The sequence below is a fragment of the Mytilus trossulus genome, chromosome 3 (assembly GCF_036588685.1).
Source record: "Mytilus trossulus isolate FHL-02 chromosome 3, PNRI_Mtr1.1.1.hap1, whole genome shotgun sequence".
NCBI lineage: Eukaryota > Metazoa > Mollusca > Bivalvia > Mytilida > Mytilidae > Mytilus > Mytilus trossulus.
The window spans coordinates 35822276-35966454 of record NC_086375.1 but is presented as its reverse complement, the minus strand read 5'-3'; the positions used below and the strand labels follow the sequence as shown (position 1 = coordinate 35966454).

Sequence of the window (144179 nt, the reverse complement as noted above, 5' to 3'; positions counted from 1 at the left end):
GAATCTGTTCTTAAAACAAAAAAAAACAATTACAAGAGACACATGTAACTGATATAAGAATACTCTCACATCTTGAAACTAGTTTAAAAGTTTATAGCCATTCTGAGGGTATCACAAGTCAACATTTATGTGATGGCATGAAATATCATTTATGTGCCCTTTTCAATTAATTATCTGTTTACAAAATGTTTAAGGTACTTTAATTTACCGATGTTCAAATGCCGAAAAATAATAAGAAGAGACAAAGAAGTAACAAAACAGAAATTGAAGCAAATTTTTCGAAACACTCACTTAGGGGTTTCTATTCCGGCATACAGACAGCCAGATTTGGCACATTGGTATTTTTTTGTTAAGTTTTTTTGTTGGTTTCCCCCTGTTTTAGGGTGTTTTTAATACTATTCATCTTCGTTATTGATTTGATCTTCCTATTTTCGCCTATCATGTCTGTTTGTTTTGCACACACATTGTTGTTAATATAAAGGAATTTTTGCGACTATCATATAAGTGAGACGTTAAGCTACCAATAAATAGGGCAATATGTTTAATTCATTATGTTCTACACAAAGGAAAATTTGTATCTAAAAATACAAAGTCTAAAAAACGACAGTTATTTCAATTCGCTTTGGAGTGTTTGAGCTTTTGATTTTACAATTTGTCAAGGGACTTTTCGTTTTGATTTTCCTTGGAGTTCGGTATTTGAAAAAAAACTTTTATCTGCTATCATATTCGATCGCCCCTGATGATTGTGATGGATACGAAACGCGGCTATGGTGCACTTTACTGTAAGCCTTGTAACTTTATTTATTCTTTTGAAGGCCCAAGTTTAACAAATGAATTATCTATAACTACTAAGACTGCAATATTATACCCTTACGGAGCACATGAGAACACACCCAATTTTGGTGGGGTTCGTGTTGCTTTGTCTTTTGTTTTCTATGTTGTGTCTTGTTTACTATTATTTGTCTGCTTGTCTTTTGTTTTCTATGTTGTGTCTTGTTTACTATTATTTGTCTGCTTGTCTTTTGTTTTCTATGTTGTGTCTTGTTTACTATTATTTGTCTGCTTGTCTTTTTATTTTTTAGCCAGGTCGTTGTCAGTTAATTACCGATTTTTTAGTTTGACTGTCCCTCTAGTGTATTTCGCCCCTATGAGATAGCCCTGTGCAGGAACATGACAGTTGTTATATATTCGTTTGATGTGTTTACGCTTTTGATTTAGCCATTTGATTACGGACTTTCCGTTTTGAATTTGTGCAATCTTACTTTTAAGTACAGACATGATGTAGAACCAGATGTGTCAATAGCTGAATAGTAATCTTAGTGTCGTAATGTTAAAACTATATATTGTGGATTCATTTATTTTTCGTGGGTATCAATGTTCGTTGATATTTAATTTCGTTGTTTTTGCAAACTCTGAATACATTCCTAAAGAAAAAAATGTTATTCGTTGAACATTTAAATTCGTAGTTCCCCTGTACCCACGAAATCCAAGAAAATTGGTTTCCAACGAATGTTTATGAATCCATAGTATTAAACTACATTTTAAACTAAATCTGGTTCACTTGAAATTCAACTAGTACCTGATCTATGTTGTATTACTTGTATTTTAATCATCCAAAATAAAACAAGCAAACATATACGTAGTGATCAAGACTGTTAACAGTAATGACTCGAAATTCAGAGAATAATATCACAACGCATATGTCTCTTTTTTTATTCTTCAAGGTTAAGAATTTTAAAAGGGCTCTTTCTTTCCTTTTGAAAAACATGTTTGTTAGGAAATAAGGATCAAAAGCTAAGTTGAAATTGGATTAGCTATTATTAAACATAACTGTGTAAATAAATGTATTTGTTTTACTGCTTTCATCTTCATTGATGTTATTTCTATCAAAATCCCTGCTGTTCAGTCTTATTTTTGTGGCTGTCTAAATCTCATGTTTTCTTATTAATATATCTCAATGAATCAATTGTTTCTTAATGTGTCGTGCAGTACAGATGACAAATATAAACTTCGATGGTTCATAAAATGTTAGAAGAAGAAAAATGGGAAAAAATCATAAGAAAAACAATAAGGTGTTTTTTCCACACGTAGAGGGAAACCTTGATAATGTTAATCCATCTATCTGTTTATGTTGTGGACGCTTAGAGATGTAGTACGATATCAAATCTGTACATAACACACCCTCAAATGATAAAATGCAAACAAGCACACTGTCTTTGATTTTGCATATCATAGGCCTTGATATTGCTTATCACTGTCTTGTTTGTTATATGGTATCAGTTAACAAATAAATTAAATCTTACCCAATGTGGTGCCCTCATTTGCTGCTTATTGACAAAGTGGAAGTTCTACTAATGTTAGATTTATATATACAAATTTGTTTGGGAAAACACAAGTTGATTATTTATAAAAAATAGAAAAAAGGAGAATAATCTTGTATCTCCGTTGAAAAAAATGAGTGTTTCAAAATGGTAATAACTTGTTAAAAAATATATAAAATTTACGATTTGCATAAAATTACCACTTGTACAAAACATAAATATTGAAAGTGATAGGTCAACACTATCGTCTAACCCGTCCACTTGGGAATGTTAAAATTGTTGCAAACAAAGTATTAAAGAAATAATGATATTATTGTTTTGATTAAAATGTTTGTAATTGCATTAAAGCAAATAGTGCGAGGCATTTCTATATCAAAACTGAGCATCATGCATTGAAGATGTTGCATCTCGGATCAGTTCATGATCCAAACATTTTATATAAATAAAAACATAATATTATTATTTTCATCCTTAAAACAATGTACAGCATTTTCAGATTGAGAAACAACACTATGACGTTGAAGAAGTATGGTCTTTCTTCTGTAGCAACAGTCTAGTTTCTAATGGTTACTAACAATAAGCTGCAGTACAAAGTCGTTGATAAGAAAAGGGGAGAGGATACCAAGTTATTATTCAATCAAACATAGCATACATTAATAAAAATTAAAGTATCACATTTAAAGCAGTATATTATTTTAGTTCTGGGCACCAAATATTCCAAAATATATCAATTTAAAAATACACAAAGACGGAAAGAAAAGCTGTACAATACAACATGACAAAACTTTCTAATCAAAAATGAAACTTTCTGAATATATCATAGGGAAAATGTAAGAATTAATACCCAAACGTAGCAAAGAAAAGAGACAATCATTAAAGATATCGAAACGTTATAAATAACTAAAAGAGGAATTAATTGGGGTCTGTGGCCAACACCAAAACATTAAAATACACTGTGAAAGGAATTAAAGGAATTTCACTAATGAGATCGGTTCATAAAGCACAAACCAACGAAAGACAAACGATATTATCAAAAAGTGAATCATAATTTCAAAGATTTAAATAGCAAGAAGTACCATTGCATTAGATCTCATTTTGTAGACATCATGAGAAATCAGTGAATAAAATAAGTTTGCTAACATATCAATATGGACGTGATGCAGGAATATGCGTGTAGAAATTTGGGTAACAGTACAAATGTGGTTATATATAACGATATGAGATTAAACCTAGTTAACCTGGCATTCTTCTGGTACCCGATCTTTTGTGTATTAAGATTACCTTTTTATAATGATGCAAACATAAATATAAAATAGAAGTGGACAAGACTATCAACAACAGGGCTATGAGTTAAGACAACCAACACCAAAACAAAACAATCTATTTAAATCAATAAAAGTGTTCCTAACAATGAAATAAAGAAACAAAACATTTTGCGCCGATGTGAGCAAAGGAAAAAAGTGCAAAAGGCAGAGATTCGACGTTGACTTTAGCTATTTGCTTATTTATAGTTCTGTGGGGGCAATTCTATCATTTTGCAAAAAGTTAAAAACATCAAATTCAAACAGCATTTATGTTTAACGTTCTATGTGATGCAAAACTCCAAATATCTGACGAATTCGTATTAGCAGACGTCATACGCGGAGTACATTATGTACTTTATCCGTGCTTCTAATGCCTAATATTTGTATTTGTATTAATAACATCTGTTCTCTAACTATTTGAATTACATATTTGTTTTAATTACCATCTAAAAATATATGTTTGATTTTGATGTGTCTGACAACAAGAATTATTATGACACACCGCTTCAGCTGCCTGTATCAGTAGAAACTTGTTGTTATTGACACTGTTGAAATATATCTTGTTTCAGAACCCCTAAGATTTTGTAAATCCTTGCTCCCATTGATGGACTACTGTTTTTTACACCAGGGTTTTTCTTAGACGTCTGATGGGTAATTTGTACGTAAAAAAGTTGTAAACTTTAATGATATATCACAGATAGAAGAATTGGGGTAAATTAGAGATAAGACAATCCATATGCTAAAGAAAGCGAGAGATACCAGAGTGACATGAAATATAATATAATTGAATCAGGGGGATGTGATGGATATTGGAGTTGCAATATTACAAAAATACAAAATAGAAATTACAATGTTGGTCGATACAAAGAGTTATTGAAAAATAATAAACTGAAAATGGATAGAATGAATAAAAAAAAACACAAACAAGAAAAAGAAGAAACAAAAAAACCCAACAGATTGTGCATAATCTGGTTATGACGACGGGTTCGCAGTTCCACAGCACACTCCGTTGTATTGTTCTAGGAAATAAAAAAAAAAACAGAAAAAAAATCTAAACTCGGAAAAGGTGGAAGGATTGTTTGCATCGTCATATTGAACAAATTACCTGTGTACGCCTGTAACAAAAAAAACTGCTAAACATTTAAAATCAAAATAGATTTTGATTGCGTTGATACATTTTTGTATTAGGATGAATCACTTTAACATTACAACAAAGGACGATTTTAATAAATTTCATTAACGGTAATCTGAAGATGTATTTATAAGATATACGTTCATTGAGCTACTATACTGGTGTTTAATACCAAAATTGGATGAATATTGAAAAGTAAAATCACAAAAAAAACTGTACTCTGAGGGAAATTAAAAAAGGAAAGTCCCTAATCAAAAGGCAAAATCAAAAGCTCAAACACATCAAACACTTCAAACGAATGAATAACTGTCATATTCCTGACTTGGAACAGGCATTTCTTCTATAGCAAATGATGGATTCTAGCTTTATAGCTAGCTAAACCTCTTACTTGTATGACAGTCGCAACAAATTTCAGTTGAAATTGAGAGTCTGAAAATTGAATATATAGGATTTTAAGTTACATTTATAACTGTTACAAATGAGCCTCTTTAACTAAGTGTGTGCCATTATGATTGACACCTGCATGGACAGTCAGTGTCCTGGTGCAATCAGTATTATGATAGTGATTGGTAAATGTATCAGTTTGTCAGAAGGATATAAACAAGAAAGGAACCTGTAGGAAGTCTAAACATTTATTTAATAAGATTAACCAACAAGGGGAGACAACATAACACCTATATATTTGTTATCTTTATGAGAGGTTCTGTTTCAATTTCAGCTTTTCTATACATATATACTTCCAGTACAGTTATTATCTCTCACAGGTGCGTACACCTCTTTGATTAAAAGCCTTTCTGTCTATCAGGTGCACCAGTTTCATCAGACGTAAGAACCAGGTAAAAATGACATTAGGAAAATTTATTCAACAGTTTGTTAGTATAAGCACTATGTTTGATACGTCAAAAATCCCTGCATTTACTGATTTCAATCAGTTAGTATCTCTGTTTCCTGTCGATAACACAATGGCGCACGTATTATCAACCCTAACGACGATTTATAGTTTTGTATGAGCAGTCTGACAGGGAACCACTTGCTGTGTTTATAGTTGTAAGATATAATTATGTAAACTTAAAACTGATTACGAATTCATTATCAAGTTAATTTGTTCTCATAATTATATGACTTTTTTATACTCTGACGTCAAATTATAATAAAGGGAAGATAATAATCACATACCAAGACAAGTCTTTGTCTATTATCTATCCTTATCCTTAAGTAATTGTTTTCTTATATTTTTTGTATACGTCAGGTACTTTGTAACAACTGCACTGACTATCATGATGAGGCGTTATCATGTTTCATTATATGTACTGTCCCAGCTATTCGTTGTGGAAAATGTCTTTCATACCCTTTCTATCTTATCGTTATAATCTTTTGTTGACTAGTTTTTTTTTACTCATTTTTTTTTATCGTGTATATAAACGTTTGGAATGAATGTTAAAAATATTGCAATCCTATTCATGTCTGTCAGCTACTTGTTTTGCGGATTCATCTGCCAAAAAATAGACGCAAAATGGTATGAAAATAAAAATCTTGAAGGAAAATTTTAAATGGGGAATTCATCAAAGCAGACAACATTAAACGCTATGGAACAAGTGTTAGAGCAACTTCTTTTTTCTGCTTTGGAACAGACATTTTCAAAGGAAAGTAAAAATAACCTGGGTTATCAGCTAGTTAAACCTCCCACTGGTAAGGCAATTGTTCAGAGTTCCGTTATATAAACAACATTGGGTGAGCAACCCAAACAGACATTATATGTTAATGGAACTACACGCTCATTCAAAATATCACAACAGGCAAATGGGCAACAGATCAAACGATTTTACTGATACATATTCAAAGTTAATACCGCGAGAATTTGATATTGTCGAGTCGATACACAGATACATTGAATCGGTAAAACAATTCATGATGGTTACCTTAAAAGAAAGGCGAGAGATAACAATTAAATATTCAATCTCACAAGACGAATACAAACTAACAATTACATGGGATTAAAACAAAAACAAAACAATCATAAAAAAAAACAATATACAAAAATACACAACATAAAAAAACTAAAGATCGTGCAACACGAACATAACCAAAACCGGGGGCTCCCATGCATATATAACCTTAGGCGTATTTGCACATATTTTTGAATTTTAGGCCATCTATGCTCTTCAACTTTGAACTTGTTTGGCTTTCTAACTATTTTGATAAGAGCCTCAATGATGAGTCTTGGTACCTTTAATGGGCCTTTGATAACTATTTACACCACTGGTGGAAGTTTCGTTACCGAGGGTATTACCAGCCCAGTAGTCAACCTTCGGTTTTGACATGAATATCAATTTTATGGTAATTTTGCAAAAGTATGAATTGTTCGAAATAACAGGGATTTTCTTATCTCAGGTATAGAGAACCTTGGCTATATTTGGCACATATTTAGAATTTTGAGTCATCATGCTCTTGTTTGGCTTTCTAACTATTTTGATCAGAGCGTCACTTATTAGTCTTATGTGTGTCTGGCGTATTAAAGCATAAGCCTGGTACCTTTGATAACTATACACCTTATCGCTATTTAGTCCTTTCCGGGAAAAACAGTAATTCATACAACTTCCTGTTTAGGTCACCGGCCGAAAAATGGAGGTCGTCAATAGTGAGCTGAGGAAGAAAAAACTTTAGAAAGTGATCATCAAGAAACTTTGATATAGTATGATCCATTTTTTTCGAAATTAAAATTGAAGTAAAAATATATTTTGTTTGAAGTACTTACGGTAGTTTAAACAGGTCTCATTAAAAAGTATCATGCATGGTGAATTGTTTAAACAAGGTCCCAGATAGCTTCAACTGGATGAAAAAGTTGTGTAATTTTAGAACTTATCCTGAATGGAATAAATAGTGATTCGGTGTACTATTATTGCTCATTCATATAAGTACAAACCCGGTGATAAGTCTATTTCAGTCATGAATATTTCAGGTAAAGAGGACGGGATATGGTTTACGATAATTGGAACATATATCATAGTCTCGATTTTAGTCATGTTTCTGCATACTCTTGCTATGGGTAGTATTTGTTCCAGGTGCACGCCCCTGTTAAAAAATTGTTTAATAAAGTTGTAGACGATGCTTTAGAACGGTTTGATTAGCTATAGTATTTACATGTACTGATGATCACCCAATAATACCTAAAAAAAAAGTTTTAAAAATGAACCAAATGAACCAAATATTTGTGTTTTGTACGATAAATTAAAAGTTAGTTTGGAAATTAAAATCACAACGTTTTAACTTGCATCAAGTCATTTCGGGACCTTTTATAGCTGAATGTGCGGTATTGGATTTGTTCTCTGTAAGGCCGTACGGTGACCTATAGTTGTTAATTTCTGTGTCATTTGGTCTCTTGTGCAGAGTTGTCTCATTGGCAATCGTATCACATCTTCTTTTTTTATAAGGTTAGCTTGCATCAATGTTATTGATATCTGGAAAATATTGGTAATAATAGTTATCAAAGGTAACAGGATTATAATTTAGTACGCCAGACGCGCGTTTCGTCTACATACGACTCATCAGTGACGCTCATATCGAAATATTTATAAAACCAAACAAGTACAAAATTGAAGAGCATTTAGGATCCAAAATTCCAAAAAGTTGTGCCAAATACAGCTAAGTAATCTAAGCCTGGAATAAGAAAATCCTCCTTTTTTCGAAAAATTCAAAGTTTTGTAAACAGGAAATTTATAAAAATGACCACATTATTGATATTCATGTCAACGCCGAAATATTGACTACTGGGCTGGTAATACCCTCGGGGACGAAACGTCCATTAGCAGTGGCATCGACCTATAGTGGTTTAAATAGTTATCAAAGGTACCCGGATTATAATTTAGTAGCATATGAATTCCTAGATAGTTTGTTCAACCATTCAATATTGGCTCTATGGATGAAGGAGTCAAAAGTATTTCTACCATAATATTTGGATGTATATATAGCTTATTTGTGTAGGTGTAATATTTCTAAGTTAATGTATTGGCACTTTGAACATTTTACCGACCATTATCTTTAATAAGTAGGTTGGGCGACAATATCTTGCGCACATACCAGCTTTTTCAGATTTTTTGTACTATTGACTGTTTTTTATTGTGTTTTTCCTTTTTACTTAAATTAGCACCACCTATACATCACGTAATGATAAAACATGTGTGATTGGAATCAAGACAAAATCATTGTTTACTGTGTCAAGATATCATTTTATATTGGCAGTGATCTTAACAATCCGTACCGATGTATGTTATTTTAAATAGAAACGGCTGTCAGATAAAAGCTAATATCTAAACGAAAATTTCGGCAGGATTTCAATATATTTGACTTGATCTTATTTTTGTGCGGTATCACAATACTAACCATAACACTGGTGTTAATAAACTGATAGTTAAAGATTATATGTAGGAATGGAATTCAAATTACTTATTTAAAGATAATCATTACAAAAATAATAGGTAGGAAGTTATAATTTTTTATGCTATTTCTGAATTAAAAAACGTGTTTTTCGATTTGTTTTGATAATCGGGGTTGTTTATAAAGCTGAAATATGTTTCGATTTCTAAATCTTTTCACGGTCATTGTCAGTAAGTCAAACAAAGAAGTCAGATTCTTATGAGACAATCAATCTGAATAAAATGCTTGTTTTGTTTGTGTTTAAAGTCGCTTTCAAAGCTTATTGGTTATCTTTCGCCTCTCCTTTATTGGATATATCATGGTTATATTAATATATCAACTGTTTAAAATAAGTTTGATTTTTTTGAAATACTAAGGCTTTTCTACCTCAGGCATAAATTATGTAAGCTGTATTTGGCAAAACTTTTAGGAATTTTGGTCCTCAAAGCTCTTCAACTTCGTACTTTATTTGGCCTTTTTAACTTTTTGGGATTCGAGCGTCACTGTTAGGTCTTTTGAAGACGAGACGCGCGTCTGGCGTATATACAAAATTTATTCCTGGTATCTATGATCAGTTTATTCACAACGACCTACTTTGTTTGTTGGAAGAAAAAGTTAATACTCAAAAGTTTGAACTCCGCGGAAAATTCAAAACGGAAAGTCCTTAATAAAATGGCAAAATCAAATGATAAAACACATCAAACGAATGTCATGTTGCTGACTAGGTACAGGCATTTTCAAATGTAGAAAATGATGGATTGAACCTGGTTTTATAACGCTAAACCTCCCACTTGTATGACCGTCGCATCAAATTCCGTTATATTTACAATGATGCGCGAACAAAACAAACATAATGGGTAAAATAGTCAATATATGGGAACAAAGTTCCTGTAGAGCACCACTGACTTTTGGAATCAAATTTCACATTTCCTGTCGATTTAGATCGAAATCGAACACACCATGCCACGAGCGGAGTCTGAACTCAAATCTTTGAAGTTGACTAGAAGAATCATTGCTTCTATGGTCATTGTGAAATGTTTATGTGTTACAATCAATGTCTTGTCCTATATTGCCTATAAATAAATCCACAATTATCAACAAATATCCGAAGGATCCTACGTACTACCGTAGATAATGTTTTCCAGACCCGATTCGCCCTCCGATAACCTCAATTAAAAAATATATCATATGGCAATATGTTATAATTATGTGTTTTAATCATTTGTGATACAAAAACATTATTTTATAAAGAAGAAATGCTATTCATAGGCAAATCCATGTAGAAACCGTTTGAAATAATTTAGTGGGCCGACGAAAAAGACGCCGATTAGTTATCGATGTCAACCTTTGAACATTTTATACAGAGTTTCTAACGAAAGATTGAAATTAAAACTTTTAGAAGAATCATCGTCATAAGGCAGGCAGCAAAATGTGTATGGAGATTCAATGCTAGTCTAATATTCCAAGGATAAATCTAGAAATTTTTTGTTCATGTCATTCATGTTAAAATTGGAAAATTAATGAAATGAAATCCTTAATAGAACAAAACATAAAAACGGACACAAACAGTTTTCGTCAATCCGTTTGATGCGCTTGGGTTTTTTGATTTTACCATTTTATTAGGGACTTTCCATTTTAAATATTTTCCTCGTAGATCGGTATTTTTGTGATTTTACTTTTCACTAAAACATAGAAAAATTAGAAATATGATATTGATCCGTTACAGTGTTATTAATGGCCGTGTCTATAAGTTTTTTTTAAAGGTTTAATAAAATATTAAAAAATGTAGACTCAAAAGTTAACTTGATGAAACCAGCCATATTACACGATAATCGATATAGACAATATAACAATATCTTTATGCCCGATTTGTAGTCTCATCCGTATCTGAAAATTTATAAAATAACCGAGTATTTTTTAAGTCAGTGGAACGGAAAAAAATAAAGCAAAGATTATCAGAAGACAAGAACAAGCTGTCCATGATTCATACTGTTTATAATTTTTGGTTTACACTTCGTGAATTTTAGAAATAAAATTACCAATAAATTCACAGAAGTTTATAAAACAGTATCTTATTTTTTAACAATAGCACGTGGAACTGTGGTAGGTAGAATAATAAAAGCATCAAGAGGGGGTTAAAGGCTGAGGACATCGAATAATATTCCATTAAGGTGTCAAACAATTGTAGAAAAAAAGACATCTGAAATGAGGCAGAATTCATATGGAATACAACTATGTATGTAAGAAAAATACATATATTCTAACACGAACAGTCTTTTAAGACAAACGATAATAGGCATTTGCCAATTATTCATGGCAAATGAAATCATCCTTTCAAACCAAAAAGAAATGATAAAATGAACAAAATCTAGTGTATATCATAATATGAAAATATATATTTTGTACATTTATTTGATAAATAACTTGTCTTTCTCAAAGGTTAAATAAAAACCAGTTTTATACGAGTGTGCATGAAACGTCTATAAATGCGAAAGTGTGAAGTTCAATCTTGAACAAATATCCTTTGTGATGGTGTATACATCATAAAATTGAGAAAGGAAATGGGGAATGTGTCAAAACGACAACAACCCGACCATAGAGCAGACAACAGCCGAAGGCCACCAATGGGTCTTCAATGTATCGAGAGACTCCCGCACCCGTAGGTATCAATCTATCTTAATCCGGTGCATGAACAGGACAATATTGTATGATAATGTACAGAGCTCCAGAGCAATATTGTACGATGATGTACAGAGCTCCAGAGCAATAATGCACAATGATTTACAGCGGTTCAGAGCAATTGTAAGATGGTATACAAAGCAATAGTGTACGATGGTGTACAGAGGTTCAGAGCAAATATTGCACAATGATGAACAGAGCTTCAGAGCAATTATACGATGATGTACAGAGGTTCAGAGCAAATGTACGATAGTGAAAATAGCAGTATTGTAATTTGGTATACAGAGCATTATTGTACGATGATGTAGAGCAATCATGTACAATGGTGTACAGAGCAATCATATACGATGGTTTACAGAGCAATCATGTACGATGGTGTACAGAGCAATACTGTAAGGTATCTTACAAAGCAATAGTGTACGATAGCGCAAAGAGCATCATCGTACGATGGTGTAAACATCAACATCAATCCTTCAAATGGTGTATATATTAATGCTATACAACTGTGCTGTGAAAACGAGGTCTAATCCACTATTTTCTACATAAGAAAATATTTGTAACAAGTCAGGAATATGTCAGTTGTTATCAATTGGTTTGATATGCTTGAGTATTGGATTTGGCATATGCTGATGGACTTTCCGTTTAGAATTTTCCTCGAAGTTCGATATTTTTGTTTTTTTACTTGATGAATCTATCATGTACGATGGCAGTGAGTGAATCCTGCATGATGGTGTATATATCAATCATGTATGCTGGTTGTGAGTGAATCATGTACGAAGTTGTATACATCAATTCTGTATGTGGTGTATACATCAATTATGTGTGTGGTGTATACATCAATTCTGTATGATGGCGTGTACTACGTTTATCAACCATTTATGATTGTTGAACAATCAATCCTGAACGATGATGACCGTGAAAAGGTAAAAGAAAATCTCAAAATGTTGTACACCAAGTCAGGAAAATGTCCATTGTTATATCATAGTTCGTTTATGTGTGTGTTGCATTTTAGTGTTTCTGTTCTGTCGTTGTTCTCCTCTTATATTTGATATGTTTCCCTCAGCTTAAGTTTGTAAACCGGATTTGTTTTTTTCTCAATCGATTTATGAATTTCGAACAGCGGTATACTACTGTTGCCTTTATTTATAACATTCAACCCTTAGATCAATTCCGTACGATGGTATTAAATGAATCATGTTTGGTGGTGTATATATCAATCATATACGATGTTGTATATAGTAACCATGAACAATGATGGAAAGATCAATCTTGAACGATGGTGTAAAGGTCAACCCCTAGATCAATTCCGTACGATGTTATGAAATGAATCTTGTATGGTGGTGTAGATATAAATCAATATGATGGTTTATATAGTAACCATGAACAATGATGTAAGGATCAATCTTGAACGATGGCGTAGAGTTCAACCCGTACAATGCTGGTTAGATTAATATGTACGATGGTATTGAGTGAAACTTTTATGATGGTGTTTATATCAATCTGTACGAGGGTGTAACGATCAATACTAAACAATGGTGCGTATAACAACCATGCATGATGGCTTAAAAATGAATCATAAACGATGGTTTAAAAATCGATCCTTAATCATCTGTATTATAGGTACATCCTTTCACTCCTGCAATACGATGTTATGGTCAATCGTGTATGATTGTGCTTATATTAATCCTGTACGACGGTATATTGGTAAATACTTGGCGATATTCATTAACGTCAATCTTTTACGATGGTGTACAGAGGCAGATTTAAGGGACAGGAGGTCGGGTCCCCCTTTTGTTGGAAATATTTGGTTGATTATTAAGGGAATCACTGAGGCATGACTGGAGTGGGTCCCCCTCTTAGTTAGTCAATAGACCCTAATGAAAAATTCTGGATGCACCACTGGTTTATATGTCCTAAAATTTATAAAGTACACTGGTAGTATGTAGGTCAATCCTATCCAATGACGTAATATATAAATCCTGTGCGATGATGTGCAGGAGGTTTTTCCGATAATAGAGCATAAAACTACTTTGATCATTGAAACATGCTTTTAACCGTAGAGATCAATATTTGTGTCCGTTACAAAATAGATACAGTTGTAAAGACCATATATCATGCCATAATGAAACAAGTACATTTATGCATGACAATCGCCAAACTTCACCGCCAAATATTTCGGATGACAGGAATGGAAATCCTTCAATCCAGAATTGGAGAAGTGATGTATGGATATACAAGTTGTGTAAATCTATTGACTTTCAATAACTGATGTATAAACCTATAGACTAGCAGAAACTGTTGTATGAATTTATAGATTTGCTGAAGTGTTATATGAATCTAAAGATTTGTAGAAGGGTTTAATGACTATTGACACTGGGAGACGTGTACTACATATGAGTTTATAGATTGTAACAAATGTTATATGCATGTGTAGACTTTAACAAATGTTATATGAATTTATAGATTTGTGCAAGATATTGTAAATCTTTAAGCTTGCAGAGATGTTATGAATGAGTACAATGACTTGCATAAGTGTTATATGAATATAGACGTGTAGATAAATAAAGCGAAGCTATAGACTTGTAGAAGTGTTGTATGAATCTATAGACTTGAAGAAATAGTATATGAATTTAAATACTTGTAGAAGAAGTAGTATATGAATTTAAATTCTTGTAGAAGAAGTCTTATATGAATCTATAGACTTGAAAGGGTATTATTTGAATCTACTGACTTATAGAAGTCTTAATTTGAACCTATAGACTTGTAGTAGTCTTATATGAGTCTACCCTATTTACTTGCAGAAATATTGTATACATCTATAGACTTGCAGACGTAGTATATGAACCTATTGACTTGTAGAAGTCTTATATGCACCAACCTAAAGACTTGTAGAAGTAATACATAAATTGCAGAAGTCTTTAATGGACGCATAAACTTGAAAAAGTATTATATGAATATAGATACTTGATAAAGTATCAAATGAATAAATTGACTTGTATAATTCTTATATGAATCTATAGACTTGTAGAAGTATTATATGAATCTATAAACGTCAACGTAGGTATTATGTGAACCTATAGATTTATAGAAGTATTATATGAATCTTTGACTTGTAGAACTGTTACATGAACATATAGACTTGAAGATGTGTTATATGAATATTTGTATTTCTAACTTGAAATGTTGTATGAATCTAAAGACTTGCAGAATTCGAAGTGCTGTATAAACTCATACACTTACAAAAGTGATGAATATACCTATATAATGCAGAAGTGTAACATTATTCTAAAGACTTGGATACGTGTAGCATGTATTGACCTATAGTGTTAAAGGAATTGTCTTTTGCAGAAGTGTTGTATGGACCTTTAGACTTGTAGATGTTTTATATGAACCTGTATTCTAGGAGAAATAAAATATTGTATTATTGAGGTATGCTGTATCCTAAAGTCAATGTGTATATTAAACGTATATAAAAATATGTGTAATATTTAAGAATGCATTTAAGGTCAAGTGACAGTAAATGGGCAATGTCACAGATTTCAGTAAAATTTTGCATACAACTCTGGCTCGATGATGTTCAACTAAAAATCAAAATAATGATGCATTTATCTCATTTATCATTTAAATTATTACTGATTGAATTCTTGCAAAATAGGTGAGCATTTGTATAGACAGCACATAAAATCGGCATAAAACCTTCAAAAATTTGTCTTAAAATCGCAAAATCTCTCATTCTACTCCATAGATTTTTCTTAAAAAACTATATGTTGTTGATACATAAATTACCGTTATAATGATATAAAATAAAGATAGGGTCACCGACTTCGTTTTTACGGTATACATCATTCAATGTTGTGTTCTTTGTGAAAAAATCCTATAAAACGTCGAAATAATCGTAACGTCGCCGTGTTGCCGGCCGTAAAACGTTGATTTTTGACGTTTTTCACCACCAACAAGGTGAAAAAATGATTTTTAGACAACAAACGAAGTCGGTGACCCTATCTTTATTTAGCATTATTATAACGGAATTTTATGTGTCAACAACATACAGTTTTTAAAGAAAAATCTATGGAGTAGAATAAAAGATTTGGCGATTTTAAGACAAATTTTGTATGTTTTTTTGCTGATTCTAAGTGCTTTCTATACAAATATTCACCCATATTAAAGAAAATCAATCTGCAATATTTCAGATAATAAAAGAGATAAATGCATTATTTTTTCGATTGTCAGTTGTAGTTCACCGAGCCAAGATTGTATGCAAAATTTGAGCAAAATTTGCGACATAGCTCATTTACTGTTCCTTGACCTTAAAATTTTATTGAATAAGATATAAGAATATCATTTATATCATAATATTCTCCTTATTCTCCAAGGTTATCAGTTTTTACAATAATATTTGAAATTTTATTACTTTAATGCATTTTAGGGATTACCAACTGACAATTAAACGAATGCATAGCAATATCAAAGCCTGTCAATGCTCTTAAAACAACATGAGATTTATTACTTGTATAGTTCAAAAATGTTGAAGAGATAATTCTGATGATTTGGTAAAGTAAATTGCAATCTATCAACATTTTCAAGAAATTTATAAAAAAAATAATTTCATCACAGATGTACATCATATTTTCTTCATGAGGAAACTATTCATGAATATTCACAATTTACTACCACTGGATCGATGCCACTGCTGGTGGAGATTTATTTCCTCGAGGGTATCACCAGCCCAGTAGTCGGCACTTTTGTGCTAACATGAATTATCATTGATATGGTTATATTTATAAATTGACTGTTTACAAAAAAAAATATTTTTTTATATACTGAGACTTTTCTACCTCAGGCATAAATTACCTTAGCTGTATTTGGCAAAACTTAAAGGAATTTTGGTCCTCAATGCTCTTCAACTTCGTATTTTATTTGGCAATTTTTAACTTTTTTGGAACCAATGAGTCTTTTTTAGACGAAACGCGCGTCTGGCGTATTTACAAAATTTAGTCCTGGTATCTATGATGAGTTTATCTATAAAAGAGAATTATTATTTTTAATCGCAATGTGTTTTTTTCTTCAACTGCACATTTACATGTTTTAGTGCTACAAATGCTCATATACAATTTTTGATTGACAAAAGAAATCTTTGTCTAGATATAAGTGTTGTTATACTTTTATTTATTCAAACGGGAATTCGCAATGTATTTGTATTGTATTTAAATAGTACACAATACAGTAGTAGAAATAAAAAAAGTTACATATGCTGGAGTAAGTATTGGATAAAAATATTCAAAATACTGATATGGTTTAACTGTAAAATTATTAAAAGAGATCTTTCTAAAATATTATATACAAAAATATGTAAATTTTAATACACTAAATTTTACTGATAAACTCGTGATCATACTAAATCCACCAACATCAAATGATGTGAAAGCAGTTGTTTCTTTTATTAAAGAGTCAATAGAACTGAGGAAAGGAGACCAATAACTGTTTTTATCATATATCTATTATAATTCTGTCAAGTTTTCATTATGTTTGTTTTGTCTATGTATTTGCCATAACCAAAATTGGTGTCTGTTTGTTTTAAAGATAAAGAATTATTTCGAATAATCAATGCAATAGCCAAATGTTTGGTCATGAATATTCACTATTCTTTCATCTCTAAGAATTCAGTGATTTTGAAGCACATGTATATGCAGACTAAGGACTCAAGTATGGATGTTGATTAAAGCACGAAGTCCTCAGAACTACAGAACATGTAATCGTTTGTTTGTTTTGTTATTATTACTTACAGATGTTGGTATTCTGCTTTTCTGCTGTCATATTCTTTTGACTGCGGACATCTTCCCTCATCTATGAATCTCTGTAGCCTTCTGCCTGTGCTTTGGTGTCTTCAGATGGTTACAACCTTCATCAGATGTTTCGACCCTGTACCATTACATCCCCCGGTTGGCAGGTCAGTTAAGGTTTATGAGGTGGTCAAATCACTATTCATCAGGACTCTGCAACCATCTCGGCGCTGCCATAAACAGCACGATGAACGTTCTATGCTTCCCCTATAGCTGTCTTACTGCTGTCTTCCCTGCCTTCCCGACTATTTCCATTGCCTATAGCAATATCCAAACTGACTGCAGGAAAACCTCTCCAGTCTACTTCTACTGGGAATAACCACGCTTTTGAACCGCTCTCTATCTCTCTTTACGTGTTTTCATCAGCTCTGTGTACTTTTATTTCTTCCACTGATATACCTCTTTACATCTCTCTTCCCAAGGAACTGTCAGTTATGTTGCAACTTTTATGCTTGGCGACTGTGATCAAATTACAATGTCTGGATGTAGGGTTGTCTGTATTATAATAGTAAATAAATAAAATTATGAACACATAAGGATCTCGATCGCTTCCTTATCGATAACCTTAGAAGAAATCCTAATAGAAAACAAAACCTAGGGCATGTTGTAATAAAATGAGTCTATCCAAAATGTAACTGTTAATCTTAAATGGAAGGATCTTAATGTTAAATGTTAAGTATTCACTTTTTCATTTATTTCGTTGAAAATTGGTGTTCGTCTTCTAATTTTAAAAAAACCCAGATTTTCGCAAAACATGAATGTGCATGATTTTGTTATATCTCTTGCATAAAATCGGAATAAGATAGATTTCAAAAATTAGAAAGACATAATCATCTATCTAGCGTTCCACTTAAGAAGGTGCTCGAAATATGTTTCATACATTTGAGAGAACACGTTGGCAAATAGGGAAGCACATTTGATGCTCATTAGAATCTCGACTGTTTAAAAAAAACCAAAGAACTTATATAAAAAGAAAATGCCACAAAATACAAACATTGCTATCAAGCATTTTAGTATCATTAGATTAGTCATTAGATTTTGGTGCGTGAGTTTAACGTTAGCAAACGTTAGCTAATTTCATTCATAAAGTAAAACAAGAAATAAATTCGCTGTTCTTGATATATGATTAATCTCGATAAATTATACGGAGTATTAAAAAGTCTATTTAAAAAAAAGATTAATTAATGACCCAGCCAAAATAAAAATTATTTATATAATATATGATGACAGATTTTCGTGTAACTTTGTCTTGTCTACAATTTTATGCCAAAAGAAAACGTAAATCCGTTTTCATGAATTAAAGAATGGATAAAATTGGCTTAAAATCAAGGCTGAACATCTGTTGAGCAGACGCCACATAAATGTCCGTCAGAAACTAAATTAATAATGACATCATTAATTGGATAAATTATTACCATGAATGTCCTAATCGGCATCCAACCTTCATTTACCCGAATTATAAGATAAATTTGATACCTGCTAGATAACAGCCAGAAAGTTCATTAATATTTGTAATTAATTCCCATCTTTTATAGTGTGCCAGACATCGTGGCCACGTTGCGTGTGACGTATTTCATAATCTTGCGTGATTTTGGCAATGCCGTGGTAGAAAGATAATTTTTTCATTGGCTAATTGACAGGCTTCAAAGAGAACATAAACTGTTTTTTATATTACATAAGCAAACAAAAAAGTTTCGATATAGTGTTACCTAATAACGGGTACATATTGCAGTCAGTTGCACAAGGAAGCGCTGCTTAATTCTTGACTCGTAATAACTTTATATTCTCATAGTTTTCGTTCTAACAACAGATAATTTGAAATGAGAGTAAACATGCAAAGTCACCAAATTATATGTAATGGAAATATTGGAAGTGGTGGATCACAAATATCATAACCCAAGTAAATGTTAGTACAAACAATCTTAATATCTTAGACATACCATGTAGAAAGAAGATGAAGATCATACTTGAGAGCCTGGATAGGGTTCACAAAATACATAAGAATGGCTAAAAAAGAATAGTAAAAAATGAGCAAAAAATATAACGGAATAGAAATTAATTGGGTACCAAAGAATAAAGACCGGTTATCGAAAATAAAAAATGGTAATAAAATACTGATTACCGTAAGAAATGTAGGACACCCACAATAGAGAAATCGGCATTTCGGTTTAACACGGGAAACTCCACACTTATTATAAAATTTCAACAAAAGGGGCGACTTTTCGTTCCCTATTGTTAATTTTCCAATTTTGGATAATGATGTTCCTTTGGCACAACCGTACGGACGCAACGTCGGATATTGCTACCATTTAGTGTAACATAAAAATTACGTTAAATTGGAAACACGCTTTATCTAATTCTTCCTGCTTTCCTTTTTGGGTAAATGCAATTTATAACACACAGGTATAAATGCCGGGAGAATCCAATCCAATATGATTTTAAAGTTAACATAGGATATTCAATTTTACTGTTAGTAATTATGTGTTTTTGGAGGAATATTGCTGCATTATATATTCAACCCGAGTATGATTTTGTACAAGCAGTGACATAGAATAGCTTATACTTATGATACTGAAGTCTTCTTACTTTTTGACAGTCTTATAGATATGTATTTTTGTAATGTGTGCATCATTTCGTTTTGTTGAAGGTAGGACATTTATATTTAGTGGAGGAAAGAACACGCAGTGCATGCCGTCCCTAGCATATTACGCTTGTATCGACGTCAAATTATGATAACGGACAAACTTGCAAGACATTTTCAATAATCCGTATTTTTTATAGATAACCCTGTAATATTAATGTTATTTGGTGTAACAACTTCAACGTTAAAAGTACTTTTTATTGGTGTAGTTATAAAGGCCGAAAAATAATCTTCACGAAATCAAATCTCCGTTTTTTTTTCCCGTAAAAGTTTTGTGAAGGCATGCAAGTTGAACTCGGAAATTTCCGCAAGACATTGCAAATCTATTGTTTTGAATTCATTGTGTAGCTCAATTTATTTTTCAGTTCGAATTTCGGGAGCAAACACTTAGTACAAAACGATCGTGCATACAATTCAATGAATTATCTTGTCAAAATTTTATTTTTGAACTGAAATGTTTTTAGTTTCCAAATTAAATTTCCGATGGGACATTTCCGTACATCACATTCTTTTGAAAATATGTATGCAAATTTTAAATGGAGACAGCCATGTTAACCAATACTGAAATATATCACGTCATAGAATGTTCATGCAAAATTTCGAAGAGTTGCGTGCACATTTCGCGAATTGTTCTAGTTTTATGTTTCGAGTTTGTTACATGGGACAACGCTAAGTAAACTTTTTTCGGATAATCTGTGTTTTCCTATGCCTATGAATATTATATTTTATTTTTTTTCTATCATAATGTGAAAAATTAAGAATCAATCTTTATGTTCATGTATAATTTGAAATATTTATTTCAGCATTTCTATAAAAAAAAATTCCCGTCAAATATTTACGTATGCTATTTTTCGCAGTGGTAGCAATATCTAACGTTGCGTCACGGTGTTTATATTTCACAACTACTAAAAAATGGTAGGACGTTCAGTATAATAAATTAAATAACACATAGCTGAGAGGGTGATAGAGCAGATTGGTACCCCTTGAAAAAGCATTGTCAACCTTGGCTTCGCCGCGGTTGACAATGTTTTCTCGGGTTACCAATCTGCTCTATCACCCTCTCAGCTATGTGTTATTTATATAGTAGTTCGCTATGACCGTGTCTGTTGTGACGTAATTGATTTTAACGAACGTAATCTATATATATCTGGTAAATCATCAAGCCAGGGATTTCGTTACCAAAACTAACTTAAAAACATTTACCAAATTTTCCATAGATATAACTTTTTGGTTGTACCTGTAGAAAACTTATTTCAAACGGGATAGTACACCCTCTTTTACGGAGATGTTGTTTACCGTGCCTGCAAATGTAGAAACGATCCTGGTAAACTTATCGATCCTTTAAATAAACTTAATAATCTTAGAGGTTACCAATTCAACACTGTAATTAGATCATTGAATATTGTTTTATTAGTATTAATATTGATTTTGTAATCAGTAAATTAAAAGCAACTAAATCGACACTGCATTGCACAAGATCGTGTTTTTCTCTGACTGTTTGTCTTTACATTACATCAATTGGATGTTGGATGTGAACTGATTGATAATTTAGTATTAGATGCATGATTTTTTTTATTAGTTGTTAGTGGCTTGAACTAGCTGTCAGTTAACTGTGATTACTCAGATCTGTACCTAGTGTTGTGTTTTTGTTGTTGTTGTTTGGATGTACAAGTACCCGGCCACGTCCACTTATATTTGTATTTTTATCCATCTGATGAGTTAAGCCTTAATCAACTGATTTTTTCATATTTCGTTCTTATGTTGTACTGTTATACCACTGTCCCAGGTTAGGGGATGGTTGGGATCCAACTAACATGTTTAAGTTAGCCAAGTGTGTATACTGCAAGGATGGGCCTCATCAGTAGTACGTACATAGATCATCTGAAGGTTCAAACATATGCTGATTTTTTTTAACTGTTAAACCTTTGTATATCTTATTGGTTTTTTTCAATCTAAATCTGGGGATTATAATAATCAGTTGTTTAAGGAGAAATAAATTCGTTACAAGAAATATGAGATTTTTTGATACGTGTTTGCTACTGCTGCTAAAAAAATGTGATTTCAAGTTATTTAATTTTTTATCATACTTGGCAAAACGCAAAAAAAATTGTAAAAATTGTCATTAAATGGCAATAACTCCAATAATAAGTCGTCAGATTATGTTCTTCATTTTCTCTTAATTGTACAGTAGATCTTGCTTGTAGCAAACCGGATATTTTAACATTTATTTCATTTTTTCATTACAAGGACTATATATAACCCAACGATTAATGTGAAAATCCTCAGTATAGACCGAATGTAGGAAAGAAAGTCACAATTCAGGTCTTAGAATATTAAAGAACAAAAAAAAATGATTTTTCAATAAATATCATTAATGATCAAATAGTTGTTGTGAAAACAAAATGTTAAAGTGACTTGGTACTTTTAAAAATGGCCTCATGGTGCCAAGGAATAACTCCTTTACATGATTAAAATTTAAGAAAGTTTCATATAACAATTAACAATTTCCTACACTTAAACATGAACAGATGAAATTTCTTATATTTTCAAACTATTGTCAACAAATTATTTGTGACTTTCTGACCGTTTACCAATTGAACTTGACCTCCGTTTTTTCGTCAGTATCATAATATTAAAATTTGAAAAGGTTTGGTTGAACAGTTCTTGAGCTAAAGCTCACACATGACAGAAAGACCATTGTTCAATCTTTCAAGAACCAGAACTACTGAAAATCGTTAATATCGAACTCGACCTCCATGTTGTCATTAGTAACAACATATTAGCTTTTGAAAAACTTTGGTTAAACGGTTCATGAGTTAAAGCACGAATATGACTGGAAAGACCATTTACTATATTTCAAGAATGCCTTGAATTATGATGCCCACAATACCATGTCTTTGATCTGGAGTCGCATTTCTACATAACAGTCAGAAGTGCTGATTGAGAGGTTGGAAGAAATTTAAATGCAAGAAATTCTTGATAAATTTCATAATAAATAATCTGTCAATAAAATTTTAGCACAAACTTATGTTTTGAGAAGAAACAGTCAAGTTACTAGGAATAACTTGTGAACAATTGGATACTATTTCAGCAAAGTTGCGAACAATTTTCAACACCTGGCTTCATCTTAATTTCAACTTGTCATTATTTTGGTATATAGAAGAGATTGAGAATGTGTCTCTTGCCTGCATCTTCAACAATGGAAACTTTTTAGTATATATCATCATGAAAGGGCAATAACTCTATAAAAAGTCTTCTCAGTTGGCAATGTTTGTTTGCAGGCAGGTGTAGACACAATGTTCAATTAATTACCTTAATTATGATTGTGGGTTTAGTTAAATTTGGTACAGTATAGAGAAGGCAATTATAAAAGTTAACTAGAAACAAGCCATATTTCTTTCAAATTAGACATGCTAGTTGTTGTTTGTATTTCTGGTCATCATACCTGCCAGCTGTCACTATTTGCAGGGGGTTTCCCCCATGGAGGCTCCCAAATTGAAATGTTCAAAGAGCAATTATGTCCACAATTTTAACAAAACAATTAATTTTACAATGAATTGAGGCTTATAAAAGTGTGAAGAAGCCAAAAAACAACATTACACTGTACATGAAGGCCCTCTTGAAGTTTTCTTAGGAGTATGGCAGCATCTTGCAAGCAAAACCCCCATGGGTATTTCTAAAACTTGGCAGGTATGGGTCATTTTGCCCTTAACAGTTTTTGAGATAACACCGAAATATGGCAACTACAAACAAATCCAGTAATATTCAACATTTCAAGGGACATAACTCCTCAACATGATGTCTGATGTTTCATAAATTTCGTGTAGTAGATAGATCTTGTACTGATCTATGTTTGCAAATACATTTTAATATTCCTCAGATCATATTTAAAATAACTTATATAAACCAAAAAAAATATCAATATATATTCCAGGAGCAATAACTCAAACAGCATTAAATTTTGAAAATTAGAGAAAAAAGTCTTTATCAGGGGCATTCAATCCATTATAGCACAACAGATTTTTCAGGAATTTTGAGGGTAGGTAGACTTTGATGTGTTAATCATTTATGCATTCATTTTTTAACTTTCCTCTGGTCATATTCAAAATAACTTTTATAATTTAAAGTTTTATGGGCACACACTAAAACATGCTTGCACCCTGTGCACCAATTCTGGAGGTCCAAGAAATGATTTTTAAGTTATAACAAATTATACTTTGGAATGTTAACCTGGATTTAAATGCATTTTTTTATCTTTTGTGTAGTGTTCTGTCTGAATTTCCGTGTAATAGACAGATGCAGCAGAACAGCTCACAAAAGCTGTTACACTTTTTACCTAGGCTACATATAAATCTAATAGACAGAGAAACAAATACAGGGAAACAGTCATACATGGTTGTATAACTGGCTGTAGTAGGTTTTCTCTATCCAATCATCTGGAAATTGTATTTGATACCAGCTTTTCTCTAAGTTGAAATTTACTCTATTTGAAAGCCTCACAGTGATTTTGAGATATAAAACAGCAAATAAAAGCTTTATTTTTTGCTTTGGGAAATTGTCTACTTCCTGTGCTATACAGGCAAAATTTGCTCACATGAATTTCACATGAATCTCACAGGAAATTCACGTGAAAAATTTCATGCGAGATTCACCTCAAATGAGCTTATACATGAAACTCACATGAAACTTTTCATGTGAATTTCACGTAAATTGAGATTAACATGATTCTCACATAAAAAAAATCACATGAATTTCACGTAACTTTTTCAAAATAAAATATTGGTATTGTTCATGATTTTACTTGAATTTAAAAATTAAGATGTTGTTTAAAATATTTTATTTTAAAAATTCATGTGAATTTCACATGAACAAATTTCATGTAATTTTCATGTGAAGTTCATGTGAATTTCACACGAGATTCATGTGAAACTCACATAAACTGATTTCATGTGAGTTTCACGTATAAGCTTGTTTGAGGTGTGATGTGAATGTAAATTGCCTGTGTACACTTAGTGAAGTGACTCGTACTCTACACTGTATCCCCCAATTTCCCCAAATTAAAATATATGAACATGCAGTTTGTCCTCAAAATATGGTATAACAGAAAACAATAATAAAATCATAGAAGTTATAACATTTAATAGAATTTTTCCTGATGTAAAATATCAAGAATAATCAACAACAACAAAAACATTTTTTTCATAAATGCACAACTGTTTTGCTGACAATAACAACAATCTGACATGTAACAAGTTTGAACAATAAACAGATCTTAATAGTACTTTGTAGGTAAATGTACAGTAGACTCCGGCAAATCAGATACCCTAAATATCCCTTAACCTGATATATTCAATTAGACGATAAATGTATATTCATTAAATATTCAGAAATAATGATTTGAACTAATCTTGTCTGAAATAAAATTGAGAATGGAAATGAGGAATGTGTCAAAGAGACAACAACCCGACCAAATAAAAATACAACAGCAGAAGGTCACCAACAGGTCTTCAATGTAGCGAGAAATTCCCGCTGAAAGAATGTACTTGAATAACTCCTGGGTCCATTTCCTGTCAGAATAACATTGAAAATATCTGATTGTGCATGGTTTTAACTAAATTTTACTGAATATTCATATCCAATTTGTTGATATATTTTATATCCAATATTCGATTACACGATAAAATTAGCATTAAACATAGAGGGAAGCTTTGGTGTATTGAAATTATTTTACAATAGCTGATATAATCATTTAGCTGATATCTGATTAGGTGGGGTCTACTGTATTATAACTTCCCAATTAGATTGTGAAGTAAAATAAAAATGCATTTTCAATCTCAACAAAATATGTAAAATAAATAAAATCTGGTTAAAAAAAAATCTTTCTCATTTTACTGTCAGATTATGAACAAATAAAATAAAAGCATGTTTGTGTTCCCAACAAATATTATGACAAAAATACCTAAAGAAAAAATATTTAAATTATGACCTGATATAGAGTGCCTTTGATCTTTGATTTGATTAAACAGTTATTTAGGCCCTAGCATATCAGTTGGCACAACCCATTCATCAAATTGTTCAGGTGTTAGCAGCTCTAACTTGAGAGCTGCTTCTTTAAGAGTTGAGCCATCTTGATGAGCAAGCTTTGCAATTTTACAAGCACTATCATACCCTATATGAGGGTTAAGAGCGGTCACTAACATAAGAGATTCATTTAATAATTGATTAATTCGGTCAATATTTGGTCTGATTCCTAATACACAGTTTTTGGCAAATGATAAACAGGAATCTCCAAGCAGACGGACAGACTGCAATACATTTCTGACCATCATTGGTTTGTAACAATTGAGCTCAAAGTGTCCTCCTGAACCACCAACTGAAATAGCTGTATTGTTGCCCATCACCTGAGCTGCTACCATGGTTACTGCTTCACATTGGGTAGGATTCACTTTGCCTAAAAATAATAATTTTTCATGCATTTTGGTTTTTCAATTCTAAAATATTAATAAGCTAAAAAAAAAACAACATCATGAGACAAATCAAACTAATTCTCTTGTTAAGATATCTGACAACTTTTTTTTATCTCATTATATGCTAGAAAACTCTTTATCTGGCAAATTAATCCCACTGATGGAACATATTTCAATTTTTTAATATGAGTTATCATATCCTAATCTCCCTGGTGGTATCATGGTAGCCTTTTAATCTCAAGTGCAGAATGTTGTGGGTAAGATTCCGGCAGGGTCAAATCAAAGACTTGGTATTTGATGCTTCTCCCATGGAAATAATGACACAACAGAAATGTTTGTTACTGTGGTATTTCAAGATGAACTACTTTTTGTTCCCATCATTTATATAGATTTAATTCTGCTCAGAATAACAAAATTATTATAATATGTTTGTAAGATCCTCTAGCTGAATGAATCTGTCTAAATCTTTAGCAAATCTGACAGAAACATTACTGAGGCCTCTATTTCAGAGATAAATATAGATTTACCTGGCATAATACTACTTCCTGGTTCGTTTTCTGGAATGGAGATTTCCCCTATACCACACCGTGGTCCTGATGACAGTAGTCTTACATCATTAGCAATCTTCATCAGACTTACAGCTATCACATTTAATGCCCCATGAGCCTCAACCAGAGCATCGTGTGCTGCTAATGATTCAAACTTATTACTGGAGGTTCTAAACGGAATTTCTGAAATAAATAATGATAAATTCTGGTTTTAAAAGAATTAATATGTCTTCTATAACTTTTTAATTTGACAATTGAATAGCCTTTCAGGTCAAAGGTTTAAATTTACCATCTTTAAAAGATTAGACTGAATGAAGCACGACTTGAGACATTTTCCTACATAAAGATTTGTGTTGATAAGAATTCTGTTTTGGTTTAATTTTGCATTGTCACCTAATGTTCTCCAAAGACATCTCATATTGCTTTTTTCACAAATGTTAAACGATCATAATAAGTTACTTTTATAAATTGTGACTTAGATGGAGAGTTGTCTCATTGGCACTCAAACCACATCTTCCCATTCAACAAATTGTTACTGTTCAAGAAAACATGTGTTTTTAAGCAGTTAAGGTGATGAATGAGTGTCAAAAATCTCATATTGTTGGGACAGAAGGAACTTTTTTATTGAATTTTATCCATCAAGGATACCTCCATATATCAATTCCTGGGAGTTCCCTTGTGTTACTACCTACTTGTGTATTCTGCTATCTTACTGGCCACTTTCTCAGCAAAACCTATTCTTGTGTTAAGGCCTGTACCCACCGCTGTTCCTCCTGAAATTAAAAATAAAAATATTTCAATTTAATTAAGTAAGATTGATATTTTAAACTGTTTATCAATAAGAACAATGTTATAAATACAATCTATATGCACTATGTATTAACTAGACATTAGAAGTTTACAAGTTTATTATTTATTATGAAAATAACACTTTGTTTGAAAAAAAAAAGCTTTATAAGGAATTCCAAACAAAACTGTGACTCAATGTGACATTAATTAAATCATTTACTGTCTTTTTTGTAAATAAGTACTGGCATCAAATTATAAAGTTTATTGCAGGTTAGAAAATATTTTTTTTAAGTACATTGAATGCACACAGGTGCACAATCAACTTTAAGCAAGTATTTTTTTTAAGTACATTGAATGCACACAGGTGCACAATCAACTTTAAGCAAGTAACATGTATAAAATTGAGAATGGAACATGTATGAATGAATAATGATATATTGTATTTACATTTTTTTCTATCATAAATCTTAAAAGAAGAATCAAATAAATATATATATATATGGTACCTTGAATTTATAAAATACTTAAATTATAATACAAACATATGATATAGCATCTGCATTTGTTTCAGATTGATCTTCCAATATATTGAAAAAGATACAATATGCAACGACAAAAAACAAGAGTAGAAAACATTAAACATATTTATTGATACATTTAGCATCAAAGGGTTATAAATATAGGTATTCTTCTGCTCTTAAATATTTTTAATTGATCACAGAAACAAAACAGCTGACTATTCTAAGGTAGATAACTCACCTGCAGCCAGTTCATACAGTCTTGGTAATGTATTACTGACTCTTTGTATACCATACTCTATCTGTACAACATAAGCACTAAATTCCTGTCCTAAAGTCAGTGGTGTTGCATCCTATAAATAATCACATTATAAAATAATTCTGCAATATTTTTAGGGTACATGTATTTAATACATGTTTATCAATCAAAATTTTTTTTGAATTTTGCTACTTAATCATTTAAAATTTGCAAAAGATGATCTCCATATGATAACAGAATGAAAGTTAATGATAATTCTAGCAAGATTAAAAGAAACAAGAATGTGTTCACAGTACACAGATGCCCAACTCACACTATCATGTTCAGTGGACCACAAAATTGGGGTGAAAAATCTGATTTGACATTTTAATTTGAAAGTTCATATTATAGGGAACATGTGTACTAAGTGTCAAGTTGATTGGACTTCAGATTATTAAAAACTTTAACCTGAAGCTGGTCAGACAAACTGACACACAGACCAGAAAACATTATGCCCCTTTATTATCGTAGGGGAGAGCAAAAAACCTGCCAATGAGCAATATGCTTAGACAAAAGTCTTGTAACCATACCTGACAATGTGTTCTTCCTATTTTGACAATGTCTTTGAACTCCTCGCTTTTAGCTAACATAGTACTCTTTAGAATTTGAAGACTTGGCAACAACCTTGTATGAACTTCTAAACACACAGCTACATGCATAGCTGTTGGAAAGGCATCATTTGAACTCTGCATAAAAAGAAAAACTTTTGTATGTTTAGACCATGTACATGTACATGTATGAACTATGTGCAGAACTTAACAGTCTTTATTTATAGGACATTTTGTAATTTATTCATTATTAAAATGTATAAAATGTATCAATTTGTATAAAATGTATCAATTTGTATAAAATGTATAAAATGTATAAAAATAAAATTGAGAATGGAAATGGAAATGGGGAACGCATTAAAGAGACATCAACCCCACCAAAGAGCAGATAACAGTATACTTTTCTTCCCTCTTTTTTTAAAACAAACTGAATGTAAACATATGATTTAATCACTCACTTGTTTAATATTGATGGTTAAGGTACATACATTTACAAATGTAGGTATGTTATTTCCACAAAGCAAGATGTGCCCAGAAATAAGATATTTTTCATTTCACAACTTACTTGGCTCATGTTAACATGATCATTAGGGTGGACTGGTTTCTTTGATCCCATCTGACCACCTGCTATCTCAATAGCTCTATTACTAATTACTTCATTTACATTCATATTGGACTGGGTACCAGATCCAGTCTGCCACACAACCAAAGGAAAGTGTTCATCTAGTTTACCTTCGATTACCTAGAAATGAAAAAAACTCTTTGAGTACAGTTGAACTGATATATTAAAGTACAAATGCTAATTATGATTTTTTTCTATTTTAATATACCTATACTACATGTAGTAGTTCAATCTTTACATTAATTCAGAATATTTTTGCCCTGTCAGATTTTCTTTATCTATAAAGATTTTCAAGACAATAGAAAAAATTGCATTTTACCTCAACATGAATATTCTATTTAAGTCATGTCAGTCATGTTGGTTGGAAGGTGAGATTATTACACATGTAAATTTAAATTAGATCCAAAATCATGATTTGGCCCAGTTTAGTTTCAACTGGTCTAGTTTCTGAGAAGATTTTTATGAAAGTAAGCAGATAAAAACAAAAGAGTTTACATGTAGCTCACGTCATCAGAATAAGGTGTGCTTCAAGAATCAGATGTTGCAAGATTTTCAATTTTCGTTTTTGTCTTTCAGTCACCCTACGGCCTACACATTAGAAAACCTTACTTCATCAGCTGCCTGTATAACAAGATTGGCTACAGAAGGATCTAGACCATACTCCTGGTTAACTTCAGCTGAGCATCTTTTTAATATTCCTAGAGCTCTTATTACAGGAATCTGCAAAATTTATACATAGAAGTTAATAAATTAAAACTTAATATTTTTTATTTCGGCACTTAACAATAATACAATGTGCATATGTGTATTAAAACTTTATTTCATCCAATTATACAGAAAATAAGTTGTTTTTTCTTCTTTTGTCCATATGTACATTTACTCTAATGTTCAAACATTCATACATAACAATTACATCATGGTCATGAATTTATCACACCTCTCTAATACTTCGACAAACATTTTAAAAATATTTTCCTATTAAAAACCTTATAATTTTTCTAATATTAGTATTATAAATACTAAGCTTACTGGCATTCTTTCTGAAGGTCCACCAATGTCAAAATTGAGCACAGATCTGGCAGTGTTAGCACCATAGTATTTACTGGATGGAACGTGTATCTCACCGAAACTATCAGTCTCTATACGATATGCCTACAACAAAAAATATTTTTACAAGTTATGAATTGCAGATGATCATTATCCAGTGGTTTTTATATGTGTTATGCGCTACAAAAATGTATTGAACAATCACTAGTGGGTCAGTAAAGCAGTTTGTGTCATACCAAAACTGGATTGGGTGAAATATTTTCTGATTTCTATATGACAGTGTACAGTACAATGATGATGATGGAAGTTTATAATAACCTTGCCTGGCTATATACAGCCCTTGCACTGTTGGTACCTGTATGAGTGAAATGAATGTTCCTACAATATTAACATATACATTGTTCATTATAAAAGAAAGAAACCCTTGAATGCATATTTTTTTTTACCTAAGAATTAACCCTTCAATGCATATTTTTTTTCACTTAAGAATTAAAAAAATGTTTGCAGTGGAACTTCAGATTTTAAAACAATGAATTGAATATAGAATGTCCAGGGTTCATGAATACAATTATTGAAATGTAAATATGCTTGACAGAGTAACAGATAGGGTTCAATTCAAAGAAAGTCAAACAAAAGAATTTTTAAAATAAAAAAAAAAACTCTGTGATTTTCCCATAATTATTAACATACAAATGCAACTGTATGAGGTGAGAAACCATTCATGTGAAGATGTTGATGTTGTGCTTGGTGTTGTACTTGTACTTGATGTTGTGGTTGCTGTACATGTATTGTTGGTTCATTTATATGAATTGGTGGTTGCTCTGTTTCTGGACTTGGTTCATTACCCTGCTGTGTTGATGAAGGAGTTTCCTCTGTAGTGTTTCCGTGTCTTTTAATTATATTTGCAAAGCTTGGAAATGAAGGCAGTCTTTCTGAACCATGTGGACTATTATTCCCAGAATAACAGGATCCTATTTTGTGTCTTTTTCGAAAACTTTCAAGCCATCCATTAGATGCTTTAAATTCAGTTCTACCCAACTGTTGAGCAACTTCCCTTGCCTTTCTTTGTAGCATTGAACCTGTCACATTTATTTCCATTTCTTTCATTTTCAAATAGTACTGAAGTGTCAATATATTGATTTCTTCATTTTCTGTCCTTATAAATCGTCTTTTTCTATTCGATGGCGTTGAATATTCAAATGTCTCTAATATTTCATCTTTTCTTTTCATGATATTGTGGACCTGACTTTTACACACATTGAATTCATCAGCAAGCTGTCTCTGGCTTTTCCCATTGCTTGCTTGTATCATATCAACTTTTTGTTTCAATGACAATTCTTTTCTTTTCTTGTCTGCGGCATCCATGGCTAAAGTTGCAGCTGCATATGTTGGGGGAGTTGACAAGATTTGCAAAATTGAGGAGTTTGCACCTCGATTGTCTTCAGGTGTTTTTTCTGGTTCTTGTGGGGCTGTTGTTCCATTCAATATCGTATCGGTAGTTTGTTGTTCTGTGCTGTATGATGGAGATGCCGATGAAGAAGAAGCAGGTGTTGACACCGATGCTGTTGCTGTTGCTGCCGCTGCAGCAGCACTCAGACTTCTAAGGTACATTTCGTTCTGACGGTATAACTTTTCCATCAACCATTGTTCCATGTTAACATTGTATGGGTTGAACTGATTTTCTGTTTGGAAGGCATAATTTGAAGCACTGTCTGTTGTTTCATTGTCCACAGCTTCAGTTTTAATGACAGGTTTCTGATTTTCGTCTTCATTCGTCTCGGCCATTGTAAACAAATTAGATATCCGGTTCCGGTATCAGGTGTCCGTTGAAGAGTCACTGCAAAGACAGTTCGTCGGCAAAACTCTTCGACCGACTGACATTCAATCGATTATATTTAAAATGCATTGAATTTCGAAAAGAAAATAACGATTTTTTTTTAAAAGCAGCCAGTAAAATGCTTCAAAAAAGAAGATAAAAACAAGATAATTATCCAATTCACTTTTGTCTGGGTTTGGTCATATGTTAAACGCGGACGTCTAAGAGAGCACACCTGAAGCTAAAGTGCGTCTTTGTAAGAATCGAACCTCAATAATTCAGTCCCTCGACGTAATAATCCTACTTGGTAACTGAAGTGATCGATAGAATAGACTACTAATGAACTATTCGTGTTATAGTTAAAATGATTAGTAAGAATGATAGCGAATTACGGAATTAGCTCCCCTTTTTTTGTAATTTATAGTTCATTTCACCAACTTTGAATTAATTTAAACTTAAGTGTTTTTTCTTGTTTTAACACTGCGCGATTCTTAAAAGATATTCGGAATAATTTTTTTTTAAATAATAACACTTAAGTTATTTTCTATATGTAACCTTACCTCTTGATACCCTTGTCAGGTGGTAGCGTATAGGGGTACATGTATGTTAAATGTTTAATCCTGACTATTGAAAAACAAATAAAAGAAAGTAAAAAAAATATATATCAAGGACAAAACAAGCAATGATTATTTTTTTTTTATTCAGGAAAACATTTATTGTTGTAAAATATTATTATTTTATTCTACCGGGCGCTATTTTTTTCCTTACCCGTTGCATTTTTCTTTTCCCCGAGCGCTCCTGAGCATTTTTTAGTAGGACCTTTTATCTCGGTTATTAAATGTGATTTTAAAATTTTCGATAAAATAAAAACAAAGGAAATTGTCCTGATTGCTTAGTCTTTCCGTTTGGTTTGGGTTTTTTCTGCTAAAGACACGATCACCGACGTGTAAAAGAGCATTCCTGTTTCAAATATATTATTGATTTTTTTATATATTGATTTCTCCATAGCGTACACACTCTTAAGCCTCAAACAAATATCCGTTAAAAAAACATTGAATGCAAATGATATTTTTTTAATGATCATGATGATAATGTTGAGAGTAAAACAAATATCCGATAAAAAAAAGTTGAATGCAAATGATATGAACCTACGAAGTCTTATATTGTAGGACTACTATACATCACAAAACACACTCAAAAATGCAAAAGCGATCAATCGAGGATCTGTATTTAAGTCAGATTGAAAAGTCGCTTTCTGGCCTTTCTTTTTCTTAAAATATACCAGAAAATTATATTGAGTCACTCAAACCAAAAAAATCAATATTGCATTTTAAATGATTTAAGTTTGAACAAAACCGGACGTAATGTTATTTTCTAAATCGAACTTTGTTTACTGATTGATGCATTGAATTATAAATTAATTAGTTTTTAACCCATATTGTCTCTTCTTTATATTATAGTACAACTCGAACTGTACTCGGATTTTTTTAAAAGTACACGGATGTTGCTGAACCTATTTTGAATTTAAGAAATAAAAAAGTCATTTTAAAAACTTTCAAAACTTTTTTCATAATTAATTAAAAATATAATTATCTGCTATCAATATAAAACCTATTACAACATCATTGACTAAAACCATGAATGATTGCGTCATTTTTTAAAAAGAACACGGATGTCAGTTGATCCTAATCGATATTAAATTAATCTCAATCGTACTTTTAGAAAAAAATCAAATCTAAAATAATCATCATTTTATATTGTAATTATGACTGGTATAGTTGTTGTTAGAAAGTTATATAAAGTGCATCTTCTCTAGCCAAGTATTGCAATCCAGTCCCCTGCTCTCCACAACTTCACTGGCCAAGGGTTACGATCCAGTCCCTTCCTCGGACTGGATCGTAACCCTTAGCTGTTGGAGACGTATATAGCGGTGCGTGTTTTTTTATATTGTGTATTGTGTAGTTACATTATCATATCCTTGTTTCAAGCGCTTGTCATAGGAAAAGCAAAGCATGGGTACATAGAGTTTATACTTATGAGCATTTAGTTCTATTTAAGATGTTGTTAATGCACCGTTGGGCTCCACCTCTACAGAAAAGTAACAGTACGAAACTATAAAGCAGAATCTAAGATCTAGAAACAAATGACATTGAACACAATACAAACATAACCAAATACAACCATCTTACGGTGTTTATATATCTCAACTTGTACGATTCGCTCGTGTATGTAACAATGTTATAGATTTTAACGAGAGAAATGTATGTATTACTGAAAAATTATTACACCAGGGTTTTCGATATCACAAACTAGTCAAAACATTAACTAAATTTTATCATCGGTATAAAGACATCATTCGTAAATATAATTCAACATGCAGACTTCTTATACGTTCAGGTATTTCACATCCAATTTTTTATGGAAATATTCTTTATAAAGCACAAAGGTGTCAGTATTCACCTCATAAACTTACAAAACCTTTGAATAGACTTATTAAGAAGGGATATAATTACGATACTGTTGTCAAGTCATTAAAGATTGCATATTTTGGCGTTAATATTGAGTCACTGATAAGGTCTTTGCGTCGGAACTAAACACATTTATTCTAAAAACAGTTGTTGGCATGACACGGGTTATGTTCTTCTCATATATGTTATGATGGTATGATACTAAACCCCTAACGGGAAGGATTGTGCCTGATGTTCATATGATGAAATCATAATCTTTCAGTCAGTTTAATTGAAGTCTGGAGCTGGCATGTCAGTTAACTGCTAGTAGTCTGTTGTTATTTATGTATTATTGTCATTTTGTTTATTTTCTTTGGTTACATCTTCTGACATCAGACTCAGACTTCTCTTGAACTGAATTTTAATGTGCGTATTGTTATGCTTTTACTTTTCTACATTGGTTAGAGGTATAGGGGAGGGTTGAGATCTCACAAACATGTTTAACCCCGCCGCATTTTTGCGCCTGTCCCAAGTCAGGAGCCTCTGGCCTTTGTTAGTCTTGTATTATTTAAATTTTAGTTTCTTGTGTACAATTTGGAAATTAGTATGGCGTTCATTATCACTGAACTAGTATATATTTGTTTAGGGGCCAGCTGAAGGACGCCTCCGGGTGCGGGAATTTCTCGCTACATTGTTTTTTTATTTGGTCGGGTTGTTGTCTCTTTGACACATTCCCCATTTCCATTCTCAATTATATAACCAAATACTAATAAAAATTTGGGAATAGAGCTGCAAATGAAATAACCTATAAATGAAAAATTACTTTCTTATTTTTTGTCAAATATTTTTTTTTGACACGGCACATGTAAATTTTCTTCAAATTTATAACGACACTACCGGTCCCATCCGACCATTGGCTGTTTGAGAAGATTTGAGAAGATTTAAAATAAATAAATATACATATATTATTTGCCATTGAATGATTTGTAAAGAGAAGGCAATATGATATACATGTTAAAAAACATAGAAATGTATTGCTCTCGGGTTGGAAACTTTTCTGAACATCTGGCACATCATTTATTTACATGTATTTGAAATGCACATCACTACTGCAAACACATGCTGAACTTGGAGTATAGTCTGAAAATCATAGAAACAGTTATATATCTTGGTATTCGTAAAAGAACGTCATAATTCATATTCTAGTCATCATAAAATGAACATCTTTAATTTACGATAATCACAGCTATGATTCTCACAGAGGCGGATTTAGGGGGCAGGGGGCTCGCACCCCCCCCCCCCCCTTTTGGGAAAAAAATTGGTTGCTTATATAGGGAATCAATGAAGCGTGACTGCAGCGGGATGACAGTGTTTCAAATAAAAGCAGAAAATACCAAATGGTTCTGACAATACCCTGGCAAATAACGCACAACACAACATTATAAATTAAAAATTCTTAAGGGTTCCTCGGAACCCAGTGTCTCGCTTACTTTTGCTGTAATTCCCAGGCTCAACAAAAATGAGGAAAACAATCAATAAAAATATTCCGCTTGATACTATCTTTTGATTGTAAGAAGCTTCTGTCCAAGTTTGGTAAAAATTTCAGGATAGTTGATGAATCGAATAAATGTTTTAAAAACTTTAACTGCAGACTGTATGTAATGTTAACTGGAAGAAAAACACAACATTATAAATTAAAAATTCTTAAGGGTTCCTCGGAACCCAGTGTCTCGCTTACTTTTGCTGTAATTCCCAGGCTCAACAAAAATGAGGAAAACAATCAATAAAAATATTCCGCTTGATACTATCTTTTGATTGTAAGAAGCTTCTGTCCAAGTTTGGTAAAAATTTCAGGATAGTTGATGAATCGAATAAATGTTTTAAAAACTTTAACTGCAGACTGTATGTAATGTTAACTGGAAGAAAAACACAACATTATAAATTAAAAATTCTTAAGGGTTCCTCGGAACCCAGTGTCTCGCTTACTTTTGCTGTAATTCCCAGGCTCAACAAAAATGAGGAAAACAATCAATAAAAATATTCCGCTTGATACTATCTTTTGATTGTAAGAAGCTTCTGTCCAAGTTTGGTAAAAATTTCAGGATAGTTGATGAATCGAATAAATGTTTTAAAAACTTTAACTGCAGACTGTATGTAATGTTAACTGGAAGAAAAACACAACATTATAAATTAAAAATTCTTAAGGGTTCCTCGGAACCCAGTGTCTCGCTTACTTTTGCTGTAATTCCCAGGCTCAACAAAAATGAGGAAAACAATCAATAAAAATATTCCGCTTGATACTATCTTTTGATTGTAAGAAGCTTCTGTCCAAGTTTGGTAAAAATTTCAGGATAGTTGATGAATCGAATAAATGTTTTAAAAACTTTAACTGCAGACTGTATGTAATGTTAACTGGAAGAAAAACACAACATTATAAATTAAAAATTCTTAAGGGTTCCTCGGAACCCAGTGTCTCGCTTACTTTTGCTGTAATTCCCAGGCTCAACAAAAATGAGGAAAACAATCAATAAAAATATTCCGCTTGATACTATCTTTTGATTGTAAGAAGCTTCTGTCCAAGTTTGGTAAAAATTTCAGGATAGTTGATGAATCGAATAAATGTTTTAAAAACTTTAACTGCAGACTGTATGTAATGTTAACTGGAAGAAAAACACAACATTATAAATTAAAAATTCTTAAGGGTTCCTCGGAACCCAGTGTCTCGCTTACTTTTGCTGTAATTCCCAGGCTCAACAAAAATGAGGAAAACAATCAATAAAAATATTCCGCTTGATACTATCTTTTGATTGTAAGAAGCTTCTGTCCAAGTTTGGTAAAAATTTCAGGATAGTTGATGAATCGAATAAATGTTTTAAAAACTTTAACTGCAGACTGTATGTAATGTTAACTGGAAGAAAAACACAACATTATAAATTAAAAATTCTTAAGGGTTCCTCGGAACCCAGTGTCTCGCTTACTTTTGCTGTAATTCCCAGGCTCAACAAAAATGAGGAAAACAATCAATAAAAATATTCCGCTTGATACTATCTTTTGATTGTAAGAAGCTTCTGTCCAAGTTTGGTAAAAATTTCAGGATAGTTGATGAATCGAATAAATGTTTTAAAAACTTTAACTGCAGACTGTATGTAATGTTAACTGGAAGAAAAACTAAGTCCATTTATAAGTAAAATAGATACACAGGTACAAAATATTAACCAAATTTCCTTTCTAGATACTAGCTTTTGATCATAAACAAGCTTCTGTCCAAGTTTGGTACAAATTTAAAACAGTATAAGAAAGTTAAATTTTTTAAAAATAAACCAGAGTGAATGTGTTGTTTCCTGGCAGAAAAACTAAGTCTATTTTAAAGTATAATACGGAAAAAATGGATTTATTTTTTTTACAAAATTTACTTCTGGATACTATTTTGTGATCATAAACAAGCTTCTGTCCAAGTTTGGTACAAACCCAGGATAGTTAAAGAAAGTTATTAAAAATTTTAAAACTTTAACCACAGAGTGAATGTAATGTTTCCCCTCAGAAAAACTAAGTCCATTTATAAGTAAAAAACAGAAAAAAATGGAATTTTATTTTTACAAAATTTACTTCTGGATACTTTCTTATGATTATAAACAATCTTCTGTCCAAGTTTGGTAGAAATCCAGTATAGTTTAAGAAAGTTATTCAAATTTTAAAAACTTTAACCACAGAGTGAATGTAATGTTTCCCCGCAGAAAAACTAAGTCCATTTATAAATAAATTACAGAAAAAATGGAATTTTATTTTTACAAAATTTACTTCTGGATACTATCTAATGATCATAAACAAGCTTCTGTCCAAATTTGGTAGAAATCCAGTATAGTTTAAGAAAGTTATTCAAATTTTAAAAACTTTAACCACAGAGTGAATGTAATGTTTCCCCGCAGAAAAACTAAGTCCATTTATAAATAAATTACAGAAAAAATGGAATTTTATTTTTACAAAATTTACTTCTGGATACTATCTAATTATCATAAACAAGCTTCTGTCCAAATTTGGTAGACATCCAGTATAGCTTAAGAAAGTTATTCAATTTTCAAAAACTTTAACCACAGAGTGAATATTTGTGGACGCCGCCGACGACGACACCGACGACGACGGAATGTAGGATCGCTTAGTCTCGCTTTTTCGACTAAAGTCGAAGGCTCGACAATAACGGGACAAAACGAACCCCATATGGTATCACGGTTTTAACCAGTCCCGAAGACGTCTAAAAAGAAAGTAGATTAAAGCCACAGGATAATGTGTCTGTCAAACTGAGTAAGAAATACCGCCCGCCATGATATTGGAATTTGCATTACATTTGAGTGTGTTTTTTAGTAATGTGTGTCGGTATGTCGATGTCTCTGACATTGGCGTCTGATACCTGTTTCGCGTCAGTAGAACACATGTGTGGCTCCAATGTGGGGTTTCTGTTACAGAAACTGCATATGGCTCTCGCGTGGTTCCTGTGCAACTTTTCTGAAGTTTAATGTAACAAATGATGCCGATGTGCCTTTGATATGGCTTATATTTTGTCCAATTCTGAAAGATAGTAACACTGATTCGAGAGACCCGATGAACTACAGAGGAATAAGCTTGTTGCCTTGTATAAGTAAACTTCACAGTGCACCGTTATTAATAGAAGAGTCAAGAATTATTTAGAAGATAATGACTTGTTAGTGGACGAACAAAACGGATTTAGACGGAATCGTCCATGAGAACACCATATTTTCACCCTTAATAGTACAATCCAAAATAATGAGAACTTATTCGTTGCTTTTATCGACTTGACAAAATGTTTTGATTTCATTGACAGAAAGATGATATGTTGTACAAACTACTACGATATAACATTAATGGAAAAGTGTATAACTCTATAAAAAAAACTTTTACCAGAGTTCTGAATAATGTGTGAGATGAAACGGTAAACTTACCGACTGGTTCTGTTGCGAAACGGGTGTAAAACAATGTGACAATTTATCGCCAACATTGTTTTCGATATTTGTTAATGACCTGGTGATGGAGTTAAACGATATGAATCTTGGAATTGGATTAAATGACAGCAGTCTCTATATATTGCTTTATGCTGACGATATTGCACTTTTGGCAAAAAATGAAAAGGACTTACAACAAATGTTAACACAAACTTCAGAACTGGTGCAAACGATGGAGAGCTTTTATAAACATAAGTAAATCGAAATGCGTGCATTTTAGAAAATCTAGAGCTAAACCTACAGACTTTGAATTCAGTGTTGGTCGAAATAAACTTGAAACTGTTAAAAAGTACAAGTATTTAGGAGTCGTATTTACATTTATAATGGAAACTTCTCAACACACACTGAAGCATTATCAAAGGGATCAGGACGAGCATTGGGGAAAATAAAATCAAGTATTCATCAAGTTTAAGAGGTTGGAGTTAAATCATACGAAAAACTGTTTTATGCTTGTGTAGTGCCTATATTAGACTTTGGATCAGGAATGCCGTTAGTTCCAAGCTTTGGAGAATATTATAAATAAAGCAATACATCATTTCTTAGGAGTACATCGCTTTGTACCCTTGTTAATTATAGTTTCTGACTAGATACAAAATTGATTATTGAGACTTACTAAATTCGTGACACAGATCAGATATGAACATATTCAGGTGACTTATAGACCCAGTGGGTCGGGTGTATGTGTATATATTATGTTAAACTATGTTAATTGATACACTTCTGTAATTACACAAGTCACTATAATAAATAATCTACTTATACTTACTTATATGGTATACATAAGCGACTTCATGCTTGACATTAATCTTTATAAGTGCAAGTGATAGTTAGGATGAGTTATGATGAGTTATTGATGTGATACTAAAGTTTCTTCTAGATTTACCAAAATCTAATCAAATTACAGGTCTCAGATTTCGTAATCCTTATTTGATTTTAAACTAGATAGCGAGTAAAGATGGATCAGAATATTATTCAGATCAGATCTACCACATCGGTTGATCACTCACACAGAGCACAAGTAATAAGTTATAACAAAACATATACTGGACATCAGAGACACAAGCGAACACCACGTATACAAATCAACAATAAGTGTTAAATAAGAAAAAAATATAATTATGCAAACAGTACATTGTTGAATAGATATAACAGTCATGTCATAATATACCAAACAATGGTATGGATGGAAGGCAATTGGTTTCCATCCACGTCAATCGGAGTGGCGAGTCTGTCGTGCAGATAATTGTAAATATTCATATGACATAAATAAGTAACACTCCTGAACATGCATATCATATTTACCTTCATGATCATAATCATCACAATCAGCGTTATTATCATGACCGTCTACGTCGTTGACATTGTAGTCTCAGCTCGTTCTACATTGCTTTACTTTTCGAGATTTTTGGTTTTAAAAGTTGCCTAGTTAATAGTAATACTAGTAGCTCTTTCTGTGACCAAGTGTCATTCATTGTCTAGTTACTGTACAGCAATTAATTTGTCTTTTGGTAATTTAACAATGACCTGATTCAAATTTTTAACCATTGCTCTTTTCTACTAGGTGTTAGATAGACATTACAGTGGGTCTCATTGGGCTCCAAACGTGACGCGGGATTACCGATTTTTTTGTAAACGTGACACGTGAAAGTCAAATTATTGTGCCGTGAAACGTGAAATGAGGTCTAGCGGGACACTAGTGAAAATTGCTTACATACATTATGTCATAGTGTAGGCGGGATACGGGAATCTGACAAAACAGTAAGCGGGATACGGGAATCTGACAAAACAGTAAGCAGGATACGGGAATCAGACAAAACAGTAAGCAGGATCCGGGATCAGAACCCCACAATGAGACCCCCATTACAATCTCCTTTGTTTTCATATTTAGGCTTTATTTGTTGCCAGACAATAATTTCGTCTTGTGTTTTATTTCCGCCTACAATATATTAGTAGTCGACTCGGTAACAAGTTTCGTAAATTATTCCCAACGACTGCATGTTATGTACTCAGTTACTGTCATAGTTAACTGTTCGTGTGAATCTCCATCCGATTCCAGTTTCTCCTAAAATATGCACGGATTGTCTCAAGCTACTTATATATCAGTTGCTCTTCGTTTACTTTTGTGCACAGTATTTAATTTATGATAATGTTAGACTAGACATTCAATGCACAACTGAAATAAACTATTGAATAAGCAGAACTCAGCATCACATACTGCTACAGTCATTATTATACTGTAGCTCACTCAGGTTCAATTATTTTTTTGCCGATCAACTTGACAAAAGAGACGAGGTTTGTTACACACCAAAGAACACCAAAAATGTTAAAACATATCGATTCATTAAAAAAAATAGAACCAACTATAAGTTTCTATCTTCTATTTGTCACCGTTAAAAAGCAATATTTCGACAGACACACTCTCTGCAGTATTTTATGCTTGAATAGTGCTCCACGTGTTTCACTTTCGTTTTGAGTGCAAAAATCATATCTTCTTCTTTCAATTTTGTAATTTCGTGAGTTTTATTCTATCTAACCGTGTTGAATTCATTACTATAAAACTTGAAATGAACTGGCACACTTAGCCACAAGTTTTATATGTCTATAGGTCATTTAATGTCAATAATCATACAGTCAAAATAAGGTCATGCATCAAATTTCATCTGTGTTTAAAATTAGATGCAAGTATATACAGAAGTAATAATAATCTAAAGTTTAACTCACCATGACTATGGTATTTGGTAATGTTGACTATTCGTGTACTAACTTTTAAACTTATAAAAACAACTGCAGGGGAAGCAACCGGTGTATAAACGGATTATGGATTAAACAAACGAGGTCCAGTGGGGTTAGTTTATAATCAAAGAAACAAGATCGAAAGGTTTTGTTTATTCTTTCAATACCAGACATTCGTGAATAGTAAGCTGCTCTCGAATTTCTACTCGCGTGATTTGTATGATCATTTTATCTTTCACGGAAACGAAAAAAAGTAACTTTTTAATTATTAAATAACTGTTGAAAGTTGTCTATTTAATAAAAGTTTGAAAGGGGCATAATCTGTCAAATTCTTGTTGACCGATGTGACTTATATTCTCATATTTTGATTTTTAAATATTAGACTATGACAAAGAATTAGGATCAAAGATTCTTAGTTACGAATATAATACAAATTCGATTACTGATCATTACTAACTAAATACAAAAAAATAGTTATATAAAAAAAAAAGATGTGGTATGATTGCCAATTATGAGACAACTCTCCACAAGGGACCAAAATGACACAGATTATAAGTTTAGAATCCATCTTATTAATCAGATGATCTCCGAAAACTGCCGACGGTGATATTTCCCGAGACAAAAACAGTTGATAGCAAGCACGTGCCATTGGATTTTTCTAGGCCTGTTTGATGTCATTTTTTAAATAAAAATAAGGTTAAAATATTGAAATCACACAATGAGATTTAATTATTATTTTGCAAGCCAACCACACTGATATAAGTGATGTTTTTGAACTTAATTTGACAAATTTGATCAAACTGACTGCTTGTTACGACATATATTATCTCAAAGCCCGCAATTCTCCTGTCATCATTTACAGATAAAACTTTTTGAAATACTATACAATTATGTTCACTTCGCTGCTGTCTATATATATATATATATGGTGTTAATTTCTAAGGTGCACTATAGATGGAGAGTGCACACTGGAACCCCACTATTTTCAGACACAGAGCTTCCGTAGAAGCTGTTAGGAGAAGGTTTTTCTCTTGTATAGTCCGAGGGGAGTATATATATGTTCCTGGTTTACCGTATAGGTGACTTTAATCATCATACTTGTGACCCATCCATTTGTTTTGTATATTTGTTTGGTACAAACTTATCGGCCCACTTTTGATTTACATGACATCTGAACTTGCCATAGTCGATACGTCTTTGGTGGTACGAGGGTCTAATGTCGCACTATCATATTTCAAAGTTAGTCTTACATATTGCCAATCAACATTTGTTATCGGCTGTTTGATTCTTCTGGAATGTATGGAACAAATGACATCACAGAGAAAAGACGAAATTATGTCAGAGAAGACTACTGCATATCTTACGTTTATACTCCATCCTCGTACGTTTCGTCTAAGGAATCCGATAGTTTAGGATGCTTATTTGGTAGTGATGTCAACATGATTCCATTGTAAGTCCTTGCTTAAATTTGTTCGTAGTTATTTGCTAGTTGGTTCAGAGTGTGGCAGTAATTTCTCTTTTTATTAATTAAATGCTGGTGCTAATGCGAATAACGGTACATTTTTCAAATTGAAATTGCATCTGTCATTTGGTTTCCCATTTATCTATAGTTATGGAAAGTCCAGTTGTAATTTTAATTCTTAAAGTGATGGAGAAGTAGGCAGTCGTCAGCGAAGAGTTTCAACAATCGAATTTGAATTGATTCTGGTTAGTCATTATAAATAAATACTTAGAAGAGTAAGGGGTCTAACACAGTACCTTGTTGAATCCATAATACTAGTAGTACATCTCCAAGTGATTACTTGAAATCATCAACTACCGCATGACTTGTCCGGTTTTCTAAAAAAGATTTTATCATTTTTAGGTTTTTCGTCTCTGATACAAATAGTTGCTGAGATTGTCGAGTAGTATGTTGTGTGGTACTTTATCAAAAGTCTGAGCAAAATCGAGTTAATAATACCAAATTGACCGCCATATTAAGGCAGCAACCATTTGATTTTCTGGGGGGGGGGGGCTATGTTTTTTTTTTCTTGACAATTTTTTTTTTTTTTTTTCCGCCTGTGGCGAAAAAAATCTATTTTTTTCGCGACAAGTCAAAATATTTTTTTTTCTTTCAATTTTAGCATTACATATAGTGGCAGTTGAGGGTGAAACAAACAAATTTTTTTTCTCCAAAAACTGGAAACAAACTTTTTTTTCCAAAAAAAACCCATAGCCCCCCCCCCCCCCCCCCCCCCCCCCCCCCCCCCCGAAAATCAAATGGTTGCTGCCTAAGTCATATAACACAGGCACTTGTTTCTATCCATAGGACGGTCGACTATCCATATTTATATGGATAGTCGAGACTATCCATATTTATATGGATAGTCGACTTTCCTATGGATGGAAACAAATGCCTGTGCCATAAAACCTGATTTCAGTTGTTTGGCAATTCCTTCGATCTTTGATATCACGGGTGTCTTACAAGATCTACGAGCTCTATTATAAATTCAAGCTGATTTTCGATCATTTTATGCTGTTATAAAAATGTACAAGGCCGTAGCGTAATGGAGGCAAATGAGGCAAATGCCTCACTTTTGAAACGACGATCAAACTTTATAAGTGTCATTTTTTTTTAATTTCATGTATTTTACATTATCAATATGCGAGTTTCGAGTTTCAAACTATCTACCGACACACTACATCCAGTGTTTCCAATCTGCAGCAGCGATTTTGAATATAATTATTTTACCATAGCGGTGACGGTAAAAAGATAAGTGTCCCGATTACAAATCAAAATACAAAAGATGAGACAAATCTTATTTATGTCGTTACAAAACTGGTTGAAGACGGGTTCTTTAAAGAGAAAAAAAGATGAAAAGGGAAACTCATGAGTATAAACACCCCCCAATAAGTATGCTGGCTTATAACTTTCTTGGTTTATTTTTGAATCTACCAATGTTTACACACTGAACAACAAACATGCTGCAAATGCAAATCGATAAAATAATTCATTGACCAAAAAATATAAATTGAATGATTATTTATAATTAATTTAAACAAAATCATGAAGCGCCTTTTATATGGAAGTCTTTAATGTATAAGGCAATTCATGATTTTTATTTATCTTTAATAAAAGTATGAAATATATTTTTTGTATTGTTTGAAAATATTTTTTTCGTGTTTCTTTTTTTTAATATTATTAGTAGCATTGTATGGTTGTATGCTAGCGTGTTCCATTGATTCTATTGTGGTAGGCCGTGGGTTCGAACCCCAAACGGTAGGTCAGACCAATGACTTAAAAATTGGTAGAATAATGTGTCCAGGTAGGTTGACATCTTCCAGGGGAATGTTTACATGTTTACAGATAACTTGTGATCACTTGTGACATTAGAACGTCAACAATCTGGTTAAGTAACAATGTTGGTCTAGTCTTCTCTGTACCTATTCTTATGGTTAATGATTATGTATAATAAATATATCCTAATTGATGCTTATAATATGTTCTAGTCTTTTAGACGCTGGTAACTTGCTGTTGGAGATAAATATATATACATTGTTGGGTTAATGTTTAGACGAGTTGTATATATATATATATATATATATACATCAGAACGTGTGTTGAAGCTTTTTAATAGTACAGGTCACAGGAGAATCGGAACGTTTTGGTTGACCAACAGAGATTAACTTTGATATTGAAACTCGTTTTGTTACTTACTAGGCTAGCTAATAAATAAAAAAAACCCGCATTTCTGTTATATATTTTTTTTTTTATATTATAGATAGTAATGCTGAAATAAGCTTCTTCCGTTTCATGCATCCGACCCCCCCTAAAAAAAAAGGACCAAAAATTTTTCGCCTCGCTCCGCTCGGCGAAATGCCTCACTTTAAAAGGACATGCGCTACGGCCTTGATGTAGTGACTGAACTGTAGATCATATGTTAGAGAACCTTGCATGAAATAGAATTCAAGTAAGTGATACCAGACGATAAATTGCTGCTATATGCTTTTCCTTTTATTTTTGGGGAAAATTGAAACGATAGTTTTTTTCTTTCTAGTCGTCTACATCGTTGTCAACGGATATTTAAAAGATTGTACAGGATGGGAGCCATCATAGATCATCATATTGCCTGCTTCTTTTAGTATGAGCACTGATATATTATCTGATCATTTAGCTTTATGTTGGTCATGTCATGATGATGCTGCTCATATCTTCTTTAGTGAAGACTGACTGCAATTGGTCGTTTAAAATCTTAACCTGTTGTGCAATTATGTAAACTTGGAGTGATTCAGAGCTGGACTTATGTTACTGTATTGACTCTTTTATGTTGATTTTTGTGTGCCCTTTAATAAATGCTGCTTCATTTATAGCAAAAATCATCTCCTTTTATTCATATATTTCTAATGTTTCTTTCCATCTCCCTTTTCACTGGCTTAAAGCAGTCTAATTTTGGCAGTATTTATGTTATGTACTGACAATATATAATTATGTGAACTACTTACTGAATCAACAGAAATTATGTATATTTTATCTGTCTTGGATAGTAATACAGATATAATCATAAAACTTAGAACAACTAAAAATCCATGGGTTGCTTAAGCTAGCTCAATCTCATTAGAATAAATTCTCTGCATTTGCTCCTCACTTTCTATGTTTTGTGTGGAATCTTCCATTTGGGACACATAAACCATCAAACAAATATGAGGTGCAAGTGTAGGGCACTCATTTTAATTACTGATAGATTGAAGGTAGCTTGGAATAAAAAAAAATGTTTTTCAAACAATACAAAAATATTAAGACATTTATAAAGATCTTTATTCATAACAATAAGCATTTAAATATTGTAAAAAAAAAAGAAGTACATGTAACTCAAAACGAGTAGAAGGCATGGTGACCATAATTTCTCCCCCATAAAAAGTAAGATAGACAAATTCTTCAATGTATCCTTTCAAAATTGTGTCAATTTCCAGATGTCAGTATTGATGTCACTGAAATCATGAACATTTTAAAGAGATTATGTTCGTAGTTATAGTCATTGGGCAAAATAAAAGATCCACATTAACAATTGTGTATTAAATATCTTTTACACCAAATACCTTTTTTGAAGAAAAAAACATGGCTGATATTGAAAATTGAAATATTATAATTTACTATGACAAGCTCTCAAAACTAGGTTATTATGCCAGTTGATGCAATTTTCGTTTGAAGCAAGAAGTCTGAAGTCATAGAGCAAATATGTACTGCAAAATTCATAAATAGAATTGCTCATATCTGACAGACTTAAAGTCTAGAGAGCATCTGAAGAAAGTTATTTGTTAGATATTGTAACATAATAGGGCTTTTTTCCCTTGAAGTTTTTACGTGATAATCTGCTTAATAGTTCAGTTTCTGAAAAACCATGGTTTAATATAAAGTTTGAAAAAAATGACTGGATTGATTTTCTCTTGCACATGCTAAGCAGGGGGCTAGAACAACACTCCCACTGCTTTATATTGAATAAAAATCACCCTGTCACTTTTAAATGATGTTACAAAACATACATGTATGTACCACATATTACTCATTAACATATTTAAACGAACTCATCCTGCAGATTCGTCATTTAAATATGTTAACTCGTAAATAGTGTGGTATATGTAATACTTTTACCTTTTTTAAACTTCAGAATTCTATGAGGCATTATCTTACTTCTCCATTATGAGAATATAAATCATAAAATTATATTTTTAAAGGCAACTTGTTGATACATATCAGGTACAGTTAAAAGAAATTTTGTCAAAATAAAACTTAAACATTGCTGGAATAAAAACATGATAAAAGTTAAGGGTATGTATGTATGCACAAAAATTTTAGAAGAATCAAAGAAAATGATTACCTTAAACACACAAGTGTTACATGACAAATATTCCTGTGAATAAATAATTAATTAAAAATTTCATAAAAATATTTTTTGTTTTTCTCCTCCAGTTCAATACCAATCATTATTTATATGTTAATGCTTACATGTATTTCAAGTGATAACAGATTGTATAATACTGTATAATTATGATATTTTATGATTTTGAGAAATGTTAGCAAATGAATTGTGTCAATATTATAACGGTTTTATAAGCACTATATATACAATTTAGCTTTGGTCCCCATTGTGCCCCCATGCATAGTTTGCCACTACTATTGTTGTATCAGTTCAAACAAATGGTGAAATATTAAAGTTAGAGAATTGCATGTATTCTTCCAATCATAAAATGTCAATGCATGTTGTTATAAATAAATCTAAACTCATCATAGATAGCAGGATTAAAATTTTATATTTGTGCCAGGCGCATGTTTCGTCTTAAAAAAACTCATCACTGAAGCTTGAAATTAAAAATGTTAAACAGGCCAAATTAAGTATAAAGTTGATGACCACAATTTAGACAAAATCAAATTTTTATGGACTTGTGACTCTCGCATAGAAATTTCCTCCAAAAACTAAACTTACTCTCACATAGAAATTTCCTCCAAAAACTAATTTAATGTTCTGTTTGCTATGTGCAAATGAATGGAATATCTTCTACAATGATCTACAAAACAGATATTATCATGACATGCCATGCAGTTATATAATTTTGAAAATAGCTACCACTCTACAAAAATTCATTTAAATAACTTCAATATTTAGATAAACACTTTGTCTGACACCAATTATCAGTCGATAATGAAAGAGGAAAAAAACATATACTTAACTTTTATTTCTGCTGTGATTAAATTAGAAAGGCTTGAAAAGTACAGATAAACACAAATAACATGTAGATTTTGTATAAAAAATCTCTCTAATTTTTGAACAATTATTTTAAATACTGTTTTATCTTAAAATTAGATTTAAACAAAAAACAAAAGTGCAATGAGAAGATAATAGGTAAAATGTTATCTATCAATTTTCAATCCTCGATTGGTGAGTCTTTTATTCAAACATGAGTAATGATATCTAAATCTTTTGTTTTTCATTTATTAGACATCTACACTTTTTGCCCTATTAAATTGAAATCTTAACATCAGCTACTTAAAATTTTATTTCCACAAATTTGCCAACATAACCACTGATAACATCTTGTCTGCGCTAACTGTCATGATAAGTTGTTTACGACAGAAAGCTTTTTGTCCATAATCATTTATGTGATAATGAAATAACATGAGGCAATGTTTTGTAAAGTATGTGACCAATATATAATAAATGTTAAATACTATTGATGATACAATTTAAAGTTGCAATTATATATGCTTATACATTTAAACAGTTTGTGTCCTAAAAACAGACTATTTAGCTCTGAATTCACCAAAATATAAATATTTTAATTTCCACAGTTCCCAGTGAAGCAGATTTTGTTAAACTAAAAAGTTCACCATAAAGTTGATTCTGTTAAGCTCTAGATCTAAGCACAGATCAATCACCTTCTGTAGAGCATACATGTATATTTTTCTTGTGGATGCAGTAAATGGTCCTCCAGCAATTTATTTACTTTTAAAAGAACACAAGGCAACGAATCAGCCAGTCTTTGACTTGCCCTTTTCCTATCTCTATATACACATCATGCTTTTGATTTGAATATGAAAAATGAAAGTCTGATGTATATCTTGAAAATTGCAGTTATATTTAATAAACTGTATTTATATTCCCAGTTTTGATTACATTTTCTGTGTGAATATCCTTGTGGAAAGTACAACCTCCATCATAATCTAGTAACAAAGCATCTTAATAAATTACCATAAATATGCACCACAAATATAACAGGTTAACATGTATAACAAAAAGTTACATCCAATCAAAGGTGCTTGATGCATGGATCTCCCCTTTTCTGATGTTTATTTTTTGTTCACTAAATCTTCTTTACTCAGTTTACAATTTTACTTGACCTTTTTTAATATGTTCTTACTCTTATCCATACGACATAACAGTTACAAAAGATAATATATTTTGCCTCTCTCTTCTTAATTTTCTTTTAATACTGTATGGGTCAGCCCAAGAACACATTAGATAAGTGAAATAGATTTAAACAAAAATAAACTTAAAAAAATACCGGTCAGACGCGGATTCAGGAGGGGGGGGTCCGGGGTTGGAACCCCCCTTTTTTTGGACAATCAATGCATTTGAATGGAGTCATGTAATTGGACCCCCTCCCCCCTTTGTCCTGGGTTAGGAACCCTCCTTTTTAAAATGGCTGGATCCGCCCCTGCCAGTAGTAACCAAAAACAGGGGGTCTATGCACCTAGCATCTATGTTCCAAAACAAAAAAACATATAAATAATTCAATTATAACAAATTTAGTCTCCTAACACTCTATTTTCATTAACTCTAATGTTTGGGTTAGCCATCATATCTAACAAAGGATCATCGTCTGATCCCTCTCTGCCTAGTCTATGGAATATGATAATCACAGTTATAAAACCTATAAGTCCAAGTAATAAAACTAAAAAGAATTTCTTCCTCACTGCTGCTGGATCTTTCTTCTTTCCTTTAACATCCCTTGATCTGGAAGTAAACATTATCATTTTTCATATATTTAGATCATCAAGATTTCTTCTTCAAAACTAATGTGAGGTCATTTTTGTACAAATTTTAAGAATCTCAGCACTAGCTAATTTAGAAATGCCTTCAATTATTTTGTATATATTTGTAGAGAAATATTAATTTTTACAAGAAATTTTATTGTTTTTTAAAGAAGTAAGAACTGTTAAAAAAAAAGATGATACATTTGTAGCAACAATTTAAAAAAAACACATTCAAAGTATAGCTTTATCTAAAACAGTGACGATGTGAGGATAATATATAAAAAAAATATATTCAACCATTTTGTTTTCTGAATACATGAAATTTGACTTAATAAGATTAATTTTATGTGAAAACTCTAGGAAATGCATGAATTTAGATTTTCAACTTCCTTTGATACAAATGTGTTTGAGTTATGAAATTTATTTTTAAGATGGTACTTATTCCTACAAATGTGATACATGTGCTTTATAGTGATTTATTCTACGTGTTTTCACAAATTCCAGTCATGTTTCCAATATGAGGTCATAGAGTATGATAGGACATCATACCCGTTCGCACTATCACATTTCAATGTTCAACGGTTCAATTACAAATAATACTTATTTAAAATAAAGTCATGTGTTGAAGGCCATGCATTGACCTATAATGGTTTACTTTTTTAAATTATTATTTGGAAGGAGAGTTGTTTCATTGGCACTCACACCACATCTTTCATATCTATGTCCTCATTAGTGTTTAACAATTTAAATATTAAATATTACTTTTAGTTAAGAAATACTGATGTCAGATGACAAGTCTTCAATATAGTTATTACGCAATAGGAAAAATATTTTTGACCTTTCATTCTAGACTATGAAACTACCAATGCGTATATATATTTGTATTTTAAAAAGAGGCAACATAAAAATAATAAACATGAGACAACTGACAAAGTTAAAGTTCCAGTTTCTCTACTTACTTCAACCAATTCTTTAACCATTCCATGGCTGATCTTCTTCTGTATTTGTTGTCATCGTGGTCACTTGATAGATTTAAATAATCATCTTTTGTTGTGTCAAAGACTTTTCTTGGATCTGAAAACAAATATCAATTAATATTTCTTTTTACTTAATAACTTAAAAAAAAGAAACAAAAGCAAAGCCAAAGCCAAATAATGATAACTTTATTAATTCTTTAGCAGGATCAGTTAGTTATTATAGCATTACAAGCTGATGATGATTTGTTTTGTTTGGAATCTGGTCGATTCTTCTTTTTTCAAAAACTTTGTTAAATTTGCATTCTTCTATAAAATACTACCAATTTCTCTAGCACAAGCAACACTTCAATAAGACATTACTATTGAAAACACCTGATGTAATAATACAAAACCACATCAACATCAGCTGTATTGTAACTAATAAGCACTGTATCACTGTCCAATATCTACACTTATCGACTATGTTTGCATTAAGATCTTTAATACCCTTTATTTACAGACATAAAATTCTACAAAAGCCATTTAAAATCATTCAAGGAACTCACAGAACTAACAGTCAATGAAAACAGCAAAACAATTTCTTAGTGACACAATATTCAGGCCCGTAGCCAGGAATTTCCAAGGGGGGGGGGGGTTCGTCGGACTCACAAACTCGACTTTAAGCGTCACAATTCGAACAGAACATTGACTTCAACAGTGCTTATTTGTTTTCAAGGGGACGGTTCGTCCGTACTCCGAACCACCCTGGCTACGGGTATGAATATAAATTTTAGGCATTGCCATACCTACCTACACCACCATAAGCTTTATCAGAGCCTCTAACTGATGTGCCTGTATCTACACTTATAACACTATACATACCTACTACACCATAAGCTTTATCAGAGCCTCTAACTGATGTGCCTGTATCTACACTTATAACACTATACATACCTACTACACCATAAGCTTTATCAGAGCCTCTAACTGATGTGCCTGTATCTACACTTATAACACTATACATACCTACTACACCATAAGCTTTATCAGAGCCTCTAACTGATGTGCCTGTATCTACACTTATAACACTATACATACCTACTACACCATAAGCTTTATCAGAGCCTCTAACTGATGTGCCTGTATCTACACTTATAACACTATACATACCTACTACTCCATAAGCTTTATCAGAGCCTCTAACTGATGTGCCAGTATCTACACTTATAACGCTATGTGTTGAATTGACTGTTGGCGCTACATGAGCACTGGGACGTGTATGATTGGGTGTTGTTTTTGGACTGGAGGATGTGGTCTGTGCATATTCTTTCTTTACAAAAGTATCATGTGTGATCTTGGTCTCTTCAAACTTTGGTTGCACTGGAGCCTCTGTTTCTTCTATCTAAAATGTGTAAGAAAAACAATGAACCAATTGTATTTTTCAATCTTTATTTAAGAGCTATCTTCCAAGGGCATTTTAGCATCATGGTAATGAGATGCTATAATCTTAAATGTGATGTTATTTGAAGTGGTTTTCTTATAAATTATGTTATGGGTGTGATGCTGTAATATTTAGATAAAAGATGGTATTTCAATTTCTCCTTTTTAATGAAATATCTTGTATTGGGAGAAACACTGTACCAAATGCCTTTTTATTTTAAAAGCATTTACCAAATGTCTTTTATTTTAAAAAGCAATTCCTTAATCAAACTACTAGATAGTCTAAAGGAATGTGCTGAGAAATAAAGCATAGATTTTTTTTTTTTTTTTTTGGCATTACAATAAATACAAGATAGTGGTCCAATATTTGTTGACCCTGAAGTACCAGATCATGAGAGCCTGAAGTTTGTTTTACTTGCCGGTAGCCAAATAGCAGCATTTAATGTACATGACTGTATGTGGCCAATTTTCTAGTACTTTTACTCTAATGTAGTTTTTACTTGTTCTTTAATTGCCTTTCTAGGGCTTACAGTATAATATCTGCTTGTTCCTATAACATGATCTTTGTTTGATGACAGAATCAAAGGCAATTACATGATACAAATGTAAATGTACGGAACCAGTTTCTTCTTATATTATAATAAAGGATAATATATACCTACCAAAGGTAACCCTAATCCAGATCTAGCCCAATTAACTTTAGACAGATGCTCTTTCAGTTGTTCAGCTACAGGTGACACCACATTCTGTGCAGGGAATATTCCAGCTTTACAACACGGGCAAGTGTAACCAGCTGGTGCTGTGTTGGATGGCAACTGTTGGGCATATTTGTTTAAACAATACCAGTGAAAAACATCTGCAATGACATGTATAAAAACATTTTGTTAAGAATATTTCCATGGGACACAAATGCCCAGCTAGGATATATGAAAGAGTCAGTGTACTACGTACTAAGTAATTCTTCTTTTATTGTAAAAAACTAACTAACTGGAGAACAGTGACAAATCCTGTTTCTCTGAGTTTTCAATCTAAAAACTTATATGAGCAGAAAAAGCTAAATCCATATTTTGGTACAAAAGTTGAAAAATCAATCAGATAAAAACAAAGCTTTAATGGAAAAAATGTTTTGACTAGATCTTAAATATAGCATTTGGGGCCATACATTTTCCATATGCTGTCAGCTATGTGTATCTGAAAGAAACAACTACTTTTATCATGTTTATCAAAAAACTTTCAAACATTTTTTCTGACATATTACTTGATACTGATCTATTCTAATCAGAGAATTTGAAACTACAAATGTAAGTTGATTGTGCATAATGGTCAGTGGCATTTATTTAACAAATTGAAAGCTACTGGTAGTTCATTATTGAATGAGCATGTCATGCATCAATACCCTAATTCTGAGTACTGGTAGACTGAAAGCTTTACACTTAAAATCATGATAATAGGAACTAGAGGCTCTAAAGAGCCTGTGTCGCTCACCTTGGTCTATGTGAATATTAAACAAAGGAAGCAGATTGAAAATTGACTACAAAGGTCAATAACTCCTACAGGGGTCAATTGACCATTTCGTTCATGTTGACTTATTTGTAGATCTTACTTTGCTGAACATTATTGCTGTTTACAGTTTACCTATATCTATAATAATATTCAATATAATAACCAAAAACAGCAAAATTTCCTTAAAATTACCATTTCAGGGGCCGCAACCCAAAAACAGGTTGTCCAATTCATCTGAAAATTTCAGGGCGGATAGATCTTGACCTGATTAACAATTTTACTTCATGTCAGATTTTCTCTAAATTATTTGGTTTTTGAGTTATAAGCCAAAAACTGCATTTTACCCCTATGTTCTATTTTTAGCTGTGGTGGCCATCTTGGTTTGATGGCCAGGTCACCGGACACAATTTTAAAACTAGATACCCCAATGATGATTGTGGCCTAGTTTCAAATAATTTGGCCCAGCAGTTTCAGGGGAGAAGATTTTTCTAAAAGATTACTAAGATTTACGAAAAATGGTTAAAAATTGACTATAAAGGGCAATAACTCCTAAAGTGGTCAACTGATCATTTTGGTCATGTTGACTTTTTTGTAGATCTTACTTTGCTGAACATTATTGCTTTTTACAGTTTATCTCTATCTTAAATAATATTCAAGATAATAACCAAATACAACAAAATTTCCTTAAAATTACCAATTCAGGGGCAGCAACCTAACAACGGAATGTCAGATTCATCTGAAAATTTCAGGGCAGATAGATCTTAACCTGATTAACAATATTACCCCATGTCAGATTTGCCCTAAATGCTTTGGTTTTTGAGTTATAAGCCAAAAACTGCAATTTACCCCTATGTTCTATTTATAGCCATGGCGGCCATCTTGGTTAGTTGGCGGGGTCACCGGACACAATTTTTAAACTAGATACCCCAATGATGATTGTGGCCAAGTTTGGTTAAATTTGGCCTAGTGGTTTCAGAGGAGAAGATTTTTGTAAAAGTTAACGCCGGACGACGACGGACGCCGGACGCCAAGTGATGAGAAAAGCTCACTTGGCCCTTCGGGCCAGGTGAGCTAAAACAGGTCATATTTTTATGTTTGTGAACAGTATGAAATGTTGTCTCACTTTATTCATGTCAAAGAAGCAGAACTTTACAGAAAATTGATGCTTCAGTTTTAATGTTTTTACCACATACATACCATAACATGTCAGTCTTACACATTCTCCACAACTTTCATCAGACAGATTCTTATCACACAGAACACATACAGGAGTGTAGTCACTGTCTTGTAACCATTGTAGATACGACTTTATTATACACTGAAATAAATATAATTATTTTATATATAAATTATTCTTATGACAAATGTGGTATTTTCCATCTCCTTTTATTCACATAGAATTTAACATCCTAGAAAGTCACTAAAAGGATTCGATTTTAAAAAGTTCATAAGCAAAATACTTTGACATAGATTTAGTACAACTTTTTAATACCAAATCCAACTTAAAAGATTTATTTTGAACAGACTAAAATTAAAGTATAAAAGGTTGTGGTGTTCGTCTTTAAAAGATAACAGAAAAAACATGTCATTTAGGGCCACATTTAAAAGAATGTATGTTTCCCCTCCCCCGGGTCTACCCTTTGTAAAAAGACCAGGAAGGCAGGTTTTTTTTTTTTTTTTTTTAACTGGATGTAAAACAAACATATTTTTAATTTTGGCCTAGTCTAGAAATAAACTAAAAAATACAGTCTTTTAAAGAGAAATCATGTCTATAGGCAATAGGAGATGAAAAAATTCAGAATAAGTAACCATAATCTAGAAATAGAGATTCATGTAGGTACATGAAGATACACTCTAAATTTGACTAATATATATCCAATGCAGATAGTCACATTTTTAATCAAGTGAGCAACTCAATTATAATGACCAATATGACCAAAGTTGTGAGAAGATTGTGAAATGGTGACCAATCTAACACCTAGGACACAGACTCTGGGACATCAGTCAACATACACTCCCCCATCCATATAATTGGGTTTTGGAGTGTAAGCTGACACATATATTTACGTAGAAAACAAACATTTACTGAACAGTATTGGATTGGTTTCTGCCATAAAAAGTTGTTAGTCATTGATCCATCTTTCAGTTAAACAACATCATAAAAAGGGGGTAAAAAAGAGCTGACCTAGCATTTTTGCTTAGCATGTCCTTTCATTTGTAATGACTGAGACGTCATTGATTGATGCACTCCTCAGCAAGCGCGAATAATTGTGCGCAGACTAACCCGTCACACAATAGCCAAAAGGAATCTGTGACGTACCCATCCTAATTTCACAAGTGGGAAATACAGATAGACAGATACAGATGTAGGATGTAGTGATGTACATAAGATTACAACTTATATAGAACATCACAAACTGGCAAGCATTCATTAAGTTCATCAAAAGCTTTCGACACCGTACCACACAACAAATTATTACATAAATTAGATCAGTATGGAATTAAAGGAAATACACACAAATGGCTTAAGAACTTCCTAACTGCAAGATCAATGAGAACCATCGTGGAAGGCGAATCATCTGGCGAAACAACAGTCGACTCTGGGGTCCCCCAGGGCACAGTCTTAGGACCAATCCTATTCCTGTGCCACATCAATGACCTACCAGACAGTGTAACATCATCAGTAAGACTATTTGCTGACGACTGCCTACTATACAGAACAAGTAAAAATAGCCAAGATCAACAAAAGCTACAAACAGATTTGGAACAACTAGAAATCTGGGCCGACAAATGGGGAATGCGATTCAACGCCAAAAAGTGCTATGTTCTATCCATAAACAAAAAAGCAGACAAATTCTACACGCTTAATAAACACATCCTACAAGAAGTACAAGTGAACCCCTACTTAGGACTCAAAATCTCAAACGATCTGAAATGGAGCTTCCACATAAATAACATCAGCAAGAAAGCCAACGCCACCTTGGGCTTTCTTCGGAGGAACTTGAGGAACGTACCAGAAGCATGTAGGAAAGTAGCATATATATCCCTTGTAAGATCAACCATGGAATATGGCGCAACAATCTGGAACCCATATATGAAAGGGGATATTGACAAACTAGAACGTATCCAAAACAGAGGCTTATGATTCATAAAGAAAAACTACAGGAGTCGGGAAACAGGGTCCATAACTAATATGAGACGCCAGCTTGAAATGGAGACGCTAGAGGAAAGAAGACACAGCCTCCGTCTTATCCTGATTTACAAGGTGGTTGAGGGTCTGGTGCCGGCTCTACCAGCCGACAATTTTGTCATACCAGCAAGACCGAAACGAACAATTAAAGCCAAAACTTACTTAAACTGTGAAACTGACAATATCATCGAACGTCAAGTTATCAATAACACCAGAGGACTGAAAGTACCAAATAGCAACAAACCACAGTACAAACATTCATTTTTTGTGGAAACAACTATTCACTGGAACCAACTACCAGATAAAGTTGTGCATGCAGGTTCTGTAGAGGCATTTAAGACCGCTCTACAAGAACACCGCCCATAACAACGGTGCTCTTCTCCACCGTGTATAAAAGCCTTAATAGGATTCTACACGTACCACTACAGATACAGATACAGATTATGAGAACACTTGTCTCTTTATCAATAGTGAAAGAGAGATACAAATATATATTGAGAGATAACTTTATTAAAAAATGATACATTGTATTTGTTTGTGTAAATTGTGAACAGAAAAAATATTTTTTTATGTTTGCAAATTTATTAACCTTTTGATGATTTGCGACTAAGCAGTTTTCACAGACATTCACTCTGTGTTCGAAACAAAACAAGTTTGTCACTTTCTTCTTCGGGCATTTGCAAAGCCCCATGGCAATCACAAATCTGTTTTCTTTACTAAATTAATCAGAATTTTCTTCTAACTTGTCTGAAATGTTTGCCGGAAGCTAAACGACGTGGATCTGTTCGTTTTCTCTTTTGACTTGCAGTCGACTGCCTCGTAAAATCTAGAAAGAATCGATGATTTCGGATATACAATAATATGAAAAACAATTACGGACGACGTGTTTTTTGTAAACAAAGTGCACGTGTAAAAGTTGAAGGTGCATGCATGTTGTTTGTAGATGAGCAAGATCTGTTAGACTGTTAAATCTTGTCTTATAATCTGAATGGTAAATTCTAGTGTATTAAAATTTATCTCTTTTAAAAGTATTCATTGAGTATGAAAAAATAATTACCATTCCACAGGGGCAATTGCCAGGTTTACTATCCATACGAACCCCTAAAAAAAACACAAAAAAAAAAAAAAAAAAAAATAAAATATAGGTGTTTTTTAGGGGTTCGTATGGATAGTAAACCCGGCAATTGGAACAAGCCCCTGTGCCATGTCCATCAAAAAGGACCAAATAATAAATTACCATGATTACTGTAAAATTATGACTGGCCATGGGTCAATCAGAATCCGGGTCCGTCCGCCCTGATTCTGGTTTGCCCTAGTTTCTGTTCGCCCTAATACCCGTTTGAATGTGTTGAAGTCAGTCTACAATTTCGCCAAATATTTACGATGTTTCATGTTAACTTGTGTAAAGCTAGCTGCTATACTACAGGTTATCAGTTTCAGTATATTTCAGGACTACAAGATATTGTGACTTCAAGGTATTCTATAGGACTAAGTTTGTATCTGTATGTTATTACATTACTAGCAAATATAAGTTTCTGTGAATTTCAGCACTACATTGTATTTTTTTCTTATTGAGGTGAAATATAGTTTTCAGCTAAAATAATATATTTCACCATACATTTGTATCTATTACAAATAATATGAAAGTTTGATAATGCATCTTCTAAAAGTTTAAACAATAAAATACATGGCATAAATACTTTTAATTTTGACTGCAATAGTCCATTTGCCAATTACCAATTTGATTCTGTTATTACACACTTTTGAAACAAATTACTTCCCTTTGTCAATCATAGAGCTTAAGGCAATGCAAAGCATGATGATTTCTAAATGATGTATTGGGGTTTAACTATTTTTTTCATAAACAACAATTTCGTATGACAAAAGTAATTAGCTTAACAACAAATTAATGTTATTATCAGATTTTATAACCCTAAAGATTACTCACATTACGCACCTGTAGGTAAATTTGCTGTTTCTGCAAGCTCTGCATTGTAAATGATTATTAATGTCCCTCGTAAGGGAGTCAACTAAAAAAAGGATCTCTAATTACAGGGTCAATAACGGGAATTGGCAATTTATAGAATTTGAACAACAATCCTGTTTTTTATTTGCAGTGCTACAATGTCAGAAGTGCCACTACGTAGCAAGATAATGCCAGTTATGAAAAGGACAGAGTTACCTCCTCCTACTTGTTATATAAAGACATTGTTGATTAAAAAAGTTGAAGGTACAATATATGAACTTTGAAAGCTTAAAATGAATTTTTGGCAAAATATTCATTTAAATCACTAAGTATTTACTAATTTTCAGAATTTTAAAATTTCTGAAAGCGTTTAAATTGCAATATTATTGTGTTTGAAATTTGTTTGTGTTATTGTTTTTGACAGTTGACAAAGCTGCAGTCTAATTTCTGTTTTAAATATCTTTGAAGTTCACCAGGCTTTGTTTGAAAGAAGAACACCTTAAAAAACTTGTATGCAAAAATTTTGTTTGCTGATGTTGTAATTAACAGAAAAAAGTGAAATGAAGTGTTTTCAGTTCTTTATAAGTTAATCATGGACACACGATTGTTTGCATGAAAGAAAATGTACTGGTATTCCATGTACATGAAATTTGATGTCGGAAGAAGTTAGGCCACGGTTTTTTAATTTGTTGGTTTACGGATTTTTCGCATAAAATAGTCAGGTCGGTCGGTCAGAAAAATATCTTTCAAAACAGAAAAAATATGCAAAATAAATATATATTTCACCTTACTAGCAGAATGTTTATCTTATATGCTGTTTTGTCATCATTTCTTAACATTAAGTTCGATGAAATATTATTGATCAGTGATCATGAACATCGCATGACATCGTTTAATAATTTCCTGTTAAAAAGGGGGGTTGCATGGACAAAGACGAAATTAAATCGTCATTTTACAAACAAGAAAAACAGATTCGCGTAGCTCTCAGAAAACTTGGTGAATAATGATTTTCAAGCAGAAAAACTGATAAAAAAAAAATATATAAAAACGTCGTACAAAAATAAGTTTCAACACAGGTGTCGAAAAACGTTATAGACCCGTCCACTGGAAAAACGACAATATCGGGTTAATCAGTTGTCATGCAATCTGGTTTTTATCCCAATGATCGATATTTTTTGTTATCTATGAAACAAGAAAATTTCAAATAATTTGTTAATATTCAGTACTTTAATTGATGTATTCCACCTGTCCACATTTGGACAAGTCTATTTCTCTGAGATGATGCATCTTACGGACTGATGACGAATAAGGGAAACAAACTTATTTTGTAATTGGTTTTAAACACAGGTTTAGTTCCGCAAAATTATTTGTGCAAAAGACATTTCAAGGTCATTTGATTTGTCTATTTTTAGAAACGTAAATTGGAAGTTTTATTTTTCACAACAGAAAGTGTTATCAACTTTGTTAATGATTAATGCATTTCATAATAAAAGAAAATTTTAATTATTTTTCAGGGTTAATGCATTTATAAGGGTTGGCGGGAATAAAAAAGTATGAAAATTCAATTTATTTTTATTCTAAAAATCGGCAAAATCGGGTCGGCAGATCCGTAAACCAACAAATAAAAAAAACGTGGCCTTATTTAAAAAAACCACACATATATATCTATAATACTAAAATAACAAGGTCCAATTTGTCAGCCGTCATCGTGTAAAAATGATATCAAAGAATTCAACTTTATATATATATAGCTAATATAGGACAATGGTGTTGATTAAAAATTACACCACTCCAGAACCTTTTGTTTTCTAAATAATAAATATTACCAATTATTAACAAGTTCCGGGTTGAATTCGATACCAATACCAATAGTATATTCACCTGTTATCTATTTCCTTATCTGTACGTTCCGCATCTGTCAGGCACACCACCAAACGGTGTATTCTGGATTTTGCTAAACATAAACGGATCATAATCACAGGGTTGACACCTCTAAATTCAATCATTGTCACTTTGTTCCCTATTGTAGTATCTTAATCAGTATGACTTTCTAAGATAACAATACAAATCTATACTATAATTCAGTCACGGCCCGCGATATCACGAATGTGTTCTAGTATATATTAAATTTCAATAACTGTTCAATATCATAGAATGATTGATTCATGTGTGTATTTTATAGATGGATTCAATGCTATGAAAGAGATGTTGTCAGACAGTTTGACTATATTAGAGAAACAGGAATCTCTAACAATGGAGAGTTATGTTTTGTCTAGAATGGTATATAAAATGAACAGTCAGTGGAGAAGGGAAAAATCTATGCAGGGATTGAAAAGAGTAGGTAGTACAAGTAGTACATGTGAATGGATTTTGTGTTTTGTGCCCCTGCAACTTAAAGTTGTGGGCCATATTGTTTTATGCCTGTCCATCCTTCTGTCCGTCTGTCCCATTATGGGTAAATAGTAATTCTGCATAACTCCTCCAACAGTTTGAATCCTAGGAAGTTGTAACTTTCCTGTATGTCAGTACATATATTGAAGGTGTGCATAATTATATCTCAAAAAAATGTCCTTCATTGACTTCGCTTTAATACATTTACTTCAGAATGGAGTGCAGGGGCATCACTTTGTCTAGTTTGTGTTCGGTGTTTCATTTGAGATTGCTTCTTTTTTGTAAATTTATCATTATATAAAAGTGTTCACCGAAAAATTAAACTATCCAAATATTTTTCAACATCACAGAAAATGTTTGACATTAAAAACAAAAAAATATTGAAAATTTGGATTGATTGTACATGTAGTAAAATCTCAGAACTTGAGATTATTCAATGTATTTTAACTTTGATAACTAATTAGATGTTTAGGTCTATTATTCATATAAAATAGGATTTGATGTTAACAAGAATACTATTATTTTTTTTTTTTTACAGATTAAGACTTGTTTGAATAGGTACAAAGACTTGAAACTTGTTGAATATGTTGCAGAACTCAAAGACCATTTTGATGGGTAAGGAAATAATTAATACAGTGAAACCTGTTGTTAGGTGGTACCTAACACTACAGGGATATAACTCTGTAAAATCAGTCAAATGTTTTAATGACGTTGTGTTGTTAAGGGAATATTAAGCTTCTCAATGATCAAAATTAGTGTTTTTCAAACTGCTATATAACCAGTGTAATTTTTCTGATAAAATGCTTGGTTCAAATTTTTGAAATTATAATATTATTGTCAAACGATCAAAGTAAATACTTTTCAAAAATTTTTGAAAATTAAACGAGCCAAATTAATTTTAGTGGAGGTGTTGGGTACCACCTTAACCAGTGGAGAAAATTTTTTACAAAATTTGACAGCTGTTCTGTACATCTAGGTAAAATTTGAAAGAATACCTGTTCTCAATTTGTACAAAGAATACTCAGCACCTGTCCTAATGTAGGACTTCAGATAAGACAGTAATCACAATAACTATAGGTTTGGTTTGAACATGTTTCAAATGATAAAAAATCTACCCTTTTAGCTATGTACAGTGATCAGTTCCTAAACCACTGTCCCTTGATGACATTTCAAGTTCTAAATTGAGGGTAAGGTCTATTTTGTAAGCAAGATCCCTGCTATTTTGCTTTAGTCATGAGAAGAGCCACTGCTGGTTTTATGTGGCAGTTTTAATATTTTGCCCCCTTTATTATTTATTGGGGATTACTTAAACTACATTTTTTAAGCATCACCTCTTGGTGGGCCCTCTACTCTGACAACTTAATTAGCATGCATGGTTGCTTTGACAATTTGGAGGACCGTAAGTTAAATTCATCCTATGTTAAATCAACCTTGGCACAGATGATAGATCTTATCTTAATTGATAAGTATTTTATACACCATTTGATATTGAAATAATACTACCAATATTTTATTTAATGTTATCATTGTAAACAGTAACAAAAACCTGAAGATCTTTGGTGGCTTTTGTAGTAAATCATCATGTATGAGGGTTTCTGAGAAAGGGTGATCTAGTAAAAGTTTCCACTTATCTTTTTTAGGTGTGATTTGTACCTTGGAGAAGTATATCTACCAGCACAACAGATGATAGTTTATTTATTGAGACAGATGATGTGCTTGGCAAGACTGATGACACAAATGTGCAATTACTGCAAGTACACATATGTGTATCCTTTTATATTTTGTTCAGATTCAGAAAAAAGTGCCTGTTTTAGTTGTTTACAAAGGAAGCATTGATAAGTCAGAATAAGTCAGATTACATGTCATATCATGTCATTGTTTACCAATTTTCTTAGTGGTAAATTTTATTTTAATTTACAAAATAAGAAGGCATGGTTTTAAAGTGTGTAAATTAGAAAAAAAACTTATCTCAATGTATTGTTATGATTGTTGAAGTTCAAAGTTTTGTCAAAGTATTAAACTGATAAACCAGAAGTAGAAAATCTGTATATTGATACACAGTCACAATTTTCTGTAAAATCTGAGATTTTCATTAAATATAAAAAAAAAAAGATATAGTGCAGTTAGCTCTTAACTTTGTTGTGACCAAAAAAGTAGCCTAGTATTGAGTACTAATAGATGGTCCGAGTACACAGTTATTTCATAGTGCATTTCTTTTAGACAATAAATGTAAATAAAAAAAATCCCACCTAGGCTTTCTCAATAACATTTTTACAGTGTGTTGTACTACTTTTGGGACAAATTATATCAAAATTATAGAAAACTTCATCAGCTCTAACTCAAAATATGGACAATTTTGTGTTAAGGGGGTCTTGAAATCTTTTGACAGCTTCCGAAGTGCTAATTTTTGACCTTTTTCAGCTGGACCTAATCACTACTTTACCTAAATATTTATGACCCAAATTTTTTTACAGTGTCATTTCACCCCCAACTAGCTATATGAGGCATAAAACATGGAGAATTAAATTTGGAAGGGGTATAACAAAAATTGGCAAGTAACACACTGTCCACATTAAGGACTATATTCGTGAACAACGAAAATCAAAGGACGATAACTGTGTACTCGGACCAGATGTATTTCATTATGGTTTAGAAAAGTTTATATTTCTCCTTAATTATGACCAGATATATTAGTCAGAATATATCCATTGGAAACTTTATACCACAGAACATGGTGTTCTTGTCAATGGTCAGCAGAATATGGTAAGTTGTAATACACTTTGAACTTTTAAGCTAATCTCCCTCTGTAAACCATGTGATCACTTAAAAGACGAAGAAACAGTATGTTACTGCTTGAATGAGCTCCTGCTTAAATAGACAAGTGAAAATACAAAATGACTGAAACCACTGCACTAGTGAACACATTGACAAGTGTGCACACTTTCAATTGCTACTTTTGTCTTTTTGTAGCTAGGTTAAATAAAGATTTGCATTGTGACGAGATCCTAATTAAAACTCTTCTTTGTCTTAAACTGTATTTTTATCAATGAATTTCTTTTATAAATATTGATTTTGCCATTTGTATTTCTAGGGCACTGGGAAAGTCATTAGGTCTTCATTCTGCAAGATGGTATGAAGGAATTTACAAATGCTTAGATGTTTTTCCTCAAACACAGGTATCTATAAATATACATATTTAAAAAAAAAAACACACACATTTTACAAATGTTGTTATCCTGTTCCTTCTTATTGCTATTATAACAGAATTTAAGCCTAATACATGTATCAGTTGAATTTGTCCATACAACATTGAAAAAAATCAACCTCTAACCGTGTTTTCTATAAGTATTGATTTGTTTCTTATAGGAATTCCCTTTAGCAATGTATAGTAATAATAATATATTTATTAACCCCAACCATCAAATTTGACATTTTTGCAGAAATTAGCATGTACAAAACATTTCAATTATATCAAGTCCTTACTGTTACAAGTTCCATACAGATGTCAGATGAAAGCTCAAAATTGCTTCATTTGTATACAGAATTGCATTGGAGTTTTGTTTTATTTTTATGCCCCCTCAGTAGCAGAGGGGATATAAATAACTTATGTGCAATGTTTATTACATTAATACACAGATCAAGTTTGAATTTAGGTGGGCTCACTTTTACTATTCTATAGTTATGCCCCTCTTACAATATGGAAAAAGTGCCAAATCCTCACTTTCTTTTCAACTTAAGTTTGCATCTACCAAATGGTATGAAACTTACTTGAATGTTTATTACCACAAAACTCAGATCAAGTACACATTTGGGTAGTGTCACTTTTACCATTCTTGAGTTTAATCCCTTTATATGGTTATATACAAGCAGGGGCATAATCTCTGTAAAATGGACACATTCCCTATCTATTTTTTTTATTTTTTCCTATCTTCTAAGTATGCTTCTGAGCTTGAGCAGCCATATATCAATATAATTTCACACAAAATTAACCCATGCCCAATTTTTTTTACTATGTGTAGTATTCACCTCAATTTGTCAGTAGCTATTCCACAACATTTTCTTTTAAAGAAGAATATAACCATTCAATACTTTTACAGGTACAAACAGTAACAGCAGATCTTCCTAGTACATTATCATCATTCCTGACTACAGAAGAATTTCAATCAGATAGGTACATACTATTTATTTTTTACTAAAAATTCAAAGATTAGCTATTGTAATAGCTAGGATAGTAGTTATACATTTTTCATTAGTTTACTTTGTTTTTGATTTGTGTCACGACAGGCTGAACAGCTCAAGTTATTGTGTCAAGTGCTATCACACGGTTTTAATATTTTAGCAAGTAACTTAGCTTGAGGTTTTATTTATAAAGGGTAATTTATAAAAAAGTTGTGCATGATGGAAGCTCTCCAAGTTTGAACATCTATTTTGTTATTACCTAATCTAAGAAATGATTGTTAAATATTGTCACCATTCTGTAATGGTTATCACGTTTAACTTTGAATCCAAAGGTCCCTAATCTCTGTGTCTTTTTTCTTCTTGCACATGCTTGAAAAAATTTGCCAATCATTAATTTTTTTATTCATTTTTGTATAATATTGATAAATAATATATTGTAGTCTTGAGGACAACATATCACCCAGTCCAGAGGACTTATCTATAGACCCTGATGAGGACATGGATGCTCAACCAGAGGCCCAATGGGAAGAAGATACATCTAAAATAGACATTGTTGAAACAAGCAAACCAGAAAAATTAGTTAGTGATAAATTATTGGAGAGGAGAAGCATCTTGAACAATGCCATGGAACTGAGTGATAGTGAAGATCTTGGTGATGTTGTTGTCAGACAAGCACCAAAGAGCCACACTTTACGTAGAGATAGTCAAAACAATCAGATAGCAGATGATGAAAACGTGGAAGATTTAGGATTGCTTGTATCTAGAAAAGAATTATTTAATAATTGTGATAATTTTGATAAAAAGAATTTGAAACAAGAAATTGTAAACTGTAAATCCTTCAAAAAATTGAAAGATATATTAAAACAATTTGATGATTTTGATAAGAATGCTCCTCATTTGAAAACTTGTGAAAATAAGCTAAGAGAACTAAAGAAGGAACACTTACTTTTGAAAAGAAATGGTTTTAAAGATAATCAGTTTATTGAACAAGCCAAAGAGGAGTTGATTAAGTTGATAAATTTATCTAAGGATGATAAAATTCTAGAGGAAACACGTAATGAACCATTAACTAAGAAAGACATTGTTGATATCGCTGTTCATGTCAGTGAAAAATTATCAAATTCTGAAACAGTGAGGAAATCAAACCACAGAGATTTTAGTATTGAGGAGATATTTAAGAAACCATACAAAAACCTATTGAAATTAGTTGAAGATCAGGGAATTGATACTTCATCCAAAAAAAGACAAACAAAAGTTAAAAAGTGTTCTGTGAATGTTAAAACCATAAGAAAACAATATATGGAAGAATCGAAGAAGAAAAAGAAAAAACAATATGTCAAACTAGCGGAAGAGAAAGTAATTGAATTGCTAAATTCTTTCTCCTAATTATTAAAGTTATTTAAATGCACAGCTTGTTTCATTTTTATGCCCCACCTACGATAGTAGAGGGGCATTATGTTTTCTGGTCTGTGCGTCTGTCTGTCCCGCTTCAGGTTAAAGTTTTTGGTCAAGGTAGTTTTTAATGAAGTTGAAGTCCAATCAGCTTGAAACTAAGTATACATGTGCCCTATGATATGATCTTTCTAATTTATATGCCAAATTAAAGTTTTGACCCCAATTTTACGGTTCACTGAACATAGAAAATGATAGTGCAAATTTCAGGTTAAAGTTTTTTTGTCAAGGTAGTTTTTGATAAAGTAGAATTCCAATCAACTTGAAACTTAGTATACATGTTCCCTTTGATCAGATCATTCTAATTTTAATGCCAAATTAGAGAATTTATTCCAATTTCACAGTCCACTAAACATAGAAAATGATAGTGCGAGTGGGGCATCCGTGTATTGTGGACACATTCTTGTTTATTATTGTAAATCCAATTACTTTAATATAATAGTTATTGCTTATCTTTTACAAACAACAACAAGACAAGATCAGTGTAAACAGAAAAAATGCGAAATTGGTTACTGTTTTAAAACTAAAATTTGCCTCATCCAAATGCTATGAAACTTAAAGACAATGCTTTTTACCACAAAACACCTATTAATTTGAATTTTTATACGCCCGGGACAAGACATATTATGGTATACCGCCGTCCGTCTGTCCGTCCGTCCGTTGTCCACACTTCGGACAATAACTCAAAAAAACTTTCACCCTTCCATGAAACTTAAGTGAATTGTTTATATCTATTGACGTAAGCTCCCTTTCGTTTTTTTTTAATTTCCGATTTTAAGTTTTGGATTTATGGGGCTTTATTCATAAAAATGGGGGGATTTTCAACACTTCGGACAATAACTCAAAAAGGCTTTTACCAATGTCCATGAAACTTTGGTAAATTGTTTATATCTATTGACATATGCTCCCTTTCGTTTTTTTATAATTTCAGATTTTAAGTTTTGGATTTATGGGGCTTTATTCATAAAAAAGGGGGATTTTCAACACTTCGGACATAATAACTCAAAAAAGGCTTCCACCAATGTCCATGAAACTTTGGTGAATTGTTTATATCTATTGATGTAAGCTCCCTTTCAATTTTTATAAATTTCAGATGTTAAGTTTTGGATTTATGGGGCTTTATTCATAAAAAAAAAGGGTGATTTTTAATACTTCGGACAATAACTCAAAAAGGCTTTCACCAATGTCCATGAAACTTAAGTGAATTGTTTATATCTATTGATGTAAGCTCCCTTTTAATTTTTATATATTTCAGATTTTAAGTTTTGGATTTATGGGGCTTTATTCATAAAAAAAGCGGGATTTTTAACACTTCGGACAATAACTCAAAAAGGCTTTCACCAATGTCCATGAAACTTTGGTGAATTGTTTATATCTATTGATGTAAACTCCTTTTCAATTTTTATAACTTTCAGATTTCACATTTTCTTGTTTTGAATTTTTATGCTCAAAAAAGGGGGAATTTTCCAATAAAAGACAAGTTAAAAGAGCAATGGGTGTATTATGCGCTAAAGCACAGTCCTTTATAGGCTTTGCTTTCAAATTTATAAGAGTTATGCCCCTTTACAAACAAAAAACATTCAGAATTGTTCATTTCCATTCTCTTACCTTAAGTTTGCCTCATCCAAGTGTTAGGAATCTCTTATACAATGCTTATTTAGGGCAAAATACAGATCAAGTTTTGAAATTTGGTGGCATCACCTTTACAGGTTAAGAATTATGCCCCTTTTCATACGGAAAAATAACTTAATTTTTCGTTTCTCTTCTCCAACTTAAGTTTGCTCAAACAAATGATATAAAACTTCTAGACAGTGCTTATTTCCATAAAACTCAGATCAAGTACCAATTTGGGTAGCGTCACTTTTACTGTTCTTGAGAATGTCCATTTATATATTATGATGCAATCGGGAGCATCATCTGTGTCCCATGGACAAATTCCCCTTTTATTCATTGCAGTGTTCATCCTCTTGCTGTCTAATGATTTTTGGTGTTCTTGGTGTCTTGAATAAATGTATATGGATTGAAATTACACAGGAAATACTTCTATAATTGCTGAAATTATGTAATTGTCGAGTCGTCGCAGAAAGCGTGACATAGGGATAGTGATCCGGCGGAGACGGTGGCGGCGGCGGTGTTAGCTCACTTCTTAAAAGCTTTATATTTTAAATGGTGGGAGACTTGGATGCTTCAAACTTTGTATATGGATGCCTCATGTCACGAAGTTTCCGTCAGTCACATGTCCAATGTCCTTGACCTCATTTGCATGGTTCAGTGACTACTTGAAAAAAAAGTTAAGATTTTTTGTAATGTTAAATTCTCTCTTATTATAAGTAATAGGATAATTATATTTGGTATGTGCATACCTTGCAAGGTCCTCTTACCCGTCAGACAGTTTTCACTTGACCTCAACCTCATTTCATGGATCAGTGAACAAGGTTAAGTTTTCGTGGTCAAGTCCATATCTCAGATACTATAAGCAATAGGTCTAGTATATTCGGTGTATGGAAGGGCTGTAAGGTGTACATGTCCAACTGGCAGGTGTCATCTGACCTTGACCTCATTTTCATGGTTCAGTGGGTATAGTTAAGTTTTTATACGACTGCAAAATTTGAAAAATTTTTCGTCATATATTACTATCATGTTGGCGTCGTAGTCTGCATTGTCGTCGTCGAATACTTTTAGTTTTCACACTCTTAACTTATGTAAAAGTGAATATAAATCTATGAAATTTTAACACAAGGTTTATGACCACAAAAGGAAGGTTGGGATTGATTTTGGGAGTTTTGATCCCAACATTTTAGGAATTAGGGGCCAAAAAGGGCCCAAATAAGCATTTTCTTGTTTTTCGCACAGTTACTTTAGTAAAAATTAAGAGAAATCTATGAAATTTTGACACAAGGTTAATGACCACAAAAGGAAGGTTGGGATAGATTTTGGGAGTTTTGGTTCTAACAGTTTAGCAAATAGGGGCCAAAAAGGAGTCCAAATAAGCATTTTTTTCTTGTTTTTTGCACCAGAACTTTAGTATAAGTTAATAGAAATCTATGAAATTTTAACACAAGGTTTATGACCACATAAGGAAGGTTGGTATTGATTTTGGGAGTTTCTGTCCTAACAGTTTAGGAATTAGGGGCCAAAAAGGGGCCCAAAAGAGCATTTTTCTTGGTTTTTGCACCATAACTTAAGTATAAGTAAATAGAAATCTATGAAATTTAAACACAAGGTTTATGACCATAAAAGGAAGGTTGGTATTGATTTTTTTTTACATTAAGGTCCAAAGGGTCCAAAATTAAACTTAGTTTGATTTTGACAAAAATTGAATCCTTGGGGTACTTTGGTATGCTGAATCTAAAATGTATTTAGATTTTTTATTATTGGCCCAGTTTTCAAGTTGGTCCAAATCGGGGTCCAAAATCGAACTTTGTTTAATTTCATCAAAAATTGAATAAATGGGGTTCTTTGATATGCAAAATCTAACTGTGTATGTAGATTCTTAATTTTTGGTTCTGTTTTCAAATTGGTCTACATTAAGGTCCAAAGGGTCGAAAAGTAAACTTAGTTTGATTTTAACAATAATTGAATTCTTGGGGTTCTTTGATATTCTGAATCCAAACATGTACTTAGATTTTTTATTATGGGCCCAGTTTTCAAGTTGGTCCAAATCAGGATCTAAAATAAGTAAGTATTGTGCAATAGCAAGAAATTTACCATTGCATGGTATTGCGCAATAGCAAGAAATCTTCAATTGCACAGTATTGTGCAATAGCAAGTCTTTTCAATTGCACAGTATTGCGCAATAGCAAGAAATATCTAATTGCCTAATATTGTGCAATAACAATTTTTTTTTTAATTAGAGTTATCTTTCTTTGTCCAGAATAGTAAGCAAGAAATATCTTATTGCACAATATTGTGCAATAGCAAGAAATTTTTTAATTGGAGTTATCTTTCTTTGCCCAGAATCAACTTAAATCTTTGTTATATACAATATACAATGTATATTCACTTTTTACTACCAACTGATAAATTAAAACAATCTTTACCATTCAGAGATAACAAGCATTTTTTTTACATCTTAATATTCTATGAAGTATTTAAATGAGTAGTTATTGTTGCAAACTCCATTAGAAATTTTAATTAAGATCAGTTTTGGAATAAGGGAAAGGGGGATGTGAAAAATAAATTGGGGGGGGAGGGGGGTCAATTTTTTTTCATTTGAAATTTCATAAATAAGAAGAAAATTTCTTCAAACATTTTTTTGAGAGGATTAATATTCAACAGCATAGTGAATTGCTCTAAGAGAAAACAAAATTTTTAAGTTCATTCGAACACATTCATTCTGTGTCAGAAACATATGCTGTGTCAACTATTTAATCACAATCCAAATTTAAAGCTGGATTCAGCTTGAATGTTGTATCCATACTTGCCCCAACTGTTCAGGGTTCAACCTCTGCGGTCATATAAAGATGCGCCCTGCGGAGCATCTGGTTGTGTTTTGGTCTGTTTTTCTTATACTGTTTGCAATAGGTCTTCTATATTTTGTGCATGGAATGGTTGTAAGGTGTACAGGTCTACCTGGCAGGTGTCATATGACCTTGACCTCATTTTCATGGTTCAGTGGTCAAAGTTAAGTTTTTGAGTTTTGGCCTTTTTTTCTAATACTAAATAAATTAAGTCAACTATATTTGGTGTATGGAAATATTTTATGATCTTAATGTCGGTTATGCAGGTTTTATTTGTCCTTGACCTCATTTTCAGGGTCCATTGCTAAATTTTAAGTGTTCGTGTTTTGGTCTGTTTTTCTTTATTTATAAGCAATAAGTCAACTATATTTGGTGTATTGAAGAATTGTTAGCTGTACAGGTCTGCCTGGCATGGTTCATCTTACCTTGGCCTCATTTTCATGGTTCATTGTTTCATTTTCTTGGTTAATGTTGAGTTTACGTGACAGTTGTAATAAAGCTTTATATTTAGGTCTATCAAGATAGTATCAAGGATTAGTAAAGAAGGCGACATTTCAGTGTGTGCACTCTTGTGGTCATTATCTTGAATATTATTATAGATAAAGATAAACTGTAAACAGCAAAAATGATGTATGTTGATAGATCAAAACTTCGGATACTTTTTATAAACTAGATACCCTAAAGAACATTCAGTTAAAGTTTGGAAGTATTTGGCCTAGTAGTTTCAGAGGAGAAGATTCTTGAAATAGTTTACGACAACAGACGACGACGGACGCCAAGTGATGGCATAAGCTAAAAATGGGGTCACCAACCCATTTTCTTGCTACATTATAAAATAGGTAAATTCCTAACACATTCTATTGTAAAAGTACCTTTATCTGTATTATCTGCCCTTGCATTTGAGTTGCCGCTCCTTATGTGGCAATTTTGGAAATAATTGAATCAAACAAAATGATTATCTATATTTAAATGAAAATTCTTACAAATGAATTACCTACTACTCTCAAAATTTGCACATTCTATTAAAGATCTAGACTGATATTTCTGGTATTTTAAAATCCAAGATGGAGGTAGACACCGTATCTTCACAAATTTAAAAAATTTGTTGATCCCTTTTCCGAAAAAAATCAAACACTAGTTCTCTCTCCACATCTGTGTTGAAGCCACGAAAATTGCCTTCTAAAAAAATCAAATAAATTGCTTAAGGCGGATTCACAAATTCAATTTCACTCAGTCTTCTCGATAGCCATGGGGAATAGTACACATGTCATATGTTGTACCTTTAAGTCAGGTTATCTTGGCAAAATGTTGTTGTTTTTGTTTGTATATAAAAAAGAAGATGTGGTATTATTGCCAATAGACAACTATCCATAAAAGAGTTTTATAAGTCAATAATCAAATGATCTGTTATTTAATTTACTAGTATCTCAATCTCCGTTCTTGTTAATAAAGTTAACTGTATTGTAATATAGGAAACAGAAACACAAGTTTGTAATGTATTTAAAGGCAAAGGATAATAATAAAAGGAAGTAAAGGGAAGTTATCTACACAAGCTGAATAATATGAAATTTTAAATTGTGGGCCAATTATCTCCCTTGACACAATGTAATAGAAAGCAGTCATATATATTTTCTTGCTATGAAGACACATTGTGGTCTATCATTGTGTAACTTCCATTTCAATATTCAGTTTGTGTAGATTACTTCCCTTTATATTCTATCATTATTTCTTGCTACATCTTCTAAATAGAGAGTAGCATATCTCCCTTATTAATATAGGTCAGGTGAGCTAAATGTAAAAAAAATCAGCCCTTTTTCAAACAAAAAGGAGTACAACATATATTTAAGAAGAACTGGAAAAAAGGCAACAACTTGTGTATTACTTCCCTTTTTATATTCAGTTTGTGTAGATTACTTCCCTTTACACATTCAGTTTGTGTTATTATCTCCGTTGTCATTAAATACATTAAATGTTTCCTATATCACAATACAGTTATCTCTGAAGTCACAATTTGATGTAAAAAATACAGCAATCTCTTTATTGCTCTTCGTCACAAACTTGCATTAAATTTTAAATTGTGGGCAAATTATCTCCCTTGTCACAATGTAATAGAAAGCAGTCCTATATTTTTTCTCACTGTGATGAAGACACATTGGTGGCCTTCAGCTAGCTTTTTAATTACACTTTGGTCAGGTTGTTGTCTCTTTCCACATTCTCCATTTCAATTTTGTATATTGTTATACATATATTTTGTATATTTTATAAAACTTTATCCTGAGTATTTGCAAAACAAAATCACAAATCAATACAGAAAAATCCAACATGTATAAGAATACAGCACCTTAAGTATCATTTCCTACTCTTTGAATGCTGTATTGTTTTCTATTATTATTTATTGTTACATCTTTTTTAATTAGAGTGAAACATATCTCCACATGACACATGTGGAGCAGGATCTTCTTACCCTTCCAGAGCACCTAAGACCACCCCCAGTTTTTTGGTGGGGATTGTGTTGTTGAGTCTTAAGTTTTCTATGTTGTGTCTTGTGTACTTTTATTTGTCTGTTTGTTATTTTCTTTGATAGTCATGGTGTTGTCAGTTTTATTTTCGATCTATGAGCCTCTCTCTAATATATCTCCCTTATTAATAATTATATGGGTTAGATGAGCTGAATATAAAAATCAGTCCTTTTTCAAACAAAAAGAAATACATCAAATATTCATGAAGATCTAGAGAAAAGACAAAAGATATGAATTATGTTTAATCAAAAACGCAATGATTTTAAGAATATACACAATTATTATCAACATTATAATTCATATTAACTAGTTATTTGAAGACAAATGATTAAAGAAGTTTGTCTCAAAGGAATCTTTATAGTAACAACCATGTTGTATTCAAAAGACAATTTTAATTTAATCATAATCTTTGGTATATTGGTTTAAGTGGAAAAAAATTTGAAATTGTGGGAAAACTGAGTAAAATTACTTTTCATCATCATATAATTACAATTTTTTTTTTTTTTTTTTTCTTCACATTAGATATAGTGACATTGAATAAATTAAATCTGTCTCGAGGTTGTATGGTATGTATAACCAAAAACCCTGCAATTATACATGTATATTTACTGTCAAAATGGAGTGCCATTGTTTATAAAAAATTATAACAACGTCAAGCATGTTTTCTGCATTATGTCACACAGTCTGTCAAAATATAATCGTTAGTTAGCTGGTAAGGTTTATAAAAAGAATAACTCAATTACATAATCAGAAAGAAAACTAGAAACAGCAACCCAATATGACACAAAGAAATAAATAGTACATTTAGGTATAACATAAATCATTCTATTTAATATTATGTCAAGCTATATTAATTCCCTGAAAACTATCAACAAACTAAACAAAAAGGTTCTCATTGTAAGTTCTCATTTACTCTGTTTAATCCTGCATAAATGTATGTACCTGTAAACATGATATATATGAACAAAAATTTACACTTATTTTATATTTTCTTATATAAATTATTTTTTTTGTGTTTCAACATTAAAATTGACCAAATTATATCTGAATCAGCAAAAAATGTACAAAGCAACTTATTCATAACTGCAGTATCTACATGAAAGGAATATAATAAGCAATTTTACACAGTCATCTACAAAAACAGATAATTTTACATCTTTTTTATTTGATGTCATTTTCAATTACTATTCATGACTCAGTTTGTGTTCATTCTCAGCAATAATAACATGTATTTCTTTATCTTCACAAAATTTAATCTTTCCTTCTCTAAAATATTGTTCTTCTGTTCTATGCCATTCTTCAATGTTAAAATCAGGAAAGAAAAAATTAATCTCTCTTCTAGCACTCTCCTCCGAATCTGAACCATGAGTAGCGTTCCTGGTATCCGTTAATCCAAATTTCCCTCGTATTGAATGTGGGTCTTCATGAACAGTTTTGAGGACTTTCGTTGGTCCCATTAACTTCCTCCAGCATTTAATTGCATCATGTTTTGCTAAGATATGGGCACTAACATGACCACTTGAAATGAAAGTGACAAGTCTATTATGAAAAAATTTCCCATCATGTTCCTTGTAGAATTCCTCTGCTTTTGAACGTGGAAGGTAACATGTTGTTGATTTTACAAAAAAAAATCCATCATCTCGAATCATCTGTTTAATTTGTTGAACAATATGAGGTCTAGAAACAATGTCTGGCTTGAAAATGGCTAAAGTTAATTGTAATGGTTTTAACAAACAATTAGGCATCTTGTTTTTTCTTTTTTTCTTCCCACTGTAGTTTTTTGTATTTTTCTCTCAAGTATGGATCAGGACTATTTGCAAATCTCTGAAATATAAATAAAAATAGATTTGAAGAGTTCCAATGAAAACATTTCAATTAGTCGGTGAAAAAATACTTTTATATATGCATTTTACATTTGTATGTACTCGATTTATCAATCTGTACAAAAACTTACTACATTTTTATTTGATCACATTGTGCTTTAATGGAAACGACAAGTTAGACAATGTTTTTTTTTTATTATTTTTTGTTCAAAAACATTTTAATATGTCAAGAACATGAAGAATGACAATGAAATTATTTTAAAGCAAGTCAAAAGTGTTTTGGGGTAATGTGTCACAGGCTGATATAGAGTTATCCTTAAGTCTGCATATGGCATTGGTCGGCCCAGACACATGATGCAATTCATGTGTTAGGAGATAAAAATAAGATGACAAAGCCACTTTATTTTATATTTTTAATTAGCAGTCATGATATGGGGTAAACTGCTGGTTACCACTATAAAATGTATTGTCTTGCGATCTGTGAAAACATATACCTTTATACAAACATTACATGCATATGACAATATGTATATATACTTTTTCTGAAACTAGTGACTATGTGTAGGACTTTCAGACTGTCTGAATTTAGAACTTTTGGACTATACATTGTACAAAAAGTCATAGCTATAGTACAGTCAGGTTAAAGGTCTAATTACCCCTTTATGAAATATACCTTATCGCTTTTTGTCTGCCATTACTGAACATCCCACAACATGCACAAGTTCTTGTAAAATATTAACGTCATAAATTTTTTTTAAATTCTGACGCTACAATGGAAAAGTTATTGTTGAATGAACTGAAAGGTTCAAGAGAGAGAGATTCTCTGCTAAGCAGGAAAACTTCCAATAGCGATAAAGCGTATAGTACCAGGGCATCGGTCAGAGCCAGAGGTGCGATTAGAGAAGATATGTCTGGGGCTACAAGGAAAAGCTATAGTGTTAAATGATGTCAACCATTTAACTGACACAGAAAAAAAACCAAGCAATAAGGTCTAGGAATTAAGCAGTCTTCAGCTTATATTTATTCATTGTACATTGTACATGCAATCATTGACTTCCAAGCGTAAAGTTTTCGCGCGGAACCATTAACATTCAGCAATGAATCCGGTTCCTTACCTGGAAGAAGAAGAAGAAGAAGCGCAAATGACCTTTACATGTATCTGTTTATTTTTATTTCTGCATTGGTTCATGTAATTGAGTACCTGTTTCATATCAGTGTCACTAGGAGTTATCCATTTATACAGTAAATATACACCACCAATATATGGTATTGAATAAAGCGACAACTTTATGAGCGACATGATACCATACCCTCTGCTTCTGGATTAAAATAAAAGTACCTTTAATTTTCCTTGATAGTCTTCAAAACGTTTTAATGAGTTCTTAGATGAAGTGTTCATTTTAAACCATAGCTTTCATTCATATCTTTTATAACGTGAAGTTTAAGACAAATTTTCAATCTATTACATATTTATGTCGTTTTTATTTCCATAAGCTTACTTTATCAAAAGAAATTTATTGAAATATAAACATATATTTGTTCAATATTTTCCGTTTTGCTCAACAGTGGCTTTCCGAAACAGTTCTAGAATTACTTTCAAGCACCTACCGTACCACGCAGGTATTAGAGCAAGGTGTATATGGCGATCAACCTTAGCGATCAGCCTTCGTTTGTTTCAATACAAAACCAACAGAATGGTTGGGAAATTATTTTATTTTTATATTACTTAAACTCAAATACTATTTAAAATTAATTTAGTGTTATTTTTTTACTTTCAAATAAAAAAAAATGACATTATTCTGTAAATCGAAATAAAAAAATTGAGGGAGAAATTATTTCGAATAAGTTTTCAGTCAAACGCATGTGTGATCATGACTATTTAATATTTTTGGGAAGCAGACTGCCTTCATACTGACACTTGAACGGGCCACACTTGAACATTGAAAACACTTTTACAGGATGAGACAACGACCATGCTTGTAGTGATTGGGTTTTTAGATTAAGTAATATATTATTGTGTTATTTATTAAATACAGAAAATGAATAAACTGACCACTGTACTATAAATTAACAAATTTAGACGAGACAGGTTGAAAATATTGTCCCCTAATTTCCAGGACTACAATGCAGGAAATGGTTGTGCTACACTTGTGTCACCTTTGGCAATTGTCATTTTGAAAACATTAACCAGGCATGCGCCCGGAAAGTAAACATCAGTACGTTGATGGTTTTCTGTAACAACAGAAGAAGAAGAAGAGTACCTAAATACATGTACATGAAATAGGATTCCGATACATGTATACATGTACATTTCATCAAATATTTAATTTCAATTGTTCCTTTGTTCATTTGGTCCATCTCGTAATAATTACAATTTGTAAATAAAGACAACAGTAGTATGCCGCTGTTCAAAACTCATAAATCCATGGACCAAAAAAAAATTGAGGGAACCACAATAAATACAAGAGGAGAACAACAACACAACATGAAAATGCAACACACACAGCGGTAGGTCTTTTCACCACCGAACACCACTGCACACCGCCAAAATATATCCAATGAACAGAGATCGAGGATACTTGAACTTATCATTACTAATCATGAATATATTTGAATTTTATAACACACACTTATGTTATCCTGAAATTGATGAATTCCGGAGACATTTTCTTTATATTGATTTTCAATTTCAACATAAAAATGATGCACATAAAAATCGAAAAATTGATTAAATTATATGTTATTTAATTTATTTGATCATTTTATTGTATAATATCAAAGTTTTTCTTAGTGCTTGGTGGTTTTTGAGGTGTTCGATGGTGAAAAGACCCACCCCACACACAGTAACGGATCAAACACCAGACGAAATCCCACGAGAACAACACCAACAAACATAACATCAAAACCAAACTAATGAATTTGGGATAGACAAGTACTGTGACAAGTCTTACGTTAATGTGAACCCACACTGAATAATAAGAGGAAATGTAACACACACAGAAATGAACTGATACATTCCCCATTTCCATTCTCAATTTTATAATATAACAATGGCCATATTCCTGACTTGGTACAGGACATTTGTATGATATTTTAAATAAAACTTGAAATAAAGAATGTGATAAATGTTTATTAAATTTAACCCATATGATCCAATAGACCTTATCGCTATTTGAACGCCATCTAACATTTTAATAAATGGCTATTATATATTTTGAATTTATTGAACCATAAAACTAATTTTTGACTTCTTCCACAAAGCGGATTATGTAAAATGTGAAGAGTCAATAATTAGTTTTATGGTTCAATAAAATCAAAATAAATTATTGCCTTTCATTATAAATAAATTTCTATCAAAAATAAGACTTTTGAACTTTATTTTTTTTTATATTAACAATAACAACGTACACACATGTTGGTGATGAATACACAACATCAGAGTGGGCGTGTCGTCATAAAAATTGGCAACATTGAAAGTAAAACTAATAGTTTTAACCAATCAGAAGACAGTTAAAACACCAAATTTATTTATTACTTGATATCACACAGGTTCCTGAAAAAATTTTGACGTCATAAAACAAAACATTTGACTACAATGGAAAAGCGATCGTTCTGTACGTCAAAAGTTCAAGCGGGATTAGCGACAAGGTGTATAACATGTATGGTCTGAAACATATCTATAGACTATACTTAGCACGGGCTTATGATCCTGAATTTTATTCACCTAATTTCAGATCAGCTTCTTGGGAAGAACACTTAATTTTCCAACAAATCTGGAGGCCTGCGAGAAGAATTTATTTGATTTAAATCGATATGGACGATACTGTTACATGTACCATTTACACGATTGACATCTCTTTGCATTTTATGCAATACAATGGCAGGTGAGTTTGAAATTAAATAAGGTTATCAGGTGAGGATGCCATTTTTTGTAGGCTGCCATCTTTTAGTTTTGTGAGTTGGTTTGGTTTGGTTTGATTACTATTTTGATGTTTCTTTACAGTCGATATTCCACAACAGCTGCTTTTAGGGCCAGGTTGATCAGCTGGGCAGTTGGCTAACTAGAACAATGTGTTGATGTTAGATGAATCATTGAATCTGTAGTAGATGACTGCATTCTGCACTCAGACATCTGGGCAGCATATGACACTCACCCCTCCACAATGGGTTTCAGAGTGTTGCTGACGCTGGTCTATTGTAAGGGAGCCTTATAAACTAGTTTGTTGTTGAACCATCTCAGAATGTGTATTGCAGTCACATTCCAATGATGTATTGTTTGACCTTATGGGAATTAATAATTACTTTGATAGGTTCTGTTTGTTTTCAAACAATTCTTTAACGCTTCAAGAATTACACCAATTTTCTGATAACATACATACATGAACAGCAGTGGTTTCTACGATGACAATTGCCGATTTCAAAACTTGAATGTGTATGATTGTGTAACCAAATTACCATGGTAATTTTAGCATGAATGTTTGGTGAATGTCAAGTCTGAAGGGTAGTACATTGTAGGACAACTCATACATTTTTGTTTCAAATTGAACCATGTTTTGATATTTGTTTTTACTGTTGAATTTAATTGTTATGTCAAAATAGATAATTATTCACCTTGAGCAATGTATTATTGTTGACCATTATATAATCTTTTTTTTTTTTTGGCAAAATCGTCTCCAAATGAATATGTGATTTTAATATTACTTCGCAAGCTTCAATCAAATCAAAAATAAATGCAAAAAATGTGATTTTTTTTCTTCTTTCAAAACACAACCAATATACAGAATTAATTGCAGGATAAAGACGATAACTGTTTAGTGTCTTTTAATATTAGCTGTATTTTTTTACTTGCTCGAAACAGGAATAATAGCTTGCATTACACCTGTTTCCTAGCTTCATACAAATACAGCTGATATTTAAAGACACTAAACAGTTATCGTTTATGAATATGATATCACAAAGATATAAAGGTGGATTCCTTAACAAACCCTAAATTGTAATTAAAAAAACATGATATTGTGACATGAAATCTACAGAGCATGAAATATCTCTTTGTAAATATATTTGGTAGCTAAGACAACCTGAAGGGTTCTACATGTTCTAGCTGCAGTAGAAAAAGTGAAAAGAATATGAAATCAATGAGCGAAATACCAATCTTTGTTATTTTTCTCTTTTTGGAAGCACAGAATCACCCAAAACTAATTTTATTAATCTTAGTACAGTGTATTACAAAATTATATGCATTTGCTTGAACAAATATCATTATTTTGTCAAGTGTAGAGTTGGCAACCCTTAAGCCCATTTGAATGTTAAAAACAGGTTGGCAACATTTTAGCCCATTTGAATGTTAAAAACAGTTTTCGACACAAACTGAACTGAAGGTTTTTTTTACTTTTGTACAGATATTAGAAAGGTGAAATGTGTGCTCAATGGTGGATTGGAAAAAGAGGTTGTAGCTGACAAATCAAAAGGAAAAAGAAGATTGAAACGTGAAAGGTTTTTGTAAATTATTTATATAAAATGCCAAAAAACTATTTAAAGTAGATTTGGTGTCTTTTTCTGAGCACCCCAGTTGGACATGTTCCAAAGGAAATTTCAATGATTAAAAAAAACCACACAGAACCTCTGTTTGTTTTATTAAATGATCAAGTCTGTTATGGTTTGAATTTATCCATTATTAACCCCACTATTGTTGTTTGTTCTATTAAGGCTGTATGGTTTGAAATGATCCATTATATTATCAGCCTTACTATAGTTGTTTGTTCTATCAAGGCTGTTATGGATTGAAATTAACCATTATCAGCCTTAGTATAGTTGTTTGTTCTATCAAGGCTGTTATGGTTTGAATTTATCCATTATCAGCCTCAATATTGTTGTTTGTTCTATTAAGGCTGATATGGTTTGAATTTATCCATTATCAGCCTTACTATAGTTGTTTGTTTTATCAAGGCTGTTATGGTTTCAATTTATCCATTATCAGCCTCAATATTGTTGTTTGTTCTATTAAGGCTGATATGGTTTGAATTTATCCATTATCAGCCTTACTATAGTTGTTAGTTCTATCAAGGCTGTTATGGTTTGAATTTATCCATTATCAGCCTTACTACTGTTGTTTGTTCTATCAAGTCTAATATGGTTTGAATTTATCCATTATCAGCCTTACTAAAGTTGTTTGTTTTATCAAGGCTGTTATGGTTTCAATTTATCCATTATCAGCCTCAATATTGTTGTTTGTTCTATTAAGGCTGATATGGTTTGAATTTATCCATTATCAGCCTTACTATAGTTGTTAGTTCTACCAAGGCTGTTATGGTTTGAATTTATCCATTATCAGCCTTACTACTGTTGTTGGTTCTATCAAGGCTGTTATGGTTTGAATTTATCCATTATCAGCCTTACTATAGTTGTTTGTTTTATCAAGGTTGTTATGGTTTGAATTTATCCATTATCAGCCTTACTAAAGTTGTTTGTTCTATCAAGGCTGTTATTGTTTGAATTTATCCATTATATTATCAGCCTTACTACTGTTGTTTGTTTTATCAAGGCTGTTATGGTTTGAATTTATCCATTATCAGCCTCAATATTGTTGTTTGTTCTATTAAGGCTGATATGGTTTGAAATGATCCATTATCAGCCTTACTATAGTTGTTTGTTCTATCAAGGCTGTTATGGTTTGAATTTATCCATTATCAGCCTCAATATTGTTGTTTGTTCTATTAAGGCTGATATGGTTTGAATTTATCCATTATCAGCCTTACTGCTGTTGTTTGTTCTATCAAGGCTGTTATTGTTTGAATTTATCCATTATATTATCAGCCTTACTACTGTTGTTTGTTTTATCAAGGCTGTTATGGTTTGAATTTATCCATTATCAGCCTCAATATTGTTGTTTGTTCTATTAAGGCTGATATGGTTTGAAATGATCCATTATCAGCCTTACTATAGTTGTTTGTTCTATCAAGGCTGTTATGGTTTGAATTTATCCATTATCAGCCTCAATATTGTTGTTTGTTCTATTAAGGCTGATATGGTTTTAATTTATCCATTATCAGCCTTACTAAAGTTGTTTGTTCTATCAAGGCTATTATGGTTTGAAATGATCCATTATCACCATTGCTACTGTTGTTTGTTCTATCAAGGCTCTAATGGATTGAAATTATCCATTATCAGCCTTACTATAGTTGTTTGTTCTATCAAGGCTGTTATGGTTTCAATTTATCCATTATCAGCCTTACTACTGTTGTTTGTTCTATCAAGGCTGTTATGGTTTCAATTTATCCATTATCAGCCTCAATATTGTTGTTTGTTCTATTAAGGCTGATATGGTTTGAATTTATCCATTATCAGCCTTACTAAAGTTGTTTGTTCTATCAAGGCTGTTATGGTTTGAAATGATCCATTATCACCATTGCTACTGTTGTTTGTTCTATCAAGGCTCTAATGGATTGAAATTATCCATTATCAGCCTTACTATAGTTGTTTGTTCTATCAAGGCTGTTATGGTTTCAATTTATCCATTATCAGCCTTACTACTGTTGTTTGTTCTATCAAGGCTGTTATGGTTTCAATTTATCCATTATCAGCCTCAATATTGTTGTTTGTTCTATTAAGGCTGATATGGTTTGAATTTATCCATTATCAGCCTTACTAAAGTTGTTTGTTCTATCAAGGCTGTTATGGTTTGAAATGATCCATTATCACCATTGCTACTGTTGTTTGTTCTATCAAGGCTCTAATGGATTGAAATTATCCATTATCAGCCTTACTATAGTTGTTTGTTCTATCAAGGCTGTTATGGTTTCAATTTATCCATTATCAGCCTTACTACTGTTGTTTGTTCTATCAAGGCTGTTATGGTTTCAATTTATCCATTATCAGCCTCAATATTGTTGTTTGTTCTATTAAGGCTGATATGGTTTGAATTTATCCATTATCAGCCTTACTAAAGTTGTTTGTTCTATCAAGGCTGTTATGGTTTGAAATGATCCATTATCACCATTGCTACTGTTGTTTGTTCTATCAAGACTGTTATGGTTTGAAATGATCCATTATCAGCCTTACTATAGTTGTTTGTTCTATCAAGGCTGTTATTGTTTGAATTTATCCATTATCAGCCTCAATATTGTTGTTTGTTCTATTAAGGCTGATATGGTTTGAATTTATCCATTATCAGCCTTACTATAGTTGTTTGTTCTATCAAGGCTATTATGGTTTGAAATGATCCATTATCACCATTGCTACTGTTGTTTGTTCTATCAAGACTGTTATGGTTTGAAATTATCCATTATCAGCCTTACTATTGTTGTTTGTTCTACTAAGGCTGTTATGGTTGGAAATGTCAGATCCATTATCAACACCCCCCCTACTATTGTTGTTCTATTAAGGCTGTTTTGGTTTGAAATTATTCCTTATCAACCTCATTATTTTTGTTTGTTGTATGAAGGCCAATAAAGGGCCAAATCAAGCATATATCTACCAGTAGTTTCCAGATAATGACTTGTGTTTAAGTGTTTTGATCTCTCTGAAATATTTCTACAAGTTTCAATACGACAAAGGAAAGACATGGATCGAGTGTGGTGGTTATTGCTCCTAGGGGGGATTCAAAAAGTGTAGGGTACTTCTATTTTTAAGGGTGTTCAAGAAGAAAAGTATTGCACAATAGGTTTGTAAGATCTTGACATTTTTTATTTTGTTTCAGAAACCTATACTATGCCAAAAATTTGATAACAATCAAAATTCAGACAGTATCAAGCTTAAATATTGTGTTCAAATTTGTCCCAACTGTTCAGGTTCTAACCTGTGTGGTTGTATCAGGCTGTACTCATTGAAGCATTTTTTCTATAGTTTATTCCATCTTCCTGTTTGGATAGGCAATTGCAAACTTCAACATCTAGATTTACATAATAAAATTGATTACTGATATATTATAAAAATCATATAAGAGCTTTCCAATTTAATATTGATGGTTTTAAACATAAGCACTATGGAGTAGTATTAATTTCATTTAGGCAACTCTGCAAAAACGTGTCTGTCAGTTTCAACACAATATTTAAAATTACCCATTTAACCAGATGTTTGGCATTTCACAGGTATGAAAAACAATTTTGAAATATACCATGTATTGCTTTTGTATCTTCTTCACAGATGTATTTTTATGGCTTAAGAAATAAACCCTTTCTAGCAAAAAATATACCAAGGTATTTTTACTCAGTTGCAAGTTCTAATTCTGTATTCTGTATAAAAAAAAAAATATTTTTTGGATTGTTTTCCTTTAGAGACTTTAAGAACTTTTGTCTTATTAATATTTATTTACAGTTGCTATTTTACACAACAGAAGTCTGACCTTATCATTCCTTTTAAATCCATGCTTTACTTTCAATTTCATCCAGAAAATCAGAGCAAGCAAGTTCGTGTAGTTATAAGCAGCCAAAAGACTCTCAGCATGTTATACCGGAAGAATGTACTTCAGAAATTTATGAGAAAACTGTATGTTTATTAATTGTATAACCCATAAAAATTTGTTTGGATAAAAAATGTTATTCCCTCAGTAAAATTATATGTCAGCATTGAAATCCTTGAAGAGAAAGGCCATAATATGACCAAAATTATATTTTTAAGGAGTTGGTGCATTAATAAGCTATTTAGGCCCAAAATATAACAGTTTTTCAAAATTGTTCAAATGTAAACTTTAAGCTTTTAAGTCATGCTAAATTAATGAAATCTTCAAAATGTTTGCATTTTGGTTAATTTGTGTTCATTCATTAGATTTAATTGAAAGTCCTATTTGTAATTGATGATGACACATAATGTATAAAAGGTTGATAATGAACACCAATGCTTCTACTTTTATTTTTGTAAAAAAAAGAAAAGTTACATATTATGGCATATTTGATAGATTTTTCATCTATAAGATTGAAATTGAGCGCTTTCAAATGAATAAATAATTTCAAATCTTTCACATACTATGGATTCATTATTATTCATTGGACACCAATTTTTCTTAGATTTCATGGTTATAGTTGAACTATGAAATTAAGTGTTTAACAATTGATAAATTTTCTAAGGCTTGTATTAATGCTTAAGCAAAACCAGTAAATTGAGGTCCCTGAACACATGCAAAACAACAACTGGTGCCCACAAAAAAATAAATGAATCCACAGTAAAGTAATTGCATCTACTGAAAGTGTCCAATATTTTCATCAGATGAACTTTGTAGGCTAAAATCAGCCTTTACTGGATCAGAACCTTTAAAGGATGAACTACAACAAACAGACAAATTGGTTCTAAATTGCGCAGTTAGATTGTTGTCATAGAATCCCAAGATGTATTATTAAAATCTGCATTACTACTGTGACACTTAAAGTAGTAAAAATATTTGTTGGATTTTCAAATAATCTTAGTTGACTGAAAATAACAGTGTTACTTCCTTTATAAAAAAGTGATTACTAAAAACTCCTAATTCTAATGTCAATTCTATGATAGGGAAAATCCTTTAAAATATGCCAAATTAAATGTTACACCATAGATACAACAAACAATTTATCATATTTCTTACTTAGTAAATGGTTTCATGCTAACTCAACCTCTCCCTTATATGATAGTTATTTATAGTAAAAACTGTGGTAACCTACATCCCAAATATACAACACAATTGACTGATTTTTATTTTCAAGCTGCATTTTAAGTTTTCTTTATATATCATTGTAAAATGAATAATAGCATTGAAAGAATAGTATTTATATTTTTTTCTTTTTTTTCAGGAAAATCTACCCTTTGATGGTGAAGAAATTTATACCAGTCTGTTAAAGTCAATGCATGCTATTGTTCCTGTTGACAACCAGTATAAAGCATTTTTAATGCAAGACTACAACATGTGTAAGAAGATGTTAAAGGTAAAGAAAATTGTAGCTTATCATTAAATATTACTAACATTACTGGTATAGTTTTCAGTTTCAGAATTAAAGTAGTGACAACTCTTCAACTACTTTCTTTGTTAACATTTACCTGCTGTTAATAAATCCTCTGGTGATGGAAATATGACTTTTAACTAACCACTACAACAATTTCAATTTATGGTATTGACTAAGTCTGCATACAACCTGTTAGGAAATTGCTATTTCCTTTAATATTTAAATTCTTGGTTCACCTGTTCACATGAAACAAAAACAAAAATTGGAATCCTATGAATAATAATGAATCCACAGTATTACCTTTTAGTACAATTGTCATGATTGTATACAAATTTTGTTGGTTTGATCTATTTTCCTGAAAATTTTGAAGATTAATTGCAATTCAAAAAGCAACATTTATCAGCAAGACAATATATAAAAAAACAATTGATTTTTTGTTTTTTTTTGGTAACCTACTGTATACTGATGATATCTCCCCTAAAAAAAAACCACATTTGCTATTACATTTTTATCTTCTATATTTCAGGATCAGTATGTTGTTATACAGAGGAGAGTTCTTATTATTGAAGGAATACACAGATGGATGTATTGTTGTTCCTGTAATGTTGCCCAAGAAAGACTCCTGCTAAGCATACCTGACAATCTTACAGGAAACATTGAAAAGGGTACAATTATAAAATTGAAAAAAAGATACATTAACATAAATTCTACACGAACCTCTCATTTCTTCGGTTTATTCAACATTATGCAGTGCACAGACAATTAAGAATATAGTATGAAAGTCAAACTGACATGTATTTTTTGGGATAAGTCTATCGTCAAATTCTTGGTTGACAATAAGTTGAATGGCATTCCCTGCTTCCAAATAATCATAGTAAAACATTTTTCAGATTATACTATTGTGATAATTTTTTGTCCCCTTTGTCACAAAAAGTGAGACATAGTTATTGCTTTTTGGCGGTAGTGTTTTTGCAATTGTTACCTTTTCTGCTTACGTAAGTTTGATAAAAACTGCTTGTGATACCTCAAATATATTTTGTATGATGATGTATTACTATCAGTACATATTATTTTGAAAAGTATTTTAAGGTTTTGTCCAATGCCTTTCAATTTGTTAACAATTTAGAAGGCTAAGTTTGTCTTAAACTTTTTTTTTGTATGAAGTACTTGTGATATATACTTTAAAGTTGTATTACTATCAGTATTTATCAGTTGACAACTATTTTGAGGACCAGATCACTAGTTCATGGTCTGGCAATGTTGAACAGTCTAAATATTATGCCTACAGGTGAGACATATATGTGTATAGTTTGCAGATATTACCAAAAATGAGGAATTTTATGATTTTTCTAATAAATAAACATGAATATAAGATAATGTAAACACATATCAAAACAAAATACTGGGTTAAAAAGATCATGCAGTCTCTGCCATTTAATTTTGCATTATGTATCAAAGTTGATGTCATCTTAATTTCTGGTGCAAAATAAAATTAATTATAGTATAACTAATCGCCGTATTTGAATATAAAAAATAAGACAACACGTGACCGGACGACGCCTGGATTAAACGAGTGCGCAGCACGAGTTTAATCCATAGCGGCGTTCGGTCACAAGTTGTCTTATTTTTCTTGTTCTTGTTCTGAATATTTTCAAGGTTATTTTCAAATTTGAAACCATTTATAACTGTCAATGTGAAATATCAAATAATATTTTTATTTTAGATTTGGAAGAAAAATGCATACATGTTGCACCTGCAAAGGGAATAATAGAGGGTTTTCAAATGGAAATTTCTCCAGAGGCAGCCTATGTTAAAGGTTAAACTAAAATATAGAAAAATTCTTACTTAAAAATGAGAATATGAATGTGATACTGATGTGATAGTTGATACAAAGCATGGTATTTCATCATAAGGACTTTTTTTAATAAGTTCTTTCTCTAATAATACTTTTACTTTAAGAAAAAGTGTCATGCACAGCATTGAAGGGAGATAACTCAGAATTTTAAGATATCAAGTATACATTTTTCCTTTCAGTTAGAGTAAATAGTTCTTATTTTCTTGAGATTGAGTTATTTCCAACAGTATATGATTTCAAAAGTTAAAGATGACACAAAAGGTGTGAAAGTAGTTCAATTTACTGACACTATAGAAATATTATTAATTTATCAATAAGCACTAATTGCCAAATCCAACATACTAGGTATAGTACTTGAAATAATATATACAAATCCTACCTTAACTCTACTACAGATGAATATACTATAGAATTATATTTCAAAAACAATAATTTTGTGTAGTTGCATTTAATCCTTGAAGGGAGGTTATTCATATTATAACAAAAAGATTAACTAAAATAATTATGTTATGATCTGTCCCATGAAATTTCTGAAATGATACAAAATGTATGTGAAAATTCTATTGAATTTGTATTATATGGTACAAAAATTAAACTCAACCATAAGAAATTCATCTTGAATTTTTCACTTGGTTTAAGGTGAAAATTTGTATGTTAATTTCATGTCAAAATCAATAAATTTCAAGTCAGTTTAAAATTATCAAACAAAAATATAAAACAAAAAATTACAGGTATTAGTTTTAAACATAAGTTTAAGTATTGGATTTTTTTTTTTTTTAACTTGACACCATTAATAATTGTGTATGCCCCCTCTGTAGTGGAGGGTGCATTAAGTTTTACCCTTGCCGTAAGTATATCTGTACTTTCTTTCCCAATTTGGTTTTGTTTCTGTAACTTGAGTTTGCATCAACCAAAAGTTATTAAATTTATTTCCTGTGGATTTATTCACGTGAAAAATTTCCGTTGAATAGAAGTTCAGGTCAGATACACATGAAATTGATGGGAGCAAAATTTGGCTGATTTAAACAAACAAGAAACACACAAGAATTAATTCTATTTGATGTTGATAAGATTTTGTGATTGCTTAACTTTCATTGTACCAACTTACATTATAAGTTTTACATTTTAAGAATTGATAATTTTTCCAACAATTTGCATATTTATACTGGAAAATTACCATATGTGCAGTTAAAAACATTAAATAACTTATATAAAATTGACAATGGAAATGGGGAATTTGTCAAAGAGACAACAACCCGACCAAATAAGAAAACAACAGCAAAAGGTCACAGGTCTTCAATGTAGCGAGAAATTCCCACACCTGGAGTTGTCCTTCAGCTGACCCCAAAACAAATATATACTAGTCTAGTGATAATGAATGCCATACTTATTTCCAAATTGTACACAAGAAAGTAAAATTAAAATAATACAAGACTAACAAAGGCCAGAGGCTCCTGACTTGGGACAGGCGCAAAAATGTGGCGGGGTTAAACATGTTTGTGAGATCTCAACCCTCCCCCTATACCTCCAGCCAATGTAGAAAAGTAAACGCATAATAGTACGCACGTTAAATTCAGTTCAAGAGAAGTCTGAGTCTGATGTCAGAAGATGTAACCAAAGAAAATAATCAAAATGACAATAATACATAAATAACAACAGACTACTAGCAGTTAACTGACATGCCAGCTCCAGAGTTCAATTAAACTGAATGATTGGATTAATGATGTAAAATGCTACCTTTTATATCCATTCTTTTACATGTTTCCATTTCTGAATAAATTTGTATGCACTGCAAGAATATTATTTCTATTAAAAGTTAGTACTCCACATATATTAAATTATGAGTTCAAAATTATGCATTTTTGCTTTCAATCTCAAAAAATTTATATTTATATGACTGATCAAAACTTATTAATCATACATGTTTAACTATTGTTTATTAAAAAGAATAAGTGTGTGTAACACGCTTTACAGAAATAAACTATGTAGACATTTTTAAAATCAATTAGTGTAAAAACTATTGGTTATCAGAATTATTAACGCTGATGTCCTCCATTTGGTAAGACACATTGAGTAAGTACATAGAAAGTAACCTGATATTTGTTTTGTAGGCAAGCAAACTGAAAATGAAACAGATCACACATATGACAAGCAAAGGGCAAATGTAAGTATTTTTTTGTTGACAATAAGTGTTTTGAAGATTCAGTTCATGAGAAATTGTGTCATTTAAGAAAAAAATATCATTATGAAATTCTCTCTTTATTACAGAACAGTCAGTTGTTGATAAAGATAGAAAGGAGAACTTAGTTATGACTGATTTCAAGAACATATGATGTCTATGTCATTTCAGTAAATGTGCAGATTAATAAGTATATATGTGTAACAAAATGCTCCTTATGTTCTCATCTGAATGGTTTTTTTTAACTGATTTTGAAATAGATGGAAAAAGATATATCCAAAGTAGACAGAGGAATCCGAGACATTTATTTTAAAACTTAGCTTTTACTTAGAAAAATAAGGTTGGTTATAATAACTTAAAAAACGGAAAAAAACACAATTTACTTTAAAAAGAGGAGTGTTCACAATTTAAAATTCAGGTAAGTGTAAGCATATAATGATCAGCAAATAGAGTGTAACTAGATTTTAAATCTGAATTACAATTACTAGTTTTTTGTTGAAATCATTTTTGGTTTCAGATGGAACTATTATTTTTTAATAACAAGTACATGGGAGACAATTCTTGTACTATTTTACTTGTTAAAATTTTTCTTATCTTATTTAATCCTTTGGTGATGGAAATATGAACTCATAACTAACCACTAACATGTACATTTAAAGTCTTCATCTGAAGGAGAATACATTTATTGTAGGTTGGTTTAATTACAATGGGAGACAACTCGTGTACTATTTTACTGATTAACATTTTCCTTTATCTTATTTAATCCTTTGGTGATGGAAATTTACTAACCACTAACAGGTACATAAAAAGTCTTCATCTGAAGGAGAATACATTTATTGTAGGTTGGTTCAATTCCAATGGGAGACAACTCTTGTACTATTTTACTTATTAACATTTTCCTTTATCTTATTTAAATACTTTGGTGATGGAAATTTACTAACCACTAACAGGTACATAAACAGTCTTCATCTGAAGGAGAATACATTTATTGTAGGTTAGTTTAATTCCAATGGGAGACAACTCTTGTACTATTTTACTGATTAACATTTTCCTTTATCTTATTTAATCCTTTGGTGATGGAAATATGACTTTTAACTAACCACTAATAGGTATATAAAAAGTCTTCATCTGAAGGAGAATACATTTATTGTAGGTTGGTTCAATTCCAATGGGAGACAACTCTTGTACTATTTTACTGATTAACATTTTCCTTTATCTTATTTAATCCTTTGGTGATGGAAATTTACTTACCACTAACAGGTACATAAACAGTCTTCATCTGAAGGAGAATACATTTATTGTAGGTTAGTTTAATTCCAATGGGAGACAACTCTTGTACTATTTTACTGATTAACATTTTCCTTTATCTTATTTAATCCTTTGGTGATGGAAATTTACTAACCACTAACAGGAACATAAAAAGTCTTCATCTGAAGGAGAATACATTTATTGTAGGTTGGTTTAATTACAATGGGAGACATCTCTTGTACTATTTCACTTATTAACATTTTCCTTTATCTTATTTAATCCTTTGGTGATGGAAATATGACTTTTAACTAACCACTAACAGGTACATAAAAAGTCTTCATCTGAAGGAGAATACATTTATTGTAGGTTGGTTCAATTCCAATGGGAGACAACTCTTGTACTATTTTACTTATTAACATTTTCCTTTATCTTATTTAATCCTTTGGTGATGGAAATATGACTTTTAACTAACCACTAACAGGTACATTTAAAGTCTTCATCTGAAGGAGAATACATTTATTGTAGGTTGGTTTAATTACAATGGGAGACAACTCTTGTACTATTTTACTTATTAACATATTCCTTTATCTTATTTAATCCTTTGGTGATGGAAATATGACTTTTAACTAACCACTTACAGGTACATAAAAAGTCTTCATCTGAAGGAGAATACATCTATTGTAGGTTGGTTCAATTCCAATGGGACACATCTCTTGCACAATTATTCACATTACATTGACCTGTTGTTATTTAATCACCTGGTGATTGGAGTATCATCTTTTCTTTATAAATAGATCTATATGAAGTCTTTATTTGACTGAGAATACTGTGAATTCATTTATTTCTTTATATTATGTTTTTTCACTGATATTTATTCATTTTGTTCCAGCCTTTTAAAAATGTAATGGTTAGTTTCTGCTTGTATTAAATTTGTATCGTACACATAATTATAAATATATTCATTTATTTATTTATTAAGATTGAGGTCTTTGGTCTGGAAAATAACTCCAGTATCCTATGTGTAAGATGGCAGGATGCAAATGATACCACCTACAACATTGTGAGAGTAGAATACAGTGGGCTTACACCACAATTGGCATGTCAATCCTGCCCGCATTCATCTGAAACCTGTAAACATATAAAAGGAATACTAAATACAGAAGAAACCTCTGACATTCCAGTCAATGTTAAAGAAGCCTTGAACCAGGAAATGAAATGGAGATCAAGATATGTGCCACAAAGCATCTCCCAACTTAAAATACCATTTGATTGTCCATCTGAGGAGCAGAAAAGGAATCGCCACACACAGGTGCCTAATACGATTGAAGATTTCATACTGAAACTGGTTCCACCAATTGACGGCTCATGTGACTGTGGATCAGGTTGGGGTATTGCCTCTGAAGAAGCAGACATGAAACTGTATACAACAAATGATGTAATACAAGTAAAGAGTGAGTTGCTAAAAAAAATTATCTGATGGATAATAATATTTCTCATAATGTCAACCTTAAAGTCACAGTAATAATACCAAAAAAACAATAAAAAGTTCTGTTTAACTGAAATCTTATAAAGAGGAATCCAGTTTGCTCATTACAGTTGCATAAAATGAAAAACCAATAACAGCCGACATCATAATTTTATTCAATTTCATTCAGAAGCTATTTTTTATAACATATTTCCTGTATTTGCAAAAATGGAATGTTTTAAGCTCAGGGTTTACTGGATATGTCGATTTTTTTTACACAAAATGGCTATTGAGGAAATATTTGTAGTAATTTTTATCATCAACTGTTTTCAGATTTATCAATCAATAACTTCATGCTTCCTCTTTACACATATTCTTCACTATCAGTTTAATCTTAGATATATTATCAATGAAGGAACTGTTGTGGCATTTTTCACAGGAACCCTGGTTTTTGAAAATATTACAGATAAAAAGGGTTTCTTGGAGATGAAATGAGACATTTCAATACTAATTTAAAATGTAGATTTGAGATTTAGAAATGTAGATAGATTGACCTTAGAGAAGGTTTAAACCACAAAAGGAAGGTTGGTATTGATTATTGGATGATTATCCAAATCGTTAAGGAATAAGGGATCAAAAAGAGGCCAAAAACAAGCATTTTTCTAGGTTCAAGGTTATAACTTGTGTAGAGTCTAAAAGTATTTTGATTGCTCTGAAATATAACCACAATAAATAATTTTCAATAATGAAATGCAAATAGGGAAATAGTTTACTCTTGCAAGCTACGTTTTTTTCATGCTTGTGCTCTGTTTATTATTTATTTCATACTTTTAATAGTTGGGTTAAATGTTTTACATTGTAATAAATAAAATATGAGAATTTTGAATTAATTTGGTGAAGATTATTTTGACAGCTAGTTCCCCCAGGCCATCAAATTTCATCAATATAATTTGATACCTTTTTCAACAGCTTATTACCGAAAATGCCTGAATACTGGAGAATGCCAAAATGTTAAGGAATACGATGGCTGTGAAGACCAACTTCTAAATATGGGCACATATTTAGTGTCGCATAAGGTTTTAAGAAATTATCTTAAACAGTATGTAACTCAAGGGTAAGAAATTTCAACCATAAGTGCTTATAATGCACACAAATGTATAAATTAGATAAAAATCATACAGGAAGTGGATATATTTTCAACACATTTTTTTCAATATTCAATAACATTACAATCAAGATCCTTGGGTGTTTATAATTTATTAAAAGAAATCATATAATTTATACACATAGTTAGTATAATTGTCACTGAGATGAAATGGTATGGATGTATGCAGCTATAGTTAGCATACATATTATGACAACAGTATAGTCCATTAAGAAAGACCTAAACCTATTACATATTTCATAAGGGGATCCTCAATGTCGTCATCTTTTATTATGAAGAACATCATCAAATGACAACAATTTAATTGCAGATTACTGATATTTCAAAGGCACATACTTATTGCCAATTTTATCTACATGTATATTCAATTAATGTTATGCAAAAACTTCTCCATTCTAGTGACACTATTAACATTTGTATTGAGGTGTTGAACACCTTGTTTTGGTTTTGCTGTTATGTTTGTACAACTTCTCTTGTTTTTTTACTACAGCTGTAACACTTTAGAATAGATAAAGGAAGATGTGGTTTGAGTGGCAATGAGACAACTTATAAAAGTAAATTATTATAAGTCAAGGTATGTGAGAGCCGTGGTGTAGTGGTTAGTGCATCAGAATGCTAACACAAAGGTTCCGGGTTCAATTCCCGTTGGGGATAAAAATTTCAGGAACTCAATTTTTGGCTCTCCCTATGTCCTTCAATACTCAACTTCTGCTCACACCAAACAGCAAGCTGTACAGAGCCACCAAAAATACTGGTGTTAAACCTTTAAACAGGGAAACAAACAGTATAATCTATATAAAAAACTAGAAACACTATCACTTAAACAGAAGACAACCACTGAACATCAGACTCCTGACTAAGGACAATTGGTTATGTCTTCATCTACCAAATATAGTAACAATGGGACATTGCCTGCCATACAGAATTCATATTATGTTGCTGTAGGGATGGAAAATATTTTGTTTTTGGTATTATAGTTTTCAGAAACATATTTTTTTAGTGGCATTTAAAATCAATATCTGGTAATTGTCAAAATAGTTTTTTGGTATTTGGCACAAAACTGTGGAAGAGCTCATTAAAATTGGCCTTTCTAAGTTTCTAACGTCTCATGGAAAAAAGGTATTTTTTTCTGACATTGACCTTATATTGTCTATTAAATTTCTACAAAGGTGCACACTATCATCATTTTACAAACAATGGACTTGGGAGCAACTTGAAAGTGGGAATTTGAACTTTTCAGAGGAGTTCCAGTATAACAGGTAAGTTACAATAAGTAAATCTGGTTTCAAGAGAAGAAAAAAAGATATCATTCGTATATGCAACGTTTGTGATGCTTTATCATATTAAAAGATATATTTTTATTCAAATGAAAGGCTATGTCAATGTTGCAATATGAAAGCTTTTGAAAATGAATATCATTTTGTAATGATTTGTCCAGCCTGCAGGCATCTGCCTTTGAGATTTTTGCCTAAATATTACTGTTCTTGCCGGAATATGTCAAAATGTTTATCACTTATTCAAACATGTTCAAGAACTTTGGTATTAAAACTTTGTTGTTTGTTAAATGAAAACTGGAAACTACAGTCACAACTGATCAAAGTAGATTATATATGGTACTATTTGTTTAATATTGTGTATTCAGTATCAGGGGAGTGACTGTTAAAAGTCTGGGTATCCAGTATTTCTTTACAAGTCAGACTTCATTTGTTTCCCCAACGTTTTATAGATATACATGTGTTTGAGTAATGCTAGGAAGCAGGCTATTTAATTGAATTTGATAAAGTTTGTATTCATATGGAGGCATTTCAGCATGAGCATTCTTGTTGCATTATTTCATGGATACCTCTTGGCTTAAAATATATAAATATGCTAAAAAAAAAAATTAAATAGGTTAAGATATGCATGGTACAGTTTCCTGGAGTTATTGGATTTGAATTATAACAATGGGTTTTCCTGTCCTGAGTGTGGAGACTGTCCACACACTGTGGTTATGGATGGAGTTTCTTTGGGACTTAGAAAGACCTTCATGCCTTGGAAACAATATTTAAAGGAGACAACAGATAATGCTACATTTGATGGAAGGTATATTAGTATTCTCTTTTAGAGACTTAATTTTACTTGAAGCTCAATAAATACATGTCAGTTTTTTTCGAAAGACAATGAGATGTACAAATATACAAAAAGGTCAAATAGCAAATATGTCAAAAATTGTTGTTCAACATACTTTCAACAATTATAATAAAAAAAAATACTATAAGAAAGTCTTCAAACTTATCTGCCTTAGTATGTGAAAAAAATAAGTCAAGCATCTTGATTTCAGATAGAAAAATAGGTTAACAGATGCATTGACATTAATTTGAATAATGCAATTTCTATCTGACAGATAAAAAATAAAATCCAAATGAATGAGACAGATAGCAGTCAAACAAAAATCCATATGTAAAGAATAAAGTCAGGTTTTACACCAAATTGTGTGCATATCAAAAAAACAATCATCATGAAAAGAACTTGAATAATCAGTGTTGAAATTGTCTGCAAGTATAGAAGAGCTCTTTCTTAAATGGCCATCATCATGGTTATATTTATATTTACAGTTATTAATTTTTGAATATTTTTCAGATAAGTGTTCATATTTTAAAAGAAAGCTATACTTAGTTATTATATTAGGTATACTGCCCTCCTTTGCATACTGGTCAGTTAGCAAGCTAACAAATACAATTCCTTTATGGCACACTCAAGGCGTTTTGCTGTAAAGTGTATTGGAAGAAAGATTTTGAAGTTATAACTGACCAGGGTTTTTCTGTGACACATATATTGTATTATTTCAGTTCTCACAATACACGAGTATTTATCAACAATGCTGAAACGAGAAAGCTACTGTTGAAGTTTGTGAAGGAGGGGTTAGATGAAAAAGAGTACTGCCAATTACAAAAACTAATTACAACTTATCAACCTGCAATGACAGATATTTTGAATGACTTTTGGGAATCTGGTTTTGCCAAATGTCCTGGGATTTATTGTGATTTGTTATCAGTATTATCAAGCAATTATCCAGTTTGTGGTTTTCTGCATGATAACAATAGAATCTTTCAAATATTTTCTGATTGGGGATTTTTTTTTCAAAATGATGACAGTGTGCTTTTGGAGCAAGAAGTTCCTTTATTTTTTAAACTTTTAAAAAACCTGGAATGGAAAATTCCTGAATTTATGCATCCTATCATGAAGGAGTTAGTTGTAAGGGCACAGTCACCATTCATTGGCAAAATACACAACATCTCAGAGTGTGAATCAGGCTGTGCATGTGGAGGGATTGGTTTTTTTCCGACAATGCCAACTCTTTGCCACAGAGGAAACTACAGAATTGATAAAAAAAAACCTAGGATGGAAACAAAATGCACAAAAAAAAGATCAACACATCCAACATTAACACCTGGATTATTTACAGTCTCGTGTATCCATGGTAAATATATTTTGCATACATGTTACAGGTTATTAAACCTCATAAGATAAAGTTAACTGCATCAGAAAAATCATGATTGTATGTTTGTTTAATTCCAATGGGAGATAAATCATGCACTATTAACCAATTGATTAACTACCTAATTAATGCACTAGTGATGTAATTATATCTGTTATTTAATAGGTCCATTAAAGACAACTTATCAACTATTTTCTTTTTTAACATTCATCTGTTATTTAATCCATGGGTGATTGGAACATTATTTTAGTAAACAGGTACAGGGGAGACAACTCTTGTACTGTCTATTTTACTTATTAACATTTTCCTTTATCTTATTTAATCCTTTGGTGATGGAAATATGACTTTAAATTAACCACTAACAGGTATATAAAAAGTCTTCATCTGAAGGAGAATACATTTATTGTAGGTTGGTTCAATTCCAATGGGAGACAACTCTTGTACTATTTTACTTATTAACATTTTCCTTTATCTTATTTAATCCTTTGGTGATGGAAATTTACTAACCACTAACAGGTACATAAACAGTCTTCATCTGAAGGAGAATACATTTATTGTAGGTTGGTTTAATTCCCATGGAAGACAACTCTTGTACTATTTTACTTATTAACATTTTCCTTTATCTTGTTTAATGCTATGGTGATGGAATTATTATTTTTACTAACAGGTTCATGGGAGACAACTCATTAACCTTAACTTGCTGATATTTAATCACATGGTAATTTTTATACTTTTATTACATTATCATATACCAGTTTTACACATTTACATTATATAGGCATTTGCTATGGCTATGAGATTATGGAAGATGCAGAGAGTCCCAACATTCCTTTTACTGTTCTCCGTACCAGATTTCATACTGGTAATTATGTTCTTCCTCTGTTTAATGATACTTAATAGATTTCTTTTATTCTGATCCTAATTCAAATATTATAGAAAAAATATCTTTCCAGTTGTAATGCAATGTCATACTGTATCTGCAAGATATAAACACAATAAACAACTTATAATTTGCTTTAGCTTCTGTCATAAATTATTGAATAAATAATCATAACTTCAAGAACTAATCATTCAAGCATACTTGAACTTTATTTAACTATTTTTTATTTTTAAACTTGATTTAACTTTAATATTTTGCTGTCTTCAGCTATAACTATAATCATTATTATTTTTATTGCATGTGCACATACTTTTTACATAGCATGTGTTTCGTCTGTGTGTGATTTATATATTTATTTTGTTTAAGTATATATGTTGCTCTGTCTTTAATCATTTTTGCTACCATTTTCATCAATATCATTGACCTGACAAATTGTAGAAATGAATTAAAATAAGTAAAAGAAAGAGACTAAAAATAGCTAGCAAACTATAGTTACAGATAAATAATATGAGGGCCGCAATACATGTGAAAGGGGACAATTTCTTTTCAACTGAGACTTTTCAGATGGCATTATTCATTTAATAATTTATTAATGAACTTGTCCTTTCATAATTGGCTAACATTACATAACTTTATAATTTTTTGTACTGTTATAAATTGTGCTGTATATGAATATGTTGACATCTAAAGATTGGTCGTTTTGTGATATCATATATCAGTATGTTTAACAGCTACAATTAAGAGCTTTGTTTAAAGGTATATACAAAAACCTTCCCTTGAAAACATTACTTTCTAACCATATAACATATAATGACATATGCGCACTCAATCTCCAAATAATGTACCAAAGTAAAAGTAATAGTAAAACTAGTAAAACTGTTATTTGGATGGAGAGTTGTCTCATTGGCACTCACACCACATCTTCTATATCTATAAAATACAAGAAACAAAATTCACAGTAATCCCAAACAAGAATGGAGAGATCTATCAATATTGAGCCACCTCAAAGTGTTCAATTTGTAATATGACTATCATTATAGATACAGAAGGTTTATTTAACTTCATTTGAATTTGATTAGTAGTGATTGACATGTCATTTTTAAATATTTAATTTTATATAAGGGATTAACTGGACATAATATCAATAATGTTGGTGTTGATTTCATTATTTGGTTAATTTGCAGCTCCTAAGCTTATTATCTATGATAATGCATGCAACCTGCATCAGTACTGTCTAAACAGAGACCCTGTGTTTTTCCAACATTCTTGGTTTTTGGTTGATCGTTTTCATTGGTGCAATCATGTTGGTAAGTATGTTTCAATACATAAAAATATTGTAAAAGCTGTCATTTATAAAAGCAATAAGGGAAAATGTATATATTTAATGTTCAACACTAAAAGTGTTTATCAGAATGTCAGCATAGATAGAAGATAGAAAGACTTAATAGTAGATTATTGTAGGAAATAAGTAAATACTTAACAAATTTTCTTTCAACATCCAAACAAAAAAAGCCGGTAATTAAGTTGATCAAAGGTTTGCTTTGCATGCATTTATAAAAGAGCTGTAATATTTGGTCAAATTTATCTATTATCACTTTTTTTATTCAATACTTTATAGTATGTTGATATACTTTCATACAAGATATTAGTCAAAGTCTGAAAAAATAAAATAGTTTAAGTGCAAAATGTTGTTTTGGAAAGAAGATATATATTTAAATAAAATAAAAGACATACAGATATAAAATATTGTCTCCATTTCAAGTAGTGGAAAATTCTACTTTATCTTATTAGAGATGACACATTATGCAAAAGGGGTGAAACATGCAAGGAAAAATATAACAATAAACAGAGCAAAACCAATTTACAAAATTAAAACAGAATGGAATATACATTCAAAAGCCTTTGACGGGAAGGTAATAAGTTGATATAGTATATTATTTAATAATAATAATTATAATAATAATTCTTTATTTAAAGAGGGTTACACAGTTAGCTGTCCCTTGTAGAACATATATTGCACTTGCAAGCTCGTGCAATATAAAATTCTATTTGGAACAATATTCCTCAATATTCATGCAATAACCCTATAATATAATTCTAAGCACATATATTTCAAATGGAACCCATTCAAATTTTTGTCTTATTTACATTTAAAATGAATTAAATGCTCATGCAAATAACATATAATGCCATCTTTTTTTCAGGTTGTCATATAGGATATAATCTAGATAACTACCTACAATATAAATGGATCAACTCACAGGTTGCAGAACAAAGAAATAGCACATTGAAAAAACTGAAGAGTATGCTCTCTTATATGAATTTAAAAAATTTTACAACTCATTGTAATTTTTTTTTATGGTTTCGTAACATGTTAACCCTAGCTCGTATGGACAATGATCTATTTGTAAACACTGATTTCAAGCTTTTTTGCCATCTGAGTAAAGTGTATACTACATGTAAATGAATCAGTTCAATTAACTTAATGAAAACAGAATTCTCATTCTGTTCAGATAAGATTGTATGATCATATTCATCAAAGTAACTAGGCTAATGTTTTATTTTACATCAGATATTTGTTTGTCTTAAAAAAGATAAATTAATATGGCTGCTATCAAAATATGGTTTTTGATTACACACTCAAGTAACATTGTTTCCTATTCATCTGTTATTTCAAGATATAATTTTGTTGAAATGCACTAGAAACTTGCTTACTGAAAAGAACTTACCAGGCATGAAGAAAAACGTGCGACTTATTAGTTCAGGATGAGGACAACTTAAAAAATGTTGGTTTAGGCCTGTGGGTATTTTTCAACCATGTTTTAAAATTCTGTTAAATTAACTGATTCTTACAAAGACTTTTACTTTAAATGAATGTATAATTATTTTTTTAATAGATCCATGAGGTGAACATTCAATATTGTAAGAATGGAAGTGAAGAGAAATTATTCATAATTCACATGTCTGTCTCTGTTAAACTCGAGTACAAAGTTAAAAAGCATTGTTAACCTAAAAATCTGAAAAAAAATTGCCTTAATAGGCTTAGATAAGCCTTACACTTCATTGTTTTAGCTGTCTGGTACTAGTGATGTAGTCACAGTATCCATTCATGATGTTATAAAAGTAAGGAATTACACAATATGAAGTTAGTTATAAGATATCTTGTGTCAAAATAATTAACTTATCTAATTTACATCTTGATATCAGATAAGACTTTGTAGTCTGTAATCTATATATGACTTTATTCATGGTAAATTTTTTCAGAACTTCTGTTTGATATTTTCTTCTGCATTTGACAGCATAAACAAAAAACATTGATGTTAAACACTTTCCAGGTTTCGAAATTGTATCAAAGTTTTTCTTCACATAACATTGTCAGGTATAATATTGCATTACATTATATTTTATAACAAAACTTGTATTTAATCATTACCTTGAAATTTTAACATGTGATATTTCCAATTATATTTTTCATTGATTGAAGCATTTTTGCGTTCTTTTGAATATACTATGACACATTTATATCTATTTATATACTAGGTAGATTCTAGGACAATAAATCTTAAACCATTATTTGCCCTGGCATTAAAGTGGTTTTGCCAACTTTCTCTCTTCTGATGCATGAAACAAGCAAATTATATAAAGAATGTTTATAGCAAGTTTTATAAAGAGATATTACACTAGAAATGAAAAGAACATTTTGTAGTAGAGTACATGTACATCATTTAAGGGTGTTGATTGTGTTAACATAGATGTCTATTTGTTAAATGATATTTGTGAACTGTTTATTTTGCATAAATCTGATGTCAGAGTGGATCTCTTTTTGATTGATTTTTATTGTTAGGATAGGGATTATTGTTATTTAAGCTTGCTTTTGGATATGAGCCACCTTTAAGACATTTGGTCTTTAATTGAGAGTTGTCTCCTTTCATTAAATGCAGTGTATTTCAATTGGAATTGGAAATTTAAATGGTATTCTTTTTTAAATGTTTGCCTATATTTCTTCAGTAATTAGAACAAGAGAGAGTGTGAGAGAAAGAAAGAGAGAGGGAGAGATGCAAGCAAGGTGGGTCTGTGTAGGTGAATGTAGGACAGAAAGTTACAGGACAAAAAGTCACAATTATTTTTTTCTGATTATTTTCTTTGAATAAAACACACTTATTTATACAAAAATATTTTTGTATTTTTCTTGAACTATTGTATATAATGTTGAAAAAGAAAATGTCAAGGTGGCTTGGGTCTTAAATGACTTCATGGTGCCAAGAAATCTTTCTTCTGCATGATTAAAATTAAATAAATCTTTATTTTTCCAGTATAATGACACATTTCCTTATCTTTAATTTGAATATATGTAAAAAAGATATATATTAAAAGACTTTCTCTTACATATTCAAACAATTGTCAACAGATTACTTGTGACTTTTTGTCCTGTGACTATCTGTCCCTTTACATGTGTAAGTTCATATCCCATTACTTATAATGTACTTATTTTATAATAATGATAATATTAAATATGATGGCGGATGCAAAGAAAATATTGGAAATAAAAGTGATATTTTTTCTCTAAGTTTTGTTATTTTCCTCTTTAGTACCAAATGAAATCTGGTAGGAATAGGATGACACTATAACATGTACTGAATGTAATGAAATAGAGATAAAATATTTCCTTTTTAAAATCAAAACTGTGCTGTTAGCTGAAAACCAAGAAAATGTGACACCTTATTTATTATAAAGAATTTGTGTAAAATATAATGATTATTTGAAGAATTAACTGGAACAAATATTTCCCTGAAAAAGTTGATACTGAATGTTTGCAATTACTTATATCTTTTTATGCCCCACCTACAATAGTAGAGGGGCATTATGTTTTCTGGTCTGTGGCTCCGTTCCTTCGTCTGTGGTTCTGTTCTTCTGTCTGTGCATCCGTTCGTTCAGGTTAAATTTTTTGGTCAAGGTAGTTTTTGATGAAGCTGAAGTCCAATTAACTTGAAACTTAGTACACTTGTTGCTTATGATATGATCATTCTAATTTTAAAGCCAAATTCGACTTTTGACTTCAATTTCACGGTCCACTGAACATATAAATGAAAGTGAAAGTTTCAGGTTAAAGTTTTTGGTCAAGGTTGTTTTTGTAAAATTGAAGTCTAATCAACTTGAAACTTAGTAAATATGTTCCCTATAGAATAATCTTCATAATTTTGATGCCAAATTAGATTATTATCCAATTTCACTGACCATGGAACATGCAAAAGGATAGTGCGAGTTGGGCATCAGTCTAATTTGGACACATTCTTGTTGTGAGTTTACTTTAGAAACAGAACACCAAATTTTCCCAAAATACTGCTGTAATAAATGCACAATAAACAATCACAATTACTCTTCCCATCTGTAAAAAAACTAGACATACCAAGAAATGCAATGCTGAAACCATGCATACAATACATCTTCTTTCACAAACATGCACTTATCATACTATTATGCTGTCCAAATCCTGAGATACACACATTGGTATGCTGGTTCATTAGGAAAGTTACTTCAGCTTATATAGTTGAATGATACCATGGATATGTTGAAATCAATCAAATGATTTCTACACACATAAAGAGATAACAAAAATAAATTGCTATCCGAAATCAACTTTGCTAGGAAGTTTAAGATGAAAGTGCCAATCAAAAATTATCAACAGGCAAAAGTAACTTGTTTGTAGTAATAATTTATGGTTGATATACTATGAACATGGTATATGCAAATGCATACTTTATTTCCCTGAAATAGTATGGTTGCTATGTAAAACACTCGTTGTTAAGTAGTTTCTACGGAAAATACCAGTCTGAAACTACTGCATGGAAGAAACCAGCTTGTTTGTATTAAACACTGATTCATCTTAAAAACTAGCATGCACATATAAATAAGTTTTTTATGTCATGTGTTGTATGTGCAATTACATACAAAAAGTATGGTTGCTATGCAAAATCAATGTTACTAGGTAGTTTCTAAGCAAAGCACCACTATGAAAATGATGCATAGAACAAAATAGCTGGTATGTATAGGTAAAATGTTGTTGGACATCAAATGTTATAGTTACTGGTCCAAAAACATGTGTTGAATGCCTGCAATAGCATGGTTGCTATGGAAAATATATGCTCCTTATAAGTTTTTATGTAAAATATCAATGTATTAATGATGCATCGACAAATCTATTTAGGATGTTCGGATTATTCCATATGCATACTTTGATTACATAAAATAGTTTGGTTGCTATGCAAAATCCATTTTGTAAATAAGATTCTATGCAACGTACTATTCTGAAAATGATGCATGGAACAAAATAACTGGTATGTTTCAATGATATGTCAAACATGAAATGTAACGGTTAGTGGGGCAAAATACATGCATGAAACACCTGCAGAAGTATGGTTGCTTATCACAATATTATAATTTACGATGTTAAAGGAAAGAGAAAACCTTTTTCAGATTAATGTTATATAACATAATACACCTTAAAAACAGAGAGAAAAGTTTCTTTGACAGAAAGCAGACACAGCAAGTTTGAATTTATGAATAGCTTGCTATGCAACCATCGAGTAACGTGAAAAAAAGTTGAAATTTAATTTGTAGTACTATCCAAAGACTACAGATTGTATGGATATGAACTGGTTCTGTGAGGGCGCTAAAATACCTTTTTCATGAATTGTTCTTCTAGAATATTTCCGGTCTCAATTTGACTTATACACAAGGCAGGATATGTACAATGACTGTTGCAATTGAAGGATTAACATTGAAGGACTGTTAATATTTGCATGTCCAGAATAGGTGGCAACTACCATATACTACATTCAAAATGGTTTCATCTCTGACCTTTTCAGACTTTTAGAGGTTTAGAAGTAAGGGAAAGGAACATGATGAGAACAATTTCAAAATTTATGTTTTTCTAAATTAAGAAAAGACATATGAATTTTAACTTTGAAAAGAAGAAATAAGAATATTACCATACAATATTTAATGGGAAATACCTGAACGTATAAGATGTGTGCATGCTGATTTTTATTTACGAATGATGTCCTTGTACCATGCAAAGTCAAGATAAAATTAGTAAATTAATATATGATACAGCAAATAATACAAGACTAACCTCTTTTATTATTCTTAATCTTAGTTTCTTGTGTATAATTTGGAGTTCATTGGGGCGTTCATTATCACGGAACAAGTATATATATTTGTGTAGGGGCAAGTCGAAGGACGCCTCCGGGTGCGGTAATTTCTTGCTGTATTGAAGACCTAACTCAGTCTACAGGTTCCTGACTAGGTAAAGGCGAAAAAAAAAAAAAAATGCGGCGGGGTTAAACATGTTTCTGAGATTTCAACCCTCCCCCTATACCTCCAGCCAATGTAGAAAAGTAAATGCCTCACAATACGCACATTCAAATTCAGTTCTAATTTTAGAAGATGTAACCAAAGAAAAGTCTGATTTTAGAAGAAGTAACCAAAGAAAATAAACAATAATAAATAACAACAGACTACTAGCAGTTAACTGACATGCCAGCCTTACTCTACAATTACGTGTAAACTGATTGAAAGAATATGTCTTTATCATATGAATATCAGGCCCAATCCTTAACAGATATTTAACTAATTTTTTGGGGGGTCATTTTGACAGCTATATATATAACAACTTTATGCTTTATTGTTTCAAATTTGAGACATAATTCAAAATACAAAATAAGAAAGTAACGGATTATATATAATTATAAAAATTCTAGACGATCCAGTACATAGTAAATTTGCTGGTTGATCCTTTTTATACACTTCTATATAAATATGTTTATTTTAAAGCATCCTTTAATATAGATATTTCAGCTGATCTGTAACTAGTCCATCAAATTAACAGATTTTGAGTTGATGTTTATACGAATTCTATATACAGAATGAACACAGCCATGTATCACATCACTATTGGTGACGATAAATCTGTTGTAAAATTGTCACTGGCTAAGACGTATATATCCATATGACTTCAAATAAGTGAATCTAAACAATCAAAGATGGCTATACTAGGACACCTGAGGAAATATGTAGTACTCCGAATAGATGGATGTCTATTAATTTGTAAACGAAATTGTTGCAATGACTTTTTTATTCAAATAAACAGACCCCAGATAACAGAAAGAATGGCAAAAATAAAGAGTGCTTTGCTTACAGCGGTTTTATTAATCTTTTGTTTTTATATCAATATAATTATAAAAATCGTCTTATGGATGCACTCCTTAATCTTGCAAGTTTTCACAGTGCTTCACTCTTGGGATCATTTTGGAGCATTATATACTTCACTGTTGCCTTGTTGGTAGGTGTCCAGTAGCAAATATTTCATGTATATTTAGAGTAAACGAAAAAAATATTGCAATTAACTATTATTGTACAGTTTAGTTTATTGCTAAATTAGCTGTGTCGTTGGTTCGTTAGTTTTCTCTCTCAAATGGTTTTACAGTTTCATCTCTGTGCATGTTAAAGCTGACTATGCAGTATCAGCTTTGCTCATTGTTTAAGCCGTACGGTGACGTATAATTGTTTTTTTTTTTGTGTCATTTGGTCAATTTTGGAGAGTTGTCTCATTTGAAATCATACCATATCTTTATTTTTTGATAGCACCAGGGCTTAAACAGAAAAAAACAACAGACAAACAACAGTACACAAAGAAAGTCATGGAATACTGAACCCCGAAAAAACCACCAAGGGTGATATCAGGTGCTACTGAACTGTAAACTGGTCCTAGTTAACGTATGCCCTCCTGTGTTTGTGAAAATAGTAACCAGAGCAAAAGTATAAGAGATAGGTCATATTCAAGATGAACAAATAAAATTAACGAAGAGAGTTTCCCCCCCCCCCCCAACACACTTGGAACTATTGGTTTGATGGCTTTCTGGTTAGCAGCAATGAAATATAAGCCCTGGAAGATATGGGTTACTTCTTTCTTCCTAAGGCATAAGTAAAATATATAGAACAGAACAAGTCTCCAAAAGAGGAGCACAGTTAGTTCCCATCGGAATGCAGTGTTTATTGAATGTACAGCTCATGGTTAGATGTCCTTACCCTGGGGTTATCTGCTAGATTGTCATTTCTTAAACACAGCTTACAACTCATATAAGGTCATGTAAATACAAAGGTATATACATCAGTTGCTATATTTAAAATTTGTCTGATTTTTAAACTTGGTTCTGTTGATTCATTAATTGGGTACTAAAATCCAATTTTATACAGGATCAGCCTTCATTACAACCATTAACAAAGCACAGGCTGATAAATCCAATTTTATACAGGATCAGCCTTCATTACAACCATTAACAAAGCACAGGCTGATAAATCCAATTTTATACAGGATCAGCCTTCATACAACCATTAACAAAGCACAGGCTGATAAATCCAATTTTATACAGGATCAGCCTTCATTACAACCATTAACAAAGCACAGGCTGATAAATCCAATTTTATACAGGATCAGCCTTCATTACAACCATTAACAAAGCACAGGCTGATAAATCCAATTTTATACAGGATCAGCCTTCATTACAACCATTAACAAAGCACAGGCTGATAAATCCAATTTTATACAGGATCAGCCTTCATTACAACCATTAACAAAGCACAGGCTGATAAATCCAATTTTATACAGGATCAGCCTTCATTACAACCATTAACAAAGCACAGGCTGATAAATCCAATTTTATACAGGATCAGCCTTCATTACAACCATGAACAAAGCACAGGCTGATAAATCCAATTTTATACAGGATCAGCCTTCATACAACCATTAACAAAGCACAGGCTGATAAATTCAATTTTATACAAGATCAGCCTTCATACAACCATTAACAAAGCACAGGCTGATAAATCCATTTTATACAAGATCAGCCTTAATGGCAACCATTAACAAAAGAAGGCCTGATATGTGCCCAATCTAAATAAAAGTAATCAACATAGGTTTAAGGCTGATAAAATACCATTCTATACCGGATTAACATTTATTCAACCGTCAAAATGAGTAAATCTTAATTATTAAATTGTGCAAAGTAGACAAAAAAGCATTAAATTTTTAATGGAAAGATTATGAATATTACAAAACATATATTAGTATACAAAATACACAAATTATATAGTTTAAGCTGTATAGCTTAAACACTTCAAAGCTTTAAACATATAGATTGTGAAAGTGGACAGCTATGAATGACAGGAAAGTTCTAATATAAACAAGTTGGATAATGTTTATCTTGTGTAAGGAAGGAACAAAGTAGTGAATACTGATGGCAATACTATAATCTGAAGGTAAAATATAATGAATGTGGAATATGTAGTTATGTTTAATTTCCTTCACCAAACTTAATAGACTGAAACCAACTTATGGGTACAAGTTATGGAATGGCAGTAAAAAAAATCTGATAGTGTGTATGGGCAGCTGTAACTAATTTATGACAATTACAAAATACAAATAGACATTTATCAAATGAACACACAAATAATACAAATCAAATTAATGTTTTTTTACAAAACAACCAGCAGGTATGAAAGGTCACTCCAAGCAAAAACATGAGAACAGAAGGCATCACATTATCTACTTAAAAAGTGTAACTGGTTTAATCAATATGAATTATTATTAAGAAGAACAGGGAATCAACATTTAAGGTGAAAATAGAATTTGGAAAACCATAGAAGCAAGACAAAAAAAATAAAAAAATTATAAAGCTGTCTAAAATATTGAAGAACATAAGTGAATACCTAAAATATGTTACAGTAAATGTAAAAACTAAAGTCCATGAAAAGACAAAAATACCAGTTTATGCTACAATTGAAAGTTTCATACTTCATATATAACATATGTAATATGTAACGTTAATGGTGTTCATTAAGATAATAAAAAATGAGGCTTTTGAAAAATACACATCCATTAGTCATACCTTTCTGATTACCCATAACCAAGACACAAGATTCAAAGTCTTATTATCCTCAGAAACAAAAGTGTACAAGAGGTCATAATATACATACATACATAAATAGACAAAATATCTGTACAGTAATGACAATACAATTATGAAAAACATGTATATACAACAACAGAAAACAGACTATTTATTATTTGAACTTGGAACTATTTTCAATAATGGAATTTGCTTGATTTCTTGTTATAGAATTTTTTGATAAATGGCATGTTTTTTCTTTCATGAAATGTTCTGTGCTGCGCACACAACACTTTCTATCAATACAAAGAAAATAGTATATTTTCAATAGAATGCACTGTACCGTAACCAAAATACATTGTCCGGAAAGTTTTATTAATCGCTCAAACCCAAAAAAACATGGAATGTAATAAAAAAAAAAAATAAACACAAGAAATTATGGAAATTCCATAATTAAAAATAATTCCAAGTTCAAATAATAGCCTGTTAGGAGCTAACACACAATAAACCAATGCTATGCTAACCCATAGGTAACCTAATTAAATAGTTGACAAAATTGATCACTCATACAATTGTAGTGCACATATATAAGTACCAATATTATATATTAAGAAAAAAAATTCTTTGAGAAAAAGAAAAATTATATATCTTAATTGATGTATTTTTAGATATAATAATATTCTGATAAGAATAAAGAGTATCCTAGTAAAATATATGTACTTTTTTTTCATCAGTTAACTGAATTAGCTAGTTTAAAGACTTCAATGAAAATAATATCAGTTTGGTTTTTTTACGCGTAAGCTAACTGAAACCAAGTGAATTGAATTTTAAAGCAAACAGTAAGGCAATTTGAATAAGCATAATACATGACAAAAGTGTTAAGTATATTGCCAAAATCTATTGAAAAACTACACAAATGAAATATTTTTATACTCGGCTCAGGGGATATAAACTCTTAAGCGGGGAATGTCACAGTAAATACCCTGTCTGAGACCTGAATAACATATAATACACTGTACTTATATGGGACAAAGTTTTTGTACATATTTTAAGTAAGCTCACAATATCCTAGAATTCCAAGTTTTATTGTGAACCCAATGAAAGTTTACCACACTGTTAGTTCTAAAAAGTTTATTTCTGTATTCTTTTTTTACTACAGTTTCAAAGAATTGGCATGCATGTTTTATTTTTGTTGTTCATTTATGAATACATCATGATATCAACTTTTATCTTTACATTGATAGTTCACAAAAGTTTAGTACATTTTTTTAATTATCTTGAGAAGTTGCGATCTGCCTTTAACTTTCCAATCTGCAAGATTCCCATTCTGAAAAATAATATATGCTATGAAATAGAAATTAAGAAACATATTATTTTTGGGTCTATCTTTTACTGAAAGACATCTATTTTCTACTTTTTTACTTATTGAGTATTTATTTCATTTGACCTTTTTACTTTGTAAAGTGATTCTATGAAGTTGTCGGTGTGAGCATGTGTAGTATTATTTCCTTTCATTTCATTTATATTGCATGTGTTTCATGATAAATGCAGGATATTCAATTAAATTTATTGACGTCTTGGTGTAAATTAATGGCAATATGCTACTTGTGTTTTTATTTTGTTGAAAAGTATAAATTGCAGTAATTATAACTAGTACGTTCATGATGCACTTCGGTATGTGAGCAGTATGTATATATATATATATATTAAAAACAGTACCTTCATTAAACATTCAGCATATCCAACTACAAATACGCCACAATCATTCCCATTTTGCTGCTTTTGAACCTATAAAAACAAACCTCTATTATGTAAAGAATTATGAACAGAAATGGCCATTTTGCAAACATGTTAGTGTAACAAAATCTTAAAAAAAAATGACATTCAAATTGTTTCAGAATATTTAGACAGAAATTTATAACCAGAATCGATATTTTGCTTAGAGCAACACTTTCTTTCAACTTTTTCAGTTTTTTTTGTAATACAATGATATAGCTGTAGAATTGTACAGAATGGTTATGGTTTACAGATTTTATAGTTGTGTATCTTGGAAAAGCACTTACATCCACTTTCTTTGATTTTTGGTAGATAGTTGTCTTATTGGCACGCATTCCACAACTCTTCATTTTTATATTGTTTTCAAAAGAAAAGTGTAAATGACTAATAATTAAGGTAATAGCAAGTCTGTTGTCCCTTAAGGATGTACTTAGGTGAGGTTTTTCCATACAATACAATGTTATATATTTTGGCCCATAACACCCATTTTTTTTTTTCATAAAAGACTTTATAACTCATGGAAGGTCATATACCAATATTTTAGAAGATTCTTGATTTTCTTTGTTTTGTTTTGAAACCCAAATCTTACGAATGGAAATATAAGGTAAAAGTCTGAGTCAGCCTCTTCCTGTCATATTTTAAATCTCAAATATCTTGAAAAGGAGCCAAAATCACATAAGTACATTTACAATACCTAGTATTGTTCTCATGTTTTGCTTCAATAAAAAGTGGATAACTCAGGACAACAAATTTGCTATTACCCTTTATAACAAGTTAGCCAATAAGCATATATGTAACTATTTATTTCTTACTCTGTGATGTTTTATTGTGGGTATAATTTGACAAAAGAATTTCGCTTTATATATACTACTAATTATCTAATTGCAGGAAATACATATAAAATAGACCAAACAAAACACTTTACCTTTGCATGACTTATTTTAACATCCTCAAAAGATTTGGCATACATTGCAGCAAAGTATCTGCAAAACAGAACAGTATAATAAAAATTGATCTTGATCAATATAGATTTGGATATTGTTAATAGTAAATCAGTGTTTATAACGAATTTGAATAGAATCACAGACTGGTAAAAATCATAACTCTTATCCGTAATTTTTCATTTAAGTAAAAAATTAATATATGAAAATTCTTCTGTTTTCAAGATGTGAATTTTTGTGAAAGGATTTAATCTTGCCCGATTATCATTCTATTATCTAATCATAGGCAAACCAAATAATACTTTGAAAATTGATATTCAAAATGCTTTTTTCATTGCATTTGTAAATAAATATTTAAGATTGATACGTAAAATTATCAAATGTGTAATAGTTAGGATTGTGTTGTTTATGCATAGCGGTAGGTACATTTATGACAAGATGTTTATTCTATCTCCCCATGTTTCAAATTCATAAGAAGATTGACTGATTTGTTTCTATTCAAATTGATTTATGAGATTCAAATTGGTATAAAACTTTTTCCTTAATGAACAATTGTTGTTTATTTTTACCTTCCAAGTGATTGTGCTGTTTTTCTATAGCAACCTCCCATTGAACACATAATGGTTACAGTGAAAGTCTTTGGGCAAAAGGAAGCCAGAATCCAGTGTGTACTGAAACATCAATCATATAAGATAAACTTTTGGTATATCTAACTTAACTAGATGAATACTTTAAAATTATCTGTCTGCCTAAATTTGAATTAATCAAATTCTAAAATTTTTGACCTTTTTTACTATTTTAATTTAAGCATCAATTGAGGAGTCTTGATATTAAGAAATGTGCACTTGTCATTCAAATGATAAACCTGATCTATTTAGTGATATTTACTTTTACAATATCCATTCAAAAGTTTCAATGAATAATAAATTAAATAAGATAATACTTTTAAATATTGAGTTATGATATCAAGATGATACATCACTAAACTAACTTGTCACATATAGGGATCAGTATTAACCGCTTCTCTTCAAAAGGTATTCTTCTGCTATAGGCATTCACAAGGTCTATATTGCAGGAATGTAGGATCAGCCTAGAACTGAAACAGATTTATTAAATTATCCACATGACAACATTATTTAAAAATAAAAGAAGAATGTGTCCATGATGCCCTAGCTTGTAATTATATCTCAAATTCTGAAATTTTCTATTTACATGGGAAAGATTTTACTTCTAATAAAATTTAAAAAAAAAAATTTTTTTATAAAAAATTACATAGCCCCATGCAGTAAGATAACTTTTGTTTACTTTCAGTGAAACAGTTGACTTTGAGAGGCAATCTCCTGATTTTTATAATGGTTTGAAGACAAGGTAACATTAGCAAAAATCAAGAGTTCTAAGTGAAGCAAAATGTCTTATTAATTTATTTTGACAATCAAATGATAAAATTTGAGCATGCATGTAGAACTTAAGAATTGTGTTCAATTACTTTAGTATTCAATTCATAGACATTGAATTGTTGATTTAGTTTTATTGTTCTAGACAAGAGGTTGACATTAAAAAAGATTGTCACCCTTTCAGCCATATGATATAGTAAATGATTACTCTGTTATTAGCTAATCAAGATATGGCATTTTAATGTGAAGTTTGATAATTTCTTTCCAGATATTTATAAATGCATTGATTGTGATAAATTTAAGTATTACCCATCATCAGGACAATTTTCTTTGGCTAACAGCTTCCTGCTGAAAACTGGATCAAATGTGTAAATCTCTTCTGTTGCATAGGTCTCTTGATGATGTCTTTAGAATACATTATTAATAAATATGTGTTAAAGCATATCAATTGTATATTTTGAAAAACAACTGTATTTTAATTTTTACAAGGGTTTATAATATTTAATTATCAAAACCAACTTTAAGTGTAAAGTAATCTGACTTGTCCAAATTTTTTTAACACAGTTTATTGCTATATTCCTGTTTATTTTATTTTATTTATTCCAGTTACATATACTAATGAATAATGCTGATAACAAACTCTTTTCATAATGATGAATGCTGCATATAAGCAGTACAAGTTATGTAAAGTAATCACCTTATTGCAACATAAATAAGGCTGTCATCCAACCAATGACCTTTTGAAAGTCTGTTTAAGTCACCCTGCCATATTTCATGTCCATATCGGCGAAAAATTCTGTTCCAATAAAATATAAAAATGATATTATTGTTATAATAACTGTATTGATTAAGTGTTTATGACTTTTATATGCCAAGATTGAAAATTTCTTTCATTTGAGAATGAGGTAATATTACAATATCTTATACATTTGTATTCACTTTTAGCTCAGCTTATAATGAAATTGCATATCACAGCTATGTGACGAACACCCAGCCTTAATTACTTTTATTATGGCATATCAGCTACGTTACAATTTTTGAACTGACATTTATTAGTTTGACCCTAACTTATCAAGTCAACAAAGAGAAAAAAAGCACATAAAAAAAATCAATTATCCGGTTATCTGTATATTGAGACAGATTGAGATTGTAAAATATCAGTTTCGAGTCACAAAATGAAGGCTTTCTGATCTTTTTCACTAAGATCACTCAACAAAAAAGCTTCATATTGTGACTGTCAGCTGATATTTTACAATAGCAATATGCAGACAACCTGCTCATTAATAGGTAATGGAAAATACATTTAATAGCAATTAAACTATTGATATATTATGAAATGCAGGTATTATATTGATACACCAATGGATTTTTGTGGTAAACATGGTACACATCATAACTTTTTTTTTTGAATTCTTACACTGAATCTGATTCCATTCCTGGTAAGCATCTGAAATATATAGAAAATGAGTGTTACAGTTTTAAATTTGCATTCTCAATTGAATCTTATTAAATGAAGTATTCTACTATGCAAAAATTAAAGTCTGCTATAACAGACCCGAAATAAAACAATAAAACAAATGACCTTAGTTACGCATTTAAAAAGAGTCATTTAAAAATAAGGAAAAAATATATTAAACAGTAAAACTGGCTATCACTAAATTAATTCCAGGGTCCTGGCATCAGATGGCATTTACATATATTTTTACCTCCATAAAAAGATGCAATAAATTTACCACAGGAGCCATTCATAGTCTTTTAAATATGATTGATTGATTGATTTCAACTGACAGGAGGGTTGGTTTTATTTTAGTTGAAGAAAGTACTTCACAGCCTTATACAGATTCAATAAATAAAAAGATGCATATTAAGTACCCTTTATTATCCTCTTCCAATGTCTGGTAATTGTCTGGGATTTTTGAACGGGTACTTGGGCCATCAGCTGTAGAATATACATATACAAGTTGTTTATCAATCTGACAGATAATCATTTCGTGTAAAATGTAGACAAAATAAAGAAAAGTCTACAGCAATGTTAATATGGAGAAATATTTGTCTTCTAATGAAAGCCTAGGAATCAACCTTCTACAAGAACCATTTAAACTCTAATAAATAAAGATTAAAAGAATTGCCATAAATATTAATAAGTAAAATAGTCCAAGAGTTGTCTCCCATTGGAATTGAACATACCTACAATAAATGTATTCTCCTTCAGATGAAGACTTTTTATGTACCTGTTAGTGGTTAGTTAAAAGTCACATTTCCATCACCATAGGATTAAATAAGATAAAGGAAAATGTTAATCAGTAAAATAGTACAAGAGTTGTCTCCCATTGGAATTGAACCAACCTACAATAAATGTATTCTCCTTCAGATGAAGACTTTTTATGTACCTGTTAGTGGTTAGTTAAAAGTCATATTTCCATCACCATAGGATTAAATAAGATAAAGGAAAATGTTAATAAGTAAAATAGTACAAGAGTTGTCTCCCATTGTAATTAAACCAACCTACAATAAATGTATTCTCCTTCAGATGAAGACTTTAAATGTACCTGTTAGTGGTTAGTTAAAAGTCATATTTCCATCACCAAAGGATTAAATAAGATAAAGAAAAATGTTAATAAGTAAAATAGTACAAGAGTTGTCTCCCATTGGAATTGAACCAACCTACAATAAATGTATTCTCCTTCAGATGAAGACTTTAAATGTACCTGTTAGTGGTTAGTTAAAAGTCATATTTCCATCACCAAAGGATTAAATAAGATAAAGGAAAATGTTAATAAGTAAAATAGTACAAGAGTTGTCTCCCATTGGAATTGAACTAGCCTACAATAGATGTATTCAGATGAAGACGTTCATGTTCTACTCCAGTTAGTCAAAATAATACTTCCATTACCAGGATTAAACAACAGCCAAAATATATATACAGCATTTATAACTGATCTCTTCGTGTTAATTTTTTGTTTAATTTCCCTGAAATCAATGAAAAGATGAAAATGGCAAAAACACAGAATGAAGAATGTAACATTTAGAATAAAAATGCATTTTCTCTATACTTGTTTAATAATATCGGTAAAAGACAGAATTTACATACCTCTCCATAAATCCTTATGGGATAAGGGGTAGAAGTTGTCTCCCTTATCATGATAGATGTGCTGCACTTCTACCCCTTCAGCACAAGGACAGGCACACAAGTAGTCCGTAACCCCCTCTTCATTGTGTATCACCAGCTCTTTCCTAAGGTATCCTGCAGTAAACATTAATGCTGCAGGACCTATAAGGAAACAATAATTGCTTAAAATAATGACTTATGGAAATGTTAGAGACAAATGCAAGGAACACAAATAATTCCTAATTCCTATTTAGTAATGAAAATCAATTGACTTACTTACAAACATTTCATTACATATATAGACTGCAGCCTTTTATTGTCCTTTCCCCTAACCATAATAATAAATATAGGTTAGTACTTTATTCTATGACTCCAGAAACTTCAACTCCATCTTTGCAAAATTTGTGTGAACCTCTCAACATTTGTATGCAGAAATCATAAATGGTCTCACTTTATTTTCAAAAAATACAAATGTGCTATGTTTTTGATCAGATATATACTATACTTTTCCTTTGACATATTAAAATATTTTTGAAGAAAAAAAACCCCAGATCATATTCTTGTAAAGTAAGATACCAATTTTTTCATCTGTCAACAGGTTTTTGGCCTCCTCAATTAACAGGTCTCTGACTGTCTTGCTTTGGCCTCTGTTGTTTAGGGCCTTCTTGATGTTGTCCATGTCAACTTTATGATACTACAACAATTCACAATTCACAATTACTTTCATGGAGTTTAAAAGTTCTTTCAGCATTTTCAATTACTTGCCATTTTATTTTGCCCCCAATTATGCATATGCAAATGATGATTAACTTTAAAAAAAAAAACCCAGCTTAACAGGTTAATACCAATTTTATTTAGTTTTAAAACCCTTACTGATTACTTCAGCTGACATAATGAGGAATTTATCTAACAAAAATAAAGAGCTCTAAAATTAAGACAAACCTGCTGTACATAATGGTCCAAATGGGATTTTGCAAAAAGGTAAACCGCAATTTTTGCAAAATCTGGAAATATGTTCAGGAGGTCGAAAACACTCATCCGACCTTCTCCTGGCACCAAAATATCCGGTCCATTATATGTCCTTGTATTTTACAAGATAAGAAAATATTAGCTGTATAAGACAAGTGCATGAAACAGGTATATAAATTGCAAATTCTCCTTTGAAAATATTTTTCAGAAATAACAAGTATTTTTGACAGCCAAATGAAATTTGCTAACCTATTAAGTTTTGCATATTTAAACATATTCAGATATAGAAGTCACTGGTGAAAAATACAGTTTATCCAAGTCTTAAACCAATGAATGTATATAACATAAACTTAGTCCTCTGTGCAAGATTTTGTCTTTTTTTCAAAACTATTTTTTTTCTCTGTCTGTTATGATTAAACAAATATGGCAGCTCATTAAATGCTGTGTTTTGATTCCAAAGTTTACCAATTGTCACCTTATAGTAAACAATCAACCAAAAAGACATATTGAGCACATTAAATAAGTACAATCAGATAATAGTTAGTTTCAGTGACAGACCCATGCCTGTTGTGTATACAAATTAAAGAATTTCTTCAGGAAAAAGTAAATGTACATAAGATTAATAATGAAAACTATCCATTTTGTTATATGCATATTTTTTTTTTATTTGCGGTTTCATATGACTTAAAAAAATGTATTGTTGCAATTCTTTTGGAAAAATATAAAACACGATGTTTGTCATCTATTTATAAAATCAGATGTTGGTTTTCTCTTTAATATTTGCCGTCAATGGTTTTTTTATTTAATGAAATGTATCAATATGGATGTGCTAATTATAACCCCAAATAATGATTACATAATATTGTTGTTTAAACTTCAGAACAAGTTATGTTTAAAAAAGAAAAAACGGAAAAATATACGCTTTTTTTGGTCATCAAGAACTTTTTACATTATTATGGTTTAGAAATTGATGTAAATATTGAGGTAAATATACAAAAAGGGCAATACCTCAATGGTCTTTTTCTAGGCTGAAACTGTATCTCACCAGTTACCAGGCTGCAGCTCTCCAAACCGCTCAAATCTGTGTTGAAGTTTTGTGAGACAATGTGTCGAATGATATCTGAAGCATTTTTCTATACAAACAAATTTAAAGTTTATTATAATAATTCATTATGATATTATAATGTTGATTTTATATGATAAATGCATTGTCATACAAAAAACCTTTCCCCACTAGAAGAAAAATGATATGACACAAAATATATTCATGAAATGTATTAAGCAGTTTTCTCTAATTTTTGTTCTATTTTTTTACATTTCATGACCGGTGTGAGAAAAATATTTCTCACAATGAAAAATCTGTTCTCAGCGAATGATTGGTTAAAATTTAAATGTGACATTAAATTTTCTTCTTTTCTTCTGAATTTTCTTATTTTGATGTCATGTAAAAAGGAGACCATGCATGATGACTTCACATCCAAAGTACACAACTTTCCTCGAAATATTTTAAAAGGAAGGATAAAAATGATAAGACAAACAATTTCCACCACTGTACCTCATGTATTGTGATATTTCTCCACTCTCAACAGTTAAATCTTAACTATCAAAAAATAATACACTTGTTGCAGTTGTATTCATCATATAAACAGTTAACACATTTAACGTCCTATCATTTTTCTTATGGTTTAAATGGAGAAATGGTACAATTTTGAAAAAAAAACATACTCCTGAGATGTTTTCAAATAATTCCTTTATTGGATAACTGCTGGTGCTTTAAAAAAAAATCAAAAGAAATGATTTATACCATAATATTAAAAAAAATGCACTCTTATTAGGACAAGGAATGAAACAGACATCACAATAAAATTGAGAATGGAAATGGGGAATGTGGCAAAGAGACAACAACCTGACCATAGAAAAAACAATAGCAGAAGGTCACAAATAGGTCTTCAATGTAGCGAGAAATTATTGCACCTGGAGGTGTCCTACAGCTGGCACCTAAACAAATATATACTAGTTCAGTGATAATGAACACCATCCTAATTTCCAAATTGTACACAAGAAACTGAAATTAAAATAATACAAGATGAACAAAGGCCAGAGGCTCCTGACTTTGGAAAGGCACAAAAATGGGGCAGGGGTTGAACATGTTTATGAGATATCAATCCTCCCCCTATATAAACATGCTTTATATTTTAAAGAACGCATATACAAGTTGTTATGTTTGTCAAAATATTTGTCTACATGCTGGCCACCGGGCTTTAATATATTTAACCTTGTCAATTGCTTGCGCCAATGGAGATATCTGCTTTTCTGCTGTCTACAAAACATAAAAAAGATATGTCTCAATAATAATAGTTTATAATGTCAATGAAAAAGATTTTAATATTTAAGCTAGTTTTTTATGTTCATATTATCTTTTTTCCATTTTTCCAATGACAAAGATCATTTTCATCTGCAGTTATATTTCTTTATATTTGTATTGAATAATCATGGCTGATTGTCAATATCCAAAGTCAGTAATGAAATCAATCAGAATGTGCTTAAGTCAGGTTTTTTTCATTGGATTATCAAGGCATTTAAAATTAAGTCTGCAGTTCAATTTTTACGGTTGTGTAATGCTTCAAAAGTAACCTTTTATACCTTAAATTAACACAAATAGATAGTTGAATCTGTATTGATATATAATCAAATTACTTATTTTTTTCCTGAACAGATTCTTACATTATACTCTTCTTTGGATAAACTAGCTCCTTCCACCTCAGTCTCTACCTCTATTTCTTCATTCTCAACCTACAGATTTCATAAAATTAGTTTCTTTTAGATTTCATTGAAAAAGAATGTATACAGAATAAATAGTATAAAATATGTGAAAGTTGGAACTGTCGACTGATGCTACCTGAAATGAAGTACTTTTTTATCATCTATTTTTAATTTTTTTATTGAATAATCATGGATGATTGTCCATATCCAAAGTCAGTAATGAAATCAATTAGAATATGCATAAGTCAGTTTTTTCTTAGGATTATCAAGGCATTTAAAATTAAGTCTGTTGTTCAATTTTTATGGTTGTATAATGCTTCCCCGCTTCATACGAAATGTACTTCGGTCAAAGTCTTTACACCCAAATAAATTTACAAAAAGAAACATTCAATTCCAAATAATCAAATTACTTATTTTTTTCCTGAACAGATTCTTACATTATACTCTTCTTTGGATGTGCTCTTTCCCTCCACCTCAGTCTCTACCTCTATTTCTTCATTCTCAACCTACAGATTTCATAAAATTAGTTTCTTTTAGATTTCATTGAAAAAGAATGTATACAGAATAAGTAGTATAAAATATGTGAAAGTTGGAACTGTCGACTGATGCTACCTGAAATGAAGTACTTTTTTATCATCTATTTTTAATTTTTTTATTGAATAATCATGGATGATTGTCCATATCCAAAGTCAGTAATGAAATCAATTAGAATATGCTTAAGTCAGTTTTTTCTTAGGATTATCAAGGCATTTAAAATTAAGTCTGTTGTTCAATTTTTATGGTTGTATAATGCTTCCCCGCTTCATACGAAATGTACTTCGGTCAAAGTCTTTACACCCAAATATATTTACAAAAAGAAGCATTCAATTCCTAAAAAATCAAATTACTTTTTTTTTTCCTGAACAGATTCTTACATTATACTCTTCTTTGGATGTATTTTCTCCCTCCACATCAGTCTCTACCTCTATTTCTTCATTCTCAACCTACAGATTTCATAAAATTAGTTTCTTTTAGATTTCATTGAAAAAGAATGTATACAGAATAAATAGTATAAAATATGTGAAAGCTGGAACTGTAAAATGATGCTACCTGAAATGAACTACTTTCTTCCCCCCCATAAAAATCTACAGCTTGTTTGCTGTAATCATTTGTACATTTTAAGTACTATAAATTTAAACAGTTTATTTTTAGTACTGTATTAATATTGAGTAGTTCAACGAAATACACATAAAAGTAGATTCCTAAGTTCAATGACTAAGAACTCTACACAAGTGAACTGATAAAAATTATCTTCTGGATATGCATATATACATGGAAATCTGTTGTGTGGTTTCAGATGAGTTGTGATGACAAGAACAGGACTGACAGACTTTCAGATGGAGAGACAGATAGACAGACAGGTCTTCAACATTGTACCCTCTAGAACTTTGTTGCATGGGGTAAATAATCATTATTTATCTCAATTTTTTAATGAAAGCTATGAATTTCAAATATATTTTCTTACTTTATCTTGGGCATCTTCTTCATCCTTTGCTTGCTCTTTTTTAATTTCCTTTTCTTCTCTTACTACTGGTGTAATCTAATCATATTGTAATTGTTAAAATAAAATTGGAGTGATTTTCAATCTGCCAGAAACTTGATCAATTCATTATATATCTTAAATGAGATATATTCTCTTCTATTTAATATATCTCTGATCTTATGGTACTCAATAATCTGGGTCATATTGATCATTTTGTGTAAAATTATTTTTTCAAATAGATGTATCTGTAATGTTTTTTCTGACTGTAAGAGATACTTTTTCTGTTTGGTTTTGTTTAATATACTTACATGCTTCTTCTTTTAAATCTGATATTAATAATGTGTTTTTTTTTTAAACATATAATGAAGAATGAAGACATTTTAGAATAACAGACAATTGATGACCCATACCATAAAATATTTGGACAATACATTATGCATTTGACCTTTGTGTTGTAGCAAAGCAAAGTGAAAATAAAGCTAGGAGAAAGAAAAAATGCAATTGGAGAGATAGAAGGGTGTCAGATCACAGTTACATTCAAAATTAGTAGAGAAATTGACAAAGCCATTATCTAAAGTGAAAATCAGACAGCAGTACACAAAATACAGATTTAAATATATACAAGTGAAAAGGAAACCACCAAATACCTAGAATAACCTCACATGGAAGTTAGGAGGTTAAGTTAAAGGTGACATGAATATGGCTTCAATGCAAGTCAATAATTCATAATTACAATGTACTTGATTTTGTTTTGACCAATTTTGATCGCACAAAATGCTTATTACAAATCATTGATTAAAAATTAATCACAATTTCATTATTACAAATTTTATTCATTACCTTAAGTAGTTGTTACTTTATCATATGGTACAAAAATCATTCCAAAACATCAATTCATGTTGGCCCCAGGCGACTTTTAAAATGTAGATATCATTGAAAAAGCCCAAAATTATCTCCCTTTGGTGCAAAATTGCAATTTTTGGCATTAAAATTGAAATATCTTTTTCAACTCATCGGTGACCTATTTTTTGTTGTTGTTGTTTTCAAATAAGCTGTACATACAGTAAATAATTGTAAAATCAAAGCGATTTCTGTAATTTAGTTCTTTTTTTATTTTGCTATTTCTGCTATTATTTCACCAGAAAAAAGGACCTTAACAAAAAATGCATGCTTCTTTTGAAGGCAAATTGTGAGTGAAAATGAATGGTGGCCCCATTTGCCATTTTTTTTATTTCATTTTGCTATTAAGTATAAGATAAAGTTCATTTATAGAAAAATATAGAGAAATCTAGGTTTTAAATTTTCAGGAAGTAAATAAAGTAATAATGTATGCAATTTCAATATAAAGAATAAAATGACCCTTGAATCTCCTCATATAAAATGGTCATAAAAAAAAAAATTAAGTGACTAAGGTTCTGGAATCATAGCCTAGACTAGTAGTGATGAGAGATTAAAACTATTCTACAATTATGTATGCACATCTAATATACAAAGAGAAGATACATGTATCAATTTAAAGTTCTAAGCAGATGTTTATATTTTGTCATGCAAGAAGAGAGGAAAGCATATACATTGTACTACGAATGTCTTCTTACCTATTCATTTCTGTAAATAACAATAAGAAAAACTCAAAAAGACTGTTAAAAGTATCATAGAGCCATACTTTACACTGGTTTGTTGATGCTATCTTGCTGAAATTTTTTTTTACATTCTAGAGGGAAGAAGTTTTCGATATATATACATGTACAATAGTACAGTTTCATATGACAAATGGTAATGTATCCTAAAACTATTCATCAACCTTTACTCTGTCACAGCTATAAAGATTATGTTATGGAGTCTGTTGGTGCATCTGAAAATCAGACTATTATAAACCAATTAAAATTGCTCTTTACCTTACACTATCAAAATATCAAATACCTTTAAAATGTCATATGTCTCTGGTACATTTATTGGGATGAATCCTGCTTGTACTCCCTGGAAAAAATAGGATTAAAGGTGTAATGGTGTTTTGTTATAGTTGAGCAATTTTATATGAAATTTATTAAATATTCCTACCATGAAATTACATATGGAATATGGTTGCTTTCACAACATGTTCTAATCCCAATTAACTTTGAAAGGTGAATAAAAATTACATCCATAAGATCAAGGACTTATATCTATAAAATTAGAACTTGTTTTGTCTTTAGTCAAATTTTTTTTAACAAATTTCACATTTCCATTCTCTACTCTATGTATTAGCTTCTTGCACACAATTTCTATGGTTAATTTTCAAACTTTGATTCAACATTTGCAATATAATCATTACAGTTGTTTATTTGTTATGTGCAGGGATGAACCCTAAATTGAAGTGCCATTTCACAATGAGTGAAAAAAATGTCCCTGCGCATTGCTGTTTTAACAATTTCAGAAAACACTGTGAGTAAGGAACTTTTACAGATATACATGATATTAAAATGGCAAAACATGTTGCACCAAAAACACCCTTTACCTTTATTTATTACTCAACATGAATGTAATTCTCATATTTACCTCAATGCAGTATTCTTTGAAGGAATCCAGACACTTCACCATCATGTCACTTGTTATGATTCTTCCAGATCCATCACCTTTAGTCAATCAGTAACAAAAGTTAATATTGGTAGTGTTAGGCATTCCTTCATTCAACATTATTTCAGAAACTATAATAAATATTTTCAACAGAGGAAAATTGTAGAAATTACAAATTTGCAAATTGGAACAAATTTGTGCTTTATTTTCAATTTGAGGCTCTCAATGTGAAATAAGATTAAAATCAAAATTAACAGTTTAATAGTTTTCTCCTTTTTTTTTTTATTTGACACATTCCCCCTTTACATTCTCAATTTTATTACTATAGATTATAAGTTACTATAATAATATTCAAGATAATAACCAAAATCAGCAGAAGTTGTCTGGAAAGGTCAGGGCAGATAAATCTCAAACCTTAGAACTTATGCAACAATTGTCAGATTGCTCTAAATACTTCAGTTTCAGAGATATAAGCTGAAAACTGCATTTGTCGCTACGTTCTATGTTTAGCCATGTCCACCAGGGGATTATTAGACACATTTGTTAAAGTAGATACTTCAATGATGATTGTGGCTAAGTGTTGTTTAAGAAAATAAGATTTTTGTAAAAATTAATCACAACACACCACAATGATGACTGACGTCAAGTCAGGAAAAAAGTAATTTAACTATGTTTCAAAAACAATGAGATGGCACAAATTTATAAAACATGTAATAGCAAAACTGTTGTAATAGTTCTTACAAAATTATACACCTTATATCATGTAAATATAAGAAATATAGTTTATACTTTATAGTAATTTCACATTTTCAAACCTTTTCTCTTAGAGTGGGACACAAATGGTATATCCTCTGGCCAGTATGGTGGTCTGTTTTCCACCTTGTATGTTGATCTCTCACCTGCTCCTATCAAATTAAAAATTGTTTTCTTTTAATAAAACGGCTAAATGTAAATTCACTTTTACTAATTGTGACTCAGATGGAAAGGTGTCTCATTGGCACTCATACCATATGTTTTCCTATCTAGCAAAATGAAAGGTCAATAAAATGGAATCAGGTTTTTCATTACAAATACACGAGCGATTACTATAATATATGAGCTATACTGTAGGGAAGGTTTAATACAATTTTTAAATAATGTGTAGAAATGAATCATAAAGTATTAATAACTTCCTCCTCTTGTTCAATTAACGTTAAGAGTACTCCCATTCTATTTTTATTAAAATTCATAAAAAGAATTATACTAATTCAATTAAGCTTGTAGTAATATTAAATGGAATTGAAAGCATTAGAAAATGTGTCTATTTTTAGAAGAAGACATTTCATGCTTAATACAGAATGTGTCTTGCTCAATATTTTAGCACACCCATAACATAACAAAATGAAGCATTAAAAGATGGACTAAACTATCGAAATTTAGAATTGCGTAGATAATATATCAAAATCAAATTTATAAAAATCAAAGGGGAGCTGATGTCAATAGATATAAACATTATCCAAAATTTCTTGCAAGTTTTTGAAAGCATTCTTTATTTGTTGTCTGAAATCTGGATAAATCGCCAATCTTCCTTTTATTAATGTAAAAACCCCATAACTCTGAAACTATAATCTTAAATTAATAAAAAAAAAAAAGGAAAGGGAGCCCATGTCAATATATACAAATAATTCACCAAATTTTTATGCAAATTGGATAATTCAGTTTTGAGTTAATGTCCCACATTTTGACAACAGAAAAATAGATGAAACAACAGACAAACTGAGAGACAGACAACAGTATAACAGAATCAGGCTTATAAAAATCAAACATGCTTTTAAATAATATTTAAGTATTTACAGATGTTATGTCATAATTGTTTTTTGAAAATTATTAGATATAGACAATAATAGTGCATTGACTTGACATATCAACAATGTAAGGATTGGGCACAGCCTCACATTTCCTAACTTTAACTTTTAACTGTACTAGATTCTTATTTTACTTTCACTTTCACTTTCTATTTATATCTACAATGTCGATCTAACAACCTCTATTGTTCGGCTAACCGCACAACCGCGAAATTTGTACTTCACTGTTTGATTTCATTTTTAATATTGTCCTGAAGACGCCACGTTTGTTGGCGAAACATAAATTAATCACCATGCGGTAATTCATGGGTCTTGTTGTCTGTAAAGTCATTTAATTATAAAATAAATAAGTTTGTGTTGTTCCACGACACAAGCTGAAGGGGATTGTCCTGAATATTAAATATAATTCTGGATATACAATTTAAATATTGATGAGAAAAGTGATATTGGGTCAGCGACTGTATATAACAAAGAAATATACAGTCAACACAACATTGACTGTTCAAATAGAACGAGTGCAGTATAAATGTAAATACTTATCTTTTGAACTAATTCATTTGTAAATGTTTTAATATACCGGTATTTCAGGATTTTTAATATGCATTGAGTATAAGGTTTAATTTGATAATTATGAATTGTATCTATTACCTTTATTAAAACTTAGTTGGGAGTAGCTCTGTCTAAGAGTATTGATCTTGACATTATTAAAATCAATGTCAAGATCAATATTTCTAATGTCTATAGTGGGCTTGTCATCTGAAAAATAGCAAATAAACAAATAAATTAAAATTAGGCTTCATATAAAAAAACAAATATTCATCAAGAAATGATTAATGTAAACTACTACACTAGAAAAGTAATTAACTTCTTAGCAATTAAAATATTTATTACACAAAAGCAGAAAATATGAGACTGTAAAACATTATAATAGTTGTGTCCAACTAGAATTGAACCAACCTACAATAAATGTATTCTCCTTCAGATGAAGACTGTTTATGTACCTGTAAGTGGTTAGTTAAAAGTCATATTTCCATCACCAAAGGATTAACTAAGCTAAAGGAAAATGTTAATAAGTAAAATAGTACAAGAGTTGTCTCCCATTGGAATTAAAACCAACCTACAATAAATGTATTCTCCTTCAGATGAAGACTTTTTATGTACCTGTTAGTGGTTAGTTAAAAGTCATATTTCCATCACCATAGGATTAAATAAGATAAAGGAAAATGTTAATAAGTAAAATAGTAAAAGAGTTGTCTCCCATTGGAATTGAACCAACCTACAATAAATGTATTCTCCTTCAGATAAAGACTTTTTATGTACCTGTTAGTGGTTAGTTAAAAGTCATATTTCCATCACCACAGGATTAAATAAGATAAAGGAAAATGTTAATAAGTAAAATAGTACAAGAGTTGTCTCCCATTGTAATTGAACCAACCTACAATAAATGTATTCTCCTTCAGATGAAGACTTTTTATGCACCTGTTAGCGGTTAGTTAAAAGTCGTATTTCCATCACCATAGGATTACATAAGATAAAGGAAAATGTTAATAAGTAAAATAGTACAAGAGTTGTCTCCCATTGGAATTGAACTAACCTACAATAAATGTATTCTCCTTCAGATGAAGACTTTTTATGTACCTGTTAGTGGTTAGTTAAAAGTCATATTTCCATCAAAAGAGTACTAAAAAACAGAAAGAAAATGTTTATTAGAAAAATGTACATGGGTTGTCTCCTGTTTGAATTGAACCAAACTTCTAACATGCAAGTAAAAAAATAAAAATAGTCAATTATCAGGTAGAAAGATAGATAGTCAGGGAATAATTACATCAGGAAAATGTTAATTAGCAACTAGTAAATGACTTGTTTTTCATGAGAATTCAACCATAAAATAAAAATATCAGATGCATACTGGTAATATATTCAGGACGACATAAAAAATTCAAGGGAGTAAGATTATAACAAAAAGGTAACAACTTAAGGAAAGGACTTCTATTAATGAGATTCCCTTTTAATACAGAATTAGTAATTTTTTGCAGAGGACAGATGAAATTAAATTTGATTAAGATAACCGCTCTATCTTGGACAGTTGAACTTCTGTTCATAAAACGCGGGGAATTTGAGAAACATGACGGATTTATAAATGAATTGAATTAAATTACCTTTTTGTGTTACTTCTGTGTCCATTACTGTAACATCTAATTTTTGGATATTCTCCTTCGAAAAAAATATCTTGCAACTTTGTTCATGACCTTAAAAAAAAACAGAAAACACATACTATGAATGTGCTTTATTTTATGGGTATCAATGTTCGTTGTTTGAGTAATATGTACATGTTTATGGGTTTTTAAATTCATGGATTTTAGTTTTCAAAAAAATAAAAAATTAAAAATTAAAGCCTTTAGAAATGAAGGTTACAAATAGTATGGATTGAAGAAAATTGCAAACTAAACATTGACCTGTGTAAATTATAGTGATAACACTAATTAAGCCATGTATCATGTGATTAAGTGATCAACAGATTAAAGACCTTCCAAGGTGTTAATTAGGCCAGAAACATGTCACCTAAAGAAAACGATAACATAAACAAATGCTGTAAACGTATCTTGAATTGTCAAATAAATATATCAAAACCAGAAATCTGACTTTCATAGATTAAAATTAATTTTTGAAAATTAAAATATCCTAAAGTACATACAGTTTACATTGTTAAAAATTAAATGGGTTTAATCCTGCATGCGGTTGTAGTTCTATGACTGCTATTACAGTATTCTCAGATTTGGTGTTATTCAATATATGCTCTTGATCATATCAGTAGTCAAACCTACCAATGGGGATTTTTCTATGTTGTGATTTGGATAATGGTTGTTTTATTTCATGGGACACTTACACTTAAATTCATGGATATAGTAATCCACAAAAACCATGAAAATTGGTACCCCACGAATTAAAGTAATTTCACAGTAAATTGTAATGACGAAAAACAGATTTTTTTCCGGAATTGTATACACAATGGTAAATGCATCCTTTTAACCAATTCTTTGGATGGTTTGAAATAAAAGGTACATGTTTAAGTAAAGCCTCTGACTAAACATTGAGTTGAAAAAATAATGCAAAGACAAGTCATTCTACTTACCAAATGCATGAACAGCACCAGCATGAATATAAAAAAAACCCATAGGTGGAAATGCTGTTTCTGATGAAAATCTTTTCACCTAAAAAATATTTGACTTTTATTTTTATAACAAATAATCCATTAAATAAGATTTAAATTAATTAAATACTGTAGAAGACAGCACAACCCTAATCCCAAGGTAACTCATTGTAAGAACTTTAAGAATTATTTAAATCTAAATGACAATAAGAATAAATTAACAACAATAACAGTGAGACAACTGAAATTTAAACTTCATCCAGGACAATACCCATAATGCGCCTTGAAATGAGGAACTCAAAAGTCACGTGTAAACATATACAAGTTTACGATATGGGCTGAGCAACAGAAGAAAACAATACCATTAACGCCTATGTTAAGTTTTGTAGAAAGATGCACTGACATTACTGTATATGAGTGTCATAAAGTTTGGTTGATGCAAACTGGACTTTAGAGACAAGTAAAGAAAAAAATCAGAAATTTATCCATTTGTAAAGGGGCATAACTCTAGAATGGTAACAGTGATACCATCAAAATTTCAACTTGACTTGTTTTCGTTGTTATAAGCATAAGGAATTAGTTTTATAAAATTTTGTTTCAGCAAACTGAAATTAGAGAACACAAGCAAATTTAGGGATGTATAGACATACAGACAATGCTAAAATTAATGTCCGCTCAGAAATGGTGGAAACAATAAAATAATGGAACAGTTCAGTTCATGCTCTAATACAATTTTCCTGTGTGAATGGTCTTAAACGAGTCATTCTTGGGACCCTTTAGCTTCTGTTCCATGAGCCAAGGCTCAGTGCTGAAAGCCCTACTGTGACATATAATGGTCAACTTTTACAAAATGTGACTAGGAAGGAGAGTTGTCTGATTGGCACCATTGGCACTCCTAACACATCTTTCTTATATATCTGTTCTCATGGTTTATAATAAAATGTTTTTCTCTTTCTTAAAATATTTGTTTGAGCCTGATGAAAAAGGTTGTGTGTTTTTCTCAAAGAGTATTTTTCTGAAATACTGCTGTTTAGGTTAATTTACAAAAAAAAGTTAATTCTACTTGACATGCACTAAATCTATTGAGCGATTGTTTCGATTTTGAATTGGTACATAATACTTTATGATAATTGAATGTAATTAAAATCATAATCATGACTTTTTTATTGCTTTTTATACTTATTAAATATAGTTTGGCTAACACTTATTCAAACCTTATTGGCCAAACGCTTCACTCTTTTCAGAGCATTTTGCTCTTGAGCTTTCCACTCAGGTACTGGCAACACCTGCAGAGAAAATCTTTATTGATTAGGTTACATTTTTCTAACAAATAAATCAATGGATTTGTTTAAATATTGAAGCAATTAAAGTTTTATATATCATTAGATATAGATTAAGTTCTGCATAGATTTATGTATACTAAGGATTTTTCCAAAAAAACAACTGAAAGAAATGTCTCTTTTTATACCAAACTTATTAATAATATGTTCATGTCTGTATTATCATTTTTAAGTGAAAACTATAAAAATAAGGAATGGAATTATTTCATGTTATCATACAGATGTTTTTAGTTGTGATTTTAAAATTTGACTTACAATTTGAAACATTTTTGTTCTGTTTTTAATGTGTTTTCTTATGTATGTTTTACACAAAATAATGTTGTTGTATTTATATTTTGGTTAAAAAAAAAATTATATAAAAAAATAGAATAAAATAATTTCATAATTACCCTGGTTTTGCCATCAATGACATTTCTTGATTTTTTCTTTTGTTCTGAAACAAATGTATAATATAAGTAAATTTATCCTACATTCATCTCACTATTAAACTAAAAACTCTACTTCAGTTGTACATTTTTTACCTCTAATAATCAAATATTATTTATACCGCTTCTATCATTGTCTATGTAATTGTTTCGTCACTTTTGAGAAAATGTAGTCTTAGATCTTAACTTTATATTATAAGAACATCTGGGAGCACACAATTGGATTATAGTCGTATAAAAATATTATTGAGAAAGCGCTGATGGTTTAAATTTTTCATTAATTGACTATAAGAAATGCACTATGAAATAACTGTGATCTCAAACCATCGGGTAATTATGTTTGACTGTTTCAAGTGACAAATCAATTCATTTAATTCGTTTTAAGAAACCCAAACATTTGCAAATTAATTCAAATACATTTTTGTACATGTACATGTATGAGGTACATATAACAACATACTTTGTTTCTCTGGCACATTTTCAGAGCTTTCTTCCATTATTTCCTGAAAATAAAAAAAATAGTTTGATCCAAAAAGTTATTTTATAAAACAATAAGATGCATGGACATAATGCTTTGACATTTTGACATGGAATATATATCTGCAGACATAATAATTTAAGGTAGATTGATGGTATACCGCCATCTTTGATTGTAGGCCCAAGACCACAATTAATGACCCCCCTTTTCGTTGTTCACGAATAAAGTTCCCTTTAATTATAGTGTATTTTTTCTTTATTTTTTTTCTTTCCCTTTCTCATTCATTTCTTACCTTTTCTGGGGTGGGAATGAAAGAAGAGAGCTGAAATAAACTTTTGGATGTTTTATTTTCACTGATTTTAATAAGGAAAGAGTGATTAGGCCAGGTGCAAAAAGGTTATATTTACACTTTTTGGAACATCTCTTGACTTGCCTATAGGGGTATGGATGTGTATTGGCCAAATTTGTATGATGTAAACATGCAATTTTTCAGAAAATTGCATATGTTTTGGGACTTGAACTGTACATTACTCACACAAAAAATTAGACAAAAAGAACAGTTAAATTTTTTTTAATGCGACAAAACGTTATAAAGAAATGATAGAAGAATTAATTGTGGTCTCGGGCCTGTACAATCACAGTACAAAATTGGTCCATCTAAGGGGAGATAACTCTTTTAGTACAAAATTTATACTAGGCTAATAGGGAAATTTTTTATTTTTACTTGTGGCAAGAAAACAAGTTCGGTGACACCATGTTTTCTTTTTATTTTCTTAAAGCATATTAAGAAACCTAACTTCTCACAATTTATTTCAAAATTCTATCTCATAGAACTTTTTTTATGCACTCTTATGTGACTTTCTATGAACAAACTAACCAAATTTAGGCAATTTTTAACCACTCATAGCTTGAAAAATAGCTGGTGACCCATACTTTTTATTATATTTTTGAAAAAAGCATAGTAAAATCTTCATTTTGGAAAATTATAAGAAAATTCTGTCTCCAAAAAGATTTACTTATGATCTACCCTAATTAGATTTTCAGGGTTGATGAATTTTGGGTAATTAAATGCCACTTTTGAGTTGCGTTGACCACTCGGACGGACGGACGGACGGACAAGACGGACCGACCGACCGACCGACCGACCGACCGACCGACAGACCGACAGACAGACAGACAGACAGACAGACAGACAGACAGACAGACAGACAGACAGACAGACAGACAGACAGACAGACAGACAGACAGACAGACAGACAGACAGACAGACAGACCAGACAGAACAGACAGACAGACAGACAGACCAGACAGACAGACAGACAGACAGACCAGACAGAACAGACAGACAGACAGACAGACCAGACAGAACAGACAGACAGACAGTCTTCTCATTTGTATGCAAATATATATTTAAAACAAACTCGGACTACCAATTTTCTAATTTTAAAAAGAAAACGTTATATAAAAAAATCTTTCTTCCGAGTCCAGCAATGTTATTATTCTTGCTTGACTTCCTGTTCTTGCACTTGCCCAACATCTAGCCCGGCCAGGCACATTTTCCCGGGCCTCATACCGTTTGGCTTGGGAATAGGGAATGGGGAACTTAACAATGCCAAGTACACTCTGCCTCATCATATGTATTGTATTATTCTTGTGTGTAACGTATATTCAACCAAATCGTTAGGTTTCTAAATAAAAATCTTATTTATATTGGGTGTTTTACGTAGTTTGTCCAATATCCCAGAACTTGGGTAGACAAAGGGAAAACAAAGCCAGCCAGTAAGTTTGTATCCGCCCAGCCAGTAAGTTTGTTTCCGGCGGATATATCATGGATTCCATGTAGTAAACCCCACATTCTGCATTACCAGAAACAAAACCCTGTGTAATGTTGTATTGTGTAATAAATTTATTATCAGGCTTTCTGTTGCAATTTTTTCCTCTGTAATTATTGGCAGGATTTACTAATTTATCTTAATATAATATTAAACAAAACATACAAAATTAAGGCACTGATTATTAAAACTTAATTGTAAATTGTTCATTTTACGTAATTGTGCTAAATAGATAGTCTTTTCAAGAACTTTCTGCCCAAAATGTCAATTTCTTTGCTTATCGTCTTTAGTTTCAATGTATATATCAAGTTTAGTTTCGTCAACTTCATTTACCTTTGTTTACAAATTTTATACCATGTGTATTTTCCGTTACTCTTTTGTGTTGAGGTTAAAATGTAGTGGCTAAGCGTCTAAAGGAATAAGATAACATTAAATAAATGCTCCCGCACATCTCGCGTAGTTTTACTTAAACGAGACCTACCGAGGCTGATCCTTAAGGTTACTAGACGAATATGATCTGCTATTATAGCTCTACCACGACAAAAACAACAAATTCGGTACTTATGTAACATACAAATTTACGTAAAGTACTCAAGGTTATTAATACAAAATGGAAGAAGAGGAAAAACAAGAAAAGACAGTGAGCCAAATACTAAATTATGTTTTTTTCCCCCAGAAAGCTTCCGCGGAAGATATAATTTTCCATTCCTACTTTTACCCGACGTTTGGGGACATAGTTTGGGTCATTTCGTCCCAATTTCCGTTCGCACCCAGAATCGTTTGTCTCAAAAGTTTATAGACATGATACTTTGGGTACCTTGGTTGGTCAAAGTTGTCCCCTACTTTGACCTGTAGATCCATCTTCTGATATCTCTCTGCTTTGCCTGGTTCCACCAAGAGGCCTGGTGGTTTTCTCCAAGTACTTCGGCTTCCTCCACCATAATATCAGACTTCCCGGTCTCCTAGCACTCCCTTTGTGTTGGGTGGGGATTGATTGTCCTTGTTAAACAGGTTGGGAACAAACCCCCTGGATGGTGATTATACCTGTATAGAGTGATAAACCTTCTTTAGAGGGATAAAATTATCCCTCTACAGAGGGGCATTTGTGTTTACACTGGATTGGTATCAGGTCCGTTCGCGCCCAATATACTTTCGCACTCTACACATTAGTGCCCAATTTTAATTCAAATTCCAGTTCAATTATTGGAAAATCATGATTGTTGTTATGAATTGCTTTGATGTAAATACTGAATGTATTTATAGCTTGGTATGAGTAAAATATTTTAAATGAAAAACACAAAAGATAATTTTTTAACAGCAGCACATAAAAAATGCTGTCTCGCTTTATTTTGAGACAATGAAATCAATTATACTTTTAAGAATACTACTTGCCAAAACTTGATTACAAAGTTATTAAACACAAAACCAATTAAAATTGGGCGCGAACATGTTGGGTGCGAACGGACTTTGGGTGCGAACATCTGGGGTGCGAAAGTTAAAGAGGGCGAACATGAGTGGGTGCGAACGTGAATGGGCGCGAACGGACCCGGATTCCACTGGATTTAAAGCAAATTAGGGCAGAATGGCATTTTCTAATTATATTGGCTATAATCTCTAGCAGTATGTGCATCAACATATGCACTTTACTAAAAATTGGGATAAACCGTTTTCTGCTAAAGTGACAAAACTTGAAATCTATTGTATACCTATCTGAACACCTGATCAACATCAAAAGGAATATTTGACCTTAAAAAATCATGTTAAGGGGGTTCGCGGGTCTAAATCATTTATATCTGGACTTCTCTATATTTTTCTATAAATTAACTTTATCTTAAAATTAAAATAAAAATAAAATAAAAGAGTGGGGTCACCATTCATTTGCACTCACAATCTGCCATCGAAAGAAGCATACATTTTTGTACAAGTGCGTTTTTTCTGTTGAAGTAATAGGAGAAATAAAGTAAATATCGAAATAAAAAAAGAAATTTATTACAGAAATCGCTCAAATTTTACAATAATTTAGTTTAAGTACAGCTTATATGGAAATTATATTAAAAAATATAGGTCACCGATAAGTTGAAAAAGATATTTCAATTTTAAAGCAAAAAAAATGCATTTTTCCACCAAAGGGAGATAATTTGGAACTTTTTCAATGATGTATACATTTTTAAAGTCATCTGGGGCCAACACGAATTGATTGTTTTGAATGATTTTTGTACCATATGATTAAGTAACAACTACAAATGGTAACAAATAAAATTTGTAAAGAAAAACAAATGTTTAATTTTTTTCTGAAATTTTTATACCCTCGAGCCTCCTTAAATCTAACAATAGAAATTCTGTTCAGTGAGGCATAAGTGAGTAGAATTTACCTTATCATCATAGCTTTCAATCATGGTGGACAATAGATTTTATATTTAGTCATATAAGCATCAAACTGGGCATGTGCATATTAAACTAAGTACATCAATTGGTGCATCAACTGTTGCAGGTTACTGCCATAATAAGTAGAGAATGCCATTCTGCCCTGTTTTGATTTAAATCCAGTCTAAACAAAAATACCCCTCTATAGAGGGATAATGATAATTTTATCCCTCTATAGAAGGTTTATCCCTCTATACAGGTATAATCACCATAGAGAGGGTTTGTTCCCAACCTGTTAAAATAATTGTCGTATAAATATATGTTAGTAACACATCTCCATTAATCCCGATAGGGAGTGTACATGGATGCCACTGTACCCATGCAGATTTTGAGGGGTTCTTCGGATATCGGAGGGCATTTGTCTGGTAAACATGCATGGAGGGCTGGTGTATCTAATATTAACCAATTAAACAGTAATTAACAGTCAGGTGAATGACTGAAATGAGTGACTTTTAATTCACTCATTTAAGTAGCAAATTGAGATTTTGTCACAAATTTTGATACTGTACTTTTACCAAAATTTTAAACACCTTTGATGGACATCTATATGTTTGATACTTGAATTAGTGTCTCTTGTCGACTGATAAGGAAGAAAATTGTGATTTAATCTATTAATGGATTAATAACTAAGAAAGGAAGTCCGGATGTACCAAATACCAATTTAAGTACATAATATTGAGAAATCAAAATAGATTTTTTATTATTAAGCATGTTAAGAACAGAAAAAAGAAAAGTCAAAAGTGTGATTCTAGTAATATACAAGACAAATGTAAGAATGTCATAACAGTCAACAGCATTGTTCAATGTTGATCAATCATGTCATTTAAATGGCCATCGTTCATTAAATGGTTACATTGTGCTACGATATTTAGGAAACAAAAGGTTTAAAACTGATATGGTGCTATTCAAAAATCTACGGAAGAACACTGCCTGCCATATATAATGTAAGTACAAAATGTAACTAAGAGTACATGTAGCTTAAGTTTTGTATTTATATTTCAGAAAAAAATCTTCAGTCAAGAGGTATGGAAGGAACCCTGTTTCAGAGATACAATGTTAGTTGGTAGTTCTAGTGGACTTATAAGTGGTCTTGCTACTTTCATATTTACAAGTAGGTGGAACTAATAGTAATAATAGTTTATTATACTTGTATATTTTAATACAAATGTAGAGATAGGAACATACATTATATACCATCATTAGCCCATTTAGTTTTCATCTTGTTGTCAAAATTATAACCTTTTTTTAAATTATAAATGTGAATGTACAGATTTATATTGTAAATGTATATCTGAAAATACCCAGTTTTAATTATTAATTCACATTTCATATCTATCATACAGGCTTCAGGCTTTCTCTTGTTTGAAGTGAATATTTGTCAAAAAATAAACTACAGTCTACATGTCTTTACCATTTAAAGAAATGAAATATTATATGCACAGATGAATACGGGCGCATTACATTTTATTTTCATAATAATAAATATGACAGTCTATCATCAATTTTGATCATATTTGTTAATTCAATTTATGTATTATCCATTTTGATCTAGCTACATGAAGATACTATGCAGATTTTTCACATCCAATCTAATAAAAATAAATCTCTGCACTCGCTTATTTTTTATGCTTGATGGCAGCAACAAGGCAAAAATAATGAGCAAGTGCAGAGATTTAATTTTAATTAGACTGTTACACATCTTACTCAAAGACGTATTTTCCAAGGCAAATACGTACATATGTTATAGATTTGTATTCAATGTGCTTCTATTTATCTTCCAGGCAGTGGACGGAAAATGTTCCATGCATCATTTCTAGGATTTTTGGTTCCATACATTGGTTATGGGTAGGTAGAATAGATTTTTATTAAACACTGTTAAAGAAGCTGACCACTTGTTTTTTTTGTAATATTCAAAAAACTACTTTAAAACAATATGTAAATTTTATTTGAACTGAGATTGTGAGATTATACATAGACAATTCTAGTTGTAATGAAAAAGTTCGACAAAAAAGTCATCATTTGAGTTTATAATTAATATGAAAATGATTCTTTATCCCTGACAATTCTCTATGTGTGTGAAAAAGCTATATTTCTTAATTGCAAAAGTGTACAATTGATTTAAGACATCATCAAAATTATCTGGGTCTTACATATTTGAAATTGATGAAGGGATGCTGAATCATACCAAATGAGATGAAACATTGCTCATAACAGGACCACCTCAGGGTGCAGGATTTTCTTGCTGGGTTGAAGACCAATCAATGGCCATCAGCTTTTGTCTGTTTTTGGTCAGGGTTGTTTTCTCTTTAACATACCGGTATTCCCCATTTCAAGTCTCAATTTTATTATATTGTGTATGTGGTTGTTACACTTTCACTAGAAAACAAGGGTATGCTGCTCTATAACAGTTTTCTGCAAGAGAATCAGTTTAATATTGATTAAACTAAAGGAGTAGGTCCGATAAAAATTTCACTTTTCGGATGTTTTTTTGTCAAAAATGAAAGTGGCCGCATCCGTGTGCATCCTCAACCTTTATATATGTTATGTATTATCATAAAATACAACTTCCATTTCAATATTAAGGATGAACACGATTGGGGCCACTTTCGTTTGACACGAAAACTGTCTAAAATTTAACTAAAATGCTAGAATTGTGAAGAATTCAGTAATATAGCATGACTTTAAGGTGCCAGTCCGCGATATATGTTCATTGTATAGTCAAAAATAGTCCATATTTATGTAGCAGAAGCACTCTACTGTTCAATAAATAACTAAAAGTTTATATTTTATCAATTTTGTAAAACTGCTATATTTTGAGGCCAAAAAGGGGTCTTACTGAACCTACTCCTTTGTTTTTAAAATGTTAAAATCAATCTTGATTAAGTTTATCAATAAAATAAAAGATTCACACAATTAAATCAGTTATAATTTCTGTGGTTCATTTTACTGGCACATTTCTAAAGTTAAATTTCTAAATAATGTTTCTTTTTTTTCAGATCTTATTGTTGGTACACCACATCAAAACAGCAGGCATACATAGACAAAATAAATGAAACAATATCAAAAATTGACAAAGATGAACCAATATAGACAAACTGTGCCATTTCTATAGTTGTGTGTAACAGTTATAATGTAATATGACGGGATGTGATCCTGAATCATTACTTGCCTTGGACGAGGATTCATTTTACAAACTCATGTTATTTCATGTGTTCATTGTTGATGTGCCAAATTGTTGATTTGTCAACTTTCATCCCTAAAAAAATGAATACACTTGTCTGACTATTTTCAATTTGAAATACAAGAAGACTTTTGAGTTGAGTTTTTTTGTAGATTCATTATTGACCTAGATACATTTAGATCTACAAAGTTTACTGTAGATAGCTTTAATGGGTTTTAATCAAGTCGCAAATCGCTCAACATATGGATAGTGATCAGGCGGCTTTGACTAACTTCTTAAAAATACTTAATGTTTCTGAAGGTACAAAAAAAAAATGGATCCTTCAAGTTAATACTTTGTACATATATGCTTATGATATGAAGTTTTTGTCTGTCATATGTTCATTGTCCTTCACCTCATTTTCATAGTTCAGTGACTATTTGAAAAAAAAGTTAAGATTTTAGTATTCTTAATTTCTCTCTTAATATGGATAAGTATACAGGGTTTCCCCTGGGTCAATTTTTTTTTTCGCCACCTCTTTCGCCAAAACAATATATTTTTCGCCACTTTATTATTTTTTTCGCCAAGTAACACAATTATATTTTTCTTTTAAAAATTTCCTTTTTTCCAGACCCCCCCCTCATAATAAGAAGTGGTTTTTACAACAATACAAAGCATCTTATCACTTGGAATTGATCCCTTTTGTAAGGTGTGGTCATTACATTGAAGGGTTACTCTCATGCAAACCTTTTGAATAGTTTTCTTCATAACGACAGTTTCCTTTTCTAGACCATCGTAAATAAGTAAAAATACACTTGAAACACGTGTGTAGGTGAAACTACTTTGAAGTACAAACTCAAATCAATGATCTATTTGAAAGTTGAATGATAAAGTTTTAAATCAGAGACCTTTCTTGCTTTTGAACATTTTCGTCATAACAACAATTTTCTTTTCTGACTATCATTTTAAAGAAGGAGAGGAAGCGTAAAAATTTTGCTTCAAACACGTGCGTCGTAAAATAGTTAATTATTCCCTTTTGTGACATGTCACAGAAGCCATTTAACCTTATCATTTGTCATATTATACAATCAACACCTTTATTAATTAGTCCTTTGATGTCGATAGCTATGAATGCAATCAGCTGATTATTGATTTTCTGTCAAAATCTTAACGAGTTCAAGGTGAATTCAAAGTATTGAATGATCGGTAAAGTTAGAGAAAACCGAAAAAAGTAAATAAACAAGATGGCTGAAAATACATCGTTATATATATTTCTTTCGCCAAATTCTTTCGCCAATGACGAATTTTAATCGCCAAAATTATTATTTTTTCGCAAATTGCGAAAATGGCGACCGCCAGCGGAAACCCTGAGTATATTTTGGTATTTAGATAGTTTTCACTTGACCTCAATCTCATTTCATGGATCAGTGAACAAGGTCAAGTTTTTGTGGTTAAGTCCATCTCAGATACTATAGGCAACAGGTCTGCTATATAAGTCCAGTCAAACTAAGATTTAACCTCAAACTAATTGCAACAGAAAATGTTTTAGTTCTAATCTATAGCATTATGCCCTTTATATACACAGAAAAAAGTCCCATAAAATCTATCTTGAGGAAAACCGAAAATCAGCATTTTTAATTTCCTATGGAAATAAACATTGGAAGTAGAGATAACTCTTGTGAAAATGAGTCTCTTTTTGGTCAGTTTTTGGTTATTTTTCTTGAAATTTATGTAAAGTATGATACTTTGATGGGGTTATAAGTTTGTATTTGACTAAATAATATAATCTTTTTTTCATGAAATGTTCAAAACTGAAGTGTTTTTTGTGCATTTTTCATTAAATAAATTACAAATTTTAAGCTTTGTAACCATTTTGAAAAAATAATGAAAATTTGGTATTGTTTATATCTGTATATTATATTTTTTCAGCAACTTACTTATTTGAAGAAACTTTAAACCACAAAAAGAATACATGCTTAATTATTTTTATTTAATTTGAGATTCTTTACCTGGACATGTTGAAAAATTTAATAAATGGTCAACTAATGAATTACGAAACATTGATTATAGCTTGATAAAATATATGAAAACACCTTTAGAGTTGTTTGTTAAGCTTTAAAGACCACTAAAAAATCAAGAATCAATTCATTCTGATGAATAAAAGCAGTAAAGTTATTATTTTGTATCAATTTTTATTGATATTTCTGCCTTTTTTGCAAGAGTTATCTCCCTTTTCAATGCAAATCTCCATAGGAATTTTAAATGGTGATTTTTTTAGTCTTCCTCAAGTTAGATTTTATGGGACTCTTTTCTGTGTATATTTTGGGTAAAATGCTAGATTAAAACTTAATAATCTTCTAATGCTATTTTAGGGTCAAATTAATGCTAGATTGACTGGACTGTGTACATATTGAACTGGCAGGTGTCATCTGACCTTGACCTCATCTTTATGGTTCAGTGTTTATGGTTTAGTTTTTGTTTTGGTCTGTTGAACAAATACTGTGTGCAATAGATAAACTATATTTGATGTATGAAAATATTTTTTTTACTATGTACACTTCAGTCTGGTATGTTTTATTTGACTTTGACCTCATGTTTATGGTTCATTGCTCAATGTTTTTATACCCTGCTTTTAACAAGTGGGAGTGTACTGTATTACCTCTCTCCGTCAGTGTCTGCCCCATGAATATTTTCGTCACATTTATTTTCAGGAACTTATTACATAACAAGGATTTCTGTAATTTGGTTTCAGACTTTCAGGATTTTTATATAAGTCAGCTATGCGGTGTGACACATTTTCAGGTTAATC

At 31.2% G+C, this 144179-nt stretch overlaps 9 protein-coding genes across 16 annotated transcripts in view; 3 read left to right on the top strand and 6 right to left on the bottom strand.

Annotated features, from left to right (window-relative positions):
- Positions 1 to 25449: 25449 nt before the first annotated feature.
- Positions 25450 to 32982, bottom strand: LOC134711355 (fumarate hydratase, mitochondrial-like). Its single transcript, XM_063571907.1, has 9 exons — positions 31858 to 32982; positions 31150 to 31272; positions 30730 to 30840; positions 30064 to 30240; positions 29481 to 29636; positions 28894 to 29005; positions 28038 to 28118; positions 27325 to 27528; positions 25450 to 26781 (listed from the first exon to the last, which is right to left on the bottom strand). Exons 1-9 carry the CDS (start codon positions 32950 to 32952, stop codon positions 26357 to 26359), a joined length of 2484 nt encoding a protein of 827 aa, XP_063427977.1. The 5' UTR covers positions 32953 to 32982; the 3' UTR covers positions 25450 to 26356.
- A 14969-nt stretch (positions 32983 to 47951) lies between these two features.
- LOC134711354 (zinc finger protein-like 1) lies at positions 47952 to 59588 on the bottom strand. Its single transcript, XM_063571906.1, has 6 exons — positions 59366 to 59588; positions 56784 to 56904; positions 54746 to 54939; positions 53814 to 54045; positions 52647 to 52761; positions 47952 to 51667 (listed from the first exon to the last, which is right to left on the bottom strand). The coding sequence occupies exons 1-6, from the start codon at positions 59465 to 59467 to the stop codon at positions 51460 to 51462; spliced, it is 972 nt and encodes a 323-aa protein (XP_063427976.1). The 5' UTR covers positions 59468 to 59588; the 3' UTR covers positions 47952 to 51459.
- Positions 59589 to 59626: 38 nt separating this feature from the next.
- Positions 59627 to 68720, top strand: LOC134711353 (uncharacterized). The gene is made up of 9 exons (XM_063571905.1): positions 59627 to 59767; positions 60894 to 61006; positions 62925 to 63079; positions 63672 to 63748; positions 64774 to 64899; positions 65819 to 65896; positions 66225 to 66309; positions 67231 to 67304; positions 67753 to 68720. The coding sequence occupies exons 2-9, from the start codon at positions 60901 to 60903 to the stop codon at positions 68696 to 68698; spliced, it is 1647 nt and encodes a 548-aa protein (XP_063427975.1). The 5' UTR covers positions 59627 to 59767; positions 60894 to 60900; the 3' UTR covers positions 68699 to 68720.
- Positions 68721 to 75970: 7250 nt separating this feature from the next.
- LOC134711352 (nucleoside diphosphate kinase 6-like) lies at positions 75971 to 78929 on the bottom strand. 2 transcript variants are annotated; one of them, XM_063571904.1, is made up of 2 exons: positions 78906 to 78929; positions 75971 to 77567 (listed from the first exon to the last, which is right to left on the bottom strand). In XM_063571904.1, the coding sequence occupies exon 2, from the start codon at positions 77486 to 77488 to the stop codon at positions 76928 to 76930; it is 561 nt and encodes a 186-aa protein (XP_063427974.1). In that variant the 5' UTR covers positions 77489 to 77567; positions 78906 to 78929; the 3' UTR covers positions 75971 to 76927. The 2 variants fall into 2 exon arrangements, with proteins under 2 accessions (XP_063427974.1, XP_063427973.1); XM_063571903.1 differs by having other exon boundaries at positions 78768 to 78906.
- A 470-nt stretch (positions 78930 to 79399) lies between these two features.
- LOC134711349 (uncharacterized) lies at positions 79400 to 105303 on the top strand. 3 transcript variants are annotated; one of them, XM_063571895.1, is made up of 16 exons: positions 79400 to 79569; positions 81301 to 81450; positions 82966 to 83059; positions 86953 to 87049; positions 88324 to 88455; positions 89000 to 89138; positions 90197 to 90289; positions 92440 to 92492; positions 94735 to 95206; positions 96190 to 96334; positions 97555 to 97644; positions 98276 to 98467; positions 99214 to 99845; positions 100642 to 100725; positions 101928 to 102050; positions 102948 to 105303. In XM_063571895.1, the coding sequence occupies exons 2-16, from the start codon at positions 81444 to 81446 to the stop codon at positions 103208 to 103210; spliced, it is 2616 nt and encodes an 871-aa protein (XP_063427965.1). In that variant the 5' UTR covers positions 79400 to 79569; positions 81301 to 81443; the 3' UTR covers positions 103211 to 105303. The 3 variants fall into 3 exon arrangements, with proteins under 3 accessions (XP_063427965.1, XP_063427967.1, XP_063427966.1); XM_063571897.1 differs by lacking the exons at positions 100642 to 100725; positions 102948 to 105303 and adding an exon at positions 100531 to 100581 and having other exon boundaries at positions 101928 to 102040; XM_063571896.1 differs by lacking the exons at positions 79400 to 79569; positions 81301 to 81450; positions 86953 to 87049.
- Positions 105304 to 110956: 5653 nt separating this feature from the next.
- LOC134711351 (sentrin-specific protease 1-like) lies at positions 110957 to 124278 on the bottom strand. 4 transcript variants are annotated; one of them, XM_063571899.1, is made up of 18 exons: positions 124146 to 124278; positions 123529 to 123624; positions 123079 to 123147; positions 122603 to 122671; positions 122154 to 122198; positions 120887 to 121011; positions 119852 to 119990; positions 119486 to 119603; positions 118892 to 119071; positions 117673 to 117739; positions 117218 to 117247; positions 116498 to 116596; positions 116110 to 116205; positions 115398 to 115502; positions 114976 to 115077; positions 114391 to 114448; positions 113409 to 113477; positions 110957 to 113016 (listed from the first exon to the last, which is right to left on the bottom strand). In XM_063571899.1, exons 7-18 carry the CDS (start codon positions 119945 to 119947, stop codon positions 112945 to 112947), a joined length of 1092 nt encoding a protein of 363 aa, XP_063427969.1. In that variant the 5' UTR covers positions 119948 to 119990; positions 120887 to 121011; positions 122154 to 122198; positions 122603 to 122671; positions 123079 to 123147; positions 123529 to 123624; positions 124146 to 124278; the 3' UTR covers positions 110957 to 112944. The 4 variants fall into 4 exon arrangements, with proteins under 4 accessions (XP_063427969.1, XP_063427968.1, XP_063427972.1 ...); XM_063571898.1 differs by having other exon boundaries at positions 123556 to 123624; XM_063571902.1 differs by lacking the exon at positions 114391 to 114448 and having other exon boundaries at positions 123556 to 123624.
- Positions 124279 to 125762: 1484 nt separating this feature from the next.
- Positions 125763 to 136221, bottom strand: LOC134710727 (uncharacterized). The gene is made up of 11 exons (XM_063571118.1): positions 136120 to 136221; positions 133937 to 133979; positions 133441 to 133484; positions 132926 to 132997; positions 131694 to 131772; positions 130720 to 130809; positions 129209 to 129316; positions 127532 to 127621; positions 126699 to 126775; positions 126084 to 126140; positions 125763 to 125768 (listed from the first exon to the last, which is right to left on the bottom strand). Exons 2-11 carry the CDS (start codon positions 133971 to 133973, stop codon positions 125763 to 125765), a joined length of 660 nt encoding a protein of 219 aa, XP_063427188.1. The 5' UTR covers positions 133974 to 133979; positions 136120 to 136221.
- A 97-nt stretch (positions 136222 to 136318) lies between these two features.
- Positions 136319 to 141531, top strand: LOC134711348 (cytochrome c oxidase assembly protein COX20, mitochondrial-like). Of its 2 annotated transcripts, none has more exons than XM_063571893.1 (4): positions 136319 to 136426; positions 139213 to 139321; positions 139992 to 140055; positions 141207 to 141531. In XM_063571893.1, exons 1-4 carry the CDS (start codon positions 136397 to 136399, stop codon positions 141298 to 141300), a joined length of 297 nt encoding a protein of 98 aa, XP_063427963.1. In that variant the 5' UTR covers positions 136319 to 136396; the 3' UTR covers positions 141301 to 141531. The 2 variants fall into 2 exon arrangements, with proteins under 2 accessions (XP_063427963.1, XP_063427964.1); XM_063571894.1 differs by having other exon boundaries at positions 139213 to 139325; positions 139996 to 140055.
- LOC134711347 (G patch domain-containing protein 11-like) overlaps positions 141378 to 144179 on the bottom strand; it is a 65657-nt gene continuing 62855 nt past the window's right edge. Inside the window, exon 6 of the mRNA XM_063571892.1 lies at positions 141378 to 141466. Within this exon, the coding sequence (XP_063427962.1) occupies positions 141411 to 141466 (56 nt within the window). The 3' untranslated portion in view covers positions 141378 to 141410. The remainder of the gene's footprint in view (positions 141467 to 144179) is intronic.

Excerpts from the sequence above, each read along its gene's own strand:
- LOC134711349 (XM_063571895.1), top strand. Across the intron at positions 83,060-86,952 it reads AGAAGATTGAAACGTGAAAG|AAAATCAGAGCAAGCAAGTT; the intron begins GTTTTTGTAAAT and ends AATTTCATCCAG. Across the intron at positions 100,726-101,927 it reads CCGTACCAGATTTCATACTG|CTCCTAAGCTTATTATCTAT; the intron begins GTAATTATGTTC and ends GTTAATTTGCAG.
- LOC134711353 (XM_063571905.1), top strand. The coding sequence starts at position 60,901 with ATGTCAGAAGTGCCACTACGTAGCAAGATAATGCCAGTTATGAAAAGG. Across the intron at positions 63,749-64,773 it reads CTCAAAGACCATTTTGATGG|GTGTGATTTGTACCTTGGAG; the intron begins GTAAGGAAATAA and ends TATCTTTTTTAG. Across the intron at positions 66,310-67,230 it reads ATGTTTTTCCTCAAACACAG|GTACAAACAGTAACAGCAGA; the intron begins GTATCTATAAAT and ends ATACTTTTACAG.
- LOC134711355 (XM_063571907.1), bottom strand. The coding sequence starts at position 32,952 with ATGGCCGAGACGAATGAAGACGAAAATCAGAAACCTGTCATTAAAACT. Across the intron at positions 29,006-29,480 it reads TAGGAAGAACACATTGTCAG|GATGCAACACCACTGACTTT; the intron begins GTATGGTTACAA and ends GATTATTTATAG. Across the intron at positions 26,782-27,324 it reads AGGAAGTAGTATTATGCCAG|GCAAAGTGAATCCTACCCAA; the intron begins GTAAATCTATAT and ends TATTATTTTTAG.
- LOC134710727 (XM_063571118.1), bottom strand. The coding sequence starts at position 133,973 with ATGGAAGAAAGCTCTGAAAATGTGCCAGAGAAACAAA. Across the intron at positions 130,810-131,693 it reads TGGTGCTGTTCATGCATTTG|GTCATGAACAAAGTTGCAAG; the intron begins GTAAGTAGAATG and ends TTTTTTTTTAAG. Across the intron at positions 126,776-127,531 it reads GTCCCACTCTAAGAGAAAAG|GTGATGGATCTGGAAGAATC; the intron begins GTTTGAAAATGT and ends GATTGACTAAAG.
- LOC134711354 (XM_063571906.1), bottom strand. The coding sequence starts at position 59,467 with ATGGGGCTTTGCAAATGCCCGAAGAAGAAAGTGACAAACTTGTTTTGT. Across the intron at positions 54,940-56,783 it reads TGTAAGACTGACATGTTATG|ATGTTTTTCACTGGTATTGT; the intron begins GTATGTATGTGG and ends ATGTCATTGCAG. Across the intron at positions 52,762-53,813 it reads TAAAGCTTATGGAGTAGTAG|ATCCAAGAAAAGTCTTTGAC; the intron begins GTATGTATAGTG and ends ATTTGTTTTCAG.
- LOC134711352 (XM_063571904.1), bottom strand. The coding sequence starts at position 77,488 with ATGCCTAATTGTTTGTTAAAACCATTACAATTAACTTTAGCCATTTTC.
- LOC134711351 (XM_063571899.1), bottom strand. The coding sequence starts at position 119,947 with ATGAGTGTTTTCGACCTCCTGAACATATTTCCAGATTTTGCAAAAATT. Across the intron at positions 117,740-118,891 it reads CCATAAGGATTTATGGAGAG|CTGATGGCCCAAGTACCCGT; the intron begins GTATGTAAATTC and ends TATATTCTACAG. Across the intron at positions 113,017-113,408 it reads ATGCTGAATGTTTAATGAAG|AATGGGAATCTTGCAGATTG; the intron begins GTACTGTTTTTA and ends ATTATTTTTCAG.
- LOC134711348 (XM_063571893.1), top strand. The coding sequence starts at position 136,397 with ATGGAAGAAGAGGAAAAACAAGAAAAGACA. Across the intron at positions 136,427-139,212 it reads AGGAAAAACAAGAAAAGACA|AAAAAAATCTTCAGTCAAGA; the intron begins GTGAGCCAAATA and ends TTTATATTTCAG. Across the intron at positions 139,322-139,991 it reads TGCTACTTTCATATTTACAA|GCAGTGGACGGAAAATGTTC; the intron begins GTAGGTGGAACT and ends TTTATCTTCCAG.